At 36.4% G+C, this 136449-nt stretch overlaps 23 protein-coding genes across 66 annotated transcripts in view; 13 read left to right on the forward strand and 10 right to left on the reverse strand.

The window, feature by feature from the left end:
- LOC129574801 (uncharacterized) overlaps positions 1-482 on the forward strand; it is a 3203-nt gene extending 2721 nt beyond the window's left edge. The window contains exon 5 of the mRNA XM_055457275.1: positions 1-482. This exon is cut by the window's left edge and continues 290 nt beyond it. Within this exon, the coding sequence (XP_055313250.1) occupies positions 1-117 (117 nt within the window). The 3' untranslated portion in view covers positions 118-482.
- Positions 483-1049: 567 nt separating this feature from the next.
- Positions 1050-9553, forward strand: LOC129574800 (uncharacterized). 7 transcript variants are annotated; one of them, XM_055457267.1, is made up of 11 exons: positions 1050-1210; positions 1725-1872; positions 1999-2668; positions 2875-3847; positions 3936-4030; positions 4209-4471; positions 4629-5006; positions 5218-5439; positions 5674-5942; positions 6065-6204; positions 6334-9553. In XM_055457267.1, exons 3-11 carry the CDS (start codon positions 2328-2330, stop codon positions 7874-7876), a joined length of 4224 nt encoding a protein of 1407 aa, XP_055313242.1. In that variant the 5' UTR covers positions 1050-1210; positions 1725-1872; positions 1999-2327; the 3' UTR covers positions 7877-9553. The 7 variants fall into 7 exon arrangements, with proteins under 7 accessions (XP_055313242.1, XP_055313244.1, XP_055313246.1 ...); XM_055457269.1 differs by having other exon boundaries at positions 6337-9553; XM_055457271.1 differs by having other exon boundaries at positions 5218-5406.
- Positions 9554-17710: 8157 nt separating this feature from the next.
- Positions 17711-36676, forward strand: LOC129574806 (hemicentin-1-like). 3 transcript variants are annotated; one of them, XM_055457281.1, is made up of 11 exons: positions 17711-19140; positions 19544-19882; positions 24339-24416; positions 25933-26396; positions 27861-27977; positions 28705-28749; positions 29131-29179; positions 30103-30230; positions 32292-32349; positions 32542-32652; positions 33112-36676. In XM_055457281.1, the coding sequence occupies exons 3-11, from the start codon at positions 24371-24373 to the stop codon at positions 33246-33248; spliced, it is 1155 nt and encodes a 384-aa protein (XP_055313256.1). In that variant the 5' UTR covers positions 17711-19140; positions 19544-19882; positions 24339-24370; the 3' UTR covers positions 33249-36676. The 3 variants fall into 3 exon arrangements, with proteins under 3 accessions (XP_055313256.1, XP_055313257.1, XP_055313258.1); XM_055457282.1 differs by lacking the exon at positions 33112-36676 and adding an exon at positions 32766-33072 and having other exon boundaries at positions 17742-19140; XM_055457283.1 differs by lacking the exon at positions 24339-24416 and having other exon boundaries at positions 17742-19140.
- A 6592-nt stretch (positions 36677-43268) lies between these two features.
- LOC129574804 (transcription factor mef2A-like) lies at positions 43269-51493 on the reverse strand. The gene is made up of 6 exons (XM_055457278.1): positions 50783-51493; positions 47104-48188; positions 46402-46493; positions 44523-45095; positions 44328-44426; positions 43269-44203 (listed from the first exon to the last, which is right to left on the reverse strand). Exons 2-6 carry the CDS (start codon positions 47984-47986, stop codon positions 43907-43909), a joined length of 1944 nt encoding a protein of 647 aa, XP_055313253.1. The 5' UTR covers positions 47987-48188; positions 50783-51493; the 3' UTR covers positions 43269-43906.
- Positions 51494-52020: 527 nt separating this feature from the next.
- Positions 52021-54184, forward strand: LOC129574805 (E3 ubiquitin-protein ligase parkin). The gene is made up of 5 exons (XM_055457279.1): positions 52021-52452; positions 52603-52804; positions 52888-53579; positions 53647-53754; positions 53843-54184. The coding sequence occupies exons 1-5, from the start codon at positions 52198-52200 to the stop codon at positions 54044-54046; spliced, it is 1461 nt and encodes a 486-aa protein (XP_055313254.1). The 5' UTR covers positions 52021-52197; the 3' UTR covers positions 54047-54184.
- LOC129574807 (uncharacterized) lies at positions 54096-55640 on the reverse strand. The gene is made up of 2 exons (XM_055457284.1): positions 55524-55640; positions 54096-54658 (listed from the first exon to the last, which is right to left on the reverse strand). Exons 1-2 carry the CDS (start codon positions 55528-55530, stop codon positions 54225-54227), a joined length of 441 nt encoding a protein of 146 aa, XP_055313259.1. The 5' UTR covers positions 55531-55640; the 3' UTR covers positions 54096-54224.
- Positions 55641-55754: 114 nt separating this feature from the next.
- Positions 55755-59332, reverse strand: LOC129574803 (splicing factor 3B subunit 2). Its single transcript, XM_055457277.1, has 6 exons — positions 59137-59332; positions 57629-58983; positions 57192-57374; positions 56785-56956; positions 56435-56682; positions 55755-56275 (listed from the first exon to the last, which is right to left on the reverse strand). The coding sequence occupies exons 1-6, from the start codon at positions 59155-59157 to the stop codon at positions 55888-55890; spliced, it is 2367 nt and encodes a 788-aa protein (XP_055313252.1). The 5' UTR covers positions 59158-59332; the 3' UTR covers positions 55755-55887.
- Positions 59333-59831: 499 nt separating this feature from the next.
- Positions 59832-65516, reverse strand: LOC129574623 (uncharacterized). 4 transcript variants are annotated; one of them, XM_055456868.1, is made up of 12 exons: positions 65311-65516; positions 64167-64284; positions 63445-63527; positions 63052-63375; positions 62578-62922; positions 62244-62356; positions 61903-62170; positions 61547-61787; positions 61214-61420; positions 60875-60943; positions 60500-60672; positions 59832-60365 (listed from the first exon to the last, which is right to left on the reverse strand). In XM_055456868.1, exons 2-12 carry the CDS (start codon positions 64192-64194, stop codon positions 60144-60146), a joined length of 2073 nt encoding a protein of 690 aa, XP_055312843.1. In that variant the 5' UTR covers positions 64195-64284; positions 65311-65516; the 3' UTR covers positions 59832-60143. The 4 variants fall into 4 exon arrangements, with proteins under 4 accessions (XP_055312843.1, XP_055312844.1, XP_055312845.1 ...); XM_055456869.1 differs by having other exon boundaries at positions 65283-65515; XM_055456870.1 differs by having other exon boundaries at positions 65067-65515.
- Positions 65517-66776: 1260 nt separating this feature from the next.
- LOC129574556 (lachesin-like) lies at positions 66777-70174 on the forward strand. 4 transcript variants are annotated; one of them, XM_055456693.1, is made up of 6 exons: positions 66777-66997; positions 67303-67467; positions 67712-68474; positions 68682-68821; positions 68944-69031; positions 69190-70174. In XM_055456693.1, the coding sequence occupies exons 2-5, from the start codon at positions 67413-67415 to the stop codon at positions 68988-68990; spliced, it is 1005 nt and encodes a 334-aa protein (XP_055312668.1). In that variant the 5' UTR covers positions 66777-66997; positions 67303-67412; the 3' UTR covers positions 68991-69031; positions 69190-70174. The 4 variants fall into 4 exon arrangements, with proteins under 4 accessions (XP_055312668.1, XP_055312667.1, XP_055312666.1 ...); XM_055456692.1 differs by having other exon boundaries at positions 66804-67230; XM_055456691.1 differs by having other exon boundaries at positions 66804-67145.
- Positions 70175-70476: 302 nt separating this feature from the next.
- Positions 70477-73770, forward strand: LOC129574557 (inorganic pyrophosphatase). Its single transcript, XM_055456695.1, has 6 exons — positions 70477-70697; positions 71230-71348; positions 72360-72755; positions 72909-73060; positions 73214-73323; positions 73470-73770. The coding sequence occupies exons 1-6, from the start codon at positions 70502-70504 to the stop codon at positions 73496-73498; spliced, it is 1002 nt and encodes a 333-aa protein (XP_055312670.1). The 5' UTR covers positions 70477-70501; the 3' UTR covers positions 73499-73770.
- A 6925-nt stretch (positions 73771-80695) lies between these two features.
- LOC129574532 (proteoglycan Cow) lies at positions 80696-85813 on the forward strand. The gene is made up of 9 exons (XM_055456615.1): positions 80696-81238; positions 81384-81435; positions 81524-81626; positions 81754-81879; positions 82040-82191; positions 82856-82972; positions 83094-83357; positions 83465-83602; positions 83750-85813. The coding sequence occupies exons 1-9, from the start codon at positions 81140-81142 to the stop codon at positions 83854-83856; spliced, it is 1158 nt and encodes a 385-aa protein (XP_055312590.1). The 5' UTR covers positions 80696-81139; the 3' UTR covers positions 83857-85813.
- An 8701-nt stretch (positions 85814-94514) lies between these two features.
- LOC129574936 (dentin sialophosphoprotein) lies at positions 94515-103368 on the reverse strand. 12 transcript variants are annotated; one of them, XM_055457622.1, is made up of 14 exons: positions 103227-103361; positions 102884-102908; positions 100746-100870; positions 99070-99261; positions 98467-98517; positions 97920-98053; positions 97714-97808; positions 97348-97582; positions 96917-97239; positions 96570-96713; positions 96186-96328; positions 95357-96009; positions 95129-95207; positions 94515-94970 (listed from the first exon to the last, which is right to left on the reverse strand). In XM_055457622.1, the coding sequence occupies exons 3-14, from the start codon at positions 100860-100862 to the stop codon at positions 94968-94970; spliced, it is 2169 nt and encodes a 722-aa protein (XP_055313597.1). In that variant the 5' UTR covers positions 100863-100870; positions 102884-102908; positions 103227-103361; the 3' UTR covers positions 94515-94967. The 12 variants fall into 12 exon arrangements, with proteins under 12 accessions (XP_055313597.1, XP_055313594.1, XP_055313596.1 ...); XM_055457619.1 differs by having other exon boundaries at positions 94515-95207; positions 98437-98517; XM_055457621.1 differs by lacking the exon at positions 103227-103361 and having other exon boundaries at positions 98437-98517.
- A 174-nt stretch (positions 103369-103542) lies between these two features.
- LOC129574938 (beta-1,4-galactosyltransferase 7) lies at positions 103543-106454 on the forward strand. The gene is made up of 5 exons (XM_055457623.1): positions 103543-103731; positions 103800-105274; positions 105401-105893; positions 105974-106045; positions 106162-106454. Exons 2-5 carry the CDS (start codon positions 105175-105177, stop codon positions 106406-106408), a joined length of 912 nt encoding a protein of 303 aa, XP_055313598.1. The 5' UTR covers positions 103543-103731; positions 103800-105174; the 3' UTR covers positions 106409-106454.
- Positions 106455-106719: 265 nt separating this feature from the next.
- Positions 106720-108986, reverse strand: LOC129574939 (nicotinamide/nicotinic acid mononucleotide adenylyltransferase 3). The gene is made up of 5 exons (XM_055457624.1): positions 108495-108986; positions 108307-108370; positions 107853-108079; positions 107212-107388; positions 106720-107070 (listed from the first exon to the last, which is right to left on the reverse strand). Exons 1-5 carry the CDS (start codon positions 108576-108578, stop codon positions 106774-106776), a joined length of 849 nt encoding a protein of 282 aa, XP_055313599.1. The 5' UTR covers positions 108579-108986; the 3' UTR covers positions 106720-106773.
- A 178-nt stretch (positions 108987-109164) lies between these two features.
- On the reverse strand, positions 109165-113712 carry LOC129574829 (nicotinamide/nicotinic acid mononucleotide adenylyltransferase 3-like). 2 transcript variants are annotated; one of them, XM_055457339.1, is made up of 6 exons: positions 113380-113712; positions 112828-113054; positions 112031-112207; positions 111635-111891; positions 110903-111227; positions 109165-109704 (listed from the first exon to the last, which is right to left on the reverse strand). In XM_055457339.1, exons 1-6 carry the CDS (start codon positions 113456-113458, stop codon positions 109660-109662), a joined length of 1110 nt encoding a protein of 369 aa, XP_055313314.1. In that variant the 5' UTR covers positions 113459-113712; the 3' UTR covers positions 109165-109659. The 2 variants fall into 2 exon arrangements, with proteins under 2 accessions (XP_055313314.1, XP_055313313.1); XM_055457338.1 differs by having other exon boundaries at positions 109165-111227; positions 113380-113670.
- A 229-nt stretch (positions 113713-113941) lies between these two features.
- LOC129574828 (proton-coupled amino acid transporter 3) lies at positions 113942-117214 on the forward strand. Its single transcript, XM_055457337.1, has 8 exons — positions 113942-114448; positions 114573-114693; positions 114803-114915; positions 115019-115151; positions 115247-115359; positions 115717-115857; positions 115961-116167; positions 116285-117214. The coding sequence occupies exons 1-8, from the start codon at positions 114268-114270 to the stop codon at positions 116824-116826; spliced, it is 1551 nt and encodes a 516-aa protein (XP_055313312.1). The 5' UTR covers positions 113942-114267; the 3' UTR covers positions 116827-117214.
- A 462-nt stretch (positions 117215-117676) lies between these two features.
- Positions 117677-120933, forward strand: LOC129574832 (retinol dehydrogenase 14). 5 transcript variants are annotated; one of them, XM_055457343.1, is made up of 3 exons: positions 117677-117818; positions 119482-119766; positions 120056-120933. In XM_055457343.1, exons 2-3 carry the CDS (start codon positions 119499-119501, stop codon positions 120784-120786), a joined length of 999 nt encoding a protein of 332 aa, XP_055313318.1. In that variant the 5' UTR covers positions 117677-117818; positions 119482-119498; the 3' UTR covers positions 120787-120933. The 5 variants fall into 5 exon arrangements, with proteins under 5 accessions (XP_055313318.1, XP_055313316.1, XP_055313320.1 ...); XM_055457341.1 differs by lacking the exon at positions 117677-117818 and adding an exon at positions 117874-118101 and having other exon boundaries at positions 119479-119766; XM_055457345.1 differs by lacking the exon at positions 117677-117818 and adding an exon at positions 117874-118101.
- Positions 120922-124041, reverse strand: LOC129574831 (isocitrate dehydrogenase [NAD] subunit beta, mitochondrial). The gene is made up of 10 exons (XM_055457340.1): positions 123902-124041; positions 123692-123802; positions 123434-123472; positions 123244-123336; positions 123053-123169; positions 122674-122808; positions 122323-122559; positions 122119-122202; positions 121827-121952; positions 120922-121684 (listed from the first exon to the last, which is right to left on the reverse strand). The coding sequence occupies exons 2-10, from the start codon at positions 123731-123733 to the stop codon at positions 121454-121456; spliced, it is 1104 nt and encodes a 367-aa protein (XP_055313315.1). The 5' UTR covers positions 123734-123802; positions 123902-124041; the 3' UTR covers positions 120922-121453.
- A 649-nt stretch (positions 124042-124690) lies between these two features.
- Positions 124691-126088, forward strand: LOC129574834 (fumarylacetoacetate hydrolase domain-containing protein 2). The gene is made up of 3 exons (XM_055457349.1): positions 124691-125167; positions 125268-125599; positions 125772-126088. Exons 1-3 carry the CDS (start codon positions 124691-124693, stop codon positions 125932-125934), a joined length of 972 nt encoding a protein of 323 aa, XP_055313324.1. The 3' UTR covers positions 125935-126088.
- On the reverse strand, positions 125965-126920 carry LOC129574835 (39S ribosomal protein L35, mitochondrial). The gene is made up of 2 exons (XM_055457350.1): positions 126779-126920; positions 125965-126694 (listed from the first exon to the last, which is right to left on the reverse strand). Exons 1-2 carry the CDS (start codon positions 126798-126800, stop codon positions 126114-126116), a joined length of 603 nt encoding a protein of 200 aa, XP_055313325.1. The 5' UTR covers positions 126801-126920; the 3' UTR covers positions 125965-126113.
- A 30-nt stretch (positions 126921-126950) lies between these two features.
- LOC129574827 (MICOS complex subunit Mic60) lies at positions 126951-131554 on the forward strand. 2 transcript variants are annotated; one of them, XM_055457335.1, is made up of 9 exons: positions 126968-127172; positions 127573-127712; positions 127897-128114; positions 128185-128392; positions 128495-129423; positions 129698-129718; positions 130218-130376; positions 130767-131055; positions 131191-131554. In XM_055457335.1, exons 1-9 carry the CDS (start codon positions 127125-127127, stop codon positions 131366-131368), a joined length of 2190 nt encoding a protein of 729 aa, XP_055313310.1. In that variant the 5' UTR covers positions 126968-127124; the 3' UTR covers positions 131369-131554. The 2 variants fall into 2 exon arrangements, with proteins under 2 accessions (XP_055313311.1, XP_055313310.1); XM_055457336.1 differs by lacking the exon at positions 129698-129718 and having other exon boundaries at positions 126951-127172.
- A 52-nt stretch (positions 131555-131606) lies between these two features.
- On the forward strand, positions 131607-133858 carry LOC129574833 (cilia- and flagella-associated protein 36). 2 transcript variants are annotated; one of them, XM_055457347.1, is made up of 5 exons: positions 131607-132197; positions 132296-132495; positions 132627-132871; positions 132939-133074; positions 133204-133858. In XM_055457347.1, the coding sequence occupies exons 1-5, from the start codon at positions 132092-132094 to the stop codon at positions 133465-133467; spliced, it is 951 nt and encodes a 316-aa protein (XP_055313322.1). In that variant the 5' UTR covers positions 131607-132091; the 3' UTR covers positions 133468-133858. The 2 variants fall into 2 exon arrangements, with proteins under 2 accessions (XP_055313322.1, XP_055313323.1); XM_055457348.1 differs by having other exon boundaries at positions 131625-132197; positions 132390-132495.
- A 1741-nt stretch (positions 133859-135599) lies between these two features.
- Positions 135600-136449, reverse strand: part of LOC129574823 (serine/threonine-protein phosphatase 4 regulatory subunit 3) — a 9539-nt gene continuing 8689 nt past the window's right edge. For all 12 annotated transcript variants that reach the window (XM_055457325.1, XM_055457330.1, XM_055457327.1 and 9 more), the window contains exons 9-10: positions 136348-136449; positions 135600-136056 (exon numbers count right to left, since the gene is read on the reverse strand). The exon at positions 136348-136449 is cut by the window's right edge and continues 39 nt beyond it. In XM_055457325.1, coding sequence (XP_055313300.1) covers positions 135973-136056; positions 136348-136449 — 186 coding nt within the window. In that variant the 3' untranslated portion in view covers positions 135600-135972. The remainder of the gene's footprint in view (positions 136057-136347) is intronic.

Genomic DNA, 136449 nt, shown 5'->3' on the forward strand with positions numbered 1-136449 from the left:
GTTCGAGTACACAGCGATGAAGTGCCTGAAATCAAATTAAACCTCAATGAACATTCAAAGAAAAGCATTTGTACCGAATTGGTTGATCAGAAATATTACAAACAATTGAAGCGTTGAACCTCAATCAGAAGCATTTCTTTTTCGTTCGCATTTTGATTCTGGAAATATGTGCGGTTGCGACGAAGACAACAAAAAGACAACAAACTCGAAAAAAAATTTTTAAATGATTTTTATATCCAGAGTAGAAATTGATGTGCGCCTTCAGCCAAACCTAAAGTGAATAAAAAAAATTAATCAGCTATGACAATTCATATACCATTTAATTTCAAATGAAATGAAAAAAAAATATTGGAAATTCATTGGCATGAAAAAGTGCATTAAATGAGTCGACGAATGTTCGGGTGATAATTGAAATGGTTTGTTTTGACCTGCAAAACGGGCAATATTATGAAAACAATAAAAATCGAGTTCAATATATTGCATGGAATGTCATTTTTATACAACTGTCAAACGTTTATGTGTGTGTTGTGCATCCGTTTCGTTGAATTTTGTTGTGCGCTCGATAGGGGCAAACAAGACAGTTACTTAGCGGTACTTTAGCAATGCTAACTGAAACAAAAAAAAAAGGTTAAGTTCTCAAGTTTATTATCGAGTACATTTCAATGTATTATATAAACTCGAAACGATTCAATTGTTCGGAATCAAATGGCTCTGAAAACAATTGATTTTATTCGAAAAGTGTACATATGGAAATCAACCACTCGTTTTTGCGTCAATTGTGTGAAAAGATATACAATTGAATTTCCAGCCGATTTGCATTGAATTCTCTGCCCGTGTACTTTGCTCGTGTGTTTGACATTCACATGCCAATACTTAACACTGAGTACAAACTGTCTGTCTACAGTCTGTAGTAATGTTGTTATTTTCATCTGGAATGTCGTACACAAACACACACGCATGCACTCGCAATTGCATATACGTACACACAATCACAACACGAATCTTATGTGAATGAAATTGTTGTATACACAATACCAACACAAAGCATTAATCAAAAAAAAGCAGCAGCGAACGAACGAACGAAGAGAGAAGAGATGTTGAAAACGAATAATGGAAGTCAATGTGAACAAGGGTTTCAAACAATAGTGCTGAACATTGCGAGGAACTGGTTCCGTTTTCGCAAAATATCTATTGAATATTTACAAAAAAGGTGTACAATTTTTGCCATTTATCGTCTTAATAGTTATGGTTTAATGGATGGTGCGGTGGAAATTTGTGTACAAAAATGTGCCTCAAATCAATGACAAACAAGAAATATTTTGAGAAAAATGTTGAACAAAAATACACTGAACTTATATGACAGATGCCATCTTGTTGAATTTTTTTTTCCGTAATATATTTAATTTGTATGTGGTCTGTTTGGTCTTGTTTTTTTTCTTTCTTTCTTTCGTTGTTGTTTTTTTTATTCAGTTTCTCTGTATGAACGTACTTTTATTCACATTTATCGATCGATTTTGAGATCAATGGCAAAAGGCATCACGAAAACTCTCCATAAAATGGCTCATCGTTGCGACGAACCCAAATGCAACGAGAGAAAAAAAAACGAGAATAATAAGATGAAAAAAAAGACACAAAGATAAATTTTTGTTGGGAGCCTCATAAAATATGTAGCGGAAAGACAGTGTAATTTGTTTATTGACACAAATTCTTTTTTTTAATTTTAGATTTCATACGATTTCCCACTGCTGATCATTTGAAGGAAGAGAAGACGAAAAAATAAAATTAATAAAAAGCAATACACACAGGCGAAAGAGAGAAAGAGAGAGAGAGAGAGAGAGAGAGAGAGAGAGAGAGAGAGAGAGAGATAGAGAGGTACATTTATCGATATTACCTTCAAAAAATATCACAGCAATAATTCAATGACTGACTAATTTGTTTTTTCATTCTTTCTCTTTTCCACCTTCACTCTCTATCCTCTTTTATTTCCACTAATTGAAGATACCGAACGAAGAAAACAGAAACAAAATAACAACAAAAATGAAATTGCTTGTAGTGTATTGCATCGAAAGTTGCTTCTAAGGTGTAGACGGTGTCTGTGGCTGCAAAAAATACGAGGAAAAAAACACAGAAGAAGAATCTGTATTGTGCAAGCACTAATCACATACACACAAACACAGTTCTGCTTCTTTTTCTTGTTTATGTGCTGCTGAATTGAAGACGAAGGCGATAGAAACAACGTAGCGCAACAGGAACAAAAAAAGCCGTGACTTTTTTCTTAGTGTTTTTTTTTTCATTTTGGTCAAAGAGAAAAACCAAACTCACACGAAATGGATTCACAAATACAGTGTCCCGTTTGTACACTCTATCTGCATGTTGGAATGAATTTACAAGAGCACCTGAACACCCATCCAAAGGATCAGGTGATTTCGGCCCTAGTAAATATGACACTGTTACAGCAACGTGCCAACGATGAAAATTCCAATAATTTCGAATGTAGTCGATACGAACCGTTGGCAACCAGTGATGATCTCAATGCGTCGTCTACGGACAAAACGCTTCCAAAAGCATTTCAAAATCAACAGCAATCCATTACATATTTTGCACCCATCTCACAGCAAACATCACAATTGATGATTGTGAATGGTACACAGGTGTTTCATGATCAGCGGTAAGTTGCTATTAAATTTGTTGTAAACAAAATCCATGCCACAATTACATCATCGATAAAACTAAGTCATTTGTCTGTCACTAATCTAATGTAGTATAATCTATGTGACTAAGAGGCAATCACTGTATTGGTGCACCATGAAATATCAATTGAGTTGTAATGTGAATTGGTTTTTTTTGTTCGTCTCTTCTCTTCTTCAATTTCAGCCATCGGCGAGCCATTCAGAGTTGTTCGACGCCAATTTCACATCGGACCGGCAGCGGCACCACCGTGCCGCCACTCTCGATTCCTGCACGAACATTTCGACTGATTCCAGCTAAACAAGCAATACCACCACCGCCACCATATCATGCATCCGTTCGGAATGCAATACATCGCAATGAAATTAATCAAATCACCACACAAATTCAGCAAAGCTGTTCAACAAATGTGTTCAATGTGTCGGCATCGTCGAGTAGTAGCACATTAACAACCAATATAAATGCAATCAATGCATCGAGCAGTGCGGTGTATGTGAATCGAAATTCGGTAAAACGTATGGAGAATGATGATACCATCGCTGCTGCTATCACCGCCACAGAGCCCAGCGAATCAGATGCAATGAATACAGACGTGGAAGAGGCTACGGCCAATGATTATCATTTATATCCCGACGAAGCCGAATCCGTTGCAAGAGATAACAATGATGAGAACGATGATCATGATGATGATGATGATGCCATTGAATTGATCAATCACAATGGAACACCAAGTGGGCAAACTGATAAAATTACTGAACAACCGAAACAACGACCAATGCAGCATAAAGACACTAATGAGCCGGCACCAGAACAGGCCAACAAAGAGAGGCGAAATTTCAAAGAGGAAACCATTGAAACGATCGTTGCCGATGTAGAAAATACTGGCGAAAAGAAAACTAGAGGTCTCAAAGTGTTGAGTAACGTTCAGGTCTCACCAAATGCTATACTTAATGTTTCACTGAATTCGACGAATAGCGACACAATTCCATTGAATAATATGATCATTGTCAGTTCAATACCATCCACATCGACAGCAACTACCTCACAGGTAATACCAACACAATTGGTGAGAACAAAATCGTTGCTAAAAAGCTTACAAGAATCACGTTCACTACCATCGGATGCGAAAAATCCAAAATATACCAAAGTTACTGTTGATGTGAGTACTCAATCGGTAACAAACCTATTTTACTTGTGAATATTATGGAAAAGAATCAATTTTTTTTAAATTCTCTTCTCTATTGTAGATTGCCCCAACAAGTTTAGAAAAACAAAAACACACCGACATTGATATTGATCTCCAACTGGTTGATCCACTTGCATTGGACGAACGAAACACCAGGTTAGTTCACTGGATTTACGGCCGTTTCTCCGTTTATTCACCGCGATTCTATTTTATGATTTGAGTTTAATTTTGCTTTTCTTGTTATTTCCACACCTCAAATTCTACTGAATTTTGAATGAGACTAACAATTGACGTCATTCTATTTTGTGCGCCTTTATTTTCATTGAACATTTAGTGACGAGTGTTTTGTAAAACCGTGTTCGAGCAAAGCGACTAGCGTAATCCGTTTAGCATCTCAAAAATCCCCAAAACCGTCATCATCATCGTCATCATCCACATCAATATCATCTGCGCCATCATCATCATCATCACCATCAGTGTCAACAACGGAAAGTATACGACCATCAACAAATCGGCAATCGGTGAAAAAATTGGTTGTGAAACTGAAGAAGCCATTTATTCCAGTTATCGAAGAAGAAGCTAATTTGCATCCGCCTGGTGAGTAGTTTATGGCAATCGTAAAATAAATTATAATCAACAGATATATTTGCATTTGAATGCATTTAAAATGCATCAACATTCTGGTATTTGAAATGATAACGATTTTAATTTTTTTTCTGCTTGTTTGTTTCATTGTTGTTATTCCTTGGCTTAGATGAACATTTCGATAATCGTACGGGGCACAATACGTTCGAAGGCATGAATAAAAATGAAAATGAAGTATTGCTTGAATGTTCTGAAGATGTACCATTTAGTCCATTGCGTCAATCGTACACGCCACTTCCAGTGAATCAATTGAATGGCAACGATGACGATTGTGATGGTGATGATGATTTGATAACGCCCGATTGCATTCCATCGGCCCGAAATTATGATTCGGAAAATGAACTCCATATTATCGATATCAAATTGAATAATCATCAATTGCTTGATGCACACGATGACGATCAACCATCCGATGAAAATGAAAATGTTAATATGTCGATTGGCAAAGAAGATGTAGTTCTTTTCACTATTAACACGACCAACGATGGTGAGTTTGTTTGTTGGACTTTTTTTTTAAAAATGAAATTGGTAAAGATAGAAAAAGAATAGGAAAAATGTAGAAGAAACAGAAGAAATCTCATCGAAAAATCAATATTTGTTGGGTCATCCAAATTGGTGTCATCTTTAATTTTGGGCGAAAAAAATGAAAAACTTCAATGAACATTAAAAAAAAAAAAATTTTTTGTTTCATTATGCAGAAGAGCATATGGATGTAACGGAGGAGACTGATACCACAGCGGTGAAAATGTATTTAGAAAAATCATCGGCCACAACAACCAGTTCCGAATGTACATCGTACGCATCATCATCGTCAGTGTCAAATCTGGAGCCAAGCTCATCGCAAAATGAATTCCATAGCATTGCTGGCACAAGCCGAATGGAATACGGTCTGACTACATTCCTTGATTACAACGAACAACGTAACTTTCCTCTTTCCCTATTCAAAATTCCACACATATACATACATGCATTTCTTGATTTTTCGTTAACTTTTATGTGTGTTCTTCTTTCCGTGTTTTTTGTTTTGTTTTATTTTGTGTGAACGCTTTTAATTTCCTTGTGTATTTTTTTCCCTTCTCTCTCTCTCGCTGTTGTGCTTTTGCACGCATGCATTTTTTCGGTAATTAAACGACGTGTTGTTATTTGGTTTGCAGGTTTGCGTGTACGATTGTCACCCATACCATTTATAGCCGACAACAATACATGGAATCAAACGTTCAGTTCATCGTATGCGTCAGCATGTGAGGAAAATTACAAGCATTCCTCGTGCATGGATATGGATGGTTGTAAAACCAATTCCGTTAATGCACGCGCACCATCAACCGATAGTCTGAATATTCGAACCGATGAAAAGATGCCGGCAAAGGGTGAAATATCCGAACAGGAGAGTAATGGTGACGTCGAAGGTTTATGGAGCCATCAGGTGAGTTAATTGAGTTTTATGCATCGTGTTGCTCTCCATTTTTCCAAATGAGAAAAAAATATGGCATTACAGCGGAATGGTTTGGTTTTTTTTTTCTTCTCTCCCCTTTGCGCGCGATATAGGTATATTCAACGGAGAACGATAACATGCCAAGATACACCAATTCGTATGACACAACCGTAGCACGTGAAAGTTGGAGTTTAAGTAATGAACAAAATCTAACGCATGAAATGGAAAATATGTCAACAATTTTAATGAAATTGTAAGATCAAATATTTGAAGTGCTTTTGATGCAAACGACACACCTCACCTTCCACCTGATTAATGTCGGAATATTTTCTCTCTTTTTTTCGATTTTTTTCTTTCTCTTCTCCAAAAACATTGCCATCAGCAGCAGTTCGTTGGAACAATCGGATCGTAATATGGATATAAAGCCATTTGTTGGCAATAGCATTTGCACGGAAAAGGATATGCTGAAAGCAAAATCATTATCAAAAGCGCGAAAATATCGTTGTCCGATTTGTGCGCAAGTGTTTACATCGTTGAAGGAGAAACGGGCGCATTTGATTCAAATTCATGAGTATCAGCAGGGTGTGTCGGTGACAAAAACGGTCGCAAAAGCAATGAAATTTACAAAAATCAAAAAACCCACCGAAACAATAACCAGTGCCAGTTGTTCGACGCTGGACACAACGACAGAAACATCATCAACATCGCCTGTGATCGAGTGCAAGAAAGAGCGTTCGGATATAATGCGACCGTTCACCAGTCTCAATAACTATCTGTTAAGTTACAATTGGTCGACATTAAAATCACGGCCAACGGATCCCGGTACAAAGGACGAAAATAAAAAGCTATTTGAAATCCTTGACAGTGGCATCAACTATGTGTGCAAGGTGTGTGAAGAGCAATTCAACAGTATTCGAGCATATGATATGCATATGACAACCCATCCAGCTGAATGTTATACATGCGGCCGGACATTTAAGCGTTGGGTTAATTTCAGTATTCATTTAAAACGACATTTGAATATCCGTGAACATCGTTGCATCCATTGTCCGAAACGGTTTGTGTTGCGTCAAAGTATGATTGAACACATGCGAATCCATAGCAATGAGGCACCGTTAAAATGTAGCCTATGCATGAAACGCTTTAAGCGTTTCTCCAATTTGATACAGCATCGAAATCGGCATCATTTGAAATTGCGGCCACAGGCAAAGGATTTCATTTGTTCATGCGGCGAAGTGTTTCATTCACAGGCAAAAATTGCATGGCATCGTGAAACCCATGATGTCAAACCAAAATGTTGTCCGTATTGTCGTGAAAGGTTCATGCATAAAAATAGCCTGGTACGACACATTCGACTGTCGCACACCGAACGTTTCCATTTATTCAAACGGGATTCGGTCGAATGTCCGTACTGTAAAAAGAAATATATAAAATCTAGTCTCAAGATGCATATGGAACAGCATAAAACATCACGAACCACATACGAATGCACGATTTGTAATAAGACACTGACAACGAAATGGAATTTAAAGCAACACAAATGGATCCATGCCAGCCGATCGTCAAAACCATTCAAATGCAGCATGTGCACGAAGGCATTTATACGCGAAAGTGAATACATTTCACACATGAACACGCACAAAGCAATTAAACCGTATACATGCGATCATTGCGGTTGTCAATTTGCACGCAAATACAATTGGTTACGGCACACGCGCGAACATGAAACCCTCAAGAAATTCCGTTGTGATACATGCGGAAAGGATTTCCATCGTGCATACTATTTGAAGGAACACATTCGTATTCACAGCGGTGAACGTCCTTTCGAATGTGTCATTTGCGGCAAAACGTCGACAACAAAAACCAATCACAATAAACATGTGAAAATTCATCATGCTCGGGATCCACTCACCGCTGAAGCATAAACAACAACAACAACAACACACAAACAAACAATTTACACATAATAATCTCAAACCCGAACACAACACATTTAAACTATCGCATAAATCGCATTTTCGACATGGTTTTTTCGCTCACCATTTACAAAATTATATAGACATACGGAAACATCAACAACAACAAAAAAAAAACTCTATTTGTATTGTGTTTGTTTATTTCAACTACGAAACGTTTTTTTTTTTAATTTTCTTCGCCAAAATTTAATATTGAAAAAAAAGATAGATAAACAATAATAACGGTGCAATTTCAACGTTCTGCGTATTTGATGTAAAAACAAAATATAAGACAAACAAACACATTAATTATTATTGAGGTGATTACATCCATGATTTAATGGACATTTTAATGCAACAATACAATTATTATGCAATTGAAATGTAAAAGGAAAATATTCCGATTCTTTTTTCTTCTCAGCTAAATGAATGTTTTTGAATTTTTATGTTAAAATCGATTTAAAATATTTCATATGTTGGTTAATCCTTGATACAATTGGCTGTTGTAGACGGCATAAATACCCGGGCAACGCCAGCAGCAATCACAGAACAAAATCGGCGATTTTTCTCCAAATGTTAAGTTTCTGCGCTAAATTTTTTCAACTCAAAACATTTTTCCACATGATGTTTGCCACATTTTCCAAAAATACACATCATTTTCTGTTCTGAATGTGTGCAAACGATTTTGCCCCCCGTTGTTATTGACATAATATGTTGTAAATTGAGATGCTCAATTGTTCAACCGCAAAATGCATACACGAATGAGAAAAAAAAAATTTGCAAATTAATAGCCTCAAAAGTGGGCTATATTTGCGTTTGTACTGTGTAAATTTGTTGGTTTTCTGAGCCACCACCATCGCCGCCACCCGGCGGTAATTTCAATATTCAATTTTAATTAAAATAATTGATTGAAATGATTATTATTCACGTCATTTGATATGAAAGCGGCGGCAAACTGAAGTTCAATTAGTTTAGGAAACTAAATCTATTTAAACCAAAAATGCGCTATTCATTTTATGATGCTCAGTATGCACACATCGCAGGAAGGAAGAGAAAAGCGGTTATGTACTGAGCGTTCTCATTTTTTTTTTTTTTAGTTGGGGTTCAGCTGGAGCTTTTCCACTTGTTCCACTCAGTTTGGACCTCAAGTAAAGCGTCTGTTTGGCTGATTGTCACAGCCACTAATCGATGTTTCTTTCAAATTCAATTTTTATACCCATTTTTTTTGGCAAGTGTTTTTGTGTTCAATCAAAATTGAACTTTTTTTTTCGAAAAAAAAATTAAACTGATTTACTTTGAACTTAAATTTAAATCGAAACTGTTTCCTACAAATAAAATTCAATATCGATCGGATAAGTAGAGAAAAAAAAAGAACATACCGATGCATCTAAACAACAATTTAAGTACGATTTCTTAGACAAACAAGAAGAAAAACAGAAGAAAAAAAAAATCCAATACATCGCATATTTATTATATTTATATCATAAAATGCTACTATCCTGATCGTTTTATAGACATTTAAGGCTAGACTTTTAATGTGCAATAGGCTATTTTACTTTTAGAATAAATTAAAGAAGGAAGGAAGGAAGAAGACGAAGAAAATCAACTGATAAACCGAACGATGTTAATAAAGACCATTGAGACAAATTAAGGATTTTTAGTTATAGACGGACAAAATAAAACGAGAAATAACAAGAAAAAAAAACACACACACACACTCACGAAGCAAAAATAATTTCGAGCAATAAAAAGTTTAAAATGTTTCAAATTTGATTTGTACTGTTTCACTGTTTGTTCAATTTTTTCTTCTTTAATTTCTTGGACTGTTTCAGGTTCGTTATGTGCATTAGTGCAATTGGGGCAATCTTTTTTCTCCATTGTTTCCGCTTAACAGCGCAATTACCCTTATTAGTAAACATCGCTAAGCGATTGCGACTTATGGTGAAAACACAGCATTTTTCCACTTCAAACCCATTCGCTTTTTTTTTTGTTCGCCTTGCCGTTTTACAAGGGAATGTCCATGAATCACTCGGAACGTACTCAAAAAGGAATCCACCGCGAGCAAGATTTAAAATACTTCTGCGAATAAATTATTACGTGCACTTGATGGGGAGCAAAATACACGCTTGATGGGAAGTGATTTTTTGCCGCTGCCAAGTTTTTCTTTCTAATTAATTTTTCGTGTGCTTCATTGTATGATGAAGGTTTAATGGAAATTTTTATTTTTAAACGCGCGCGCGCGCGTGTGTGTGTGTGTGTGTGTGTGTTTGTGCCACGGAAAAATTGGTAAAATCAACAGGTTCATTAAACAATGTGTGATTTAAATTGTAAAGCACTGCGTTAACATTTCATACACAAACACATACACGCTCATAAAACTAAGTTCATAAAAGCTGAAATGAACTGTAGATTTAATTTAACAAATATAATTTCATTTCATTTGTTGAACAAGTGGCATACCAAACTGGGCGGAATTATTACACAAATACACCCCAGTGACAATATGTTTGGATCAACTATCCAACATATATAATTTTTAATTAAATAGGTTATCATATGCAAACATCGAATCGTTGAATCATTTGAGGAAAAAAGGCTGACATATCATCAAACGCTTCATTTGATAAAGACATAAGCATTTTTTGTTGTGTAATTTCTAAATATGTTCCCGAATATTTGGAATTCCAATTGAATTTCCGTGTGTTTTTCGAATGCACAATTCCTACTGTCCCATTCATTTTGCCAGCAGGGTCAACTACATATATATCACATTTTATCGATAAAATGGATTAATGATTAAAATTTCATTACAAGCGATTTACATTTTTTTTTATCGAATGCTATTTCCACACCATTATCATATTCTCTCTCTCAGAATTAATTCCGCGCCTGCTTTTTGATTACGTGTTTTGTATGAAAGTGAGTGGAATAAATGGCAATTTTCGACGGTGCGTTCACCGGTACAAGTAAGAGAAGTGAATGTTGATAATTTTTTTTTGCTCCCATTGAAATTGTTAGTTAATTTGAACGAAATGGGAAAAATCACGTGCTTTTCTTTTCAAGTGGCCCTTTGCCGAGCGAATATGAGATGAGTGAAGATTTTTCATCTCATGTAGTTTATCGGCATGGTATCAGGCAAGAATGAGTGAGCGAATGCACCCACTTCATTTGACTTCTTCTGGATGCGTTGGAGCAGGCACACGTTTAACACTATGTACCACGACACACACACACGCACATCCACTTGAACTACTTAAACTTTCACTCCTCTTGATCTTACTAATAGGACGCAAAAAGATAGCCTTCTTTTTGCTTAATCTAATTTTTGAGAGAGAGAAAGAAAAAGAGAATTAGATAGGAAGAGGAGCAGCAAGAGAAATTCTTGTCGCATGTTTTTTTCTTCTCCTTTTAATGCAATAAATTATGTTTGATACTAGCTTAACTTTGTAAATTCGACTAAGTTCTGATGAATAATGACGGAAACAAGAGCAATTGCATACACATCCTACGTGCTTCGAACGCAAATGTAAATTAACTTGCGTATAAGACACGCTCTTTCTATCTCTGTGTATGTCTCTCTCTCTCTCTCTCCCCCCCCCCCCCCCCCTTCTGTCTCGATGTTGTTTCTGTTGCTTCTGTTTTTTTTTGCCTCGCGTCCGTTGTTGTTGATCCACTGTAGCAAAAAGCGATTACATGCAATTCATATGGACTAATACTGTTACATCATTTACGACGCACCCCATACAGATATAGTTTTCAATGTTGTTCAGTGATCCGAGTCGGTCGTGCGTACGTATGTTCGAATTGACTTCGTCAATCTAGTGGCATTAAATGCAAAAATACAGCGAAAACAAAAATACGACCAAAAATTGTACCAAAACAGACACACACAACAAAAGTCAACGCAAATGAAAGGCATACGTAACGCGCATAAACCGTGATAACGTTAGAAAATGTTTAGGATTCAGCGTTCGAATTATACACTCGGATATTTACTATGGTTGAAAACCATACGCAACCAGAAAAATGGTTTGACCCAACCGGAATACTAGATTCGAGTCGCTCTGATTCATTTTTGATGTGAATTGATATATGGCAAAATGGTTTTGTTTTCTTTTTCGTCGGAGGGATTTTACTTTCGGACCATACACACTCACCATATTTAAAAAAAAAATGGCTATGCGAGAGCAAAGCATCGATGGCTTTTCGTGTTTCACCAATTCGTTTTTTCCCACGTAAAGTTGGGCATAACACACTCAACACTGTTTGAGTCAACAGCGTTAAATTGTTAACAAGAGTCAAAAATGCCATTTCGTGGAAATTGTATTCAATATCGTTCAAATTTAGCACACACACCCTTCAAATCGAATATCAAATATCAAATGAAGAAGGAAAAAAAATACATCGAACATTAAGAATTGCGTCCAATTTTCTGTCGTATCAGCAGGTCTTCAACATATCTAGCACCTGGTGTTGATATGAAAATCAGTTGAAGGATTTTTTTTCATCGCACTCGCACACGCTTCAAGCATTGGAAAAATCGTTGGTTCAACGTCGTCGTCGTTTTCGTCGTAGTTACGCAACGGCAACAATGATGGAGCACATTTGCCCAATAAATAAAAGAAAAGCTCGATTAATTCATGCCTTCCTTCCGTTAACTTGTCCCGAACGCGCACGCTGAAAGGATTGGGAAAACTTCAAAAAAGTGTGATTTATACACTTTTTCAGATTTGAATTAGTTTCGTTTGTGATTTTTTGTTTAAGCTTTTCTCGTTCTTTTTTTTTGTTCTACTGATTCCTTTTGTTTTCTCCTTCTTCTCAGTTGGTCCTTTGTCTTTCAGTTGTAGCTCTACACGATATTTGCGTCGGGTTCGTCATTTCCACTTACTACATCTCATTTTCAAAGAGAAAAGGAAAAAATGGATACTTTTTCCCTCTCCATATCCATGTGTTGTATTTTAAAATGAATCTCTCTCGCATATGTTGCACAATTCACTTATAAAGTTAATTAAGTTTAGCAATTTGGCCACACTGTTGTGTGTATATGTGTTTGGAACGTGTTCGCGCGCCCGTCCACACCATTTTAGTTACAAATTTATGCTCATTGTCTATCGCATCGCACAAATCTCCGCACAGTGATTTAAATGTTTCGCCAACCGCCTGTCTTTCCCTTCCCGGCTGAAAGAATGCTGAAGTGAATTAAATGCGCTCCCCCCTGCTCGTAATACGGTTTAAGTAATGAAATTATCACAATAATGGTACTCATTTAAAGCCTTGATACTGTTGTTGCTGATATTGTTGCTGTTGCTGCTCATCACTTGCATCGACACCTAACGAACGAACACTCTGCGAATACGTGACACATAGCCAAAAGAGTCAAAGAGTCAAGACCTCCACTGCCTCCAATATGCATGGCAAATGTAAAACCATAAAATAAAAACCAGCGAAAGAGAATGAATAAAAAAAACTTGGCACGAGCAGAGAGGAAAAAATAGTTACAACACACAACGCGTACATCTATTTGAAAATAACAAAAGTTATAGAGATAAAAATGGGATTTGGTATGAAATCGAATTCAGGGCAGGATATGAAAAGCTTTGACTTAAAACTTCTTCGCATTGTGTGGCACTAGGCACATGATTACGATGGCGACGACAACTGCAACGGTAGCGTGGTGGGTGAGTTCGTGTGTGTGTGTGTGTGTGTGTGTGTATTGCGGACGGAACGGGGGAAGGGATGGTCATTACAATAAGTCCATTTTTATTTCTCTTTCTTGGTTGGGTTTTGTTTGCCCGTTCATTTGTTTGTTAGTTCGAGAAACAAATGACAACACAATTTTCGCTACGAACAATTCAAAACATGAACGGCGAGAGAAGACAGAGAGAAAACGAGAGAGAAAGCGTAGCAACTGTAATTAATTTGATTACCTACGTCCAGTGCATCCATCGAGAGAAAGGGATGCCAATGTCTGAATCGGAAATTTTCTCTTTCAAATTTCTCGTCATCTGGTCGGCGTCTCTTTGGCTCGTATTTACAACATTTGGACGAGAAACTGCTACTATCTCTACACCGCCGTGTGTGTGTGTGTGCTCACTTTCTTCTATCTGCCTCTCTATCTATCTCCTTTCTTTCGGTTCTTTTGTTCACTCTCGCTCACTTGTTCGTCGAAAAACTTTCGACGTCTCGCTGAAAACACTAAAAACAATATTCCACACAGGAATGAATGATGCTCCTATTTTTTGTTATTGTTGTTGTCTTTTCTCTCACTCTTTCGCTCTACCGCTCTAGCGTCGATTTTGTTGGATGTTGTCGACAACCGCATGAACAAGAAAATGTTTTGAAATGTTAAACAGTAAAGTTTTAACATTTTGTCAGTTCTCCTGGGTGCCAAACATAATATAATTGCTAAATTCAATTTCAACTTCAGCTCAGTTCGTTCGTTTTGGTTCTATTTTTGCGCCATCATCATCATAACAGGCGAGCAATTGGGGCGGATGTTTCGAATGAAAAATGACAATTTACATTGTTTTGTATATACTTTTGTGTCTATCACTCCTCCTCGTGCCCCAAAATGAACGACGAAAAACGCTCACAACCAAATTACAGTTTTATTTATTCATGCGATCATCAAGCATGATTATTAAAAAACCATCAATGGCTTCTTCTTCAGAAATAAACAAAAAATTGTATCTTCCTGCTATTTCGGTTGAGCGTTGCGTTGGAATGGGAATGGCAATGAGATGAGCCAGGCAGCAGCAGCAGCAGCAGCAGCAGCAACCAACCTGCGGCTTTTCCAACAAACAAGAAGTCCAATGATGAAATCCCAATGTCAAAATGCTAGTTTTGAATTACTTTTTAGTTCGTCTTCAAACGGTTTATTTTTGGTTAGTTGGATGGTTCTTTTGTTGAATTTCAAAGCCGGGGATTTATATTCTCCGTTTCAGCATCAACATTTTAGAGAAAGTTTTCTATTCTCTTTTTTTTTCATGAATGTTCATGGACAACATTTTTGCCAACGAACTTAACTTAAAAGCTTCCACATTTTCGCTTGATACAAATATAAAGTACCGTCCGAAATATGAATGCAACGATGTTGACGATTTTTATGGCTCTTGGTCAGTTGTATAAACTGATGTTTTTTTTACTCAAATGAAAAATTCACGCCTCCATATTTGCCTTGTTACAACCATTGATGACAACACATCTCGAGAGAGAGAGAGAGAGAGAGAGAGAGAGAGAGAGAGAGAGAGAGAGAAAAAGCATCAAACTGAAACGAACACGTTCATCAAATGCAATGCAAACATTGGCAGCAAGCCTGATTGTGTTTGCTTTAGTTTCAATGGTCATCGTTACGCTACTCTTTCACTCTCTGTCTCGCTCTCTCGCTCTCTGAAATGAATTTGGAGACCGATTAATTGTTTTTGCCTCTCCGCGGCGGTCTTCCTTCTAATGACTTTCCTCTTTTTTTTGGGCTACCCTCGGACTTTTTTGTTCGCTTTCTTTCTGTTGGAAATTGAAACAACAACACCATTATGATTACGATTCCGTGAATATTGGGACAGAACAGCAGCATCAGCGCATCAGAATCAAAAGCAGCATCAAGCAAGGAAGACGCATGTGAAATGGGCACGGAGGCAATAATGAAATACCATGAAATACCATTCGCATCGGATATCCAAACAAAAGAAAGCGTACACCATTTTTGTGCGAAACAATCAGAGAAAAAAACCTATAATAATAATATTGCGTATAGAGAGCGAAACAACATCGTGCTCGCACGGCTGCCGTTGATATTTTTCGCAAACATTCTTTTGTTAGAGCAAAATAATAACAATAAATAGACGCGTTGCGGCTTGCAACCACAAATGAAAATTAATTTTTGCTATTATTCCTTCTCTACCTCCCTCTCTCTCTCTCTCTCTCTCGCTGTCTATATCACATAATAAAATTACTGCAATTTTTTTCGTTGTGGCTTTTGGTTTGGTTTCGGGATGAGGATGCTAAAATTACTTGTGGCTTAAGCGTATTCACACTTAATTCATTGCATACTCACACGCACACATTACAAAAGCTTTTATAGCCATAGCGAAAAATGTGTATGATGGTTTTTTATTCTATTAAAAATGTCACGTGAAAAATTCATCAAATTTTTTAGTGGATTGTTCCGGCAACGGAGGAAAAACGAAAATACTTTTCAATGTTTTATCACTTTCAAACAATCTCCGTATCACGTCATCGTCAACAACAGCAATGTGGAGCAAAGATTTTACGGTAAAGTGTTTCGGAAATGTACGTTAATATTCTTACATTATTTGCATCTCATCATAGTTAACAAGCTCTTTCCGTGCATAATGTATAGGAAATTGAAAATGTCGTGCCCAAGAAACGGAATTTTTGCCGCTTCTACTGCTGCTGCCGCTTCTGCTCCTGCTCCTGCTTCTGATGCTTTTCAGGTGCGAAACCATAATTTTTTATAAAAGGAAAGCGGTTGGTTTCGCTCCGATTCTCATTGAGTGTGGGTAATCTTTCGAATTGCTTAAGTGAAAATACGGTGCGCACACCTCTACGTCCATTCGCCCTTGTCACTTGAGTGTGCAAAGCGAACAAAGATCAAACAGAAAAGCGCATTCCGCATGGTGTGTATGTGTTGAAAAGCGTTCAAAAACAGAAATTGTATGTAGGACAGGTTGGCAAGTGTTGCTTGGGTGTTTTTGGGTTACAAAACAAAAATACGGTACGAAAAGAATTTTTGGATTGTGTGTCAGTCAGCAGAAAAATATATGAAGTCTATGGAGCGAATCCAAAATTCAGGCATCATCACTATTAAACTGAATCGACATAACTATATCGCTGTGTTAAATGAAATGAAACGAAACGGAAAAATTGTCATCGGCGCCCAATTCGAATTTGGTGTGCATGTGTGTGTGTGTGTGCGTGTGCTCAATCAATTTCCTCTGTCGATGTTCGCCATGTTCGGTCATGCTTTCAAATGGCCAAATTACCACAAATATCACAATAGAGCCACTAAATATGAATGGGAAAACAGTTTGTATTTTATGATTTTTCCCGAATTTCCGACTACATCAATGTCCGTTGTTATTTGTATGTCGGTTATAAATTCCATCGGTACAGCACACATTACATGGCACATCAAACGAAATGTTGTGTTGTTCTAGGGCTCGGGCTGGTTTTTTGATGCGGCCGTATCATGGAAACGAACACACATACACATACACACACACACACGCGCGCGCGAGAAAGAGAGTGATGAAGCGAAAAACGAGAGAGAATGAGATAGAGAACAACGTGCTGCTGTTCGACAAGTAATCAAATAATCAACGCGTGTATACATATACATATTAACGTATAACAAACTCACGGGATATGCACATGGTATATTCTATTGTGCACACAATAAGTTTTAACGTGCACGCGTACAAGATTTTCCTTTTGCCCCAGTATCACGAGCTTAAATCTCAAAATGAAGAGCAAGTTGAATTGATGCTTTTCATTTCACCCACTTAGTTTGGCTGCTGTCTCTGTCGTTCGTTTGTTCACTGGTTCGTTTGTACGTGCGTTTGCTCTCGCGCGAGTCAGCTCTTTATCATGCCAATTCGGATGGATGTTTACAGGGACGGCGGCAATGACACATGTGTGTGTGAGAGAGAGAGAGAGAGAGAGATAGAAAGAACGCAAGAGAGATTGCCGGAGAGATGTGTGTTGGATGTGGTTCTCGATGTGTTATACGAAAGAATTTTCTGTTACAGCACACGAGCTACTGTGCGCAAACAGTATTCATCGGTCGGTTAGTATGCATTGTTAGGTCTATTGTGTAGCATCACTTTGCTTGCAGCGCTGCTTTGGATGGTGAATTTTCCACATCTCCTCCGTTTTTGGCATCATCTTCTCGCGCCAGCCAGCCAGCTAGCTAGCTAGCTATTCGGTTATGTTCGCTGTGTACACTTGTGTAGTATAATCAATTGTCGGTGGGAAGATTTTCACTTTCAGTCATTTTTTGGCAAGTGAGAGCGAGCGAGAGATGATGAAACAAATTTCATTCGACAACAACGATAAACAACACAAAAACCAACAAAACTAACACACATTGTGTTGCTAGTAGTTCTAGTGTGTGCATCGAGTTGACAAAGCATTATTACATTGAATCTCATATACATACATTTAATGAATATTTTACAGCTCAACTATTTGTGGCATTTTCGAAGTAATTTAAAGAGTTTTTGGATGTGCATGTGCGTGTGCTTTTCTGAGAGTGAATAAAAAAGTGATGTGAGATAAGTACCCGCTCACGCGTGAAACTAGTCAACGCTTAATTTGCCGCTCGATTTGTATTCGGTGTGTGTTTGTTATTTGCGTATGACCTTAGCAGAAAAACGATTTGACACTTTTAATAAGTTTCGCAATAGAACTTTTTTTTTTGTGGCTAATGAACAAGTGACACGTATTCAGTGTAAAGAAAAAAAGCTGGAGAAAACCTGAGAAACTGAAACATAAAACAAAATCAATTTTGTTATTTTTTTAAATTTCTATCACTTTGGTTTGTTTTTAAATCGTCGTGTTACTGTTGCCGCAGCACAGTTCAGCAGTACCAAGCAAAAAACATAACAACAACACATCAATGAAAAAGAAAAGTGTTCAAAATAAATGTACAGAGTGAAAGAGAGTGAGAGAAGACATTTCAAATTTTTCACATGGAACAAAGTGCAAAGTTGACATTTTTCTAAGTTTTATGGTGCTTCAGCTGCTTCATTTTTTATGTTGAGCTTTGCACACACACACACACACACACACACAGAGAGAGAGAGAGAGAGAGAGAGAGAGAGAGAAAAAAAAACCTAAAAAAAATTCCCTCAATACAAAAGCCAACGACGTCAAAGATATACACGCACATCTCGAACGGATATATCCACAAAATATACATACAACACATTGTGCGGGGGGAGTGTAAAACGAGAAGCAGATAGACAATCAAAATTCCTCGAGATAAGAGAAACGGGCAAACGAACGAAAAGATAGAGATTCTGTGTCCCATCTGCTTGGTTGCTTGATATTTTTTATTTGATTTTTTGTCAGGAGTTGCACTTGTGTGTCGTTTTTCGGCCTGTTTCATGCTGCTACGCACACGAGACAACGACGACGTCGACGACGACCATCACCATCACCACCACCACGGCGGAGAATGAGTGAATGAGTGAAAGCGAGCGAGCAAGCAAATGGTAAGATAAAAAATGGTTATTTACTGAAAAATCAAAGCTTTCAGCAAAAATTTATGGGAGCACTCGGTCAATAAAATCATTACATCGGTCGGTCGGTGGATTCCGAAACGTTTCATTTTAATTGAAATGACATTTTGCACGCAAAACTGCTAGCTACAGCTCCCTGCAGTGTATGTGCGTGCCGATGTGTGTACACTGTACAGTGACTATATCGAAAATACCGAGCAGAAAAACAAAATTCGACAAAGATACATGCTTTGCTAACAGTTTTGATTTTATTTCGTTATGTTTTTTTACTCTCTCTCTCTCTCTCTCTCTCTTTCTCTCTCGTTTTTTTTTCTTCTTTCTTCTCTGCTAAATAACACTTTTTTTCTCTGTATACATCAAAATGTAAATGTCCTAGATGTATACATGTGCGAAAAACACCACGACAGTTATTTCATTTTTACATTCAATTGAATCGTCAACAACAAAAATATAAAAGAAGCACACACAAGAAGAGACACGAAATAAATAAAGAGCAAGGAAAAGACAGCATCATTTTCGAAAGTGACTATAGTAATACGAAAAACGTCAGAAAATAAACGACAACGACGACGACGAACGACAGCAGCATCAGTAGCAGCAGCAGCATCATCATCGACGTCGTCAACGACACGAACGACCAACAACAACAGCACACAACGAAATAAAAACAGAAAAATAAAGCAAAATCATCTATTTTATTTTAAATTTGCTTAGGGTAAGTGTAAACTGGACTGACAAATCGAAAGCATATTCATTGTTTAGTGTGCAGCCGCATCACTCAGTTGCAATGGTTGGCAAGCGAATAAATGAGACAAATAAAAGCCGATAAAAAAAACATTCTCTCTCTCGCTTGCCCACCGAATAAATATGTTTTATTTTTCTCTCTCATACACATATGTTATGTTTGCCATAAAATTCGGGCACCCATGATGTTTGGCCGTTCGAATCGTATTAGCGGGAGAACAATGGGGCCATGCGTTTCACACATATACATGCACATAAAAACATTGCACACATGTAGGCAAACACATACATTTTATATGTGTATCAAAACAGCAGATGAGAGAAAAAAGAAAATCCAACAAATGAAAACTGTTTTTGCAACTGATTTATGTGGTTTTATGGATTTTAGTGCATTTAATATCAAACAATTCCCAATGTTCGTTGCATCTGCATACAATGAATGTGTTTATTTTGACACAACTGTAGGAAAAGTTTGCTTTTCACTTTTCTCTCTCTCTCTCTCTCTCTCACTCGCTCGCTCGCTCGCTCCACGTCTCGTTGCGTTCATGTTTTGTACATTTTGAATCTTTTTTGGCTTAGTTCTTTTCTGTTTGTTTGTTTGTGTGTGTGTGTACTGTGTATGGATATTATTGTGCTGTTGCTGCACGTTTTATTTTATTTACACTCCTCCTTTATGAATATGTTTGCTTTGTATTTTGTAGTGGCATGGCAAATGTTAGCATCAATTTTTGCGTGAAAGCTCTTAAAAACAACACCAACAACAACGAAGTACAAAACAAAAAGAAGAAGAAAAAAAAATTGAAAAGGAGACACAAAAAATACCGAGACACGAAGTGTAATGCCTGAATGAAAAGAAGTAAACAGTCAACTACACATCGCTTGATGGTTTCTTTGGTTTTTGTATCGTTTCAGTCTGTTTTTTTTTTCTTCTTCACATGCAAACATACACGCATACAAACAACGACATAATGATGCAAAATAAACATTATTACGCAAGAAGTCTTCAAAGCGTTTTGATGGCATCTATCGCCATACCATTTCAATTCATTTCATTTTTATTCACTCTCATCTCTCACCCTCTTACTTCTCCCTCAACGTACGCGTTTCGCGTTTTTCTCCAGTTTTAGCTTGTAAAGGGTTTTTCTAATTATTCGAAAATTTCAACATATCAATCAGTTAAATCCCCACGCCTCCCACCTCTCGCGTTTCTTGACTCAATTTGGCTCGACTTGGGTTGCCCTGACTTGTCGGTACACGCAATGTTAAAGCAATATGCATGTGATGTCGATGAGAGACGTTATCTGCGATGAGAGCAAAGCGTTTACAGCGAACGAGATAAAGATGCCATGAAATGTTAAAGTTTTATTTATCCGTTTGGTTTTCTATGCTATTGCTGTTGTTTTTTTTTCTTTTCGTCTTCATTTTGGTGATTTTCTTATTTAAAATGCTCTTATGTGGATGTATGTGCTAGTGTGTGTGTGTGTGTACTACTAGTGGAAAAATACTCATACATATGTAATGCCATTGGCTTTTCTTATTCGGTCGTTTTGCTTCCTATCTTGCAGCGCTATTATGTGATGTATGGCGTTGGCGACAACAAAAGAATGTAATATGTGCTGATTCGCCTTTCGTTTTTCGTTCAATTCGGATGTTTTCGTTCTTCATCCCATGCCATTCTTTAGATTCTCTCGCTTGGTCGCTCTAACTCATTCACTCTCGCTCTCTCGCACTCTCTCGCTCTCTCATTTTATTTCGATCGAGCACTGCGATGCTCTTTCCAGCTCGAAAACCGTTTGTTGTACCATACTATGGATGTATGGTGAGTGCGCTGTATTTTTATGTGAAGTCATCATTTTTTTTAGACATGTTTGTAGCCAAAAACCAGAACACCAAACCAAACCGAGAGCCAAGCCAAATGGAACACATCCGAAATGGATTGAAGTAAACCTTGGGAAATGGTGTATCGAACCGATTCGAAATCGAATCGTCGAATCACATCGAACATCGGCATTAGGTAGATAGAAGCAGAAAAAAAGAGAATAAAATAGCTCCGACAATACACAATAATATTTACATTCTCAAATACACACAATGCACATCGATAGACTGGCTCAGCGAATGAGCGAGTGAGCGAGAGCAAGTAAATTTTCAGGCATTTCTAATCATATAGCTGCACTATTAAGTTCACTTAATTTTCTACATATAAATGAACGAATAACGAGGCAATACCTATAAACCAAATCTACGCCAAATATTCATCTATCTAATATTTCCGTTTTCCACTCCCACATGTATATGTACTCTGTGTTTTTTTCTCATTCTATTTGTGCACGATTCTCATCATCGTCGTCGCTGTTGCTGTCGTTATATCGACTATTGTTGGATGCTATCGCTAGTTATGTTTGCTTGGTGCAATATGTGTGTATGTATATGCTCCCGTTGTCATTATCAAATCCTTCACGAAACGACGACTCATGCTGGATTTTCAAATCCATTTCAACATCTAACGATGGAGGGAGAGAGAGAGAGAGAGAGAGTGAGTTGTAGAAAAAAAAAACGAGAATTTAATATCAAATATCCCCTCAACATCCGAGTCACCATAGGACTAATTGAAAGCGGTTTTGTTGACGTTGTTGTGATTGTTATTGCACATACAGAGTACATTCAGTGCGAACGAAAGAGAGGAATACAAACAGATAGAAAGAGTGTTTGTGTTCGCATATATGTATGTGAATGTAAACCATGCGGTGTGTATGGGTTGCGTGTTTTCTGAGCAACATTTTCACTTACTTGAACTTATATGCATCAATATTATGCCATCAACTTTCTATTCATTGCTTTGGTTCGTACAGCTTAAGAGTCAAAATCAAATTTTCTTCGCATTTCACATTTCTCGCCCCCGTTTCATTTTCTCTTTCACTATCACACACTCTCATTCATTCTTTCGTTCTCAAATATTTTTTTTAGCTCCCACTTTAGCGTGATGTGTGTGTGTGTGTGTACTTATAATAGATTTTAATTTCATTTGAAGATGCTTTAGCCTATCTATGAATAAAGCTTGTGAGCCTATTCGTATTCTCTATTCAAAAAAATAAACCATAAGCCAATGATGAATATATCCTTCTTTAATGCCATAAATCTTTTGATGCTGCAACGCACTATACAATTCTTACTAGTGCATATTAGTTGACACACTTTTCAAAGAAGAGAAAAGAAATATATATTTTTTCTAATATTAATTTGTCCACTGCAGTGTACAACTTTTCGCACAAGTTCGTTAGTTGCCATCAAAAGTGGAAAAAGAAGTTGAAAAAAAAGAAGAAAAACGCGCCAAGCCACTTTGATTCCCAGTCTTTCACAACATTTATCCGGCCAACGACTTATGGACTTCTTCTTCCTCATTCTGATTTCGTTTTTTTTTCTCCCTTTAAGAATGCCAAACTTTTTTTCTTCTTTTCTTTGCTCCCGATTCAAGACATCGAAATGTAGACATTAATAGCGACAAATACGCTTGTTTGCAGGCCTCGTTTTGGGGCCATTGCATAAGAATTTTCTCGCTTATTGAGGTGAATATGATACTAAACCAAATTATGAAAATGGCCCAAATACCGATTTTTTTTTTCTTCTCATCTTTAAAGAAGCATACAAAAAAAAGTCGTGTATTTTTCTTTTTCGGTCAAACAATCTAATAAGCTAAATGTGTTTTTCAGGAAAACACCAACAACACATAAAGTATCAGAATATTGTCGAATATGCCATTTTCCCCCCTGACTCACTCACTCTCTCTCTCTCTATCTCTTTCTCGTTGTGACGGAAATATAATCGGCAACGTATCATATCGCAGCATATCGCATTTAATAAGGTTGGATAAGGTTATTCGAAAAGTTAGTGGTCGGGTGTGTTTTCTGCCTGCAGGCTCTCTTGCTTGCTCGCTCTCTCCATAATTTCGGGGTGTTTCATGACCTCGCATCGAAAATTGGCCAACTAACTTCAAACGCCAAGTAACCTAATATTGCTTCACGCCATATAATATACATTTTATGTGTTATGTTGTTTTGTGTGTGTGTGTGTGTGCATGTGTCTGTTATTAAAATTTATTCGAAATGTACATAATTTTCGAAGTGGCATGAATTATCATCTTCAACTGCAATTCAATAGATTAATAGCAGTATATGAACAACAACAGCAACGAAAAAACGACAGTGTTTTTTTTTGTATCGTTATGTTTGCAACAACGTGAATTTCATTTATTCTCTGTCGCGCTCCCTCTTGCGCTCACTCTCGTCCTCTCATTGAGTCGACAGTTATTCGCTATTACATTTATTATCTTATTACAGTGTTTTTTGCTCTCTCTCTCTCTCTCTCTCTCTCTCTCTCTTCTCTCATTTTAATACTCTCCATTTTTGTCTTTCTCTATCTCTCTACAGGAACAAATATGTGTATAACATTTGTATAAATCATGGAACTTTCCGTCGCAGTCACATTTATGATTTCCGTTGCAATTGGTAAGCTGAAAATTCATTTTTTTTTCTCTCGAAAATATTAACAAAACAGCATATGCTCTTTCATATGGAGCAGCGAGAGCCTGTGCACAGTGAACAATATCATATGTTGTATGTCAGATACACCGTATGCCATTAGCGTAAAATTATTCGGGTAAAGGACAAAGGAAAAAAAAGTAAAAGAGAAATCCGGGTTATTATTGAAATGTGGGAACCAATCCCACTGTTTATGCATTGAAATGGAGCATCCATTCGAAAATATAACGAACGAGGAACAGAAAAACTCCCCTGAAACTGAACGGAATGGAACATAATTCGCAAGTCATCGAAGATGGCGTAACGGTTCAGGATGTTGACAGAGGCTGTCATCAATATTCATGGTATGGTTGGGTTGTCATCGTTGTGAAATCTGCACCTCCGGGTGCTTTGGCAAACTCCAAAGGAATGTTGTCAATAAAACATATACATAAAAAGCTCCATGAAAAACTTCTAAGCAAATATTTCAGAGTATCGCTGCTCGCATCTCGCATTCTCTGCGAATGGTTGTACTATGCTTATGATTTAAATATATTCCCGACGGTTTACATGTACTCACTTTATCTCTGAAAATGCAATCACCATTGATACTCCTTTTTTTAAAGCTTCTGGCTGTCTACGATTCGAAACACTGTCATCAGACAAACACACATAACACACGGTTGAAGAATGTGCACACACACACACATACACATACCAGAAGGGCAAAAAAATCACCCAGAATACTGGTGGACTGTTCGTCGATGTGCTTGTTCATGTTTGGTGTTTCATATGCCTGAAATGAATGAAAATCACTGAGTTAAGCCGAATAAATACTCAAAAACTTCGACGAATCGTTTCCATCTTTTCCCAAAACGGAGGCAAAAATTGAGAGATACTTGCTAAAGTCGTTTTAAGCACCACCATCAATCGAATGTTACGCTTTAGCGACGAAATATATTGAGATACACTTTTGTACCACTGTGTGTGCGTTTCCCATGAAGACGGCTCAAATTCGGAATATTGAACGAAGGGCGATAGGGCGGTGGGGAGTGGGGCCACGAAGGATATTATAGATTACTTACGCTAAAGTTGGCACATCCGAAATGATTCGGTGCGAAAGTTCGGCACAAATATGCGATGATTTATCTTTGGTGATTGTTTATTCGCATTGATATTTCTCCCTCCCTCTTCCCGCACTCCCCATATCGTTCACTGGTGTGGGCTCTTCATCGATTGTGATACGGACAGATAGGATGGGAAGAAAAATTCTCAAGTGACATGTTAACCGTTTTCGATATTTTGGGGTAGTTTTTGGCTTTATTATTGCACTTTAAGCGCACATAAATATATCGCCAAAGCTGTTGTTGTTATTTGAAATGGTTGTTTGGCGATGACTTTTTTTATTTCATTCTTCTCTGTTTCTTTATTTCTTCTTCTCTCTCTCTCTCACACACACACACTTTCTCATCATATACGCTCATCGCTTTTCGCGTTGGGGTAGTTGGTGTTGTTTTTGGTCCATCGTTAGCATCAGAATCCGATCCAGTACATCAGCCGATAAGCAGTTTGGCCGATACATCGTACCCAAAGCAAAATCAATACTTTGATTCAACGAATATGGCATATGTATTAGAGTTAAGCAATTCAAAGACCAATCAAAATGACGGTGGCGATGGTGGTGGCGGTGGTGATGGCGATGACGATGACGACGATGAGGACGACAATAGGAATAGTAATGATAGCGATAACATTAGAAGTAACCAAAAATATGTGAACGTTTCGAGTAGAGACCGCAATTTTTATAATAATAACAATAACCAAAATATCGGCGACGATGCCGATAAAATGAATAATGCCCTGAATCGGGGACCATTTTTTGATGTTAGCGCATCAAAGAATGTCACTGCGCTCGTAGGGAAAACAGCAAATCTCAATTGCCGGATCAAAAACTTGGGGAACAAAACAGTAAGTAAACACGTTTATTTGCTCGTTTTTACGATTTTAGCCATTTCCACGCGAAGAGAGAGAGAGAGAGAGCGGCAGAGTTTTAAACGATAGCATCGCTTGCTTGCGCGTCTTTCTCTCTCTCTCTCTCTCTCTCTGCATTTGTCCCTTTTTCTCTATCGCTCACACTGCTCTTAAACTTACTTCTTTGCAAAATTTATTGGCACATCATCATTACATTTACTTCTTATTTTCTTTTTCTCTTCTTCATATCATTCTCGGCTCTCTCTCTCTCTCCCACTCTCTCGCACTCTTTCACACTTTGTGTATCTTTCGTACTTTGTATCTATATCTCTTAAAACATCTCATTCACTTGCTCGAATCGCTTTCATGTGCGTACTTATTTCCCGGGCGCCCGATCCATGTTATTGAATTAAAGAAGTGCTTCTTGAACTATGCTGATTTGCAATGCTTGAAACGCACTACGGCGAATCAACTTTTCTGTTCTGTGCATAAGTTGTGCGATAATCGCGCAATGTTTTTAAAGTCTTTCCACTCTCTGTTTCTCTCTCTTGCTCACTTTTTCACTCTATCTATGTCTCGATGTCGTTTGCTCGCTGCTTTTTGTCTTTTTGTCACATCAGTTGTGCGTCTAATCATGGCGCAACGTATGCGCTAAATGAGAGGAAATAAATATTTTTGAACATGAAAAAGCCTAATCCGGTATTATATATCACATCAAACAGCTCCCCATGGACGATTTTTCCTGAGCAAAAGCATTTTTGGCCACCTTCAAATAAATGACAACAACATCAACAGCACGAGCGACCGTATGAACAGAAAAAATTCATTTCCTTCGGATGGCGTTGCCATCGAGAAGAACCGAAAATTTTTACTCCAGCCCATGGAAACCCTATTTCTTTGGAAAACATAATACGACTCAAAAAAAAACACGAACGAACGAACGAACGAAAAAAACAGTAGCAGAAATCAGAATCTCTTGCCTGTCGCTATTTCACATTCTCGATTTGCTCCCCTGTTGTTCCACGAATTATTTCGCTTTGTATTCTGAATTCACAAGTTTATTACGGTTTTAACATCCTTTTTCGCTTGAGCCATTCACGAAAATCATGGCTTGTTTTGCCGAGTGGTTCCGGGCCATTCGCCTCGTAATTCATTCACTCCACACTTGCAAATATATAATCGATTTGTGCTTGAGCATGCTGAGCTCTTATGCTCTCTCTCTCTCTCTCTCTCTCTCTCTCTTTCTAACCGAGTCCAAGGGACTCGTGGGCCCATAGAGGGAGAAGCAGAGCTAAAGCTGAGCTGAGCTGAACAGAGCAAAAAAGAGCTTTTGAGATATAAAAACCCACACACATACACACAGAGCAGTAACAGCATCAGCATCAGCATCAGCAACAGAAACACTTTTACGCTTTTATTCTATGTCACGTAATGTAACATTTGTCTCTCACCGATTTATAGGTAACTTGGATACGGCACCGAGATCTACATTTACTTACCGTTGATAAAACCACATACACGTCAGACAACCGTTTTGTGTGTGTGAATAATAAACAAATTGGCGATTGGTCCCTGCAGGTTTGTATATGCTCTAAAATGAAAGAAAGCACAACAACAGCGACAGCAGTAAAAAAAAAAACAAAACACCAAAAAAAAGAGAATACAAAATACAAGTGCAACCGTGTGTCAAAATAAATACTAGGGCTGACTTCGATGTAAAATGTTCAGATTTTGATTTCACTCACACCATTTTAGATCGTATACTCTTAAATTCATGCTTGAATGCTGGCGGGCACTGTGTGTACCATGTACCTGCCGCAAGCAAGTGACTTGCGCAACGTTCTAGTTGTGTCAACAAAATGGTGGGAAAATCAAATCAAAATGTGAATTATAAATTTCACGTCGCACAAAATTGCCATTTCTCCCACTCAACTCGGACACATTGCCACTCTCGGAATGGGTATTTCGAACAGACAAGAGTTTTAAAAACTAGCAATAACAACAAAGTAACTGAAATTGTTTACATTATGATGAGAAAATTAAACGAGTTATTTGCAAATTTGCTAAAATTAACCGAAACTATATACACGAGATACTTTATAACAATGCAGATGGAATTGAAATAACAACCGAGACTCTGTGTTCGTATGTTTAAAGATTTTTCCATGAAATTTGATAAGCTCATCGTTCATATTTCATGAAAAATCAAAATGAGTTTATGGCATTTTTTTTTTCTCTGTGTTTGATATTCATTTTTCTTCTGCTGCTTTCTCTCATTCTCGATTTCTGTATTTTATCGTTTCAGATCCGAAATGTGAATAAAAACGACTCAGACATATACGAGTGTCAGGTACGCCTACCTATCATATTGTCAATATATTTGTGCTGTGGCTTTTGAATGATTCTGGTTCAGATGAGCGTAAATGCGTACGTGAATGTGCGTAAATGTGTGTATATGTGTGCATTTTATTTTCATTTCGTGTAACAGCTTTCCGCTAGATAAACATGGAACCCATTGTCCCTCGTTAATATGTGACATAATTTATTGTGTTTCAATCTACTATTCTATGTGATAATTATTCAAATTGATGTTCAAAACACCTCATGCATTAACATTTTCTACTCTTTCGATCTCACTCTGTCTCTTTATGTTTGCCACAAACGCACACACTCACACACACACACTCCCGTTGTGCCATCATCATTTTTGCCATTCGATTTTCCGCATCAGGTTTCGACGACGCCGCCCGTGGGATTTTCAATGATTTTATCAGTCGTTGGTATGTACGATGCATGTATTTTAATCTAAGGCTCCATAGTCAAGCATAATAATATACCGTCAATTGCGTAGTACATTCACTTTATTGGTTCTCGAGTGTAACTTGTCATTGATTGAATTTTCTGTTGTTTTCTGGTTTCCGTGTTTTCTTTTTTGTTGTTGTCGTTTTTTCTTCTGTTTCAGCTTTTGAGTGTTCCCCAATCCATTTTCGTTGATCGAAAAAAGATTTTCCTCCATTTTATATTTTATGCCGTTCAATTTTCTATTTTCAATCCGATCCGAACCGCCCTCTTCAAACTGGCGAACAATTTTGTTTGAACTCTCATAATCGGTTTTTAAATAAGCCCTTTCACTCTTTCTGTCGGTGCGATAGGGCTGTTGACAGAAAACAAGATAATTTAAAACAAAAGTTTGCCGCATAATGGAACTGCGATTTTATTAGTGACTTTGAAACTTTTTTTTCTCACGCGCGCCTCGCTCATAGCGTGATAAAAAAAAATCCATACACCTACACAGTTTTATGCAAAAAAAACACACAACTTGAGGATAGAAAACAGGGAAAAAACTCTTTTGATACACAAAGAAGAGAAAGAGTAAAAGCTTTGTTCTCATTAGAAAAAAAACCGCTCAAAGTATGCTTTTTCCTGTTGTTGTCGTCCTCATCAGATGTGCTTTCGTTGTGTTGGTGTTCTTTCTTCTTCTCGTTTTTCTTTTCACTTTTACGTCAAAACAATTTTTCACTCCTGTGATTCGGATGCTTTCTCCGTTTTCTGTTTTAGTAACTTCTCCTCTCTGACTGTTATGTTTTTCTTTTTATTTTATTTGTATTCTTTTTTCTTTCGTCTGCTTTTATTTTTATTCAACATTGTGTGTATAAATACGGTTTCATATACACAATCTCTCTAATGCGAATCGCAAAAATAGAACCGGTGACGACGATTCTGGGCGGGCAGGATTTGTACATCGACATCCTATCGACCATTAATCTAACTTGTATTGTAAGGCATTTACCTGAACCGCCAAGCGCTATTTTATGGAGCCATAAAAATCAGGTATGTAAAAGCAAGCCGTTTGGAATATATGAATAGCAAAAGAGAGCGATAGAACGAAGCACAGAGAGAAGATATATGAGTGTTAAAGTGTATACGTATGTACGCAAAGTATGTTCGCGTACTTACTTGCTTGCTCGGTCGTCCTCTTCATCCTCTCTCTCTCTCGTCTACTCACATACACATCTGCATTACAAACCACGCGAAAATACACTTATTTCACGTGTTGAAATTGCCAAAAAGCCGAGTTGTTTCAAACTGTAATGAATGGCACAATGAATATGATTCAGGGTTTTCTGCGATTTTCTACGGTTACACATTCACGCAGAGAAGTGTGTTGCTGCTGCCGCTGTCGCTGCTTCAGCTGCTACTTCTTCTTCGATGGTGGTGATGCTATTTCATTGCTCTTCGTATCTAGTGCGGACCGCACGCGCTACCGCTCACGCTCATTTTCATTCACACAAGCGTGTGAGAGGAATCAGTGAGAATGCAAATGGGACCTATATTCAGGCGTTATACATGCACAAAAGGTAGTGTTAACAAAGAAGGCACAACGCAAGCAAGCAAGCAAGCACAAAATAAATATAACAATTTTATTTAAAACGAAACATGGGAGAAATTTGCCCAAATGGGAAACATTAACTTCTGAATACAGCTCTTCGTTTTCTCGCCCGGTTTATTTTCGCATTTTTTTTTGCTGATAATCACCTGTAAATAAAATGTTTTCATGCATTTTTACATACTATTTACATACAGTGCATAAAATATATTCATTATTCTTTCTCTTCTATCTCTCTGTATTTTTTTTCCTTTGGTGATATTTTATTTTTCGTTCATGTGACGAAATTTTTTTCTTCTTTCATTCTGCTGTTGTTTCTGTTGCTCTACATGCAAATTCGTCGTCATGGTTTTCGAAAGAGAACTTCACACACTGTACCACAATAACCGGAATCGTTATAAATTAGTTCTCAATAAAATTGTTCAGTTTCTCGTTGTTACGGCCCACATTGCATTGATGCGGTGGCAACAGTAACAGCATCCACACCGAAACAAAAGTGATTGAGTGTACGTGTATGTGTCTTATTCGATGCGGTGAAACCATAGAAAAACCATTTTCCTATTCGTATCATGTCCCTTTGAAGTTGTTCGGCTTTTGTAGCAACTTTTTTTTTCTGCACAAAAAAGCGGAAATTCCATTATATTATTCCCAGCACACAGATCAAACAATTTCAATATATATTTCAATAGCTGCAAGCAATGCTTTAACACATTCATTTTCAATGGGATAATTGCAGGAATTGCCACGTTAAGCCATATTAGCTCATCGTTGTCGTTATCGTCGTCGTCGATGCCGTTTTTTCATTTTTCTTTTCACTTTTAATATATCCGTTCATAATAATAATGATTGGTTTAAATGTATCTTTTCATCTCAATCTACCAAAAGCGATAACGCGAGAGGGGGAGAGAGAGAGAGAGAAAAAAGAGCGGCACGTGACGTTGGTGGTGGTGTCGCCGGGAAACCAGAGGGGGACGATTGTTATTATGCAAATAATAAATGATGCAGGTGATGAATTATCGCATTGAAAAGGTGATTGCGGTCACCGCAATGTTGTGCCGAGCTCGTTATTAAAATGAAAATTGCGATAAATGAAAATGTGGATTTGTATGTGTGAGAGAAAGAGAGGCGGCGTATCGAAATATTTTCGATTGGCCCACACTTCACTCACCCACCCACTCTCTATCTGCCTCCCCAAGTTGAAAAAGTGTATTTTAATTAACGGGAAAAACGACATGTAATTTAATTGCATCCAGTTCATTGTATTTTTTTTGTCTCATACCGATACGATCCGTTGATTATTGATTACATAGAATGTGTTTGTTTATTTTATCAAATGGAAATAATAGGTGGCATTTGATATTTAATTTGATTGTGAAAGCTTTCTTTTGCTCTCTTTTGCTCACTCTCTTTTTGATGAAAACCAAATGGAGAAAATAACAACAACTTTTCTCTTTGTGGTGAATTCCTTTATCCTTTTATTACATGACACACATACACAAACGCAGGAGATTAATTACGATTCACCAAGAGGCGGTGTATCAGTTATAACCGAGAAAGGTGAAGGTATGTACGATGCATATATTTTAATCTTTTATTTTAATCTAAGGCCCTCATAGTCAAGCATATTAATATACCGTCAATTGCTTAGCACATTCACTTTATTGGATCTCAAGTGTAACTTGCCATTGATTGAATTTTCTGTTATTTTTGGTTTCCGTTCTTTTTTTTGTGTTGTCGTTTTTTTTTGTAATTCAGTTACTACGTCGTATCTCCTCATACAAAAGGCGAGAATATCCGATTCGGGGAAATATACTTGTATGCCGACCCACGCAAATCCAAGCACGGTCAACGTTCACGTTTTAAACGGTATGTAGTATATCAAAAACCATTAATATCCACAACCACACACACAGACATAGAAAAAAAGCTCTCATACGTTGCTCATTTTCATGGCGACGGGATCCCATAAAAAATACAAGAGATGAGACGGTAATTTTTCAAAATCTACCGACAAGAAACAAAATGAACACTAAACACATTATGAGAATTGCTTTCGGGTGGATGATTATGGGGAGGTGGGTACTGTTGGTTTCAGGGAGAATGTCTTGTTTGTGCGTGTGCTACATGAGTTGAAGCTGTGCGAGGTGAATTTTGAGTGTGAAGAAGTTCAAAATGGAAAAAAGAAGAAGCCAAACTCATGCCGCATCACATACACACACACACCCCCAACCAATGTGATTACGTGGCAATATTTTACAGCACAACAACAACAAACTTTCATTTTTTATATATATATATATTCTCTCTCCTGTGTGATGTGTTTAGGTGAGGAACCAGCTGCCATTTCTTTTTCCATCCAACAGGGCGCTAAAACACACTTGCAAAGCACCAACATCTTAATTTTCATTTTGACTTTCATTGTTATCGTGCATTTGAACAGTGATGCAGTCATTTCAGCATAAACATCAAATCCAATCTGCTGCTGCTACACTGCGCTGCTGACAAAATATTATGTGTTTCTTTATGTTCTATTTTGTTTTTTTTTGTCGTTGTTGTTCCTTTGTCTCGGGTATGTTCGTTATAACATACATACATTTTTCGATAGAGAGTCAAATATCTCGCAATTCGGTTATTTTTCTCTTACTCTTTCTCTCTCTCTCTCTCTCTGGTTTTTATAATATTATTTTTGGTGCTTACTCTTTTGCGATTTTATTTTCTTTCGGTCGAAATTCTTTTGTGTTGAAATCATCAAGTCTGTTTCAATCCGGTTTGGATTTTATTTGAATATAATATGCTACATAATTGACTATACAATATATACATATAGACATGTACGGAAATGACGATGAGAGAAAGAAAAGCACATAACAATAATACACACACTCAACAACAACAACAACAAAACACAAACGTTACCCTTTGTAAAGATATTTCTGTTTGTTTGTAGTGAAAATGTTTTCCGTTGTTTTTCTTTGACTTTTTCTTCGTGAATCCAAAACAACAACAAAAAATATGTTGAGAAAACGAAAAACCAAAAAAAAATGATAGAAATACGCTTGGAATGGCATATTCCAAACTGTTATAAATAATACATGTATAAATATATTTTGACTGTGAGGTAGTGTTTTTGTTTCAAATCAAATCTATTATAATGTTGAGAACAGAAACCACAGCGATTTACGCTGGAACTTGAAAATTGAACAAAGAAAAAAAAATTGTGAAACAAAAAAAAATAATCGAGATTTAATGAAACAATTTTCATTAGATTAAACTATTGTTTATGAACACTTGGCAACCATCAACAAAACAAAACCCATTGTACACACAACATTTGCTCCATTTTGTTTCAAACCATTCGAGCTTTCGAGTGATAGAGACTATCCAACGATGCGATCCAAAATGAGCGAGAAAAAAAAGAAAAACAAAATGTAATTTTAGCTCAAGTGTGTACGAAATTTTATTCGAAATACCGTTTGATTGAATAATAATGTGAACTATGTCCAATATGATTTACAATAATCAATTTAAGTATATAAATATCGAAAGATAATTGAAAACCGAACGACAACCCAATGAACACGGAGAATAGATAGAGAGAAAGAGAGAGAATCAGAGAAAATAAGGTATTATATTTAGCTGTTGTGTGTGTGTATCAAATTGAAAGTCTATCTATTGTTATACACATTGAACCTCTCTATTTGTCCGAAACCATGATCCGATACACATCTCAATGCAATACAATATACAACATTATCAAACTAAATGTGAAAGACAAGTGTCAAAAATACCTCGAAACCATTTCTGGACACCAACACACAGTTGCACACTTGTGTGTTCATCGGTGCTATCATATCTCGACTATTAGTCACTTAACTGGTTTCAATCGAAGCGAATTTGTCAACGTTATTGCGAATAATTGTCACAAAAATGGTTTAACATCAAGACGAATTGATTTGCGTGTGTGTTTTTTGTTGTTTGTTTTCAAATGCGAATTCAATTTCAGATTTCGAATGGGAATGTGTTTTGAGGTATTTTTGCGCGGCAAAATTAGTTTCGTTAAAAGGGCACTTACGAGGAAATTAATCGATTCCGTATTGGATATAGATGTTATCGATAGATTGTACGGGTGATATATCCCTATATCCGAATTCATCAAACAACCAACACCACCAATGCTTTTGAATCGAGCGTGTATCACACATTTTATTGTGGCAATCAAAACAGCTACCGGGGGAGGGTGACATGTCTATCAGAGCTATAAATGATGACAAAGAGAATTATTCAGCTCACGCACTCTCTCACACCACTCTCAACTATTTCACTCCATCTCTAAATCCGGCCTAATAATTAATATGTTTTATCACAATTTTGCCTAATGAAAAACTAATGAATATTTATTTATTATTGTGATTTCCTTCGAACACAAAATGAAATTATTATCATCTAGTTTGGCCGTATCCGGTCGTTGTGGTAATTTTGCTTTTGGCATCTTTGCTGACACCCGTGGGAATACATAAAATGGTGTGTGTGTGTGTGTGTGTATGATGTTCTCTTTAGCATCATTGCAGCCATAAGACATTTGTTTCGCTAGATTGAATGTTATTGAATTCTATAGATAAATATACACGAACACACAAAAGGGACAAATGAGAGAGCCGAAGCACACAAAACTGCTACTATGAATATAATATTTGAGGAAAACACAGAGAATATAGAAGACATTTCTTCCGCACTATGGACCAACGCTCATTCCGTTTATGGAAAATATTTGCATACAGTACCAAAAGTCTTCCTAACTATCATCAATCAAACTACACACAAAAACACAACAACAACAACAAATAAACAAACGAGAGAAGAAGAAGAAAAATCAAGTTTTGCTTGGATAATTTCATTAATTTGTTGCAAAATACATCGAACGACCACTTTCCACTTTTCGAACTTATTTCGCCTTTCACCCAGTTTTCGCAGTAACAAACAACAACAATAAGAGAATAAAAGTTTTTTGTTCGGTCTTCCTTTCATCCATAATTTTGCGTTTTGTTCGTTCGTTCCATTTGGCTGAAATCATCGCTTTTCCAATACGATCCAAAATGCGATATATTATACTGGCCCATACGGTAAAAATCGTTAAGACGTTGTTTTGTTATTTAAATTCAAATGGGGATAACAAGTTAACACCAAAAAAGGTCTATAGTGTACGGCATAAACTTAACTAACATAATTTAGGCAATCAAGAGGTCATCGTGAGTCAGTTTCTGAGGTTTTTTTTCGTCATCATAATTTCGTCGTTGAACAATGATACAAACACACCTAGCCAAAATGATAAGGAAGATGAAGAAGAAGAAATAGACAAAACCAACAAGTAAATTTAAATATTTAAAAAAAATACGTAGAAAATAAATGAAATGAAAAACGAAAATGATGCAACAACACAACCAAAAAAAATGATAAATACTTTGACATAATTTTTGGGCTCATTCATTCAAAACAAAACCAAAAAAAAACATTTAGTTTCAATTAATTCTAACTACATTCAAATTCTATGTCTTACAATGTCACGTGTAAGCAAAAAAAGGGAAGCCAATGAAAAGTAAATAAAACGAAATAAAAATGGATATAGATGAACTATTTTATGGGAGGTATTTACAGTTCGTTCGCAAGTGTGTCCAACATTAGCTGTATCTCTCTAGGGATTTGGTCCAAGCATTGTATCTTAACTTGGTTTTTTGTTTCGTTTTTCTTTCGTTTTTATTTTTCTTATCTTTTTTTCTTGCCCACTTTGCGAACCACTTACTTTAAAACATTCGAATAAGAGGACAGGCTAAAAAAAGGAATGAAAATGATAAGTGAAGCATGCAATAAAGTACACAGTTACAGAAAATCTGAATCAAAATGGTGGTTTTCATTGGAGAATTTTCAGCAGCAGCATCAGCAACAATGGCACTGGCATTAGCTTAGCACCCAGCAGGCCGTCTATTGTATGTAAGAGGAAGCTCGTCTCAAGTTTCTGTTGGAAAAGTGAAGAGCAAAAAAGGTCTTCACACCGTTTTTGGTTTTGAAGCCACAGGCACGCACACACACACACACACACACAGAGAGAGAGAGAGAGAGAGAGAGAGAGAGAGAGAGAGAGAAGAGGGTAAGAAACCGGATACTCAACCTTTGCATACAACGTTTCTTTTGTTATCACTTTCTCTCTTCGGTGTGTCAGCATCTCCGGCACATGGCAACAAATAAGGTAATGTACTGATTGCAAAAAAGAAATCATAGTTAAATCATTGACTTAAATATCTCGAATTTATTGTTTTAAATCATTTTTACTCTATTTTTCGGCTCTCTCCATTCATGACACTTTTTTTGCGTCCCACATCATTCATTACATCCCCGAAGGTATTGAATTCAAGCTTCAACAACATACAATTTTTATTAGGTTTCTCAGTTTTTCTTTCATCTTCCGACATAGCAACATTTCCACTTGTAAAAAGGGAAAATCTTGAGATATTTTCATCATTTCGGAGTGTTAAAGTGTTACACGCCTTTCTGTTGTTAACTGGACAATGGAAAAAATGATGTAACATCTTTGCGAAAAATGACGTCGATTTCTGTCGGTAGAAATGAAGAAAAAAAAATGTGGAAGGTTCTTCTTCAATTGTTGAGAATATTCCAAGTGAACAGACACTATAAGAGAGATTTAAATTTCCACTCTCTTTCATTCAACGTTTCAATTGTTAATGAAATCATCATGCTTCAAGCTTTGATTGTGTTCTTAAAAGCTCAATAAGTCTCTATTCTAAGAGTCTAAAATGAAATTCGTTTCTATTCGACAAATGAAAATTTTAATTGATTTTCCGCCAATTCGTTAGTACAATTGTGCGCTGCTATAACGAGAACGGGATAACATTGGTAAGTTGTGTATTTTCCCGAGAAACACGAATATTTGATTGATAATTTATATTCAGTGCACAATTTGACCCGATTTAGCTAGAAAACACATATTTTCAAACGCAGCATTACTACACAATTGCATCTGGTGCTGCGTTGCATTTTTCATTACTCATCGCTTCTGCGTTTTTCCGATTAATATCGCATGAGCTTTGTGCTACTCAATTATGAGTGAAAGCGCAATCGCATATTTAAATTACTCAAACATCTGTGGCAATTATATTCAATAATTGTAGATGGATTTCGTTGCATTAACATTTGGGTCAGAAACATGTTTATAATATAAGAGCGTAGGTAAATAAATTGAATGCTATTTCACATATATGTAAATTTTGATGCCGTACTGTGATCAAGTTCAAGTGTGCTAAAAGTTCGATTCAAATTGTCTCTTGCCAATTCAATTTGCCAATAGTATTTCGGGAATTCCAACCAAGAGTTGAAGTTTCTTTTTCATCTGAATGGAAATCATAGCTCCCATAGGGCATAAAAAGCCAGAGGGAATAGAACGTAAGTAATTTTAGAAGGAATAAATCTCATCGCTAAAGAACATCTAAACTGAGTCCACTGCGAACAACGTCTCTTTTACGCTAACAGCAATTTGTACACGAACGAGTCAGTGTGACAGTTGGCGTGAGCGAGACAAAGTTTGACAGCAAACAATTTGGCTATGTCGGTTTAAATGTTCTTTCCAATTTTATGTCAAAAAGCAAAAATTTATTTTTTAAGATGGTGTTCACATTAAATCCTATTTACTCTTCGATAATTGATGAACTACCGTTTATAATTGGTTCAGGCCCAATTCAAGTAGAAGTAGAGCTAATTTTAGAGTCGCAAAGATTCGAGCTAATTCTTAAAGTTTATACTAAGGCTGCTTACTAAGTTTGTTTCAAACGGAGGAAATTCGGTGAAAATTTGGTTAAAATTCAGCCATAAATTTATACTAAGCAGCCCAAGTTGGTTTCAAACATGGGAAATTCGACGAAAATTTAACTAGATACATTGAAACCTCTTCGACACTTTCTTCATATATAAACGGTGAAATTAGTTTTGAAACTGAATTTTGCGGTTTATTGGCTTGATTTTCAAATTATATACCTCTTGTAGAATATAGCGAACAAATGTTTCGTTGAGCATCATGGTTGGCTTAGAACCTGTATACTACCCCTTCACATAGAGATTAAGCTTGTGTCATACCATCGATGGAATAAGTTGTTTGTTTTGTTCTATCTCAATATTGATAGCATTGCAAAGTAAAAGAAACACATCCAGGAAGAAACACATACTTGATTGATTCAATTATTTCTATTTATTGTTTTAAATCATTTTATTACAATGTTGTTTTATTGACGACATCATTTTGTTTTTAAATTTATCCTACAATATAATTTTAACTCCCAAAAGATCGAAAGTATTGAAACCAAGCTTTTTTTTTCTTCCCATCACCATCATATAATTCTTCATATTAAACTTTTTTTTTCTCTCGCTATTTTACCTCTGTAAAGTGGTGAAAATTCCCTTTGATTTGGTGTGCTTAATGTATATTTCTGTTGATTGTGTGAGTATTATTCTATTTTTTGGTTGTTTCATATTGTTTCTTTATTTTGTTTGTTAGCATTTGTGTATCCTTCTTCTTTTAATTGTCCAAGATTTGATTATTATCGTTTAGTTATTGAGTTTATTTACAAATGACGAACGTTAAAAATGTTACTTCATTCAGACACTATGACATGATAAAACCGAAAATATAACACATTCATTCGGAATGGTTGGCTTAGAATGGTTGGGTTGCTGTCGAAGATTGATGAGAAACGGAAAAAACACAACTATAAGATAAACGCAACGATGCGCACACTTTTTCGCATTTAGTTCTAATATATCCGGTTGTGTTACCGATATACACATTTAATCATTGAGGATGATAGTACGGCGAAAAAAAAAGTGGGCGACATATATCTATAGAGAAAGAGGAAGAGAAATGTAGATAGAAAGAAAGAGAGAGAGAGAGAGAGAGAGCACAGACAAATAGAAAGTTAGACAGCGAATGCTCAAAATATTTTGCGACAAAAGTGACATGATACACCATCTACACCAAGAGTTAGTATGATGAGCATTAAAGTTGTTTATACTTGACGGAAACAATGTGTCATTGCGTTGAAAATTATGAGAAAATGTCGGTGTGATAAATGACGGTGGATGTGCTTTTGATTTATTTGAAATTATATTGAATGTGAAGACGACTCAGATTCCATGAGACAAACTATATATACACGAAGAAAATATGATGAACCAAAGTCATACAGATGTATGAAATGTACATGAGCTGAAGCTGGATATTGTATGACATTCTGCAAGAGAATTATGGTGACATGTCTTCGTCATATTTTCTCTCTCTCTCTCTCTCTCTCTCCGACTCTCGTTCTCGGTGAACACATTTAATGGAGATAAAAGTGCCAAAGCATTTGTTGAGCTGCCTGCCTACAGTTAAAGCTAGACGCCTTCACGGTTCTGCAAGCATGCAATTCGAAACCGTTCCGATACATGGGATATCGCACATCATTCGAACGAATGAGGAAGAGAAGTAGAGAAAGGGAGGCAGGGATAGAGAGAAAAAAATCTCTCATTGGAGAGTGTCGGACCACCTTAAAATTCAGCGAAAGTATGGCATGGTAGATGGACTACATGCTATGCACACTGTGCGAATATCAGAAGTATCTCGGCTTGATGCCCAACTTGTAGGAGTGAAGCCATCTCTCTACAAACAAACAATAAAAACAACAACAAAAAAAACTACTTTTATCACTGCAAATCTTAATTTTCCCCCTTTCACATTTCACTGCACTGCGTTGTGTTTGATCGTTCACTAATTAAATTCCTACGTCGAGATGGGAAATTCAATATAGCAATATGCGATTGGACAATATAAACAAATTTGAAGGATGAACACAACAATGAAGAAAAAAATAAATAATACAAACAACAAAGTGTTGGCCATTTTTCTCTACAGTAAAAATTTGTTTCCCTCTGGATTAAAATACACGTTGGCTTAAAGCGGGTGCGTTTTGTTTCCGTTCACGTTACGTGTCTGTGTATGTGTTGTGTGTACGTGTTATTAAAATAAAACAACAACGAAAAAAAAAATCGTTCTCATCTGTTCTACGTTATCTATTTAGTTGCTGCTGCTTTTGCTTGCTGTTCTTTTTCTAGTTTTTTTTTTTTGAAACCATGTAGTGAGAGTGTATTTTACTAAATTTTGTGTCGGAATAAAAATGGATTTTCATTTTCTTCTCTATGGCTTTAACATTTATATGATCTACACTATTTTTTGTTTGTTTGATAGTGGTGCTTCTTGTTGTGTGGAGTCACACGCGAACACACACACACGCACACACATTTTGTGTGACAGTTTGATTTGTGTTATGTTATTTATTTATTATGTTTTCATGCAATTCAAAACACTCAAAAACTGAAGAAATATGTAAAAGACATTGTTGTTGTTGCTCCGCTTGCACAGCTTTTATGACAGAAAACCATATGATTTGAGCTAAAGCTGCGTATTAATTTTACCAGAATGCTTTTGCTGTGTTTGTGTGTTTCTTTTTATTCAGTTAAAAATTAAGGCACATCATTTTTTTTAAAAAAAACTCAACACTTTTTCTCTTTGATCTGCTTCTAAAGATGCGTTCTTCTCTTTTTTTAGAGGGGCAGAGATTGGAATGGTTTTCCACTAATGGGAGTGTGTGTGTGTGTGTGTGTGTGTGTGTGTGTGTTTGTATAAGAGAGAAAAGAGACTGATGAATGATTCTGGCGCCAAGTTTAATATTGACGTTGAATTGTTGGGTTTTCTTCTTCTACTTGAAGAATGGAAATGAAAATGATTTGATTATTTATTAAAATATAAAAATGCCTTCTTGTTCTGCTTCTTTATCTTCCACAAATGTGCCTATTTTCTTGATGTCTGAGGGTAAAACGAAATGTTGTTTTCTTATGGTTTGTTCTTCTCTTCTTTTTTTTCTCGGGTTTTTAGTGTATGATTGAATTCAAGAAACAAAGGCACAATAAATTCAACAAATATAATTTTCATTTGTTTTCTTCCGCTTCGTCTTTTTCATAAACTTCTTAATCATTTTTTTTTTTCTGCTTCCATAATTTTTCATCTATATTTCATATATTTTACTAACTAAACAAATTTGTTCTGTGCCAATCATCTGACTACATTTAGATATTTGATCGATTTCAGTTGGTTTTCTTTTTTTTTTTTTCTTTTTTGGCATCCGTAAAGTTTTGTTTTTTTTTGTTCTAAATTTAAAATTTGTTCAAGAACATTCATCTGAATTCTATTGGATTATACACACAATGGTGACTTAATGGAAGGATAAAAAGTATTCCGTACATTGCAAATGGGTAAAAATTATTTCATTCAAAATGTCAAAATGGGTCGTAGAAATTTTGATACATTACAATTGGAATGGTGGCAAAAAGGTTGATAGATTTGATCGAACATGTTCACATGCGCGTTTGAATAGCCCGGTGGCACATGGCCGTTTGAATGACCTGGTGTCGTATCACATTGACAGTGACACTTTCATCACATTCCAATCGTTCTGAACGTTTCAAGCACAACATTACATTTGATTCAGATAGTAATGAACCAAGAGTGACTCTTGGTCCAAGACAACAACGACCCTTTTTTCTCAATTCAATTGAAAAATTCCGAAAGAATTTCAATTGATTTTCGAGTCGAACATTTAGACTATTTGATCGAAGAAAAAAATGACAAGAAACAGAAAAAACAAGGAGAATTTCTACATTTTCTATCGGTTGCCATCAAATAAGAATGAATGATGGAGAAGATGATTTTTTTCTTTGTCAACCGCCATCATTGTGTTAAATTTCAGTTTAGTTCTTTTTCTCAGTTCCTGTTGAGCTTCGCATTCAATATTGATTCAGTTCACCTTGACTCATTTCAAATGTTCAACGGAATAATAATTAGGTCAACGGCATATATTTGTGGTACAAATGTATAAAAATGACAGTGCGCACAAAGTTGTTAACAATGCATGGAATTGGTTGGAAAATTGGGAGAATGTGGGAAAAAAATGTTTCAAGTGGAAACGGGAATGAGCTATTTTCGAAAACTTTTAAGCCTCAACACGATCAATCGTTTTGTTATATATATAAAAAAAAATATGGGGTTGCCTATAAAACGTTCTTTTGTCTTCATTTTATTACAACACCCATCATGAATCTCCTTGAAAATGTTCAACTTTTCTTGTCTTTTTTTCTTCTGGTTATTTGGTAAAATGAGAAAAAAGGAACACTTTCTATTATAATGTAGTGAGTATGACAAATATTGATAACACTTGAAATTTCATCTCCATAAAAACACAGTGGAACGAGAGCAAATGAATGAATGATTTGTACTTTTGATTTCATAAATTTACGAACATTTATGTTAAAACGTTTCATTTTTTTTTTGTTCTTTTCTTTTCTATTCTTGTGAAATGTTCGATATAACGGAAAGTGTGTGAGTATACAACTTTTTGGTTGTTTTTCGCTTGGTTTTTTATTGTTGTTTTTTTTTTCATCCATTTCTAATATAACAAATATCCTAAACGATAATTTAACAGCAATTAATAATAGTAAAAATTGTTAATATCAATCGCAAATAAAGAAGTCTATGATCTGCTGTGTATTTGTGTATGTGAGCAGTATGGATATTTAATTTTTTTGATGTTTGTTTTATTCTTGTTATAGTTTTTGGTCGATAAAAAGGAGATCAATCAACAGGCTGACACATCATGTGCGAAAGTTCCGTTCGGAAGATTGACTAATATAATAAGTTAATTTTATATATATTTTTATAATAAAATCAATTTAATGTATTTGTTTTGTCCATAATTTGTTTCAACGAAAAACTGGGAAGTAGATTTTTTGTTTGTTATTTTTTTTCTTTGTTTGTTTTTCATCGTAAAAAAGATTAAATATATATATAATATCTGGTTGTGGTTGTTATGTTTTTTTTTGGTTTGCTTAGAGCATTTTTGTCATGTAAAATTCTAGAATTTGCTAATCCATTCGTTTTGATCGGAATGTTGATTTTCTTTGTTTTGGTTGTTTTTTTTTTTTGTTTAAATTGTTTTCATTTGGTTTGTTATTGTTGGTTTTGACACATTTCCTAAAATTCGGATGCGCGTAAATCGCTAAAATAGCTGGCATTTGATGCGGTCGGTGAATCGGTTGAGCCGAGGCTTTCTGCATAGCTTAATGGTGTATTATTAGCTTGCATGCTAAAATGTGGTCCCTCCAGTGAATCGCCCATTTCCCATGGTTGCGGGCTCAATGTATCGGCTTCCGATTCAAATAAACCGATCTCAATCGGGCTACCGGAAACATTAAAGAATATCTCCGAAAAGCGTCCAATCTCCGTTGAACCGAATGCTGCTGAAAAGGCGGGTAACGGTATCGTATCCGTCTGATTAGCGAACGTGTCCAAATAAATAAAATAAAACACGTTAAGAGATAGAACGAGGGGGAGAAAGATGGGAATGTATGAGAATTGTTGTTCTATTTGTGTTTGTAATCTAAATGCAATTTACCTTGAGCTCTCTGATTTCACTGAAATCCATGTTTGATTTCTTTTCCTTTCGTTTCCGTCGTTTTTCCACCGAATGCTCCTTCGTCCCCATATTGTTTGCCTGTTTCGAATCGAATAACAGACATAAAATACACAATTTCATACAAATCGGAAATGGTGTGTAATTGGTAATTTTCATGGCATACAATTTATTTACCTTTTTACTCTTGACAACTTTTTTGTTTGTATTGTGTTTGGCCGGTGATTTGATTGTGGTATTTATTGATGACGGTGGTTCATGCTTTTTTATCCCATTTCCATCAAACGGAATGCTTGGTTCACTATTTGAACCAGCATCACCATTCGATTGGGTTTCGATTCGTATTGTATCGACGGCTGCCGTTGGCGATGCTGCTGTTGCCGACGACGACGATGACGGTGACAATGTTGTTGATGCTGCTGCTGCTGCTGTTGTTGTTGTTGCCGTGGTTATTTGTGGCGTGGATGTGGTTGTTGTTTGTTGCCATTCCGACTCATTTGTCGCTTGTTGATTGCTGCCTTCTTTACAATTACTTTTCTGGCTATTGTTTGTGGCGCCGTTCACATTATTGTTGTTGTCCGTGTCACCATTATTCATCATGCAATCATTATTTGTGTACTGAGATGAGGATGTAATCGAATCAGGTGTCTCCGAATAGTCCGTATAATAATCGAAATTCTCGAATGGCTCATGATGGAGTGGATGCTGCTGTGGCTGTTGCTGCTGTTCAATCCGTTCGCTCTCATTCATCTAATCAAATCGATATACAACGATAAGTTTCAATCATATTTTATAGCATGCAATTTGGCCAAAAACAAAGCATAAAAAACGAGAAAAAAAAACACGCAATCATCAATCAGAGATACGATGCGCACTGATTGCTTTTCATTATTCAGCATTCGATTCGTCTTCGACTGCTGTTGTTGCTGCGGTTGCTGTTGCCGCCACTGGGCTGTTGTTGTTTTTGTCGTCGTCGAGCTTCTTTTTATCCACTAAACTTGAAGCATGTATGCATAGCAACGGCGACGAACGGCATTTCGGGTGTACAAAACATGTGCGCGCTCGGCAACCGTATACAAAATAGTAAATATATCAACAAGTGGTTTCGAACGAAAAAGCCTTGTCTCTATGCGCTAATACATAATAATTCGATTTTTATTTATGTATTGAATTGTTTCGCAGGGCGAAATGTATCCATGCAAACATATCGGACATTTGATATTGAGTGGCTTTTTTTCCCTCTCGTTCTTTGTTTCAAAGCGAACGAGCAAATTGCTCGTGCGCATTCCAATGCCTACAAACGCGTACAGCAAAGTGAACGACAAACAAGACTTCGACAAAAAATAATAATAATAAAATTTTATTTCCGTACATTTTATTATTATTATTTTTTGTTGACCATACGAACGAAGCCACCAACGTCACAAACAATGTGATAAAAATTGCGTCATGGACATTGCGAGTCAAAGCAATTTTGCATACGTATGCCGCCCACTTTAGTTTTTCCATCGTCGTGGTCGTTGCTGTTGTTGTTGTGTACGTTTATGGAAAATTGCTCAAATTGTTTTACTTCCAGAGAAAAATTGTCTTTACTTTGATCGTCAACGTCGTCGTCGTCGTCGTCGTCGTCGTCGTGACAGAACGAACAAACAATGCGACAGCAATTTTTATTGAAAATATATTTGAAAGTGTGTTGAATACAAAGTAGAAATAGTTGGTTGGCGTTTGTCGTGGCCTCATTTTTTTATACGCATGATCAAAATATATAGATTGATGCGACGCAAACAGCCAACGTTAACGTCATTTATCAAATCAAGAATGCATCCCAAACGAGTCAAACGCAATAGACGATTTTTGAAATATGAAATGAGAACATCAGCAGCGGCAACAGCTGCAGTTTTTTTTTCAAACAGCTCTAATGCAATGCAATGATTTTCATTTACAACATATATACATCAGCGATCGGAGTCATTTGCCAATCACCATAAGTGGAAAATTCAATTTTGAATGACTCACAAAAATCGATTTGTCAAATTGAATTGGCCGTCACACTCACCTGTGTTTCGAGGCGTCGATTCATTGCGACCAGTTTAGATAAGCTGCGATCACGATGCATTTTGGATGATTTGTCCTCTTTCACCAGTTGACCTATTTAAAGCGAATATATTACAAAACATATACAGTTTTAACAAATAATTTTCCGTTTGCGTTGTAACATTTGGTGTTATTATGAGATGAATGAGTTGGGTTGGGGATGGTATAGAAGAGGGTTGTCATGTGGTTCTATACTAAATGTTGCACAATCGATAATGCTGTGGAACAAATGTGTCGGATGCACGAGAGAGAGGAAGGAGGAAGAGAGAGAGAGAGAGAGAGAGAGAGAGAGAGAGAGAGAGGAAGAAAGGGAAAGAGAAACATAGAAATTGCAAGCTCAATGCTACGCCCTGTGGCTTTGTGGCATGCTCCATATCGTTCTAAAAATGGTAAATCGATATGTTACGCGCGCGATGATGTATGTATTTGTAATGTGTATACATTAAAAATGCTCGCGCAGCCACTTGTTGAATTTCAAGCGCGACACAAATTGTGTGTGTGAATGTGTTTTGTTTTTGCAATAACGAAACAAAGATGTTTGTGGCGCACACAACTCACACACACACACACACGCTCAGAAAAAAAAATTCAAATGAAAAATGAAAGAAAAAATTCGATGGAGAAAAAGAGAGAGAGAGAGAGAGAGAGAGAGAGTCATTGTTACCATTGGGTGCACCTGCTGCGTATTGATTTCCATTGGCGTTGATATGGTGCGGGTATTCATTGTAATTGGGATTATTGTTGTTGTTCATCGCATGATGATATTGGTAATAGTGATGATTCGATTCATTGATTGTTTCGCTGCTTCTATTATGGGGTGGTGGTGGTGGATGATTTCCATACGGCCATGCCGCTGGATGTTGATGGTGATGATGTTGTTGTCCAAATGGTCGTGCCTTTGGGTGTGAATCGTACATACGATGATTTGAATGCGGTGGAATTCGCATGTGTGGATGATGTGTGGCCGAATCGTGTATGAATGATGACGGCGGCGGCGGCGGCGGCGTCGGTTGTGGTGGCTGATGACTATTTCTTGGATCTGTTGGCGTTGAAATGTTACTATTACTGGCTAAAGGGTCTATACAACGAGACGATATGCCTGCCGCACTACTACCACCACCATTCAATGATGACATGTAATCGGTACGACCATTGTCACCATTTGGGAAGCATTGTTGTGTATCGCACATTTGGTAGCCTCCGAATCGTGATCGATAAGCTGGTGTTGTGGGTACAGCCGTCGATTCATATGGCGATTCAAAATTACCCGAATATGTGGATTGAAAACAATTTTGCACCATATTCCCTTTATACGAATCATAATGCATACCACTCGCGGGTACATTTCGATTGCCATACTGGGGATGAGACGACGGATGATGAGGCGGCATCCCATTCCAACTGATATGCTGATTGTGTCCATAAACATTATTATAATTATTATTGTAGCCTACTTTCATCATGCCCGCTTTGTAACGGTATTCATGGTTATGCTGTTGCGAATGATGATACACCATGCCATTGTAGCCGCCGTTACAGTATTCCATTATATTTTACGATACGACGATGTATGTGGTGGTGCTGATGGTGCTGATGGTATGTGTATGATTAGTTATGACTATATTCCGTGTTTTTCACACTTTTTATGGATGATAACACCTGGCTATGTTGATCCTTTGACGGACTATGACTTTGTTTCAAGTTCGCTGTGGTCACATTTAATTGATCCATGAGCCCAGGGTTTAGCTTCTGGAAAAAAAGACAACAAACACATATTTTTTTGTTTTTGTTAACGACATTTTGTTTGTTTTTTCTTTCGCTTCGCTTTGCTTCAAGCATATTCGGATCGATCAATATTTAGTATGCATTGTGTTCATTCCCGACCGATTTTCGCGACAACAAACAGAAAGAAAAACGAAGTAACAATGTCAAAGTGAAAAGTGAGTGGATAAATTAGTTGCAATATATCCGTTTTCCCCTTTTCTTTGCTTAGCTTCTCTTCAAATGGATTTCATTTGTCTTTCATCCATTGCCTTGCAAGCGTTATTATCATTTGACGTCAAGCTTTCGTAATTATTTTTCAAGAAGCTCCGATGAAGGAGTACACATCATGTTTTATGAATACATAGTGCTCTTCTTTTTCTTTCTTTCATTCACTGCAGCAAACATATACATGTATATGTAATGCTTAGCCGTTATTGAAGTTTCGCAAATCGGTAAATTGGCTCTTGTACTTTTTTTACCCTCTTTATTTTGAGGTCACAACACGACGCAAAGAGTATGTATGCTAACGAATTCCGTATCCCGATTTGGAATGAAAGCTTTTTTCCATTGATTTTTGGGAGGAATTTCAATGTTTCGGTTGCTAAAGCTTTTTTCTTTCGTTCATGTAGTTATAGGTTACAGGTTTTTTTTTTCTACATAATCAATCTCGTCCCCATCGCTTACTTACGCTTTAATTATGGAAAATGGCAATTACACACGAGAGACAGAACGAGAGAGAGAGAGAGAAAGAGAGAGAGAGTTTTTTGTTCGTTCATACTGAACTGGGCAGATTACAAAAATGCACGAAATATATTTATTTTGCATGAGACCTGAATTAATATCGATTCATAACGGCGGATAAAAAACACATACGCAAAGTCCAATGCGTAGTATATAGCACTCATTGAATGATAAAATATCTTTTCTTCAATCAAAACCATCTTGTTTACGGTTTTGTTGGGTCGCCTCGCCTTGAACCATCGCACAGCGATTTATATTGTATATTGTTGTCGGTGATTTGGTGATGGTGATGGTGAACATGTACTTTATGTACGCGACATTGTATGCGTGTATGTGCCTAGTTGGTGCTGTTACTCGGATACGGAGCAGCAGCAGCAGCAGCAGTAAGCGAGAGAGAGTGAGTGAGTATTTGAATGGTTAGCGTGCGGCTACACGTTTTGACAACTGGCGAGCTGTTTGAAGCTTAATGTTATATATAGAGGGATGAATGCATACCAACGCATGGAAAAAGACACACGCAAAACGAACGAGAATGGGAGCATGAGGGGGAGGTAGTGAAGCAAAAGAGCCGCCCGAACCGAATGGAGAAAAGCAGCAAGGAAAACACACAACAACGGGAACGGATGGATAGATGGATGGCTACATACATACGAACGAACGTGAAAACTGTTCAGTATGCTTATGTTGACTTGTTCTCCGAAAACTTTTGAAGACGTAGCTTTATCCTTTATTTATTGATCGTTTTTCGCGCTGTCGACGTACATTTCACACTAAATATTGTACGCATACATAGATATATGGATTTTTTTTTCTTTCTGTTCGTTTGTTTCGTAAAATATACTTGTTTTCTCTTGCTCGCCACTGTGTATACCGTAAGCATACACACACTGATTTAGCGCATCTTGCGTTTTTTTTATACATATCACTTTTTAGACTAAATTTAGTGTTTGTGTGTGTACTTTTCCATGCAGCATTTTTCCTTTTCTCATATTCCGATTTTAAATCTGGAATTTCGTTCAAAATAAGTTGCCTTATCATTGAAAGGAAAAAAAATTGGTATGCATGTATGCATATTGATGCATGTGTAGCTAGCCAAAGTCCTCAAATGCTCTCGTTCACTTTTCCATTGAAGTTTTCACCATTGAATTATGTTAAGTGCTTCGTTTTCATTTTGCCTCAATTCAAAATCATGGATTGCATAGCGCGGGCCCAAGAGGGAGAGGGTGGTCCGTCAAAGTGCATATTACAGGAAAATCAATTTTCAAACGAAGCGAAAACAACAACAAAATATAGAGAGAAACAACCACGTACACATATTTTAGACATTGGCTTAAATTACATGACGGTTTGGGTCACTTCGAACTAAATGCAACAACAGATCGAATATGTACACACATATGTGACCACACACATATATACAAACTGAACGAACGAATGAACGAACGACAGAATAAGAAATTGTTTTGTTAAGAGACGTTTACCATACTGAATGCGTCAATAGTTCATGAAACCGAAACCGTAAAACTGCAAAATGTTCTTTCCACGTTTTTAGTTGCGCTTATTTTCTATTTCTTTCTCTCTTTGTTTTTCGTTTATTTTCTCGATTGCCTTAACTTGTTTGATGACTACATAAACATTGGGTTAAAAAGTGACCAATCGAAAGAAAAAGAAAAGTTCTCGTTTCGTTTTTTTTTTCAAATTTCTCAATCACAAGATGTCAAATCCCAACCAAATAAGGAAGTTGGACAATTGTCCGAAGATTGCACGAATTGTAAACACAATTGAATCGATTCCAATGCGATTAATGTCGATTATCAATGAAAATATGGAACACTAACCGGTTCATAGATGAATTTGGAAGTTCACTGATTACACTGTTTATTTCACCTCAAATACGACTATGTTTATTTGCCACTCTCTTTTCCTACAAATTTCACCACCACAAACTGTAATCCGCTTTATTGAAAACGCACTGAACTGATTGTTTTTCGTTTTGTCTTTTATCCAATGAATTTATTTTGAATTTGGTTTTTTTTGTGTCTTTCCTTGGATATTTATTCGACCTTTAAACATAAAAAATACTCAACGCAATAATGTATCTAAATATGTTGCCCACCAAATGTAGACTGATATTCTGGCGCGAGATATTTTCCCGTTTCTTTTCGCCGTTTTCTTATAGATTTTCCTGCCACACACGAGTTTCTCTATGGTGGTGCTGGTGTGTATGTGTGTGTGTGGATTCGATTACTGGAGTGTTTCATACACACACTTTTTACCTTTCACTTCTCTCTTCTTCTCTCGCTCAGTTCCTCATTTTCTCTCGCTTTGAATGTTGTGCGAAAAACGTTGACAACTTACATGATAAAAGCTCAATGTTCCAGTTTTGTACGGCGCAGCTGTCGTACATATACATACCATCATATTGAAGAGACCATGCAAAGCTAGGCGAACACGTACGAACGGAACGGAACAGAATGAAACGACGACCGAGCAACACACACATCACATAGACGAGTGTATATAACAGAGTGTTTTGTTGGATAAAGGGCGAAATGTTTGTGTTGTTGTTGTTGTTGTTGTTGTTGGATCCGCGTTGGAATGCGAGCAAGATCGTTCAGACGTCCTGAACCACTACAACAACATCAATAACAACAAAAGAGAATGAACCAAAAGAAGAAAACGACGACGTTAATGATGAAAAAAAGAATGAACCACCTAAACAAGGCTGGTGGTGTTGTGTGTGTATGTGTGTGATGGGTGAGGCCAACAAGGACATTTCGCAACCTAAATTTCAATCATTACGAAATTCATTCCATTTGTTTTATCCCAATATGCCGCGGCATATCAGTCTGAATATTTTAACGAATCGCATTTTGAACTATTGACAAAGCAAACGAAAACAATGCAAATCAATCGAATCAACGTACGGTGTGATTCCGACGATGAATCGTGTTGATTGCGACACCGAGCGCGTTTATATAATTCAATTTTGACAGCATACACACAAAGACAGAATAGAGCAAACGAACAATATACAATAGCAGCAACAACAACAACAAATGGAAACGTCATGTATTCAGTGTCGAACTGTCAAGTCAGCTGTACCGTGTGTGTATGCACACACATAGTCATAATAGTACGCAATAATTTCTGTTTATTTTCTCACTAAGCACTTATTTCTTTTCCCTAATCGTCTCTCGCCAAATGAAATCGAAGCAGCGAATAATAAACGTACAATGAGCCGGTCGGGAACATGAGTTTCATAATCAATTTTTTGAAGAATTTTCTACACAACATGCTACAATTATTGTCATTTGGTAAGAAAACCATCAAGAACACACTGAGCATTTATGTGAAATTCAATCGTGACACATTGTCGGTTGATCTTGATCCACATTGGGTTATACGAGAAGTGAAAGAATTTGTTGCACCACAGCTCGGTTTGCAGCCGAACGAGGTGAAAATCATATTTGCTGGCAAAGAACTCAGCGATACAACGAAATTAGAGGTAAATGTTGTATGGTTTACTAGAATTTGGTTTGATTCTCTTGCCATTTAAATGCGTTTTTCTGTTATTAAATTGTGATTTATTTTTTTTCTCGCTGAGATGTGAAATTACTTTGATGTGCTTATTAAACATTTGCAATTCATCAATTAGGAATGTGATTTGGGTCAACAAAGTATTTTACATGCTGTCAAAGCGCGGTCTCAGCCAATTTCGAAGCGTTCGCTGAATGTGCCAACGAATTCGTCCATCGAAGAGGAGCCAAACGAAGAACATGACGCAACAAAACCATTGTCGCAAACGCTAACCGATCTGCAATTCTCCGATGTGACACACGACAATAGAACTGATAAAGGTGAATTTTGTGACACGTTCTATCGTGCTAATCTAGGCATGTTTTTTTTCATTTGCTTTAAATGACTCCTTTTTCTTTTTCAGAAAAACGGAATGAAGGCGAGGAAATGAAGGCACGATTCTTCCTCTACTGTTCGCATTGTAACGATTTATGCCCGGGTAAATTGCGTGTTCGTTGTTCTTTATGCAAAGGTGGTGCGTTTACTGTGTACAAAGATCCAGAAGGTTGGGACGATGTTTTGTTGCCAAATCGAATACCAGGTCTGTGTGAAACCAACGAAATTTCATGTACACGAGACAATGGCGAGCTACCATTTGCGGAATTTTATTTTAAATGCGCCAAACATACGTCAATGGGTGAAAAAGACTTTGGCGCACCACTCAGTTTGATTAAACGTAATGTCAAACAAATACCGTGCCTATCATGCACCGATGTGTGCGATCCAATTCTAGTTTTCCCGTGTCATGCGGGCCATGTTACCTGTTTGGATTGCTTTCGACAGTACTGTTTAACAAGACTAATGGAACGACAATTCATTTCACACGATGACATTGGCTATACACTACCGTGTCCAGCTGGCTGTGAAAATTCGTTCATCATCGAAATTCATCACTTTAAATTACTGACAAAAGAGCAATACGATCGATATCAACGATTTGCAACGGAAGAATATGTCCTGAAAGCGGGTGGTGTATTGTGTCCGCAACCAGATTGCGGAATGGGCTTCATTGTCGATCCAGATTGCAAAAAAATTACCTGCTCGAATGGCTGTGGTGTGAGTAGAATTAATTGGAATAGACATTTAGGAAAATATGATAAAATAACTGTTTGTCTGGTTTCAGTTTGTGTTTTGCCGAGACTGTCTACAAGGTTATCACATTGGCGATTGCATTCCAGACGATGGAACGAATGCCACATCGAATCATTCACAGTATTCCTTTGATCCCCTGGTAAGATATGCATCAATTTGATTCATAAAATTAAAAATTGAACAATTTTCTTACATTTCGACGATTTGAATGGGTTTTTTCCTCCCAGCGAGCTACTGAAGCAAGATGGGACGATGCATCGAGAGTCACCATTAAAGTCATATCGAAACCGTGTCCAAAATGTCGAACGCCAACGGAACGTGATGGCGGTTGTATGCATATCGTGTGCACAAGATCTGGTTGTTCATTCGAATGGTGTTGGGTATGCCAAGCCGAATGGACCAGAGATTGTATGGCTCAGCATTGGTTCTAATAGCCTATTGCGGACATATTGGTTCGCCTAAGCCAATAACATTTAGGTGTTAGATAGGAAAACATTTTTTATTTGCGAAAAACGAAGCAATATTTTTATGATTGTTTTGATAGAAAATAAATTGAAGATTCACTCCAATTTTTTTTTTTTTTATTAAATAAACCAAAAAATAATTCGTTCATTTTAAAACCAAAACTTCATATTCGGCAAAGCTGAGCTCTTCTCCGTTGAATGGGATGTATAAGCAGCCATGGCTTACTTGCACTTTGCCAGGCGTTTGAGTACCTTCATGCAAGCAACGACCCATATACAAATTTTCTCCGTCAACAGTACGACCAATAACTATGGCACCTTTGGGTATTTCACCGTTGGACGCAAATTCCCATACGAAATCTCCCGATCGTAATACTTCGAATTCGGATTTTGGAATCTCTTCACCATCAAACGACACAAAGGCCACTTGTTTTTCGGGTATCACCTTAGCAGGAAGCAAGTCGTTCTCATGAAATGCACGACCAACGTAAATAGTACAACCGTCAGCATCACGGCCAGCACGAATTGCGTGCTGTTTTGGGAACGTACTGGTTTCATCAACCGATTGCCATCCGTAACCTTATAAGATAAAAATAGATGAGCCATGAAATGGGGAGGTAGAAAAATGGGAATCTTATGATCAAGTCGATATGATTCATGCAAGATAAGCAAAGCAACGTACAACTATGCCTTTTGACTTTTTCAAGGTATTTTAAGAGATTTTTCTATGATTTTTTTTATAGAACAAAAAAAAATGAAATTAATTGGGCAGTAGTATAGTTTCCGATTATAAAACCTTTGTGCTCAAAATGTTTGATCGATCAACAACGAAACTCATAGCACTGCGAGAGGTAGTGCTATCTCATTCACTCAAACGGTGTGATGGATACAAACAAGTCGGTATTACATTTAAAGCGGACAAAACAAAATTTAACAGGGCCAGAAATTGAGTTTCGAGCTATATCAGGTATTATTAAATTTATGAGAAAAAAAATTGAAATAATTTCCAGTCACAAAATGACGCCTTCTCAATAATCAAATTGATTTAAATACAATGAAGCTATTATAATGGATCAATGTAAAAAATGAGATGAATGAGAATTAATTCAAATATATGGAACAATAAACAAAATGGCAAAATGAATGATTTGCTTGACTGAATTCAAGGCTGAGGTATGTCAATGTGTTCATGATCAGCAGATGCTCGAAATGTATTTGTTGTTAGAAATTATAGATCATAATACCATGTTTGTAAGAACATCGTGACAAACTAATTTTGAAAAAAATGTTTTTAATTCTTGAAAAAAATTAGCAAATTTTGTGTTGTTTGAATTATTACAGTTCTATTGAAAAAGTTTTAATGCAATTCAGAAAAAAAAACTAAAATTAAAAACATATCTTAAAATTGAATCGATACTAAATACTAGAAATCAAATGATTTTACCTGGCATTTTTGCTGTGTTGTTTGCGTATCCGATATCAACTAAAACTGAAATGATAAAAATTGCGAATGCAACAAGTTGGTTTTAAGTTGGTTGGATTATTTCAAGTGATTCATCGTCACAATGTACCAATTTACAGCCGGTAGATAAGATAAGAATTTATTTATCATTCCGCTGGCGGCTTTCTCTGATTATAATAAATTTCAACATTTAAAAGGAATTTTACACAATTGTTTTATTTTATCGCAATCCGCATGTAGGTTTTTTTTTATTAGGGTTAAATTCACGAATGTTCTATCGCAACTGAGAAAGATATACAAATAAGAAGTGAATAATTGATCAAACATATGATGTATGTGGTTGAACTTAAAATTTGAACTCTTTGTATTTTTTCGTTTGTTTTGATGTTGTTTCGCTGCCTTGTTGACGCTTTCGTTTGGATTTTTGCTTGGCCACATGCTCGGCAAGCATGTCCGATAGATCCTCCTTCTGCAAATGGCTTTGTTGTTCACGCATTTGCTGTTCGTAACGTTGGGCCATTGCATCATTGTCCAAATCCAATTCGGATGGATCGAGAGCTAGCTCAACCATTCCTTCGCGATCGCCAACACGATGAGCACCGGCAATGTTTTGTGGTGGCTTTGCACCGGTAGCCGTTGACATATCGTAAACATGCGTTGAACCCATCATTGAAGCACCGATACGCTCGCCACGTTTCTCAGGCAACACTTGATAAAGGACTGGAGTTTCATTGCTGAAATTGGAAACGGGGAAATTAATATTTAGTTTTATTTTTCTCGAATGGTTGATAAATTTAAAGACGAAAAGTGGATCAAGTAAAGAGAAAATGAAGAAAAGGAATAAGGGCATAGAGTAAATACGGGAAAAACCTAGCACGAATTCAAAAACTTACTCTTCCATTTCGCTTTCAATCTTCTTTTTACGCAATTCAATTGTGTCGGGCGTTTCCATGCCGGCTGTGACACTAGTGAGACCAGATGGTGTGACCATGCCTTCAGCTGGTGTTACTAGACCGCTCTCATCAAGTGGTGCATCAATATCTTCATTCTCATCTTCTTCTTCCTCTTCCGATGATTCTTCGGATTCGGATTCCAATTCACCCCAAATGTTGTGGTCAATATCACCCTCTTCGACTCCGCTCTGAAAGTATTCACAAATGATTTTATTGGAATTTATTTCATTTTTCCAAATATTTTAGTTGAGTTTTGTTTGCATTGACTTAAAGATTAAGAAAATACTTACATCAGCATCCAACGAACTGGTTCCGAACACATCACCATAAAGTGGTTTTCCTTTCTCATCGACTGGTGGTTTGCCCCAGCCGCCGGCATGATAACCGAACGAGCATCCCTCTGGAATGGGTGCATTCAAGCCAGGTATCTTCAAATTTGGATAACTTGGTGGTGGACCGTATCTAAAAGGAAGGAAATGACGTAAGAATTTTAACATCAAAGGAAAACAAAGAACGAATTTTTCGAAAATTTCGAATTGAAATCAATGAATATTTTGAGCTAAACTTTATAAATAAACGCTTCAATCTCTTTGCATTATTTCTACCGATTTTTTTTACATTTTTTAAGCTGAAAAATACTATGATCAAATTCAGTGTTGAAAATATCTTTATATGATCGACTGAAGTCCATACAAACCTTTGCTGAGCGATGAGCCATGGTGGCGGAATTTTGTGGCAGTTCGGACCAATTGGCATTCCAAGTGCTGTACGCAATTCTTCCGATAAATCGCCTGGTTTCTTCTCTTTCAACCGCGTTTCAAACTCTTTACCCTCATAATACAAATCACCGTGAATGGTCATGCGAGGTTTCGTTTGCCATCTGTAAACAAAAAAAATTAATCTCTCAATTGACCAAAAAGGGGATTTTATGATGACATTCTTGGGTTTGAAAATTGAAAAAAAAATCTATTCACAATGAAGTGGTTTACGAATTTTCAACCACATACAATTCTCTAGAGATTTAGTTCCAAAGTGTACATGAATTCTATAAAAAAAAATGATCGTCAACGATTGCAATCGTTTGCCTTGGAAATTAGTATTGGTTTGAAAAAAAATCCGATTTTCTTCACTTACTTGAAGAATGCATCGTGTAATTTCTGATAATCAATATCGATTTTGCCCATTTTTGGACGTGTGCGTTCGCGCATTTTCGCCTTGAGTGTTTTCGCTTCGTCCTTCTCCTGAAGCGATGCTCTCATTTCCATGATGCCGGTCTTCTTAATGAATGCCGGCAAATCAAATGGTGGCTTCTCAATACCACGCTTACCCTGCAAATACTTTCGCTTAAAGCACCAATGACGTGGCACCTGAACGGTATTACGATGTGCCTTCAATTGGACCAATAATTTTGGATCGCGTGCGGTAACATCGTGCATTTCAACGACATCCGGACGTCCGACCAACTGTTTCAATTCGGCCACACTTAATCGGGTCAGTTTCTTCAATTTACGCTTGGATAATTTCTCTCCGTTTGCATCTTTTTTGTCATCGTCCATATCTTCATCATCGTCGTCCAATAAATGATCTTTGTCCTTCTTTTGTGTGTCTTCAGTGGTTTCGGTAGTTTCTTCTGTTTTGGATGCGGCTGGTTTTTCGTCCAATTTAAACAGTTCAAATACACGATAAAATTGGCGATACATTGGTGCCAAATCGGCAACGGTAATTTTCTCCGGAACATATTCGATGGCCACATCATCAGTCGATTCACTGTTCTTGCTTGATTTCCCTGACGATTTCTCTTCTCCATTGGTAATTTTCTCGTCACCCGTTTGTTGTGGCTTATTCTGACGATTCTTTTTGTTTTGCTTCTTGCGTTGCTTCTTCTTTTTATTTTTATCTAATCGATGTTGACCTTTTGACTTGGCCGACGATGTGGTCGATGGAAGTTCGTCGTCTTCATCGGATTCGGCATCAGCATCCGCATAATCGGTACTAATCACACCGGTCAATGGACGAGATGCCGTTTTATCGGTTTCAATTGGTATTTCACCATCGCCACGACCCAATTCATCGGCCAATTGATCTTTGAATGCAAACACATCTTCCAATGCCTTTGGTAATACCACTTCACTTGGATTTTGCTGGTTGCCTTTTACCTCGTCCGGTTTATCGACTTTTACCGACATCAATGGCGGCGGCGGCAAATTGTGTGCACTTTTATCGGTTTCATCGGTTCCCCAATTCGATTGCTCGCCCGACAGTTGATTGAATGGCGGCGGCTGATTGATTTCGTTGGTATTATGCATGATTGGAATACCAATCGGTGGCGGTGGCACCATGTTGTTTTGTTGCATGATATTTTGATTGATATTCGACATTGGCATACCGGGCGGTAGAGTGTTCATCATTTGTGTTCCGGTCGCTGGTACCGACATCATTTGTCGCTGCATTTCGGCTTCATGCTCAGCCATCGAATGGATTTGATGTTGCTATAAATTGTTAGAATGGGATTCATTATGTTAGGTTTCTGTTTTCACTTGACAATCAGAAGAAACTTCAAAACCAAATGCCCAGTGAATATTTGCTGACGATTGATGTATACGCTAGTACGGACAATGTATTAGTATTTGCATCAAACTTACCTCATGATTTAAATCCTCCATATTTTCGTCAATCACACGGAAATACGATGAACAAGACTATTTGCTGCGGAAAATACAGGGACTTTTTTCTAAACATACAAATGAAATTTGGACACACAATTTAACTCGATGCTTTCTATGCTAGCTCATAAATGTCAAACAAACGTTGGGTCGTTTGCCGAAACACAAACGTACTAGATTTTGAACGTATGCGATGAGCGATGAATGATTACCGTAGTAGAATATTCACGGCAAATTCAAATGTTGATTAAAAGACACATCGTCTATCGAATATAAACGACTCAAAACATCATGTTTTTTTCTTTAAATTTCATTCTCCTTCTCATACACAAATTATTTCATTCCGATATTAATGACAGAAAGGGGGAGTTGAAGAGTAAAATGGAAATTCTCGAATAAATAGGATTTTGTTCGTCATTCTTTTCAGCGAGAATCACTTTTGAATACTAAAAACTCATAAAGCGAATTGAAATGTTACGAAAATTTCTCCTCAAATAGCTTGGAGAGTCATATGTTGAAGGGATATTTATCACCAAATCTTAGAACTTGGAACTTGAACTAAAATTTGGAGCCCAAATTTTGGGTGCCTTAATTGAGATTATAAAGTACAAATTCAATTCGATCCAATCTGAAAATATAAAGTTCATTTCGAATCATAGGAGGATCCACTTGAATTGAGACTAGAATTGTGCATAATTTTATTCATAGTTGAACACATTTATAATGTTAGTGTGGCATTTTGTGTATAAATTGAACAATTCCGCTTACAAACTATCATTAAAAGTAAATTGTATTAAAATTTATTTCCTCTCAGGTTCATAACAGATACTCCTTAATTCACAGCTGATTTTAGACATTTGGTTAATTAATTTTTTCTAAAAAAAAAAGTGTCGTTGTATTTCAACACAGAAGAAAGATGTGCTCTTGACTGACTCTTTTATCGAGTCATAGGAATTAGTACAATAGAAAAGAAAAGGATTTAAAAACTACGTAAGCAGCAACAAAATCAGCGCCATAATACAAGTCCATGGCACTATTCGTATGGATTCGGAATCGCCTCGCAGTCGATACTCTGATTCTGGATAGTATTCGATGACATGCATCGTTTTGTTTATCATCCAATAAAAAGCTTGCATATTGAATTGCGATTTCAATTCTTCGCCGACCAGCGTTCGCACCCGAGCGTTGTAGTCATTTAGCCATCGTTTCTGTGGAAGAAATTTTTTAAAGATTTTTTTTTTTAGAATTTAAATTCAGTTCAATTTTGTCAAAATCTCGAATAAAACAAATAATTGGCATTGTTGGCGTCGTTCAAATGAATTCCAAAATAAAAAAAAAATACCTCTCTTATATTAAGTAAACCACGATCGATCATTTTTGGATCGAATGGTACTAACGAAACATCTCTAAAGCCCAAAAATCGTGCGCCAGATGGATGTCGTTCACCTGTGTCGTATACTTCCAAAACATTCTTCAGACGAATACCATACAATCCTTTCTTATACAGTCCCGGCTCTGCAATTAACCGATTTGATGCATTTTTATTAACATAGAAAAACAAGAAAATAAAAGAAAAATATGAAAAAAAAAAAATCAAATTTGGTCTCACACGTGATCAACACATTTAAAATCAGTATCATGTTTACAAGTTTTATGAGGTGCTTGGTATGAATCACATGTCACAAAATAAAATCATTCTCACTAGAATATTACTCACCATTCGAAAAGAAATATCCTTCTTCGAATGCATACGTGTGTGGCTCAGTGTACGAAATCTTGATCGGCGCTGTGAAAATCGAAGAGAAAAAAATGGTCACTTTACTCAATCATCGCTTAACTTTCGTTTGTAGCACAGAAAATGTATCACTCTGCACCATAAATTATAGACCATTAGAAACATTCAATGGATTGGAATAAATCACATTTCGTGTCATTTCTTCGGAAATAAATTCCATTTCGCTAGATACATTGCACAAAATTACATTTTCTGCTGCTCTTCTGTATTTGAGAAGAATAAAATCGAATTTTAAAAAGCTATTCGAGAAATGTGACTTACACTCGTAAACACCCAGATAAGATCCAACGCCGTGGCCGGTCATTTGAGGGTAATCTGTGAGCGAATCCCAAACGGATGATCTTGCGAGTGCATCAATTTCACCGGGCGTTAGACTCTCGGGAAAGACCAATGTTGATAATCGAATGATGGCACGCAGCACGTTCGTATACATTTGCTTTTGCTCAAAAGTTGGTTCTCCAAAATGGACTATATTAAGCCAAAGTTTTTAAGTTATAGTTCAGATTTTTAGGCTTTCCATTGCATTGTATTTTCATTTTTTTTTTTCGAAAAATGATTTTTTCATCTTAATTTACTATTCTAAAAAGTTCTTACTTGTTCTCGACACAATTGTGGTTCCTTCAGCATATTGACCGCCTGAATCAAAAATGCACGGTTCTTTGTCGGTCACAACGATATCGGTTTCGTTGAACGTTTCGAAGAGCGGAAGTGCTGCGTGTGGACCAAATGCAATGTTCGTTTTTAATGACAGACCAAGATTTGACTTCATTGAATACCGTGAACGATCAATATCATTTGATGCTGATACCTCGGTAATTGTTTCTTCATTGAGAAACTGTTGAATAAAGAATTATTTATTCTCCATTCAAATTACAAATTTCCAAGTTCAAAGTTGATCAAAATGAATTATGGTTAGAAAAAAAACGAGTTAATCAAATACCCGTTCATACCCGTCTCTCGAGCAAACTAAATGCATCACACATGGCTGCACCATCCAAAATGTGTGCACGTTGCATGCCTTTTTGTTCGGTGGGATTTTTCTGGGCTCGCATGAATATCACCGGTGATGGTTTTTCATGAATTGTCGTTCTTTTGATATTGCTATAAATAGCCTCAGACACACCGAGATCGAATACACAGTGACCAGGTACAAGGATTTTACGCCATTGATAAGAATACACATTCAAATCCGACCAAATCTGTTCGTAATCTTTAATTCTGTAAATGAGAGCAATAAATTTTCGGTGGAGAAATGGTGAGGAAATACGAAGTTCAATTGGCTGAAACTAACTTGACACATTCAGTGTTGCATGGATCGGCGTTTAAATGGTATGTTATGCCCAAATTAACTCGGTCTTTGTTAACATACAGGAACGTTTCGTCATAGGAAACAAGAAGGTAGGCCTGAAAATTTGTGATTTGTTTTAGTTGAATGATTATTGAACCTGTTATTCGATTTTTTTTTCTAACAAAATGTTCAAAATAGATTAATGAATATATTTCTTAATGCTCTCTAACCGAATGTTCTTTTATGAATGAAGAAATAGCATTTCTATATGGATCTAGATATTCATTTTAAAGCTATAAAGGGTTATCAAGTTATGAAGGCGACTCGCATGAATTACCTTGAATACTGGCGTATATGGAAAATCATTTCCACGCAAATTAAGTAAATAGGCAATTTCGGTGAGTGATGTGACGATCATCGCATCGCAATGATCCTTTAACAGATGCTTACGTAGCCGTTCGATTTTTGACTGCCATTTCTCGCCGGCATGGATAAGTGGGTGCACTTTGAGAAGTTCTGTGTTTTGCGGTGGTCGATTAATCCACACTAAATCAATTAAATTTCGACTCATTCGAATCAAGCGAATATATTTCAGTTGTAATTCTGACTCCCACTCGATCCACACTTTATGCGGCACTGTTCGCGGATCAGCTCCGACTCGAGCTCCATCATCAAGCTCAGACTATATGGAATTTATAGAGTTGAAATGTTGTAATTCTTTAAATTAATCTATTTCCAACCAAGTGTTCGAAAAATTGAACGCTCGATAGAAAATGGGTTAAAAGCAAAATAATGCGACAACTTTCCATACCAAAATGTAGGATGTAATACTGGGTTCTGAGTTGAGTGAGAAAATCTTCCAATCACAATTCATTTCCGAGTTGGCTTGAGCCAGATATCGCTCATCCGTCCATAGGGCAACCGTATTCATTGTAATGATAACGTGTGCTATTTTGCCTGTAAAACCCGAAATGAACTGTGTTCGCTTGTCATGATCGCTGACATCTTCATTTAAATGTTCATCCCATGTGGTAACGATAAAAGCATCAATCGATGAACCATGCCTTGATGCGCGATTTTTCATTTCCTCACGAATGGCATCCACACGATGACGCTGATCGGAATGTGGCCGAAACTACAACCCATTGATAAAATCAGCAATTTAATGGTTTGGAATTTGTGAAAACATGCCCAAGCTACTCACCGGCAAACCGATTCGACTTTCGCATTTAATTCGTTCGATGCCTTTGAAGTGGCACATAATCGGACACAGCAGCAGTGCCGAAACTGAAATTGTTGATTCATACATTTTTATTTAGACCAAGAATTACAATAATTTATTTTGTTCGGCAGGGTATGTTTTCTTTGACGTCAAAAGTCGTACATTTTGATGGAAAATAGTCAGTCACTTTAAATCATCTAAGCCATTTCGCAAAGGCACACGCACTATGTTTTTCAACAAGATGGATTCTTTTTTTCTCTCTCTCTCTATCTCTCACACTCTTTCTCTTCGTCTTTGCCACACTCTCAACAAGACCGATATTTTCTCAACCAGACGGATTTCGTTTCAATGTAATAAATCGCCAAAATACACACATCAAAAAGCCGTTTGCAATTAATTGCTTGTTGAAGCACCATGTGTGTAGCAGCAACAGCCGCAGCAATAGCAGCCACGCAATGGGCGACGGATATAGAATATTGTTCTAATAGTTGATTGTTTGTTGAATCGCATTTCGAATTGATCTTGAAATACATTTGGTTGTATTTTTAATGCGTGGTACTGGCTGTTCGATTTGACAATGAACGATTTTCTGTATCTGGTTGAAGGTTGTCGAGGCAAACAATGACTTAGAAACACTTAAAAAGACATTTATTTTCCTTATGTACGACAACAATTTCCATAGAATGGCCAACACACGCACAAACCTATTAACAACTGATGAAACCAAAACATTTTGGCCAAAAAATTCCACTTTTGTTCGTCTTCTTCTTTTCCAAATTAACCGAAACCGATTCGTTTTAATGCTCAGCGAAACTGATGAATCTACAAAATTTAAACATATGATCAATCGAAGAGTCACTTCCAATTGGAAATTAATGATGCAAAAAAAAAATTGCCGCTCGTACGAAACACAAAAACACACACACACACATGCACAATAAATCTCGTCACGGTGACTTGCAAGCAGAAAATGTTTAAAAAAAAAAAACACTTCGCGATGCCAATCCGTTACATTAAATTTACATTGGCAATCAAGAGAAATGGGTTAGGATCAAATGAATAATGTGGACTGTGTGTGAATGTATGCGTGCGTTTGTGGTTTGTGTGACACAAACTGCAACACACAATAAGCCCAACTAATCGCGTAGGATTAAATTGCTTGAAATTAATACGTCGCGTTAGAATTAACCTTGAATGCATCGAATTATTAATTCAAATCAGATTAAATGGTTCGTGTATTTGGCGCAAATTCAAATGGTTCTATCGATTGTAACAATGGCGCGAACAAATATTTCTGGAATCAACACTGTTTGCACTTTTCTTTTTTCAAACAAGATCAAATTCACAAAAATTTCTGTTAAAAAAAACACCAAAACGATTCTATTAATTCCTTATCGCTACGCAGACCGTCACACGACTTGCATACGAAATCCGTTACAAAAATATCTTTTTTGTTCTTTGATCTCATTCATTCCCGTGTTTTTTTCTTCTTCGGTTTCGAAATTTATTCAAACCGTGTATTGAAATCGCATAGCACAAAAAACAGTTTCACAACCAATCATCTTTTTTCTTTAATATTTAAAATTATCCACTGTTTTCCGAACATTTTTTCTCTCGCTTCCGAATGTTTTCGTTGGTTCAGCCGCGGATTCGACAGCTGTCTTTTCACTCCGGTTACAAATGTTTCTTCACTAATTTTTCGGTTTTTCTTCTTTTTCTTTCAGATGATTAGCTGAATTGAAATTCGAGCATGTTTTTCCTCGTCTCTTTCTCAAAATTGACACCAAGAACTTTGAGTAATAACATTTAAAGTAGTTTACGTTATGAAATGATAAACGTTTAACTGACACCGTTGATTTTTAATGCGGGTGCACACGCGCGCACGGGGCATTCGGCGCACGGGACAACAAAATGCTAACAACACACTTGAGAGTTGTTTGATGACTGAATCAAATAAAAATATCACTATGTGCCATCGGCAAATCGAAGAGATTCGAATAGACTATGTCATAACAAATACGTTACAGGCTGATGTGTCTTGGCTCGCTCGATGAATATTGCAGAAAATATCAACATACACACAAACACAAAATTATTTATAGATCTCATACACAGATATGTATATGTGCATAACATTCTCGAGCTCCATCGACGAATTTATGCGAAACTTTTCCCATACAACATCGCTCAGTGGAGCAACCGAGCTTGCGATATTTCAAAGGCAGAGAACATTTTTGTTTCGTTGTGTTGTTTGCTGAAAATGAGCTCAATGGAATTATTGCAACCCTTATAATGAATGAAGCAAATCAAGTTGCCAATTTTGCTTTTCAAGAGCACACAGTGACAATATGGATTATTGCCGTTTGATCTCACAAGTGGCAAATAAACTTGTTGAATTTGTGAAATTGTAATCGTTTTCGCTTTTAGATGTAAATATATAAACAGCATGTGACACCTTCACCGCTGAGTTCGGATGAAACGTATTTAAGGGATATAAATAATCGAATGAATGATGACAAGGGCTAAAAAATATTCATCAAGTTTTTTTCCATCAAAATTTAACAATATTAAACCAATTATTCCAACTTTTTTTCTCAATCTCTGGCATTTTAGTTGAACAATCACAATTTTGATATGATAATTAAATTAAAATATAGAAAAAATTAAAACATTTCCAGAGTTCCAAAAAACAAGAATTTCATTCACCTCAAAAAAAAAGGTTCTAGAAACGTGAAATGGTCCGAAAACTCCCTTCATTTCCTTCAATGACATTCAAATATAAAAATCAGTTCTTCAAAACCAGTTTTTAGTCGAATAGCATGCCGACCATGAACATGCATTAAATAGAAAATGTACAACGCATTGTGTGATGTGTGTTTCGTTCTGAGGATGTCAAATAAAAACCTAATGTGTTGTTGTCTGGTACGTTTGATGGACCACGCGAAAGAGGAAAATGTTCAGCATCACAAATCTAAGAGTCACACACACGCACACACACACACACATACACTCATGCATCCGTACACAGTCTCTCTAGTGTCTCTGTTTCTCTCACATAGATCCATTGGTACATACAAACACAGGCGCACACAGCTGCACAGAATGTTGTAACAGAGTCGTTGTTGTGAAAAAATGCATAAATGCACGCATACGATGGTACATACGAGAGCGCACGCTGATGTACGCGTGAAAACGGAATGGAGAATGTGATGAATGTATGCGGCGAAAAAGGGATGAAGCGAAAATAACAAACTCGAGGACGACGCCGAAATGAAATGGAGAAGAGAGAGAGATATGAGTGTTGTTTTTTTTTTGTTGAATGGTATTTCCATAGAGACGGAGATCATCTTGGCGTGTCGGTGAATTTTAAACGCACATTAAACTCGTGCTATAGTATTGGTGATACTAGTCGGCTTAATACGTCTAGGTTTTTTGTTTTCTTGCTCTTCGTCGAGATTATATACGATTTTGGAAGAGATTCGGTCTTGTTCACTATCTTTCTCACTCCCACCCGGTGCCTAGAATATTCCGGCAAGTAAGAATTGGTTTGTTGTTTTTTCTCTGTGTGTTCAGTAGTTTGTTGTTTCATTCTTTATTTGTGCGTTAACACTCGCACACATTCATAGACGTGCGTTTTGTTTACGCGATTGATTCGAGCAGCCGAACAGACAAAGAAAAACAGTGTAAGTGATTTGATGCTCATTATCGACAAAAAGAACAACATCAAAACAACATCTCTCAGACTCAACAACGACATCAATTTTGTGTGTCTTAATCTTGATTCATTTTTCAACGTTCATTTCAATTTTTGTTTTTTGTTTTTTGTTTTTTGCTGGCCAGCATCATCCAGTGTGTACGCATCATTTATACAACGAGCAGCCCGTGTAATTTAAATCTCCGTTTCTCATTGTCGACGTCGAAAAGAGGAAACATTCAGAGCTCCTATCAAAATGCAAATGTTTGGAATGAAACATGCACTCCTGCTGAGCATCTTCTTCGTTTCTTGTAAGTTGAAATTCTCTCTGTGGGTTTGTGTGTGTGTTTTTTTGTTCCTGTAAAATCTAAAAGCATAAAAATGGTGTGTTCTATTTTAGAAAAGAAGAAAAAAATACATCGCAAAATCTACGAAACCTTTTGTGATAACCTTTATTAGTGTAATCAAAGCTATAGTGTTGCTATGGCTATGTGTGTTTTTCCCACACATTATTTTAAATATTTTTCGCATATTTTTTTTCTTTTTATTTATTAGCGCTTTGCAATGATCGACCCAAAATCATAACGAATATCACACCACAGGTGGTGCGAGAGACGGGTGAAAATGCGACTCTAGCATGCTATGTAGATAATCCAGAAGACTATGTTGTTTCATGGGTGAAAGTCAATCGCGATAATCCATCGGATCAAACTGTTTTATCTTTTGGCACCAAATTATCGGTTAAAAATCCACGTTTTTTGGTCACGGCCACATCCGACAGTCTCGTTCTGAACATTAAAGACATTGAATTCACCGATGCGGCCGTCTATCAATGCCAAGTATTTGTATCGGACACCTACAAAGACACGGCTCCCGTTGAACTTTTGATCAAACATCCACCCAAGATTATCAAAGACATCGAAGTCAATCCAACTCCGGCTGTATTGAACAGTACCGTTGAATTGGTATGTACGGCCGAAGGTTATCCAAAGCCAAACATCTCATGGAAACGTGCCGGTGACGCACTCATTCCGGCTGGTGGTAATATCTACAATGGAACGGTGCTGAAAATTAACGATGTATCACATCAAGATCGTGGCATTTACTATTGTATCGCTGATAATGGTATCGGACAACCCGATCAACGTATCGTCAATTTTGAAGTGGAATTTCCACCAAAAATTACCGCACCACGACCACGAGTTGCCCAAGCCCTTGACTACGACATTGAACTTGAATGCAAGATCGAAGGCTTTCCAGCACCGCAAGTTTCATGGTACAAAGATGGCTCACAAATTCTCAACGAAGGCGATTACAGGTATGCTGGCATATGCACCATTTTAGTTGCCCAAAATCCAGTACATTATGAAGCGAAAGTAGTTTGAATAAAAGTCCAACATTTCAAAGTGAAATCGAAATGAAATATTTCGAAGGATTGAATTTATTCTAGTAATCCAATTTAATGCTAAGCTAACCTACCGTCATGTTCGCGACTAACCTAAAATCTCTCCAATTTGCCCCACAGCATCACCAATACGGCCACCATCAACGATGTGACCAACTCGGTTCTGCGTGTCATCACGGTTGAGAGCAGCCAATATGGCGACTACGTTTGCAAGGCATCCAACAAACTTGGTTCGTCCGAAGCAAAAATCAACTTATTCGGTAAGTTTTGGATTTGTTTTCTAAACAACACTTGAATATTTTCTTTTGTAACATTTTCTCTGCTTAATTTCATTAAAATTTTAATTTAATTTCTTTTTTTTTTTCTTTTTTTTTCCCAAAAGATTCGGTAGTCGCTGTTTATCCATGGCAAGCATTCGCCCGAAATTAGAATTAGATTTTATTTTCTTCATTTTCGATTTAATTGACAAGGTATATTTGTGTTGTATACATTTGATATTGATTGATTGAGTGCATTTTTTTTATGGTTTATTCAAGCAAACCTTGTTTAAAGGACCTTTAAAAATAGAACACATGATTTTTTCTTATCGATTATGTTGTAAATTAATGCAATCCATCATAAATTTCAGATCATCCAATACCAAACATCCATTTCTCCGGTTTGCAAATGTGGAATGCATCGCCAAAGTCATTCATTCATATGCGATTTATGATGAATTATATTGCGGTGATGATGCTCATTGCAATTCTACTATAAAATTTCCATTAGTTTGTTTGTTGATTTTCATTTTTTTTTCGGCCGTATTTGAGTTACCAACCGTGCAGCACATTTTCAATAAGCAGATGCGCGAGGAAAAAAAAAATAAGAATGATATTTTTCTAACGAAATGTACAAATCTGCGAGAGAAAATAGAAGAACAGAAGAAAAATCATACACGAAGAACAAGACGGCAAAAGTTTCATTTACAATAAATCGAGTAATTCCAGACAATGTAATGTAATCAGTTTCGTGCACAATAATAACAACAACAACAAACAAACCGAAAAAAAGATGATAAGAAATAAGAAAAGAGAAATCAATAACTCAAATAATTTTTGATCAATATACAATATACAACAAAAGGGGATAAGAAGAAGAATTAATTTTTTTTGTAGTGTATTGGATTCGATATATATATATATATATATACATATATTTCATGACCAAAAACGACTGATCTGCTATTTTAGTTGAATAAGAGGCTAATAGATTTAATGATAATCAATTTGTCGGTTTCTATACTTAAAACACATTCAGACAGATAGACAGACACACTCAAGAACAATATCACCTATCAAATGATAATTTACTGCTCAAATATAATTGAATTGAAGAGATCGTACGAAAAAAAAAACGAATAACAACATTGCCGATTTGGACAGTGAACGATTGACAGTGAACAGCAATGGAGTACATATTCAAAACATAAAGAGCCCAAACTATAATAACAAAAATACTTAATGATAACAACACAGAGATAAGATTAATCATAAGCTTTGGTTTATCCATGTAAGATCTATGACACACAATTTTTTTTTTGTCTACCGAAAGAACAATAAATGAAAAATCACACATACACACGTTTTATTTGATTTTTTTTTGCTCCAAACATACAAGCCCATTCACGACATTATCAATCAAGTGTGTGGCAAAAATTGATTTAACGGACGTTTTGAATTCGAAAACAAAACATGAGCGCATTTAGTACAATAGAAGCAACGAGAAATACTTAAGAAACAGTGAAAAAAGTGACAGGCATAAACTGAGCAACAACAACAACAACAAAAACGAAACTAGCAATTGTTAAGCTGTTGTTGTGTGTATGGTTTTGTGTGTATGTACATATATATCGTTGACAAATCGCTTTGGCCAACTGAAAATAGTTGAACCATCATACGGTGATGGCGCTGCGTTGCATGACACACGTGTTATATAGACAAACGTCTGTGAATTTCTTCAAAAAGTATCCAGCCGGCGTTCGAACATTATCCTTGCACAGTTGCAATTTGGCCGCAATACGATCAAACACGATGGCATCCCAATACATTCCGGTTGAAAAAGGAACACCAAACTCAACAGATTATCGCGTTTATTTCAGTGAGTATTGACATCAATTGGGTGCACAAAATTTGTTCTTTTTTCCTCTTCGTTCTTTCTCACACATAACACACACACACACACGCAGAAATAAAAAGAAGAGGACTCACATTTATTTATCATCAAATTCCAATCACAATACCGTATCGTATTGTCAACAACATTGCATTGGAATTATTATTACATAAGAACGTTTCGCATATGTGCAAAAAAAACCAACTTATCAGACAGTGTGTATTTATTTCCTATTTCGCAATGACCTTACACGTATGTACAACCGACGTAGTAGAAATGAACACAACAGAGAAAAAAAAAGACAAAATCGAATACAATTCCTATACTATATGGCATGGCACATATTTTCTTTTATTGTGATGACAATCCATTATACATGCACGGTGTGTGTATGGTTTTTTTCTGTTCGCTTTTGTTTCATGGTCTATGACTGGAAAATGGTTCTTTACCTTTGTTCGAGTGCATAATAAAAAATAAACAACGATTCTATTTTCGGTACTTTTTTTCTCTATTGCAGCCAATCAAAATGGAAACGCGATTTCACCATTGCACGATATACCGTTGCATGCCAACGATTCGCAAAATGTCTATAACATGGTAGTTGAAGTGCCACGATGGACCAACGCAAAGATGGAGGTAAATGCATATTTTCTCTTTGCTTCTCAACTCTTATGCGACTAAAAGTGCGAAACCGACACAAATTACAACCAAAATGAACAGTTTACCCTTGAAATGAAATTATTATTGATTTTGCTGTGTTTGCGTGTGGCATTTGATTGAGTGTTTGGGCAATTGTTTTCTTATTTGTCCATAACGATGCAATATGAAGTAATTGCATGCGTCTAATGTTTATCCGCGAAACAGTTAAGCAAGCACAAAAGACTTTGTTCAGTAAATAATCAATGGACATTTTCGACGAAACGGGTGAATTACCAATTAAGGGCCGTTTTTGTATTTCTTTTCTCAATTAATTTGCCATTATGTGAAAGGACAAAACGAACGGTATAACAAAATGACGAATTGTTATCTACATCGAATCTAGAAATTTCTACAGAAACGTTATCTTGACGTTCGTCAACAAATTTTCAAGAGTATTACTCATTGAACAATGATGCCGCATAAAAACCCGAAAATTGAGACCATAAAAAAAATTATGAAAAAAAAATATGAAAATTATTATCAGTCTGGAAAATTCTTCAGCAACGATAATTTGACGTTAGTATGATTAATGTGTTATTAATAATAACGACACAAAAAGAAAAAAACACAAAAATTAAGACCAAGATATGCAATTTGAGAACCGACCGGTTTCCTTTTTCAAGCCACATGATTTTTCGAGGTTTCATTTATCGCTGTCGTAATAAATGCATCGGTTGTTTGTATTATTTGCTAATGTTTAACCATGCATTGTGAATAACAGATCAACCGCAGAAAATAAGCTTAGTTGAAAGGAGCAATCGCTCATAATTATTGACCTTTGCCTGACTAGACCAGCGACACATACTATTCAATTTCTATTTTCTTATTTGTATGCATTGTGCCGCTTTGACATTGACGCAATTTTGTTCAAATGACTTTATGCCGTAATTAAAATATATAATAACAATTGTTATTAATTGCAATTGCATCGTTTATGTTTGCTTGCAGATCTCCCTCGCGGAAACATTGAATCCAATCAAACAAGACGTTAAAAAAGGAAAACTGCGCTATGTTGCCAACTGTTTCCCACATCATGGTTACATCTGGAATTATGGTGCATTCCCGCAAACTTGGGAAAATCCCGAGCATACAGACCCATCGACCGGATGCAAAGGTGATAATGATCCTATTGATGTACTCGAAATTGGATCACGCGTCGCGAAACGCGGTGAAGTGGTACAAGTGAAAATTCTCGGTGTTGTCGCTTTGATTGACGAAGGTGAAACCGACTGGAAAGTCATAACCATCGATATTAACGATCCAAAAGCAAGCCTACTCAATGATATTGGCGACGTTGAAAAAACGTTCCCTGGCCTCTTGAGAGCCACTATTGAATGGTTCAAGGTATGAGTTTTCATTTTGTTTCAGAATAGATTCAACATAGATTGATCGTTTTTAAGAAACTTTTTACCGAAAAGTTTTTTTTTTCGCTTTTTACAAATGCTATTGTTTTGAAAAATGCTTCATTAACACGTTGATTTTGAATTGTTGGAACAGATTTACAAAATCCCGGATGGAAAGCCAGAAAATGAATTTGCCTTCAATGGTGAAGCGAAAAATGCCACATTCGCCACGGAAATCGTCAACGAAACACATCGCTTCTGGCAAGCATTGATCACAAAGGAGGCTACAAGTGACAAAATCTCTTGGTAGGTGCAAGTCCACTTTAATCAATTGTTCGTATTTGTGAAGATTTAAAGAAAAAACGGCATGGAAAATTGTGCATTCGGATAGTTTCTAGAGTGGCTATCTGCTGTTCGCCCTCTGAATTTTTAACCAGTTATTTTTCTTCTATTTTCTAGCGCCAACACTGTTGTAGCTGATTCGCCATTTGTCATTCCTCAGGCTCAAGCTGATCAAGCACTTGCATCGGCAAATGATGGTGGTGTTGCTGAACCAATCCCCGATACAAGTATATGCTTTTTTCATAAAAAAAATCTTTATTCCAAACTGTGATCGATTTGTTTTCTAGTGGAATAAACTGTTGTTACACACCAAAATATTAATGACATATTTTTTCCATTTTCCTCTTCTCCATTCTCGCTCTATTTCATTTAGTCGATACCTGGCACTACATCACACTCTAGATATATCAACAACCATACACACATTCAACAACCAGATGCGCTTGGACGTCAAACGGAGAGCCACACAAACACAATCTAAATTGAATCTGATTGTAAAATTGATTCTCTCTTTCTTTCTTTTTTTTTTCGTTGAACAAATTAATAAAATGTATTAAACGTTTTGTCGTAATTTTTAAATAAATTATTATCAATGGGGTTTTTTGCTGTTTTGCTTAGCGACATCTGTAGCGGTATGAAAACCATTTTTTAAATAAATCAAATGTGCATGCACCACACAATTGAGTTGTTTTTATTTTTTCTGTCTGTATTAAAATATTACCTACTGCAGCTGTTGTTGTTTGCCTATGGTAATGGGTAAATGTTTTTGCTTTCAGTTTGATTTTGTCAGTTTTTAATTACTTTTCTGGGCCCTGGATTTCAGCAATCACGCTCGTGTGAAAATTTCAATTTTTTTCAAAATTCTTTTTTTAAACTTAATACTTGTATTAAATTGGCCAAAATTTGATGTAATATAATTTTGGATCTAATTTTTTTAGTATTACGTTTTTCTCTTTATTGAATAATCAAGTAATTTGCAGATATTAATGAAGAAAATTCAATGAATTCTCACTTTAGAAGATTTTTTATCGATTGACAATTTGAATTCCACCTTATTTTTAGAGTCAATTAACTAATACAACCCGAAATATTGAGATTTGGCAGCAAAAAATAAGTCCGTACCGTTTATAACCACCCTGGGTAATCGTACTGAGAAAATATGTTTTGATGAATTAGAATTTAAATGAATGGTATTCGACCAGGAAGGCTACCAAAATAAATCAATTATATATAGTGTATCTAGGCGATCCTCACTAGATTTGTTCACATTTGGTAGCACCGCAAATCAATCCATCGCATCGGTTTGAATGTGTCATTCAGAAGTATAAATGAGTTAACCTTTTATTGCAGACATTCCGTTTGGCTGCATATTGAGCTGAGCTATTTTCAAATAGCTGGCTGTTTGGTACATTTTGATTTTGTGACGAGCGTGCCATGCAAATTCATGTGGAATGTTGAATTTATGACAAAAAAATTCGTGAAAAGGATTGAAAAAGGTGTCACAAATTCAATATTCCACATGAATTTGAATGGCACGCACGTCACAAAATCAAAATGTACCAAACAGCTAGCTATTTGAAAATAGCTCAGCTCAATATGCAGCCAAACGGAATGTCTGTTTTATTGTCTATGTTCGAAAGTAATGTAAGCTTTCTATGTGAGCATGTGCCTGGGAATCTGTTCACGAATCGATAGAAATTCTTAGTTATTTTCAGTGTAAAAATTCAAAGTCATTTTGAGCTAGTGGTTAGGCATTCTAATCGGGTCGTGTGTCATTGCTTGTGTAAAGCGTAAATTCAATAACATGACAATTCAGACGGCGAAATTCATGCACAATTATTATTTTATTATAATAACTATAATTCAAAACTGCTCTTAAATGTGAAAAATATTGTGCATGAATTTAGAAAAGTGTCCACTTCCAATATACCTACCTATATTAGACTGATCCAAAAAAAAGTTGTCCCTCATCCGGAATGTCCGGCCAGTTTCGAAAAATATACCTCGAAAAAATAGGTTTGGTGCAAAGATAGCATATGGGTACCATATAAAATCAGGATGCAAGCCCCATATCAAATTTTTCATGACAGAGATTTCGGAAGCCATTTTAGATCGCAACATTTCGACCGATTCCATTATTCCAACCAAATTTAGGCAAAAAGTGATGATAGGGTTTTGTTTGGCTTGTCAATATCTATAATTTTTACCAAGACATCAGCCCTTGAAAAAGCATTCTGGGCCAGTTACAGTGTAAAATGTCCGAAAAAATGGCAAATTTTCGGCATTTTTCGCTCTACTGGCCACTTAGGTGGTGGACTTTTGTTCAGTTTTGGACTTGTGTCGTGTAGCCAAAACTTGCACAAAAATTTTGGCACTTGTCAGATTGCGATTTGGATGGAATTTGGCGACAATTGATTCACACATATAAGACAAATTTCAGGCCAAAATGAGCAAATCACAAACATGAGCTTCGGTTTGACAGGTAAAAGCAAATGATTTCTGACTTTCTGCCTTTAAACATCTAGTATGGTCCTTTACGAACATTTTGGGTACTTACATGACCAAATCGAGTGATGTTTTCACATATTTCTGGCCTCATATTCGAGTTCAAATCCCAAAAAATCGACTTTTGACCAAAAAATCCTTAAATATAGGCTTTTTAGGGATAGTCTTGGGGCAATGCTATTTTTTCTCGAAAATATGGGGAGTCTACCCAGACAAAAACTCTCAAAATTGACTTTTTAAGGTACCTCCCCAACAAAATATATGTTTTTCATGGATTTTACTATGAAAATATCAATTTTTGTTCGTACGTATAGAATACTTTGACTTATGCATAAAATAAGCGTAAGCGTGAAAATGGTATAAACACAGCGTGCACAGAGAATACCCGCTGTATATTTGTAGCGTAGTTTTTTTATTGGGTAAAATTATGTTAGAAAATAATAAGAGAATATATTTTGTTTGTTACTTGGAAGTGAGAAAAAATGGAATTATTAGGGAACTATCCTTATATCTTACTTCAATTCAAAACAACGATACGTTTTAAAAACACATACATTCTTCAAGAGAGCTCGGATTACGATTGCAAGTGGCCCAATGTTGAGAGTTATTGGATTTTGCCTATGACTGATCAGATGCATCAAGTCCTTCTGCACGTCAGTTGATTTATAGGTCCAATTGCTATCGTAGAGAATTTTGTCCAATCCATTATCCTAAATATCAACAAAATACCAGGCCAGGAAAGGCAAATATTTATAAGTTGTAAATTGATAGATTATTCGATATTCATGTGATCAGGATAAAATATGTTACCTCAATATCTTGGCCAGTCTGACATATAAAGTAGAATTGAACCCATGACATGAATGCTATGCCATAGCTCGATATGAAACCCATCTGGAAGGTAGAAAAATTGTTGGAAATATTCGAATTTCGTCTGTTCAAATTTGAAATTAAAGGTACGAAAAGGGGTAGTTGACAGAAAATGGCCATCGCAATCGAGTAAGTAAACAGAGCTGGTGTCACGAAGGTTCGCCAGTACAGGAAATCCCCAAGGCACGCCACAAAGCTGTAAAAATAGACAGTGTTTGGAATTCAAACATTCTTCTCAACTCATTTTCATTGCTCATTCAAACTGAAAGGGAATCAATCAAATTACTTACTCTTCATAATCGAGCAATTGTTTCTTTAAATCCTTGAAGGTGAAGCGAAGTTATCGCTCGGATACCTCATCTCTTTCATGCGATTCGAACAGTTCCTTGAGTCGGTTCTTGATCAGAATCGGCGATACTTTTACCACATCTCTAAAAATTACCATTGCCATCGAGGGTGTATAATTAAAATAAGTATAATTATATATGTATGTGTCGCTGAGCATAAAAATAGGAATACAGATCTGATCCAGAAAGAACGAAACATGAAAAAGTTTATTCTAGAATAAACTATTTCTCGAACAGATCTGTATCCCCATTTTTATGCCCAGCGACACAATATATACATCTTTGCATGAGATATTTGCCTCGTATCTCGTACCAGAAACTAATCCCATTTTTATTCTCAACGACACATGTGAGAACGTAATAATTATTTTTCTTATCGCTATCATTGTTGTAATTGCCAGGTGCATTTGATGCATACGCTCATAGTGACAATTGATGTAGGTAATGAAATATTTTTAATTGTCTTCATGACATCAGTCATCGACTGTCCATGAAAAGTTTATCATCAAATTATACGAAATTGTGCATATGTCATATCACCCGTTGGATTACCAAACTATTTTCGTTCATAAGCTACCAAGTGGGGCCATTATGCACCCTAATTTCGTTTTTGGATAAAAATTATAATTTTTTTTTCATTTGCAGCGATTTGGGATCTTCTTGCTGTATTACATCACAAAAGTCCTTAGTAATTATGTTGGTAGAAAAATTACTTGAATTGAGTTGGATATATAAAAAAAATTGACTCTTGTGCTACGGTCATAGGTCATATTGATTCCGCTAGGTAGTCCAACGGTTAATCGTGTGCATATATTCTAACTTAGCACTGAGTAATCAATCGATTATTTTGGGACATAGTCAACTGACTAAAAGTGATTATTCGGTACAAAAACAAAGATCATAGTTTAATAATAAGTTGACTGCAGTCAATAATGTCTCAAATTAAACAATTGGCCAAAATTTCATCGTAGTTGACAATTTTCCAAACAGAACATCAGCTCAGCTAACTAATGTCATTTATTAGATTTTAGTTACAGCCATTTGTTTTCCACACACGTAGCCATTTCGTTTCGAACGAAGTTGTTCTTTAAATCACAAGATCACACTGCCAAAATGGTATGGTTTTTTTTCTCTCATCAAATGTAACGTGAGTTGACAATTGTAGACTTCGTAGTAAATAAATGAATAAAAATTGATTATAGTTGCCGTAAGCACATCAGAATGTTCTTCGTAGACAAATTGCATACCAACACAAATCAGTGTGCTTATTTATTTATCTAATTTACTAATTTCTGTAACATATTCTGTTGGTGGGAGAAAGTTATGAGTCAAAATTTGTTTCTTTAAACACCACTCTTTTCATAAAAGTGTAGGGAATACAATTTTCTTACTAAGGCTAGGTTGTTTTTTTGTGGATAAAATTTTCAGCAATGTTGTTCATTTTAACAAGACCTTTTCCGAAGAAATCTTTTAGAAAAATGTCCAGCCATTTACACGGTACGATTTCCAAATGGTTTGCCAAAGAATAATTTGAGCAGTTTGTCATAAATCTTTCCTATTATGAAGTAAATCAAAATGAATGGTTTGAGATTTGAAACTCGACCTCAATAAAAAAAAACTTCTTTCATTGAACACTCAAGGGACTGGATTATATTGGATGTGATGGAATTATATATACCGTTATAAAGCCAACTGTTGTTTTTAATAAATGCATAGCAGCAGATGTATTTGATTGTATTCCGATACAAAGTCAATCCGAAGTCAACAAATCATGATCCAGTGCCGGTATTCTAAGTCATTCCGCAAAAATCGTTCGGAATTATTTTTTTCGTACATAAGACCATATTGGAGTGAAAGAGACAGATTCCACTATTTTTCAGCGTTCCACCGGAATTATTTCGATAACTCAAGGAAGAGTGGATTGTGTGAGAAATAATTCCGGTGGGACGTTGAAAAATAGTGGAATCTCTCTCTTTCACTCCAATATGGTCTTATGTTCGAAAAAAATAATTCCGAACGATTTTTGCGGATTGTGTTCCAGAATACCGGCACAGCTTGGTTGAGCGTGAAAAAAGGCGAGCATATTTTCGGCAGGTTTTCTAATGATAAACATGAATTTCTTTTTTCCATCAAATAGTTTGCAGTATGCAGTTCAATTCGAACTGAAAACATGTTTCGCTTGTCGCATTATACAGAATTCATGACCAAGAATTGGAACATTAACTGAAAAATTGATTTCCATTACAAATGTATTTAATTCATTAACATCGCGAAAAAAAAAGAAAGCCACTTTTAAACCTTTGACGACCAAGATTGAACGGATGGGAATTCTGCAATTCTGATTGCAGATTCGTGCTCAGCGACCCCAAAAACCATAATAAATTTTTTTATCAAAAAATTAATATTTTTAACTAGAAATATGAAAAAAATGATGGGACATATATGTCCCATCGGTCGGTAACGGTAACTACCTTTGTATGGAAAAAAATAGGTCTCCCATAAGAACAACGTGTAAAAAAAATTCGTTTTTAAATTTTTTAGAATCGTTTGGAAACGAAAATGTTGGAATGATTTAAACATTACAAAGTTGTCATTAAATACTAAAATAAAAGTTCATTCCTTTAAAATAACTCAATATAAAAGGTTCTTTACTTTAATACCTCTAACAAAAAATGGTTTGAATTATGCTTTGTTGTGCCCATTTAACCACGAATTTAATGATATTTTTGTAAATTTTTGTGTTTGAAAATTCGCGAAAAATGGTCAAAATACAGGGAAATACGGGGTATTTATTTACCTTTACCGAACAATGGGACACATATGTCCCATCGCGCCAAACGCAATAAAAAGTGAAAAAAAACGTTTTTAATAAATAAAGTCGATGATTTTCGGAATGTAATGGACATTTCGCACAATATTCGGAATTTTCAGCTTTAAAAGTTCCACCGTTAAAATTATTATTAAATTATTTGGCGAAACTTGAAAAAAAAGTCAGGTTTTTTTTACTATGGTTCTATCCAAGTGCTTTTACAACAAATATCCAATACTTTGGTACTTTCTGATAGGTACATTAATTCTCTTTCAAAAGAAATCAATTTTACTCAAAATGGTTGAAAAATGTAGAAATTACAGATGAAAAATAAAATGGGACATATGTGTCCCATTGGTCGTCAAAGGGTTAATACGGAATTTTAAAAAAAGAAATTTCGCGTTGTTTCATTAACAATTTGAACTAAAAGCTCTTCGCTTTCATTGGAACCATTAAAGCTCTTTGAATATCAAATAAAGTAAAAGCAAGCGTTTTTTCATGTTGTTGAAACGAGAGTGAATGAAAAGGTTTCTATAAAAGCTTAATGCTGATACAGACAGAAGAAAAAACGAAATACGCTGATATCCTTGCAAATGGAATTGCATTGAATAATTTGGGTTCAGTGGCGTATTCAGTGAAAATGGATGAGCGACGGTGGGGAAACATGGATATTTTACGTAATTTATTATTGGAATTTGCATTTTTTTTCGTTGCTTTCATTCAGATGCATTTCATATTACACAATGCAAAATGAGCTAATAACAATAATGCACATCCACAACACAGGAGCCCATCGGCGGGCACGACACCTCATCGGAAGTAATGCGCATATATATTTTGTCTACCAAAGGAATTGCTCTCCAATACATTCACATACATATACATATACACAGACACGCACATCACGTATCATCCATTCGCTTTTACGAACAACATGCATATACATGTATACGTGTGTCTATGACACTTCAAAACTTGTGTACACGTACAATTTCCATATTGTACAAACACAAATACGACACACGCACACTCACCACACACACATACACATTCACAAATATACACGACGAGTCGTCGAATCGTACTCTGTGTGTATATTCTAACGAAGTGGTAAAAGCGTTTGTGAAAGGAAAAATTGATTTTGCACTCGCTCACAATTAAATTTCTAAATTCAATTTGAACGTGCATTCTTTTATCAAATTAAATCGATTTTATTTTGGCATTCGGCAACGACTCGATAGCAAAAGGCTTTCATCGATTCTCGTTTCGCAGACAATTCAGCAGTTTTGTGTGTGAAAAGAGGGAATTTGTGTTGTTTCTGGTGAACGAAAGAAACAAACAACATACGAAGGAATTTTTTTTTCTTTCGGTGGGGTGCATTTACGTGTACTGAGGGTGTAGTAGAGTAAAAAGAACAACGAACCGAATTTTTTTTTTCATTTTTACTTCCCGTTTTGCGGAGAGAAAGAAAAAAAACATAGCAGGAAACAAACGCGAAAAGAAAAATTCACGATGAATTTCATTTGGGCAATATTGGCATTGTCAATTTTTACAAACGATTGTTTAGCAAAGAAGAAAAAGCTCGATTTGGACTTTGAATTTGTTGATAAGGTATGGCAATTTTTTTTTCTTCATCAACATAATCTCTCCCACACTCCCTCTCTCTCTCTCACACACTAGCTTTCATTCAGTGTCGAGTGTGTCTGTTTTGATTCAATGGTTTTGAATCTCTTTTTATTAATTTCCATTTGTATAGGTGGAGAAAGATGTGCAACGCAAAAGAAAACAATGGATATATGACCCAAAAAGTAAAAATTTCTTTCTTCCTCTTTTTCTTCATTGAAATGTTTTGGCTTTTTTTTTGATTGTCATACATTTGTTTTGTTTGTTTTGCAGGCGACCTATGTCAACCCCTCAATTGTAAAAAGCGTGAATTGTGTTTACTTGAAGACGCTTTTACCGCACTTTGCGTATCAAAGGCTATGCTTCACAAAAATCGGTTCGTATTGCAACAAAATTCGTATTATTTTACGAATAAAACTCAAATTGGCATTACACACACGATAATACAATGAAAGCTAAAAAAAAAAAAAAATGTATTTTATTCCATTTGAATCTGTGTACAGCGATGAAATCATATCCGTATCAACTCAGAAAGTAGCCAAAGTTGGAAGCGATGGTAATGACAACATTGGCAGCCCCAAATTTTCGGACGAAATTTATCTAACCGATGACTACTATGGCAACTCAAAGTAAGTGATTATGTGTTTTTACTTGTGATACTAGTAGAAGGAAGTGAATACAAAAATTTTGTCAGTTCACAGAGAAAATGTGGTGAAATTTCTTGATTAAATCGATTCTTTACTCTACTCGATTGAATTATTGAATTGTAATTGTTTTTCTTTTTCGTAGGAAGTGCAAGCCGTGTCCAAGTGGTAAACAAACGTCATTCGTGTGCGGTTCGGATAACCGCACATATTCATCGGGTTGCCGCTTAGATTATCACAATTGCGTTCATAATTCACCGATAAAAGTCAACTGCAAAGGATTTTGCCCATGCAAAGGTATCCCAACTTTCCTACCTGTTCATTTCAATATTGACTTGGTTGTTTTTGCAAGAGACAAATTCTTTCGTAAAACAAATGAAACCCATAGTTTCTCCTATATAGACGAGAAGAATGCTTTTCTGCGAAGTGAAAAAGTTTTGCGGAAGAAAGGCTGATTTTTATGGAATTCTGTTTTTTTGCTGCAAAAATTTTTTTTCGCCGTCAATGAGTAGTTAATGAAGAAGTATTTATTGTGGGTATGTGTGTAAAATGCCAAAGGCGACACCTAGGGGCTTCTATGTCGGTTTGGCATTCGAATTTTTATTCACAAATTCGCCGCTGCCATATGATTTCTATGTAAACATTCGCACTCGCATCCGTATAGCAGTCGTATTTCGCTGTTCTCGAACATTCTCACGAATGAGAGTGTAAATGTTTACATAGAAATCGTACGGTAGCGTTGCGAATGTGTGCACAAACACGAATGAACGAATGAATTATGTAGTCACAAGTTCGCTGTCATAGCCGCATTCGTCGCATTTGCAAACATTTGCATTTTTGTTCTAAAATGCGAATGCATTCGCAGCATCCGCAAGAGATAAATCCATTTTGGGCGACACTTAACTCATTTTAGAATTCATTCAATGTTCGCAAACTTATTTCGGAAAATTGATTGAAAAAGTTGTAGGTGAATGTGCACCGCAAGAGCTCACCACCATCGGAAATCGTTTGTTGGATTGGTTCTCGGTTATTATGACCGACACAAAGAAACAAAAGCGTCGCATTGCCAAGTCTGAAGGTAATTATTTCCACTGAATTTAATTCAATTCTTCTTCTGGTATATAGGGTGGCAGAGAGCCCAGGCAACAATGGAATAAACCGCAAAATTACACACTAATTTAATTAAAAAAATCATTTAGCTCATTTTCCGGCTGCTTGCAAAATCGAGGCAAAATGGATGTTTGGCCATTTGGACATCAATAACGATGGTTCATTGTCGACATCGGAATTGTTCGACTTGGAACATGATCAAAATGAGCGATGCATCAAGCCGTTCATTGACACATGTGATGTGGACAACGATGGCGCGTTGTCAACACGCGAATGGTGCCGTTGCTTTGAAAAGACGGATCGCCCATGTGCAGCTGTACGAAGACGAATCAAGTATGATTTACTGGCCAAAGGTATGTGTATAATAAATGTGTTGGTGCGACCAATGTGGGTGCTGGAAGGGTGCGGGACGGGCATCTGTAATTGAATTAAGCTCATCATAATATAATATTATTTTTAGATGCATATGTGCCCGATTGCGATATGCAAGGGTTTTATCGACCAACACAATGCCACAGCAAGATTGGTATCTGCTGGTGCGTCGATAAGCATGGCGTTGAATTTGCCAATACACGCAAACGAGGGAGACCGACTTGTGGTAAGACTTAACAATTAGCTAATCATTTTGACCATTCATGTCCAATTTTTCATTAAATGCAACAATGCTAACGAACATTCTATTTTCCATTTGTGTTTCTTTTTTACCCATCGTGCTCGCGTGTCGTTCGTGTTGCTCGGCACACAGATGAAGTCACCAAGAACGTAGTGTCCCAACCGTCCGACGATGAAGATGACGATGATCTAGACTACGATGATGCTGAGGCGAGCGCAAATGGTCCACTAAACTACTAAAAACAAAGCCCATTACCAGCTTTCAACATTATATATCTCGCACAGTGTGTGCGCGCGCGCGTTCACTCTTTCATCCCAATGCGACAAAATCTCCCCTCCCCCTAGAAGAAGAGCAGAAATAAAAAAAAATCGCCTAAGAAAAACCAAATTGAAACGCAAACCACATAGACTGCATTAAAATCCAATCAATTTGTTTATTTAGCGCATTTTTTTGTTGGTCTTTCATCTATATCCGTCTTATATAGAGATTTAAAGCATTTTTCTTCTTTTTGGAATATTTTCTACAATTTTTCAATCACTTTCGAAGAAAAAAAACAATGTAACACATCCGTCAGGTTTATAACCGCACTAGATTTGTTTTTTTTTTTGCTGTCGTGTAGTTGGTTTATTTTGTTGTGGTGATGGTGGTGATGGTGATTTTGCATCACACCTAAATCCAAACCATTTACAACCTAAAACTTTGTCTGTTTAATTTCGTATGAGAGATTTAACGGTTTAAGGTTTCGTTTTCGTTCCGGTCTTATTTTTTGTTTGTTTCGTAGCAGTTTTGCGATTATAACGATTAATTTCAATTGAATGTAGAGTGTGATCGGAACCGAGAAATTCATGATTTTATCTTTTTCATTTTTTTTCTCTAAATGTTTGTGTGTACTTTTCGTAAATAAAAATTGAAGTAATTCAGTTGAATGGGAAATAAATTAACTAATATTCTACCAATAAACCAAATTATATCCCCTTTTTTCAGCAGAAAAGAAACAAAAAAATTCAATAAATTTAAATCACACGTAAAATTAAGAACTAAGCGATAAGATCATGGTAGACCTAACTTATGAATTAGTTGAACTAAATCAGAAAACTTCGAGAGAAAACAAAAACGAATATTAATTCACAAATTCTAGATCTTAAATTATTCTATAGATATATATAATCTAGTCGATTAGAAGACGAAGTCGGTCGGTTGGTCGGGTCGCGATCAGGTTGAAAAAAAAACAGAGAAAGAGAGAGAAAAAGTTTCTTGATGCTAAATTACCGTTTGGTCACATCGAAATCACTTTTTGCGAAATCAGAATGGTTTTTTCACACGAACAAAAAAAATATCATTGACCAATTAGCGGCCAATCGACTGACCTAAGCTGTAACACAAAAGGCCAATGAATATATATATATATTAAATTAAAATATGGAATCAAAATCATTTTCTTGGCTATAGCGCATTTATTGCTTGTTTTTTTTTTTAATTCTGGAATGAATCATTTTTTTTTAAATTTAATTCAATTTGGTCTCAAGAGGTTAATTTTGGTTTTTAAATTCCGCAAAAGTGGTGTAATCAAATAGAGTTAAAAGTAATAACTGGCGAAAAGCACAGCTGAAAAAGCTCCCCGTCCCCAGTTCATTTAGTTAATTGGCTTAACGGGGCTCTTTTCTCTTAATGGGAATTTGAAGCCACCGCCCGTTTTTTTTCCTCCTGATTTTTTTTTCGTTTTATTTTATTTTTTTTTTTTTTTTTGGTTGAAGAGAATACAATTTGCAATAGATAAGTAAATAGATATAACGGAAAAAAGATGCGAAAAATGTTTTAACTACTGGAAAAATTGTCTCACTAAAATCCAAATGGTTTCTTCGTTCATTTCGTTTTCTCTTACATTGGTCTCAATTGGTATTCAATTTTCTACGTGTGTGAGTGTATAGTTTGAGTATATTAAATATTCGAACAGCATTTGTCATATCAATTTTTGGTTTGTTTTTCTATTTTCGGTTGTTACAATTGTTTTGTGTTCGTATTTTTATTCTTTGTTGTACTACAATGGAGTATGAAATGAAAAATTATGAAATTTGTTTTTAATTGTAAATTTTTTCACTCATTTTCTCGTGTTGTTTTTTATATATTTTTTTTTGTTAATTGTAAAAGTTCAAAGTAAACAATAAATGGAAGACAACGTTTGAAAGATCTTTAAAATGTTGGTTGTTTTTTTCCCCTTCTTCACTGACTGTGTGTTAATATGTGTGTCTTTTTTAAGCTTTTAATATCAACTTTGAAGAGTTGCTGTTGAGGGTTGCATGCGACCAAAGTGCAGAAAAGAACATTAAAAAAAACGAAACTTTTGGAAGTATTATAAATTTGGTGTATTGTGTTGTAAATATTAATCCCCTGGTGTGACAACAACGATGTAATGGAACACAGTAACAGCAAATACACACCGTCGGGCATGCGACGACGAGATGGATGAAAAACGCTGCGGTCATGACAAAAGAGAGTGTGTTAAATTTGAAGTGCTAGTCATTTTGTGGAGATGCTTTTCATCTGCTTACAAGTGCTGCTATTTTTTTCGGGGAGGTGGAGGCGGCTGTTGAATAAATGATGAAACCAGGCGAGTAGTTGATTAATTCCATCATCGCGCCAAACCAACTAGCTAACCAAGACAAACAAACATCTTTTGTTGTCAAAAACAACACACACATATACATTAAAAATGCAATACTCAGCATACGGCTCTCACATTTTGTTGGCCTTCAAACTTTCTTCCACTAGTCACTCATTGTTGTCTTTTCGTGTGTTACCGGGAATTTCGCATATATTTTATACTATAATAACATCTGTGTGTGTGCTGCTTAAGCATTTTGGCTAATGGTTCTCATATTTAAGGCGAACTTTGAATAGTTTATGTACGTGGTTCAACGCAATGAACTCACTTACTCGGTTAACCATAAAACTGACCATACCTATTATTCTTAATTAGTTGAAAAGTAATTTCTCATTCCTGAATTTTTCTCGCTCTGAATACAACAATAACTGGCTGAATTGAGTTTGTGTGTTCGTTTTCCCTTCTTATTTGTTTTGGTATTTTTTTTTTGGCTTGTGTTGTTCAAAAGTTACCTATATGTCTATATTTTATTTATATCCTTTATGTAATATTATATTTCATAAACAAATAAATTATACACAACACAATTTGAATTGCCACATAAGCAAATGTTTTCGAATCGGTTCGGATAAATCGGTCGGTCGATCGGTCGATGTGGAGCTCCCAACAACAACAACACAACAAAAAGCATAATTTCAAAATGATTTTATCAAAATAATTTAAAATTATGATCAATTTAATAACTCGATTTTCCCATTTAATGGACCAACCATGCAACAAGATACATGCGTTCGTATGCAAACAAAGAGCGCCGACGAGATACAGAATGAGATATATTTGTCTCTTGAGCGGGGCGGTGTGGCATGGCACGCGCGCTCCTGTATGTGTGCGTATCTGATGGCCGCATCGTGTTATCATAACATTACACTAAATATATTGCAAAATTGGATGGCAAATGGCATAATACACCAAAATTCCAGTACATCGTTGACAGAATATCGTGATAAATAGATAAAATAACTACCATCCTCTCTTATCCATTACCACCCCCCCCCCGCCCATTCTCGCCTCGCACCTCAAACACCATTTCTTATTTATTATTCATTTTCGAATAAATTAGTTGCGGGAACACGATTACAAACCAAAAATAAATACAACAACACCAGCAACAGCGGTAGCGAAATCAACAACAATGATGACAAGTTGTCATTGACAACGTTGAACAGCAGGAAAAAAAATAGAACTGGCCGAAAATAAAGTACACAAAAAGCACCGAAGCGAGCTCAGTGCATTCAGTATTCAAATATGCAAGTATATTCTCAATGAGTGTCCCATTGCACACAGTGGGCCATCAATTATTCAATGTCGAAAGGAATACAAGCGAACCAACCAACGAACGAACACACGAAAAAAAACTATTCTGATTATAATTTCATGGCATTCTCTTCAGTGAATTTAAATAGATCTGCTTTTGTTGTCATTGTTGCCGCTGCCGCTGCTGCTGCTGCTGCTGCTGCTCATGTTGTTATTATTATTATTGTTTTTGTTTGGAAATGAATTATGGACATAATCCTTAAAATTCTGCTTCTACTGCTGCTGCTGACAAACTACTTATACGTTAAATTCATGTTGTTGTTGTTGTGGTTGTTGCTTTTTTGTTTAAATTACCAAATAATTTGCCTAAAATACTATGTTTGTAAATTCTTTTCAATTGCTTTTTGTTATTCCAAAAACCGAATGGAAGAGAGTGGACCAAAACCAAAACAGAACCAAATAAAAATGAGCGAGTATGTAAGGTATTTATTAAGCCGAAAATATTTGAAAATTCGGTGTATGTTTTTGAAATTTGTAAAACATCATAGTTATTCAATTTTCTCTCTGTTGTTCATTTATTATTTTTATTATTTTCTGTTTAGCAATGAATTATACGTTCGCTACAATATTTTTTTGTTTTGTTTTAATTTATCATCTTTGTTCAATATTCGCTACGATTTGTGTTGTCCTATGTATGTTGTATCGCAAAAGTTAACTTGTATTTTGTTATTCTCTTTCTATATATAATAGATATCACTTAGTGAGTGCGAACGAATTTGTATGTAATGTGAGTGTAAGTGTGTGTTAGTGTGGTTGTGTTACAAGAAGACCATACGCGATATTGCTTTGGAATTCCGAACATGTGCAACGGTAGATGGCTTCAAAAATTGCATATATTTAAATCTTGGAAGAAAACGACGAAAAAAAAAATTTGCATGCGACAAGTCTTTACTACTCAATTGCTCTTTCATTTTTCTTATTTCTCTATCATTTTTTTTTCGGGCAGCGAAAATAGTTCCTTAAACGACAATATAATGGTTTCTCTATAGACCTCTAAGAATGTTTTTCACGTAATGTGTGGCTCCACTTTTGCAATTTAGCGTTTTTCATTCGCCGTCCGTTTCTTCGTTCACTCACTCGCTCACCACTTTCTTTTCGTTCTCTCTTTCTCTCTATCTCTCGCTTGCATTCGGTTGGCTTTTACTCCTTTCGTAGCCATATTGTGTGCGATATACAAAAGAAGGTGCGGGCCTTTGTTATTGCATTTACCAGAGTCACGTACATCGAATGTAAAATGGAGGTTAATTTAAAAACTACTGTGTGTTTGTGTCTGTGTGCAATATTGTGTGTTGGGTATTAGGCGAAGATATGAGAGAAATTTCGATGTGGTATTATGTGTGTATGTGGAAACTAATGAACATATGAAAGACAAAAAAAAAAAAACGGAACGAAATGGTTCGACCGAACCACCAAAAATAGACGAAAAAAATAATATAATATAACCGAAGAAGAGTATGTTACGCGATAGCCGAAAAATCGTTCACTATCATAATCATATGCTATGTATGCACATTGCATATTTTGGTATGGTACATATGCATCGTGCATAGAATAACATTTTTATTTCTACTATCTTTATGCATATGATGATAATAATGATTTTTGTCATTTTTTCGTTCTTGATTCAATTTTTTTTTGTTTCGCAACTTTCTGGTAAATGCTATCTGTGTGTGTATATGTATTCTGTTCTGTTCGTTTTTTCTTCTTGTTAATTTTTGTGTGAGAATATTGATTTGATATTTGTGTGATTTTTTTGTGTGTTATGGTTTTGGTTTGAAAAGTCACAATTTTTACTGTTATATCATATTTGTTTTTTCTGGTTGAACTTCTTGTGTGTGTTTTTTTTTCGCTCTTCATTCGGTGCTATTATCGCTCGTGTCTCACTGTTTATTGTCGGCGAAACATTACAGTTGAAGCATAGACTGTTGCAACCAGAGTAACAGGAACGAGTGTTGTAGTTTTACTTATGGTTATGGTAAATGCGTCATTGCAGGCATCCTTGTTGCAGCAATACGTACGAGTATTCCACACTTCTGTAACAGAAATAATCCCGAAACCAAAAATGGCCCCAAAACACATTTGGAAGAGAGAGAAAGAGAGAGAGAGAGAGAGAGAGAAAACAAAACACACAGAGAGAAAAAAAACATACACAGAGTGAATTGAGCAACCATGAGAACATTCAAAATAGAAAATTTAACAAAAAAAATCCCAACGAAAACACAAAAACAAACAGGGCAAAATCAGCGAAAAACAAAACACACACAAACAGAGAGAGAAAGAGAGGGAGATATATAGTAAATGGAATTTTTGCTGTGCAATGCGTTTTGTTTGCCCGCTCATTGCCGCTCTTGGTCCTGTATATTCGCGCTCGTTCGCTCGATTATCTCTAGCGGATATGGGCTTTTGGATTATGGATTGAGAGGGACTATGGGCTAGATCACATTCAGCAATTGCTCTAACTGCCGACAGACAAACTCTCTCTCACACACACAAACACACTCTGCAAATGAGTGAGTGAATTGATGGGCATAGTGAAAAGTGATGTGAGAACACGAATAAAAAAAAAACACAAATGATTGCAGGTAGATTACCCTCTCTCTGTTTCTTTCGTTCGCTGTCTGTCTCTCTTGCTCCATTGCTTTCGCTCGTTTTATCTATTTCGCCATTCAAGTACGGCGGGGTTTATGAATGAAAACAAAACAAAAAATTATCGCAGAATTAAAGTATAATACGTATAACTGCGGCATGGAGCATCAAATCGAATAACGAAAACGTATGAACAAACACTCAAAAATAATTCCAAACACGCGCTGCATCTGAATCAATGTCGATGTTGATCTGCCCATCAAATTGAAGATTATGGGAAAAAGATAAAAATTGACTGAGAATTCGGTAGCAATCTCTTCGACTTCGTTGCTTGGCGCTGCTACTCTTGAGGGTATTACTGTTGTTGCGGCTGCTGTTGATGCTCCTCCTGCTGATGCTTTTGCTGTCGTTGCCGATGCTGCTGCTGCTGCTGCTGCTGCTGCTACTGCATCTTCTTTTTCTTCTTCGAGGAGAATATCTCATTTACCGCTCTTGAGAAATAAATTTTTCGTGTGCATTGTGCATATGCTATTTATCTGCTCCAGGCATTGATTCGCATGCGAATTTTATGTATATATATATTAATGTATAGATCGAAATAAGAAGAGGCAGAAGCAGCATCAGCAGCAGCAGAAGCAGCTCAGTCAATCTGAGCATATCCATGTGCAAAATCAGCGCTCGCTCGATTCGTTTTTGGCCTAAATGTATTTGGTATTTGCGTCGAGCAGCCGTCGTCGTCGTCGTCAAATATGCATACTTTGTACGCTTTTCTTCTTCTTATTCGTTATATATGTCTTACAAAAGACTGGCTGTTCGCTGTTCTTGTGTTCGGAGAGCAAGAGAGCAAGAGAGAGAGAGAGAGAGAGAGAGAGTCGACAGCTTTCGCTAAAGCACACAATATGCACCAAACACTACTCACCCATCATGTTTCTCTTGCTCAAGCAGAAATTTTGTGCAGACCACTTTTGATAAATGTTTAAAACAGCCATAACATTTGGTGGTGGAGTGAATGATTTGCATTTAATATCGAATGAAGAAAAGATGTGGAAATGCGCGATAGAATTGAATGCCAAGGGAATGTTGATTGGGGGAGGTGGTGTGTGTGTGTGTGTGTGTGTGTGCGAATGTTGATGGGTGTTATGCCATCTGACGCGCGATGGGGATGGGGGACGGTATGAGAGATTTTAAAGCGAACGAGGTGAAGGAGGCGTTCGATTCATAGATAGAATTATTGATGATCATTTCTTGAAGTTAAGTGTTCTTACCCTTCTCTTGGCACATTGCGACACAGTCTCGCACCACGCTCAACTCGCTCTCGTATTTCTGTAACATTTGAGAGAGGAAAGAAGAAGAAGAAGCAGAAGAAAAAGACGAAAAGAAAGAGAGAAAACAACAACAACCACATGAGAACATTTACAATTGTAAAAGCATCAATCGCTCAGTGTTCAAGACGAGATGAGATGAGAGTATAAGAGTTGGAGTGCAAGAGACGAGTGGAACATCAATGAATTAATAATTGAAACGAACATGTTCCACTTGGTATTTCGCTCTCTTCCACACTCTTACTATCACTCTCTTACTCTCTCTCTCTCTCAATGGCAAATTGTAGTTTGGCAAACAAATCGATTCACCCAAGGGAAATGGTAATTACAAGCGATTTTCATATGTTTGCGTCGTGTGTGTGTGTGTGTGTGTGTGTGTGTGTGTGTGTGTGTGTGTGTGCAAACACGTACAATTGTCTAGACTAGACAATTTCCGTTTTGCATTTCCGACACACACACACACACACACTACACACAATTTCACTACTGCTCTACCAAACTACAACAAATAACAACAACAAACACCACCAGAAAATAAATAAGCAAAAAGAAAAGAATGAAACAAAATCAAAATAAACGGAAGGGAAAAAAATGAAACAACAATTGAAACCATAAAGCAAACGAAACCGAAAAAGAAACGGCAGATTCATGCTGTGAAACGAGCGCACGTTTCCGCTAAACTAACCGAAAAAGAAAGATGAACAAAAATAAGCGCGCTATCAACAAACAAAGCAAGCAAAGTTTTCCAAACACTTACAATGCAATAAGCATCCGATGATCGTGGGCAATCCTTTAAATAAAACGGTGCCGTTTGTTCCGTATAATTCAAACACGGTGTAATCGAACCGACACCATCATTATACTGTCCGCATTGATAGCACTTCAATGCTTCGGCAACAATCAACGATTTTGTGACTAAAATTATGAACAATAATTTGCTAAGGCTCATCGTTGCAACCATTGCTTCTGTGTATCTTGGCACTCGCAACTCTACTGATACTGGGTACGCGCGCGGTGTATAACTGTTTAATATTTGCTCACTTCGACGAAAGCAATTTCTCTCTCTCTCTCTATATATATATATATTTGCGAAGATATTTTCCCAGCACTCGATTCGATGCGCTCTATCGCCTCTTTATCTCTCGACCTCACTTGTTCGACTCGCTCGCTTGCTCGCTTTCGATATATTTTATTTTTTTTCTAGAAAATTGTGTGTACTCAGCACCAGGCGAAACCAATTTAAACCTGAAGTCGACCAACCAAATAAATATTTGTACAAGTTGTTCAACAACTATCGGAATTATTGATGATATGTGGATAGAACTTTGATAGTTTGATTTCTACTTGCACTTGGTATGTGTATACAATTTTCCACAAAAAGTTTTTCCGGCCACTTTCATTCACGCGTATTAGGGCAATATTCAATGTATAGTATTATTTTTATTTCTTAAAATAGGAGCAAAAAATAACAAACTTGGCGTTGAATGAATTTTTTATGAATTTGGTTTCCAAGCGTTTGCTCCACTGAATTCAAATTACTGTTTTTTTTTTCTTCTCTTTTTTCATTAAACGGTTCTTAAATTTTAAATTTCTTTCAAATTGAATATTATTTTTTTAATGAAAGTTTATTTCTATTTTTCACACGCGTCTGTTGTGTGCATATTCGAAGTTCGTTTTTAGAAATGTGTTTAATCTCCTCTTTGTGAATTGACTCGGTAATTAATTTTCGATTGGATATTTTTTCTATTTGAATATGGTTATTTTTCTTCTTCTTTTGCTGCTCCGTTTCTCGATCTCAACGTTTTCTTCTTGAATATGTATATATATATATCTGTGTTACGTGGTGTCTTGTATGGTCTGACGTAAAATTGGATTTGCGTGTTGTTTTTTTTTTAGCGAAACGAATAAAAAGCGACGACAAAGAACGGGAAATATTCAAGCACTCAATTGGCAAATATCGCAATTTTCCGTTGTTACGGTACCAGTGTTCGACGTACACTAAAAGCGCGAGCCGAGACTGTGATGTGCACTAGAGAGTAGAATAGAGGATGAACGCGGAGAATGGTCCATCAACAACTGTTCCAACTGATATGCAATGTTTACGTAGCTTATTCAAAACAACAAAACAAATAAATATCTCTCACCCAAAAGCTTTCTATTGCACGTTCACTCGCCTCGTTCCTTTCGCACGTTCGTTGGTTCATTCGTTCGTTCGTTCGCACGCTGGCTGGCTTTTCTCTCTATCTCTCAACTCGTAACACTGAGAACTTTGGAATGCACACACCACCAGGATGCTTTTCCTTATAAAATTGTTGCGCTTACAAACAAAGCTTTTTTTGTAAAATGTGTCAAGTTGAAAATAATGTGCCTCATGTGCACACACACACCGAACGCAAGTTATGAACGCGGAAGATAGAGAACGAGAGTGGGAGCCAAAGAGAGAGTGAGAAACGTGAACGAAGCAAGCTCACACCGTATGTTACATGCATACAGAACGATGTGCATCAAACACAGAACTTCGGCTCTCTCACTTATATGTGCATGAGGCGCACAAGATGCCTGCTGCTGCTACTTGCATGCATGCTTGCTTGCTTGATTTTTGCTTCGTTTGGCTTTGCGTGTACACATTGAAAAATTTATCGCTTCGGTTGTGAAAGGTCAAAGTATTTATTACGAGTTTCAAGAGCACTTTTGCTTCTTGGCCTCTCACTCCCTGTGTTTTACTCTCCACCCCTCTCTCTCTCTCTCTCTCTCTATGTTGTTATATCACCAAGGGACAGAAAAAAATTGAAGCAAAAAAAAAGAATTTTTTTTTGCTCCCAAGTACCCGAGTACTTACCATATAATTTTTTCTTGTTATTTTCATTTGCCTGTCGTTTTGGTCAAATGTCATTTCCCGATAAGATAATCACTCGTTCGGACCCAACCGACCAACCGTTAAACAACGTTAAAACATTCGCTCGCTCACGTCATTTCTGTCTTGCTACATAGATAGATCGGTGAAAACACGGTCTTTGAGTTATCAGTTTTTATTTCAGTTTTATTGTTTTAACAGCTACGTTTTTTTTTATTGCATCATAAGAAAACATGTACACGAATAGATTGCTGTCGAATGGATACAAAACAAATAGTCTAATAAAGTTAAAATAAATTATCCTTTTTACTAGGTTGTTACAGTGCCAGTTGAATCTCTCAACATCAACAAAAAAAATTGTTTTTTCTTCTTATCCTTTGCTCCCGATTTTTTTTCTGCCACTCGAAGATTTGTATTCAAATCGGTGAGACGTTTTTTCTGTGAAATTCGTTTGTGTGCCAAGTTTTCTGTTTTTTTTTTGTTTGCTTGTTATATATCCGTATAATGTATAAGTTTTTTTTTGCTGCTTCTTTCTTCTCTGTTCAACACTCTTTGATATAGACAACAACGAAAATTGAAGTATACACTGCACATGACATCCAAAGTGATAGATTACTGTGGAAAAACAATTAGAGAGAGAGAGGGGAAAAAAGAAGAAGAAAAGGAATAGAATGGACATTAGAAAAAAAAGAATGAATCGTTGTAAACGAGGAGAAGAAGAGTGAATGGATGATGATGGCGGATGGACTTGAGGAGAAGAAATATTAATTTACCACAAATCTGTTGACCTGTATCTTCTCACGACTGGGCGAAGACGGTGCATTTCGCAATGATTCAAACTTGGCTCGAATGCTGGATCGAAGAAGAGACAACAATACAATATATTAGAAAATTGGTTACGAAAGCATATACGTCTTGTTCTTCTTTTCGTTTTTTGCTCTTCCTGTTTGCACATATAAATATATTTTCATCGAATGGGTGTGTGTGTGTGTGTTACATACCATCTGGTGTCGATCTGCGATTGATCTTCGCCATCATACAGTTGGTCTTGTTCACGTTTGATTTCTTTTTGTTCCCATTTCTCAAATTTGGCACGTAATTGTTTGGCACGGGCTGCTGCCTGTGCTTGCTGCAATGCTTCGTCCATGGGACGTTGATTGTTGTCATCATCGCTGTCCGATTCATTGTCTTCGTCGCCGCTTTCCCCCTCCGAATCGCTGTATTCACTGCCCGATCGACTATTTCGGCTATCAATCATACGGCGGCCATCGTCTGGCGGGGGTGTAAAGCATTTCAATGGTTTCATACCGCCTTGATTGTTCCGATTACCGCGCACATCTTCTTCCATTTGCCGAAACACCGACAACATCTTTGTGGTGGTCGAACTTCTTTGTGCCGCATTATGTGATACATCAACGTACATATTATTAACGTTCGCGGGTGTTTCAGCCGCAGCAGCATCATCATCGTCGTTGTCATCATTGTTGTTTTGTGGTACAACACCGTCTCTTGGTGGTGTCATTCGAAATGGTCGCTTTTCTTTACTTTCCGGTTTGTATGTTTCGAAAAATTTGAATTTATTCGAAATGTCGGCCGTTTTAATTTTTACCTCGTCAATTTTTTCATCATATTTCACAACGTCAGCGCCATTTGTCTGCAGCAACAACAAGAAAATTAGCCCAAAACGTATCGAGAATGAATGAGAAATAGTGAGGAAGAGAGAGAGAGAGTGATCAAATGAACGATTGGCTAAATTATTTCTCGAGGGAGAGACAGAGTGGGAGGTGGCTTTAATTTATTATACACGGTGCAAAGAGTCAGTTGACTTACATTTTCTTTTTGTTCGGGCGGCCAAACTGGATTTATTCGCTTGGCGGAGGATGTTGGTCCCGGTGATGACGGTGTGTGTTGCGGTGATGCGGACGCCTTTGCATCAATTTCCATGAAAATCGAACGGGATTGCTTGCCAAGACCTAACAAATTAATGACATGGGTAAAAGAAAAATTGCAACAATATTCGGCAATTTTACATTTTCCAGCCGTTGATTTATTTCACTGTATGCTCCTTTTTTTCTTTCTTTGTGTTTTGCCACTCACTTGGTTCACTTGGCCAAATGGTATGCGGTTACATTTTTTTCGTTCGGTTTGATTCGGTTCACGCGCGCTGTGTGCGCATACCGTCGTGTGTGTGTGTATAAAATGGAAATAACTTACCATGCTCAAATACAGCGCTATCATCAATCTGATTCAAATGGCTTTGTTCGTCTTTAAACACCTCTCCATTTTCGAATTTGCTTTTGATCGAACGTGCTTTATCGCCAATGTCAACATCTGGTTTTTTATTGCTGGCACGTACACCTATTTACAACGGGGAATTTAGAGAGATTGAGATTGAGATTGAAAAATGACTGCACGCGACATTTGTATCATAAATACACAGATAGAGAGAGAGAGAGAGATAGAGAGAGAGAGAGCGCCCCAAACACATAGGAAGCAAGAGAGCAAGTAAATGTTGCTCGCATGCACCATAAATATTTTCTAGTCAAATAACCAATACGTACATTGTTCACTGTCGGCTACCGCTTGCTGGTACATTTCTTTTATTTTCGCTTGTTTTCCCATAAATAATCGCGATCGAATACTTTGTATCTCTTGTTTGCGTTCTTCGCGTCGTTCTTCTCTCGATTGCGAATGACCCGATTCGAATTTGCTCTTGATATCGTCCATATTGACGGTGCATATTGGTCGTTCGATTTGTGCTTCTCTGGCACGAATCAGATCGATATCTTCACCATCTTCATTGTGTGCTTCATCATCATCGGATTTATCGTCAGCGGCTAAATTAGCTTCAGCATCACCCACATCCATTCCTTTGGCTTTGAATCTGCAATAACAAAATGTCATTTTATTCTCCGTTTCTTATTTTCACTCTCTCTCTTCATTCAAATTTCAAAACAAATTGAAGCCGGATATGATGCCGGTGACAAATTACTTGGCCAATTTTGATAGAACCGTATTGCCACGTTTCAGCACACGCTCTTCACGATCCAACATATGATGTGGCTCATCCTTTTTGGCATGCTCAAAAATATTATACCGCTCTTTTACATTCAATTGATGCAGCTCACTCAATCCCAAATCATTTTTATCCGATGAACGAACCACATCCGGTGGAAGTTCGACCGGTTGACTTTCACGAATAATCAGTTCGGGTTTTCGCGGTTCTTCTAAAAAGAAACAACAACAACAACAAAACAATTTATTTGTACCTCTTCAATTCAATGTCAGATTGAATTCATTTCTATCCACTATATAATACATGCATGTCAAGCACTTTCTTTTTGTTTGTTTCTTTTACCTGGTTCAGAATCTTCGACAGCTTTTGGACTGAATAGCGATTTGAAATGGAGCTTACAGTACAAAACACCTTCATGGCTTTCAAATGTGTCGACACTGTGAAAAGCGTTCAAAAAATGGAATACATTTATTGGAGCTTTTTTTTTCTCATTTGGCCCATTAGCGCTTGAATACGAAAAGACACACCGAAAAAAGCTAAGCACTTACCTTAGAGGTTTGCTGCATTGACTGCATTTGAAACATTTATTCTTGTGCCAGACACTTTTCTCCGCTTTTATCTCCTCCATTTTGTATACGATTTTTCCACATGATCGGCATGTTTTGTCCCCTTCCGTCGATCCCTGTATCAAAACGTTTCAATCGAATTTAAATGGCCATTAAATCATCTATTTTATCATCGAAAAGCACTCGTACGAAAAAGCAAAGCAGCGCAAGCAAACAAATAAAAAGTTAACAACGTTAACGCTCTTACTAAAAGAAAATGAAAGCAATGACAAAAATGGTGAAAATGTGGTTAGACAAAATAAATTCGATTGTTTTTTTTTTCTTCGTTCCCTTTTTAATGCGAGAGATGAATTGTGACCAAATGAAAAGAAAAATGAAATGAACAAGAACAACAACAATAACAGAAAAAAGTCACTTCTTGGTTATTTTAGCATGAGTCGAGATAATGTAATGGCAGTTAGCGCGGCGCATCATATAAATGATGAATGAAAACATTTACATTCAATTTGACACCTTCATCAGTGCGTACATTTTTCATGTTTTGCTTTTGCAATGCATCAAATTTACTAAAGCTTGATCTCTAAAAAAAAAAGACATCGGAACAGAAAAAGAGAAGAACTGATCAAATAAAAATAATCATTTAGACAGAGAAGAGTAAATACTAAAATTGTGTACAAAACGAACGAAAATCTACATGTGTGTGTATACTTCTACTCGGTCAATGAATGTTTTCTTTGCTGATGAGTGTGAGAGTTTGTTTATTTATTGCATACTCTCGTTTCTGTGAAATGTTGAACAAAGAATGTACTCTCTTGTTGGGTTTCTCTCTTTTTGTTCACATTTCCTTTTCTCTCTCGTTTTCTCATCTTCTGTTTTCGGCGAAAATGAAGAAGAAAAAAAAAACACATGACGAACGGCATCGCTTCACTTCGCAAAGAAACACTTGTCACTTGTCACTCAAAGAGAACATAAATTGACCCCATAACTTGAATTCATTTGTCTAAAACATCTTTAAAATTGGCCTCTCCTCCCCGGAAAAATTCTTCCATTAAAGGACTGGGTAAGGTTTTCGAAAGAAAAAAAAGGGAGAAAAGGAAGGTGGGGTTGTAACTTGGGTTCAATTGTCACTTACAACAGAAATATTTTCCTTTTCATCATTGGTGGACTTTTTGGATTTTTTACTTTTCTTCTTTTTTTCGGTGCCATTTTTCGTGCTATCACTGTGATCACCTGACGATGATTTCTTTTTGTGTCCTGATTTTTCTATGGATGTTTTTTCGGTTGTTACAATGATTTGCTCATCGCCATTTTGAGAATCGCTTTGCTGCAATTGAAAATAAAGCATATGAAAAAACCAAACAAAACTGGTTAAAATAAATAAAGCTGGTTAATTTTCCATGTTTTTTCTTCTTCATCGATTCAATTAATCGAATTACGAATCGAAATTCAATTCGTTGTGCACATTTCAAATGATTCAATTTAATTAGAGCATATCACATGTGCATGTGTACGGCGGATACGTTATTGTGTTAAGTTAACACTGTTAACATGCTATAAAACTAATAAAAACCAGATTGCGCTTCGTGGCGACACACTTACATCGGATTCTAAACTGTTTAGTTGGGTTAGACTGTGTTCCGATTGTTCGCTGATTGCTTCATTCGATGCGAATGCGGTGGATGTATTATTCAAGCTATTATCGCACGATGCACCGCCACCGCCACAATCTTTTTCATCACTAAATTCGGTCTCTTTCACTTCCGTGCAAATATTGATTTGAGTTTTATTATCATCGTCCATTGTATGTGTATAAATGGTGGTGGTTAGTATGGGAATTGGGTTAGAGGTTACAGCGGCTGCGGTGGCGGCGGCGCCAGAGGTATCATTAACATCTAAATCTAAATCGATTGTAGTCTTATCTAAATCATCGGGTGAATCATCTTCTTCGATTGTTTGATGAAAATATGTATAGATTGCGGCTGGTTCTTTACTGGTCGATTCAGACTGATCATCAGTTGGAACATGTTCAATTTTATCTGAGGTAGCAATAGCAACTGTATCGGTTTCTGCATCATTGTCATCTTGACTGGTTTTCGTTGATGATTGCTTGAATGCTTCACCAAAATCTTGGCTGGGTTCATCGTCCGTTGGTGTTGCGGTTGTTGATTTGATCGTTTGCGAAAATATCGCTTGAATGAATGTATCGTCGGATTCGTAGATCTTTTTCATTTTACTCGATTCACCGCTGCTAGTGCTACCACTGCCACCATCCACGCCGGTCACTTCCAATTTGACCGAATCATTGGCCGCCATTTTTTCACCAGCGGCTTTTTGTTTGACAGCAACGGTGGTGTCATCCTGTCCCTCTTCGTTGACCGCATTCGTTACGATCACATTCAACAGTGGTAATGTGAGTGACAATTTTTTCTTCTCACCATATCGGATATTTTCACCGTCGCTCACAATGACATCTGACTCCACGGATGGTATTGTTTGCCCATTCATTTCGAAGACGCAGGTTAAAATAATCAATACAAGCCTTTCGCGGAAATTCTTTCAAAAACGGCAATCAATATACGCAAACCAAATTATCGATAGCAAAATTGGAAAATGCTCTTTTTGTGTGCGGGTTAGACTTCTTAACACTATTTTTGCGTTAGTGAAACAGGGGAGAAAAAGCGGTTTTTGATGAATGAGAAAAATGGATGGAATTCTTATAAGTTTTATTAAATTAATGGCATTCAAATGGCAATCATCGGTTCAGTGGCGATAGGGAATAGAAAGTTCGAAAGAGAGAAAATGACTCACCACTTCCTGAAGTTTCTTTTTTGAAACGGTTATTGTTTTGGACGAGGTGACAGTCGATGATGTGCTTGAAACTTTTGTTGTTTTACCAGTTGTCGATCCAGACACGGACAATGACATGTTTATTGCTGCTCCAAATAGAAATGGCCAACGATAGACAGAGACAGGAGAAAGAGAGAAAATTGTTTGAAATAACAAAAGTTGAATAATTGAACAATTGATTGTGTGCAAATACAAATGTTATTTCTATTTGATTCCCATCTAAGTGACATACAGTCAATGTCGTTAAAATCGTCGATGTATACATTTTTGAACGAATCAATTTCAGGATAATCAGGAATATCCATGACTAAAAGTGTTCAGGTGAAAAATTGTTCGTTCAACCGCCCCCCAAAAAAAAAACAACACATCACCAAACACTCTCGAGTTACACACTATCGTTTGAATTTTTTTTTCTATGTTAATCAGGTTCGAATTTACAACACTGCCGTGTTTATTTCAGCGATAGATAGAGAGAGAGACTGAAAAATTTGCCGTAAATTTTTCGACTGATTGCGTTAAGCTTAAGTAATTTTACACGCTGAATCGGCTATTTATAGCGCATAGCGCGCATATTGGTTTCAGTGTTTCTTTTTCTCTCTCTCTCTCTCTCTCTCTCTCTCTCTCTCTCTCTCTCTCTCTCTCTCTCTCTCTCTCTCTCTCTCTCTTGCACTTCTTTAGACGAAAAATTCTTCTACGTTTGAAGCTATTTTAAGTTTTTATTGTACACACAGAGAGATCCGTACTAAGAAGCAGCATAATAACATAAACTGCAATCGATTGAAAATTGCCGGTCATTTTTATGCATGTACATGAGTGTGCGTGTGTGTCTATGAGGCTCTAATTGCTTTAACGGCGAGAGAAATGCAATTGAAATTGATTCAATTGATGAATAACTCCTTTTTTCCTTCTCTATCTATCCCTTTCATTCCGTCCGTTTGTGCTTTTGTATGCGATTAATACACACAGAACGGAATGCAACAGTTTCGCGTCAACTATCGACAACACGACGAATGAATTTTCGCTTGTGAACAAAAATTTCGACATGATTAAGCTGGCTGCAACAACAGCACTTACACTCACCGCAAATGCTCTAAATTTATGTAAACAAAAACAATTATTCACACTTCTTCAATTTGTCTGAAATGAAGTAAAGAGAGGGAGAGTGAGAGATATGAAAAAAAGAGGCAGTTACGTGGTTTTTCATCAGACCTATATTTAAATAGAATCTCACGTCAACATCACTCCATTTGCGTTACCCATATATAAATAACAATAACAACAACAAAAAGCTAACGGTGGAAAGCCGAATGAGTGTATCATCATCATCATCATCAAACATATCTTTTTTTTGGCTATAATATAATCACAAAAGAGAATTCGCAATTTGAATACCACATATTATGTCCGTGTTTATATACTATAAAATAAAAACACATTGATACATAGATGTGAAGAAAATGAGTATTAAAAAAAATAAAACAGATAAACGCAACACACAACGTCGTCATCGTCGTCGTCGATGCGGCCGCACGGACGATGAATTTAGACATTTTATTCGGTGCGTTGTCATATATTGTGTAGAAGAAGAGAAGAGAAAAAAGAATATGTATGCCGGATAATCCTAGCAATTGAGGTGTAGGTAGGTTTGGTATTTATTTGGGTCAGATATTTCTACACATCTCACACTTTTTCTCGCTCTATCTCTCTCTCTCTCTCTCTCGCATCGGCACTAACTCGGTGAAAATCATTGCGCGACGTATGTATATTGTAATGAGTACTTCCCTGCCCATTTACATTTACTGTGCGTCAATATATTCAACTTTCGCGTAGAAATCATCATCACACATCAAAGCAACGCCATTTCACCACATAATCCATATTTAGACAGACATTATGGTGGTATTTAAATTAAAATAATTGCACGCATTTTTCGCAAGCGATTGATTTTCTGAACGGACGGCGGGGGAGCTAGAGAGGAAGAGAGAGAATGAGTAAACCGCTCCAGAGCACCAAAGAGAGGGAGAGATAGAACGAAATGGGGATAGTCTGTAAATGTTGTCTGTGTAAAATAAATGAAACGTGGAATGTCTCATACAAACCTTTACCCAATTGATATGTGAAATCCTAAAATCAAAACCGATTTGTCTGATGTAGTCTGTTAATCGAAAATGAGACCAGACAATGACACCACCAAATCAAAAATCGAATAATCCGTGTGTAATTGACACTGTATGTATGTGTGTTGGGTCGTCGCCGATTAATTTATCGATACGATACGAATCAGTTAATCGCGTACTATTTATTCTCGTCTTTTTTTCTGCTTTTCGCTCTTCCGATTTGTTTGTTTTGTACGCACGTACTCGCGAAATTTCAAATAGATATAACAATAAAACCCTTTGCTTCAAATTCAATTCTATTTCGGAAATCACTTAAATCACTCACTATCTTTTGGTTGTATATCTCGCTACTCTTTTTTTTTCCCTCCTATATGTTGAATGTCGATATAACAAAACACATTCAGCAACGAAAACGTAAACCGTTTTTTAACGTGTTCGATTCGGCAGTCACAAATCGTTAGTGCACGAAATATTTGGGAGCTCCTCACAGTGTGTATCCAAAAAGGAAGAGATATGTATAGAGAAAGAGAGGAGCGACAGAGAATACAACAACGTAGTAGGGAAAAAAAAGAAGTTAGCAAGCAACAACAAAAATGAAAGAGGAACAACATAAAACACTTGTATGTATAGTATTTTATGATACGTTGTGGCTGTGTCCACTAGGTAGTCGAATAGGTATAGAAGAGAGCTAATGTATTATATAGCAAGAGACAGAGAGGCTATGTAGGAACAACAACATATATATATATATAGACGAAGAAGAAATTGTGCGCATTCGCACAACGCAATCGGGATAAAATTGAGAGATAGAACGATGTAGCGAACGATATGTAAGTCATGACATATAGCATCGAATTCACGAAAAATTTATTTTTGTGCATTCCATTCGGAACAACAGCACACTGAGAGCAGCAGCAGCAACGACGGTGAAGGCGAAGGCAACAACGGCGGCAACGAACAAAGAAGAGGCAAAAGGGAAAAAAAAGGAACAACCAGATTTGCTCCCAGTTTCGAGAGAGTGTAATGGCAAAAGCAGCACAGCCACCGACAACAAAGACGACGACGACGACGACGATAACGACACAATGGGGGGGATTGGGGGGTAAAATCACATCAAAAAGTGGAAAACAATAGCTAAGAAAAGCGAAAAATCACTGTGTTATATTACGTTGTGGTGAACTTTCCGGATATTCGAGAAGGAAGAAAGAGAGAGCACGAGTTGGGAAAAGTGGGAAGATGTAAAAAAAATGTCTACTGCTTACGCCGCTGCCGTTGCTGCGCTCTTTCAATCGCATTCGTTGTTGAATCAATCGATTCAAGCCGACGAAAACAAAGCAGCAACAGAGTATAGCTCTCGAATAAAATAGAGACATTATATATGCGTCGACATAGCAAAGAAAAAAAAGAGAACTTTTCATAATTGAAGGGAACACAATGGTTCCAAATCAATCAAACTTTTTTAATTGGATATTCCCATCGGTTATTTCTTTCGCGCAATGTTGTATGACATACATTTTCCGTTGCAACAATAACGAATGGCAGGATACAAATTGAATCATTGAAAGATTGTGTTCCTTATTGATTTTCCCATTGAATGGCTCAAATGGTTGATGCTTTGTTATGCGAACTATCTCCATTAGCATTCCTTTTGCTGCTTCGACAAAAGTCGGTTGCCCCCAAAATGATAAACGACCCACTGGACTCTGTGTGAAATGATATAAAAATAATGCGGATATTTTTGGCCACACATACACATACATATATACAAACACAAGAAATGACATCAATCGCAAAATTCCACTGTGGCAGTTTATATGCGCGCATCAAAACGAAAAATGAATAACGATGATGGACTAAATTTCAAAAACTCGCCCCAAAAATATCCGATGGCATGCGAAAATAAAACACATACACACATACACACAAACATCGAGCTGCACAGTGTTCAAATCAGCGCTATATTTACATTCTTCCACACGGTTGAATGCTTCTACGCATAGCCGATAATTTTAAACTGTCATCGTGTGATGGCGCACATGTTGTGTTTTGTACGACTCCATATGTTGTGTACATCTTCTTTTTCTTACTTGTCAAAAATTCAGTGAATGTGAATTTATAACATTTGTTTCTGTTTCTCGTTGGTGTTTTATTTTTCCCCTGCTCACAGTTTTTCGGTGGCTTATCGTTTTTTTAACGTTTTTCGATGAAGAAACATGATGAATTATTATATTCATTGTGGATTTTTTTAGTTAAATTAAGTGCAAACAAATAAGATGAGAATCAATAATGCTCACATGAAATTCTGTAGTGCATGCATTTTAATTTCGTTTGCAACGACATGCCTGATAAGCATTTTCATTACATCAACACCGGGTATGTGCCCAAATACATTTGATGGTTTTGTAATATTCCGGTGAATTTTCAGTGCAGTAGATTTCAAGTGAGCAATAATTTTAATAATAAAATTTACACGTTTTTCTCGTCAATAATTTGCCCTAGAGAACTGTGACTGCAACCGCAACACACAACAAATCAAATCGGACACGGTGGATGCATCGATTGAGCTGAAACCGAAACTTGCAATTTTAGTGCCATTTCGCGATCGATTCGATGAGCTATTACAATTTGCGCCGCATATGATGAAATTTTTAGACCGACAAGCCATTCCACATCATATATTCATTCTGAATCAGGTCGATCGTTATCGCTTCAACCGGGCGTCATTGATAAATGTGGGATTTTTATACACCAAACAAGATTATGATTATATTGCCATGCACGATGTGGATTTATTACCATTGAATGATCAATTGCACTATGATTATCCAAGTGATGGGCCATTTCATGTGGCTGCACCCAATTTACATCCAAAATATCACTACAAAACATTTGTCGGCGGCATATTGCTGGTAAAACGCGAACATTTTGAACTAATGAACGGCATGTCGAACCGATACTGGGGATGGGGCTTAGAAGATGATGAATTTTATGTGTAGGTTTTTTTTTCTTTCGATTTTTAGCAATTTCTTCGGCATTGTTTTTATATTAATTTTTCTGCTCTTCGATTTGCAGGCGTATTAAGGATGCACATCTGCCGGTGAAACGACCCATTAACATTACAACCGGAATTAATGACACATTTGCGTAAGAAATTTGGATGCTATTAAAATGTTAATTTTAATTGAGTTTTTCGAGAGTTTTACTCAGAATAGCCAGTTCAAACTTAAAACAACTTTTGTTGTTGTTTCCATGCATTACAGACATGTGCACGATCGAGTACATCGCAAACGAGACACCGCCAAATGTTTCAATCAACGTGAAGTCACTAGGAAACGTGATCGTGAGACTGGTTTATCTACGCTTAAGCATCGAATTAGCCGTATAAATAATTTACGCATTGACGATATTGTAAATGTGACGATAGTTAATATTGAATTGATTTGCAATCACCAAGAAACACCATGGTGTGACTGCAGTCGAGATGAAATGGGGAAGAAAATTTTGTAAATTTTTTTTGTGATAAATGAATAAAAGTCAAGAATAGTTCAAACGATTCGAACGTTAATTGTAATGTGCCTTGTTTTGTTGAGCAGCCGTCGTTTTTGGTGTTCCAGGTAGAAAATCGATTTTTAAAGCAAAATTATTTCGTTACAGAGCAAAAACATGAACTAATCCTGCCAAAAAACAAAAATCAAATTGATGATTTCTATTAGAATTTTTTTTAATGAGCATTTAAAAAAACACTTTTCTGCAAAAAAAAATATCTCTTCTCTATATCTATAGGGAAGGAATAAAGATAAAACGCACGTTTATTAAATGAAAACGTTATTAATAAATCTTCAATATCAGCATCACATATTACAATTTGATCGTTAGGATGATATAGTTGTATCATTTGTAGTTGAATCCGAGCCATTTTCGACACCATACAATTTGTGATGTCGAATATATTCGACCACATTATCGTCCAGCATATACTTGACAGAGAGGCCACGGCGCAAATAACGACGTGCCAACGTTGAGCTCACTTCATTTGGCACCCAATTTGTTATGATATCTATACGATGCTTGTATTTGGTCAAGAAATCCGATTGGAAGATAAACTTTTCGGGAAAACTTTCACTCCTACTTATTACCACAATACCATGCTCAACAAGGATAGCTTCAACCTGGAATACATTTTTTTAAATAATAATTTTTTCATCATTCTGGTAACCTTTTTTAATTCAATGAAGAGATAAGACTTATGGACACAGTCCCTATTTCCATACAATTGGGTTGATTTAAAAAAAAATATTTTTGTTACGTACATCTTCGTCTGACCATAGGTTTGGTGTTGCGAATGATTCCAGCAAATCGGCACCACATAGAAGTTTGACTTCTACCTTGTCTCCTTTGTACTCGTAAATATTTGGTGGTAACCAACTGGGTGTGGTTCCACTGAATCCGTTCGTTGTATCATCGCTCAGCATTGAATTGAGGTAATTCTAGAGTTATTGAAGAAAATTTTCATGTGTTATTCTTACCCGTGTGGATGTCGATTAATTTGGGACATTTTGATTGACGAAAAGTGATTGTCTCGAACGAAATAAGCAACTGCAGTTGACTTTAATCACAAATCACCCTTAGTCAAAATTGTCCAAATTGGTCGACTGACTGAAAGAATAACTAAACATGATTGTCTCCATACAAAACGCATGATTTCAATCAACTTAGCCAGTTTTAGTTGTGTATCACTACATACAGTTACATACAACTGAGTGACTATTAGTCATTTTATTTGCACACGGGTATTTATCCTTAATGGAACATAATTTTCTTCTTATCGTCAAGTGACTTGATGAATTGATTCCATGATTGTATTTGAACTCAGCAATTGAATACCAATCAGAGTGAACATTCATTTGTACTCATTTATCAAACGATTTTTTTCCAACAGCCGTTGTTGTACCTGATGATATTGCAATGAGATGCGTGTGCGCGTCCAGTCGCTTTGTTCATTGCACTCCCAATCGGATAACCGTATCCAGTCGGATGTTTGAAGTGATATGTTAACCATTGCACATCTGTGTTTACCGAGTGCCAATTCGGGCTTTCCATATGAATCATGTACCGGTGATATAATGCCGCCAATGACCTCATACTCGGCTCGTTCACGAAAATCATCACGTGCGATTTCTATTGCATAAACAAATCATTAATGTGATAAGCTGTGATATCAGTGATCAACTACTAGAAGAAGGTTCGCATTAAACTCATATTTTGCTTAAGTGGTTTTTGGGTTTTTCCAACTCTCTCTCTCTCTCCCTCTCATGCACACTTTCGTGTATTTATCGATTGAACAAATCGTACTTTTATCGTAGAAAATAAATATCTGTAGTTGAAAAAAAAAACCTAATACAAACCAAATAATCTCAAATGCAATGGAGTGATCGGGTTGAATGCACCACCTGCCATGAGCACAATTTTCTTCGAGAAAAAAAAACTTTAAATAACTTTTCCGCAATTAAAATTGAAATTTTCCATTGAAAAACATAAATTGAAAAAAAATGCTTGTGTGAAATGCGTACACTCAAAATAACTAGATACTCACTCTATTCAAACTTCCATCGGACCGATAATTACTAGAACAGCAGCAACAGCCCAACAAGCAAAATAACAAGAGAGGAAACCGCATTGTTCTACTTTCAATGAAGCCACAAAAGTAAAATTCAAGCTGAATGTTGGAATGTACTGTTCTCAATCTCTACTGAAGTGATCATTTTGTATCTCCTGAGTCAGTAATTTTGATTAGAACCTTGATGTCTTTTTTCGATAGATTTGCTTTGTTTAAAAAAAAAACACACACACACACAATTTTTCAAGATTCTGCAAAAAATATAGGAAAGACCACTTAGACGATTGTCGTTGACGTAAGCTTTTTAAATGACGAAACAATTCATCAAATTTGAGAGTTGACGCTTAACATTCATTTTGTAGAATGTGTGGCAATTTAAAGAGGTTTAAACTAATCAAAAATGGGTATCTGATGGATTCATTCTTTTTTTGATGGTGTGAACGCAAAACAGCAAATACATAAAAAATAGACATGTTTTTATGGAGATGCTACACTTTTAGAAAAAAACCTAATCTAAGTTGCTCTTTTGCGCCCACTTTAATTTGATATAGAAATTCCATCAATTGATCAGAATGTTTCGGTAAAATCAGCCGACGATCAAAGAGAAATAGAAAAAAACCGAGAGCCCAAAAAAATAATCAAATACTTTTATTTGTCCGTTCAAAATGTTCCTTTATTTTGGTTTGGAATTTTTAAAATTGCATCATTACTTATGATGCATCTAATTAACATGTTTAATTTTTTTTTATTCAGTCGATGAATTAAAGGAATAAATTCTTATATAATTGATTTGTTCTGAGTCAAGATATATAGATATATATTTAAATAGAGTTTTGGTTTACCTTTGTTTAGGAATACAAATAGCAAGTCGTACATAAATTTAGCGGTATCAATTAACGAGAATAACAAAAAACCAATTTACAGAATAGTAACGAAGAAAAAAATGGGCCGAAAAAACATCGATAATAAAATCAAATTGAAAGAAAAAAAAAACACGACTCTCTAATGCGCCAAATGTTCAATAGCAATAACATCACATATTCATCAGATCGCTTGGATCTACAGATGAATTTGAGAAATGGTCACGTTTGTTTTTCTTCATTGGAGAAGATGGAATTAAACAAATTGTCCATTGGCTCAATCATGTATCGCATGCAGAAGACTTTTTACGTCTTTTTGAATCAACCTGAAAATAAACAAAAAAAAATTGAAGAAAAAAAAAATGCAAACAACATTCCATTAATGTAGAAATGAATTAAAATTGAAATGAAAAAAATCGAAATGGGAGAAAGTGAAAAAGAAAATCAAATGGAAAGGGTATCAAAGTCTACCAACGAAATGTACTTGTGAAATACATGCAAATTATATATATGTTCAACACGACTAACATTTCTAAAATCGTCTATCAAACCTAAATAAAAAAAAAGAACGAGACAACTGAGCAAACCAAACAGCGAATTCAATTGTGTCTATTTGGCGATTAATAGTTTTTACTACATAAATTCTGGGTTTTGTCTATGTTTGTTTTTTTTTGTTTTCTCATTGCGCTCGAAATCCTAAAAACAAACGATTCGAATTTGTTTGTTCTGCGTCTGTCGAGTATATAAATTGTAAAATATGCAAAGTCCAAATGCATAACCATTTTTACCGATTTCAAGTCCATAATGTATGAACTCAAAAATGAAAATAACGACATCTAAATTATCTGATCAACTTTGTTGGCATTGTCATTTGTTTGTTTCTTTCTACTTGTTCTGTGTATTGTATGATGTTTGACTTGCATAGAGCGATGCTTATGCATTTGAGCAAGAAGATTTTGAGTATGCGTGGTAAATTTGGTTTCGTGTTTCCGAGTAAATGTAAAAATGTTCTCTTGTTTGTGTTTGTTATATTTTTCCTAGTGAAACTAATTCAACATGAATATTTATAGATTTCTAAATATGGTTACAAATTTAATAGTCACTCATAACTTGAGCGAATGATACAAATGTTGCTGCATGTTTTTTTTTTTCGTTGGCATTTTGGATTGAGGTGATTGGTACATTTTGATTGGTATATTTTGAGGGGAAGAATTAAACAACGTATTCTTTGTCACTGATCACGCGAATTCCATGCGACGTGAAAACAAACTGAATGAGATCGTTTTGGCTACGTTTTGTAGTGCTTGGCAAACACTCGGCGCTAAGTGTATCAATGGATTTGCTGCCAGTAACACGATCACCACTGCCGCCACCACCGCCGCTTTCGACACTGCCGTGATGATCGTTGTCACTGACACCGTTGGTAAGCTTATCTAGCTGATTATCGGATATATATTCGATTTTCTTTTCCAGCGATTTATTATCGGGTGATAGAGTGATTGTGCTTATTTTACAGACACCCACCTCATCCTCGTGATCAATTGTACGTGTTCCGTTCATGTCAGTGCGAATTTGGATGGCCTGACCGGGACGACTGAGCCGGCATTTCGGTTGATTGGCCGACAATCGTCGCGATCGATCATCATCGGTCGCCGTTGTTGCTGTCGCATCATCGCTTGTAGCTGTCGATTTTAAAGAAGACTTTTTTGGCGTATGATCCGTTTCGTCCATCGTTTCGTAATTGTAATTGGCTTGGTCCGTTTTCTTAATATAGTTGTCATTTATATAATTTGGTGATAATGATTGAACCGCCGTTGTTTCACTCTCGCCTGGAGTTATGATATACTTACTGAAACAAGAAAAGAAAATTTCATCACATCAGTCATACAGTTTATTTTTGACAGTTTTCTTTCTTACTACTCACACAACAATTTGCGTTTTTCGCAACAATAGTATATCAGAATTGGACCGAAACTTCAGTACAACAAGTGTTTATTTTTCGGCCGAATTCTGGTAATCTGATCGGAATAGAAATATTCCACGAATTTTTGTGTGTACGTGTTATTATCATGTGGATGAAAAGCATACTCAAACAAAATAAACGGACAATACACTATGTTTTATTATTATCTTATCATCTAATTCTACTCATAAATAAAAATTGAACTAATAATAAATAAATAGAAAATATCAAACCCAAACAAAAGATATACGTGTGACACAAATAAAAGCCAATTTGGAAAATAATTTACTCACGCCGAATCAACACCGAACAACTTTTTATGTCGAATATATTCGACCACATTATCGTCTAGCATATACTTGACAGAGAGGCCACGACGCAAATACCGACGTGCCAGCGTTGAGCTCACTTCATTTGGCACCCAATTCGTTATGATATCTATACGATGCTTGTATTTGGTCAACAAATCCGATTGGAAGATAAACTTTTCAGGGCAGGTTTCACTTCGAGTGATCACCACAATACCATGTTCACCGAGCATAGCTTCAATCTGGAATACATTTTATAGAATATCAATCAAAGATAAAAAATAACAACTATGATCATTTCCAATCGAATGCAATTTTTCATTCTTATTTCTTGAGGAGAAACATGAAGTTTTTGTCTAGTTAAAGGTACTTCATACGAACATCATCATCTTTCCAAAGTTTTGGTGTTGCGAATGATTCCAGCAAATCGGCACCACATAGAAGTTTTACTTGCACTCTGTCTCCTTTGTACTTGTAAATATTTGGTGGTAGCCAGCTCGGTATGGTTCCACTGACTCCGTTCGTTGTACTATCGTTCAGCACTGAATTGATGTAATTCTGGGAGATTGATCACAGGGAATGGTAATTTTGCAATTATATTTCTGTTTAACAATCATCAAGTATAATTTAATGGCAATTATTTTACCCTACTATTGAATTAAAGTTTGGTGTATATATAATTACAATGTTTACAGTTGTAAATATGAAAAATTGATTAAAATCAGTGATTGCGATATCGCTCTCAGTATCTCATAGGATAACTGAACCAGATAATTCAGCTGGCTGAGATGACGCAGCGACGCATCACCTGAGTCTGTGCGATACACATACACACAATGCGCCCAGCGGTATCCTTATACACTCAGTCCCATTTAGTGACGCGCGGCATCAAATTGTGTGTGTGTGTGTGTGTGTGTGTGTATCACAAAGACTCGGGCGATAGATTTGGGTGATGCGTCGCTGCGTCATCTCAGCCAGCTGAATTATCTCGTTCAGTTATCCTATGAGATGCTGAGAGCGATATCGCAAACACTGATTAAAATCAATTATAAACGGTGTTGAAATTGATTCTTAAAAAATCTATGTGAAAAATCGATATAGAGGTTATCCATAAATGGAAAAAAAATCTCATTTTTGACTCAAAATTAAAAAAAAAAAATCCCATGTTGTCAATGTACCTGATGATATTGCAATGAGATACGTGTGCGCGTCCAGTCGCTTTGTTCGTTGCATTCCCAGTCGGACAATCGTATCCAGTCGGATGTTTGAAGTGATATTTTAACCATTGCACATCGATCTTTTCCGAGTGCCAATTCGGGCTTTCCATATGAATCATGTACCGGTGATATAATGCCGCCAATGACCTCATACTCGGCTCGTTCACGAAAATGATCACGTGCGATTTCTATGACATAAACAAAATCACAAATCATTCACTTATATAATAACGTACTAATCGGTAATCAATCCCTATAGTTGGGGTGACTAAGTATGTTCGCATCAAAGTCTACAGTATGTACTTGAGTTGTGACTTTTGCATTTATTTACAGAGTCATTGTTATTTTTTTTTCATCTCAACGATTGTTCTTCTCACCTTTCGAGAGTTTATTGATTAAACAACCGTATGAGTCGTCGATATGTCATACACATCAACTCAACGATAACCACTCCATGTATGTCTAGCGTAGAAAAAAAATATCTGCAGTGGCAGAAGAAGAAAAAATACATACCGAACATTCGTAAGTGCATCGGTGTAGGAGGGTTGAATGAACCACATGCCAAAAATATAATTTTCTTTGACGACACCATGTTTGCTGCTTGAAATTGTTTAGCACCAGCCTTCAGAAATTTATTTTTTGTTATGACTCAAAGATTTGTGTACAGTTAAATTTAAAAACATGATGCACCTTTTTGGCAAACACACTGGCTGCGCACTTCGCCTCTTTCGACACACTGTGAGTCGAGAAATGTCAACAATCCACTGATTTGGTGTTGAGGCATTTCATTTATTTTATGCGTTCGACTTTTGAAGTTTGCTATTTGTTATTGTGTAGAAGTGGCGCAACGCCATCTATCGTCTGAATGCATAGAATTGGACCGAAAAAGTCCGTACTTATGGATATGAATGTTTGAAATTTCGAAATCACATCAAAACAATTGGTTGCACATTTTGTGTGCCACTGAAATGAAAATCATGGTTTCACTTGTGAATGAATTGGTTCTATTTCGCTCTTCTCTGTTTCGGAATCACGTGCATAGTAAATGGTCGACCAATGGTTTATAACTGTGCCAACTAGTTATTTGATACGCAACATTACTATGTCTTCCACACGACTAGTACAATACTTTTATGAGATTGTTAAACCCGATTATGCGTATATGGTTCACTTCTAATTTCAAACTCGGTTATGTCTTATTTTAAACACTTTTTTTTCTCTTCGGCGATGTTTCGTTTTAATTTCGATAACCACTTCTGTACAGCCTTCGATTGCAGTTGCATCTAACCATGCATTCTGAGAAGATTGACCGTGATTAATTGAGATTCAGTTTGAAATTGGCTACACATTATTTGCCAAAATATTGTTTAGCCACGAAAAAGAAAACGTAACACAGTGAATATGGACCAAATAATTCCAGCACAAAAAGTTGCATCGTCATCATGGAAGGATCGAATAAAAGGATGCATTCGAAGAGTATGCCGTGCTCAAGGGTTGAATGTCTTTTATGCCACTTTGTGTGTGATTGATTTGTTTGGTGTATTTCCGATTGTTGCATTACCCGGCGCTCTCATTTCGTGTGGTAAATAGTTGAACTGTTCGGTTACGTAATTCAAAACCGAATCCATTTCATAAAAACAAAAAAGACTCGAATTTGATATATTGTGATATACAGAATTCTAATCAATTTGTATTGAAAATTCCAGGTTATTATGGCATTCCACTGCTAATATTTGTGTTGACCATTCAAGTGTATACGGCAATTGTTTTGGGCCGATGTTGGATCATTGCGGAAAAACTCGATCCAAGCATTACTGATAAAAAACGGTGAGCGATTTATTGCAGAAAAGAACAAAAAAAAAAAATGAAATGTTATTAATTTCTAATTAAATCAATTAAAACGTGTGATTTATTTTTTCCACCCTTGCGTATACAGATGCCCGTATGCTGCAGTTGGTGAACTTAGCTATGGCCGTAGAATGCGCACTTTTGTCAATATACTGCTCAATGTAACGGTATTTGGTGCAGGAATTCCAAATATTTTAGTTGGTATGTTGTATTGCTGGTTTCCCTATCAACACATTCGTCACCATAAGAATGTCCATCACAGTGTTCAGTTATGTCCTCTCTTTTTTTCCATTTTCTCCCACAGCGTCGCAGAATTTGCAATTGATTGGTCAACGTATTAGCAATGACGAATTTCAATTTTCATTTTGCTATTGGTTGGTTCTGTTGGGTATTGTTTTGTGCCCGGTGATGTGGCTTGGAAGCCCAAAAAATATGAAGTATTTTTATCATACACATTTCCTCCTCCTTTGAAACATTTCGGCGACTTTTTGTTGCAAAACCTAATTTGCTAGTGTTTTGTGTATTTGTATAGGACAATTGCTAGCGTATCGGTGGTGACAGTGCTCACCACTTCGATTCTCATTTGGATCGGCATTTTAGAGGATGACAGCATATCCAGTGAATCTTTCGAGGGCATTCGACTTGGTAGACTAAAGGCATTTTTTTGGGCAAAATTATGATGAAAATATGCCATATTTTCAATTGAACCGTTGCAACAAACAAATTCCCATAGAATATTTTAGTTTCAAAGTGCAACATGGAATTTTTTTTATATCGAGTTTACAACAACAACTCCATATGAAAAAACCTTTATGTTGTACTATAAAACTAAAATATTCTGAGGGAATTTGTTTGTCGCAATGGTTCAATTACTTTCTTATTTATTTCGTTATGAATGATTTTGAAGTGATTTACGGAAAAACGGCAGTGAAAAGCCGATGAGTCACCTTGATATTCAATCAAAGTCAATTTTTCATTTTGCGTAAACATTTTTTGTTGTAGATCAGCCCGATTACATAACAATGCTAAAAGTGTATGGAATGATTGCGTTCCAATTCGATATTCATCCAATGTTGATGACCATTGAAGTGGATATGCAAAACAAGCGTGGAATCGGAAATGCGGTATGCTATGGATTAGCAGGTATATTGTACACCTTATTCGTTTAGTTCATATTTCACCCATCCACACACACACACACACAAAACACTCGATAGAGAACTTTCCATTTCGAATCGATTTGTAGCAACGTGCACATTGTCTGTGATTACAACGATATTAGCCGCACATCAGTATGGCATATCAACAGCGGCAAACATACTGGAAATGTTACCGAATACCAATTTACTGTATGTGGTTACATTGCTTGTAACGGTGCAACTGTGTTTGTCCCATGCCGTAGGTAGTTCGGCACTCTTTCAAAACATTGAAGAATTTCTGCACATACCAAGAGGTAATTAATATTTTGTAATCTTTCATTTTGCACGTTTTTCTCATCTTCGTTCGTTTTTCACTCAAAGAAAAACTAATTTACTGTGAATTTTTTTTTTTTTTTCAAATTATGTGAAAGATTTCAACATATGGCGATGCATTCTTCGATCGATTATAATCATTTTGGCTGTAACGATTGCGGAATTGCTTCCTCAATTTGATTTGGTAATGGGAATAATTGGTGGAACATTGACGGGTCCAATGATTTTCATACTACCACCGCTTTTTTATAATAAATTAATTCGAATGGAACGGGATTATGATGAGCAAAATGAGCGAGAAACCTTCAATCGCCAATTGACGATCGCCACTTCAGATGATGATATTTTCAACAGTGATCGTGAACAAGAGCTACGACGAAACAACCATCACTACAACACCACCACCACCACCGTCGATAGCTATGGTACGTTTGCCAAACAGCCCAACCGATTTATACCACGTCAAGAGTGTTTGCTATGCTTCTGTAATGACTCATCAATTTGTATAGCGGTGATTGTGTTTGGATTAATTGTAACAATCACATCGACATACTTTAATGTGGTGACCATATCAAATAATTTCGATGATTTTAGGTCACCATGCATTCAAAACATTAGTGCATCATTCGGTGAACTTTGAGTCGTTTTTTTGTTGTTGTTATTTTTTTGTTTCATCATTTGAGTTGTTTTTGTTTTGAGTATTTTCGTTTTCGCTGCCAATAAATAAGGACAATGAACTGGAATTAAGAAAAAAAAAGTGCCAAAATTAGCAAAAATTTATGCTTGTTAGGTATTTAAAATTGTCACGCCCCATCCATTTTTTTTATATCGTACCAGGTATTTTTTCTTCTCTGTATTCATTTCAATTTTGAGTAGCAAGGAAAGAAACAGAATGTCATTTTCTAGGAAAAAAAAGATTATAAATCAATGGCTTAAAAATATCATGAGTTTTATTTCTGGTTACACGGTGTCCGACATTGAATTCAAAACAAAAGGTCGATCAACAGGTAATAAGCGCAACAACAACAACAACAACGGCCACGACGACGACGTCGACAAAGAAGACGACGTGTAATGGATTCGGTAACCAAAAACCATCTCTTTTCTTTTGCTGCTGATTCGCAACCGCTTTGCACACAAACAAAAGAGAAAGAAGAGAGAAGAAAACGAGCCAAATCGGTGCACAATACACCATTGCCTTCCGATTCATTGATGTACGTATGACGTGGTTGTAACATTGTTACATGAAGCGCAAGCAACTAGTTGATTGCAAACCAGTGCTTTGTGTAGATCACAAAAAAATATATATAAGAAAAAGAGGGGAAAAAATCACTATACGAAGTACTCTTCTTTCCACTACAAAAGAAATATATCTCGCCGAGTGAGTGAGACATTGTGTCGTATAACAGCAACAACAAAATTTGAATACAAATTATATTATCGTTTAGTCGAGCATTCGAAAGTCTAAGTAGCGAATATATATTCCAAAAGTATTGCTCTCTGATGTGTGATCAATGTATATGTTCCCCACCACTCATCGGAAGATATTTTAATGTGTTGTGATTTACGTTTACCCCGAAAAGCATACCAGCAAAGAAAAATAAAAAAGGCACACAAAATGCTGCCACCAAGGTAACGTACACACGAAAAACAAAAAAACAAAATTCGTATAGATTTTTTATTGTTAATAATTTCATTCTCTTCGATGAGATTCACCTGTAAAGAGTTGTTTTTTGTTAGCTCACTCTCTCTCGTCCACTTTGATCCGCGTGTTCGAAAGCGTGTAAGCGCACGATCTGTTTCTAACCAGTCGTCGTCATAGATAGATAGATCAGAGAGCATTCCAAACCGCATCCGTGAATAAATTTTTTTTATTCATTTTGTTCCTTCGTTCATTTTTACATTCAAACAAAGAGTAAGTGTTGATTTTTTTCTTTCTGATCTGGAGTTTGACCGCACTCGAGTGATCAGTCGTGTAAAAATGTTTTAACATTAAACACACATATAGGTGCAATAGCAAGCGAAATTATAGACTTGGTGACAATTCCGAAGAGAAAGAAACGAAAAAAATACAAAAGAACAATAGCATTTTTGTGTTTTAAAGGTAGCGTGTCATTATTCTATGAGAGAAAGAGATGATTGTTGGTAATTAATCGGCTGGACAAAAAAAAACGGTTATCAATTTAGTGATGATTTGCAAGAAATAGTTTTTTTTTAGAAAGTGAGATAAGTGTACACAAATCATAAATATGTGTCACGTTGCATTGCATCAAAATTTCATTGGAAAATTTCATTGTTCAAGTGTCGTGCATTTTGAATGAATCAACGGAAAAACGCATTGTATCACTTAACGCGAGTTTTCGTGTGAGCTTGTGCGCACTCATTACGATCAGCAGCCAGTTTTATCCATTTTCAGATACATTGTCAAGTATCGGATAGATTTGCAATTGACGAGAAAACGATGTGAAAAACCAGTATGCACGTACTAGTCATTAGTAGGTTACTATCGTGGCTAGATCGACGCTCATTGCTAGCGATCTGTGTGCTTTCACTCTTTCGCTTTAATTGCGGTAATCGTGGTAATCGAGGCGTTTCCGTTGCGTGAAGACATCAACGACGTTACCTTTATTAAACACGATCATTACGCAACACTATCGCTCAAAATCTCTCTTTCAATTGCAGAAAAACGAAACGAGAGAAGAAAAGAATATATAAAATGTCACAACCAAGTGACTATTAAACTTTCTGAATTGCGAGTGTGTTTTGTATAGCAGAACTGGTTTTCCGATTCCAAAAATGAGGAATTTCTTATTCGGCTCAAGTTTCTCCACTGTTGAATGAACTTGAGCCATTAGATTTGTCAAAGCTGAAAGGCTATCATACCTGATATTATTTAAACAGCGACTCTCATAAACGCAATCAATTTTTTGTTTCTTCTTTCGTATGCAGACAACGAGACACGTCGAGAGAAAGACAGAAAAACAAAAACCGGATCAAATGATTTTTTCGACATCGTTTTACCTTCATTTACGATTCAGTTATGATGTGTCGTGTGTTGCCGGCTTCAAAGTCATTAAAGCGTTTTTCTATTCTTCGGATTTCTTAATATCTTAAGATTGAGATTATAACCGCGATGTCCAAGGCTACTTTTGTTGGTTATTGTTGTTGTTTTTGAATTTTATTTTTAGAACTGAAAGAAAAAAAACACACTCAGCATTGATCGAATGATGAGAGAGAGATAAAAAAAATACAAATAATCATAGAAAAAAACTCTATTCCCATTTCGTTTCAGCAGCTGTTTTTAACTGAGCAATGGTCGCGATCGATTTAACCTGTCCACTTCTACAATTTTTAATTGCATTAGTTGTAACATCGGTGATTTTTGTATTTTCCGCACTGCGATTGTACTGCTTTATTACACTTGGCATTTGTAAATCAAAAGCGAAAATGGATGGTAAAACCGTTTTAATTACCGGCGCCAACGGTGGTATTGGCCGTGAAACCGCCAAAGATCTTGCGAAACGTGGTGCACGCATTATTTTGGCATGCCGCAATTTGAACGCTGCCAACGAAGTTAAAGGTTTGTGTTTTGCACATCGTTTATTTGTCTAAAATGTTAGCCGTTAATTGATCAAATGATTTGTGATTCGAATCAAATGGTTCATGTATAATTAGAAAAAACGAGCAGCAACGAAGCAGAGTTTTGTATTTGCCCATTCACAAATAGTTAAAAAAAAATTACGGGTTTTCAATTTTATCGCTTCATTTTATCATTCATTATAGCTTTGTTCTATTTTTAGCAGTAGTCATATATGTTTGTATAATTTTATAACGTTGTTTTTATTCCAATCTTCTTTTTTTTTCTTCAGACGAAATCGAAAAAGAGACTGGCAACAAGAATATTGTGTGCAAAAAATTGGATTTGAGCTCACAGAAATCGATTCGTGCATTTGCCGCTGATGTTAATAAAACCGAACGGAAATTAGATGTGCTCATCCATAATGCTGGTATGGCGTTGGCCTTCCGTGGTGCAAAGAGTGAGGATGGCATTGAATTGACCATGGCCACAAATCATTATGGTCCATTTTTGTTGACACATTTGCTGGTTGATTTATTGAAAAAATCCGCACCCAGCCGTATCGTAATTGTTGCATCGGAATTGTATCGCTTGGCATCGGTGAATTTGAACAATTTGAATCCGATCAACACAAAGCCAGCCGCTTACTTGTACTATGTGTCAAAGTATGCAAACATCTATTTTGCCCGTGAATTGGCAAAACGTATGGAAGGTACAAATGTGACCGTTAACTCATTGCATCCGGGCATGATTGATACGGGCATCTGGCGCAGTGTTCCATTCCCATTGAACTATCCAATGAGATTGATCACCAAAGGTTTCTTCAAGACACCAGTACAAGGTGCTCAGACCAGCATCTATTGTGCCGTTGCCGAAGAATTGAACGGTGTGTCGGGCAAATATTTCATGGACTGCAAGGAGCACACATTGAGCGCTGCCGCCAGTGACATGGAAAAAGCAAAGAAATTGTGGGAAGAATCGGCGAAAATTGTTAAACTCACCGATCAAGATCCAAAAATCTAAACGCACACAATTGATTCCACATCATTTTTTTTTTAATGATATTTTCTTTAATAATTTTTCTTATATTTTACTTTTTCTCACAATGATGAATCCAACTTCAGCTTTGTAAACTAGCGATTAAAATAAAAAAAAATGTTTTTCTTTTAATGAAACAATTAAGTTTATTTTTTTCTGTTTTGTTTTTAAATATCATATTGTCTAGATCATTTAAATAAATTGCATAAATATGAATTCATTTACAAACTTTCAAAACTTGAACTGAAACTTGCCGAAAAAAGACGAAGATTCAAGTTAACATTTCAATTTGCCTAGTTTTTTGTTTTGTTATTCTGGTTGGTTTCGGCAAAAATGAAAAGTAATTAGTCTAAAAGGGACTTTCAATTTCGAGTGGATTATGAAGGATTGCGGATGGAAAATGGGAGAATTTTGTATATGGGAGATAGAGAGGAACTAAGGTTTTTTTTTCTCAACTACTCAAACTATGTGGGTTGTCTTCACTAGCAGAGTATGTCAGAAGGCGCAATTTTGGTTTGGGAGAGAGTATGTCCAAGGAGAAATCTGTTCTGGTGGGAAACGTATTGGGGGAAGGAACAGAGAGTATGCGAACGGTAATTTTGTTGGTTTTCTTCATTCACTTGTTTGACATCACAAAGGATACTTCGGTAACTTATTTAAGATTTGCAATAACAGCCAAAGTGAACTCGTTGGTTGTATTTTGGCCACCAAGATCTTTGGTTCGTACTTTGCCCGCTTTCAATACACGATTAATTGCATTCGTTATCATATCGCTGTAGTTGTGCAAATTGACGTGACGCAACAATTTTGCGCTGCACAAAAGCATGGCAGTTGGATTGGCAACATTTTTTCCTACAGCTTCGGAGAATGTGTGACGCGCACCCTATGACAATGAATTGGAAATTATTGAGTTGTATTGTGTTAATTGTGGAAAACGATCCCTCTGGACAAATTGGATTTTCGAGGCTTAATCGTTTTTTTTTTGGATCAATGTTTTTTTCTTCTTGCATTGAATGTGTGCTTACCGGTTCAAAGACGCAAGTTTCAGCCGAATAGGAAGCACCAGCTACAACACCGGCACCACCCACCAAACCGCAAGCAATATTATCAACGATGCTACCATACAAATTTGGCGTTACCATCACGTCAAACTGTTGAATGGAAAAGAATATTTATTCAATAAAAATGGATGTGAGTAAGTCAACGACAGCGCAATGTAATTCAAATGCAATGGACCGCATACAAAGTAACTCAGAATAGATATTTGAAAAAAAAAACGAAGTAGAAAAAAATCTGTAGAAATCGTTGCATTTTTACCTGATGCGGGTTTGATACAAGCTGCATAGTTGTGTTATCAACGATCATTTTCTCGAATTGGATACGTGGATACAGTTTCGAGATCTATAATTCAACAAATGTGGAACGAATCAATTATGAATTGCTTAGGAAAAAATTGATTTAAGAAAATGAAAGAAAAAAAAAATTGTTCGATAAACACTGTTTGTGCTTTCGTTCATTTACCTCTTCACAGCTTCGCAAGAACAAACCATCTCCAAGTTTCATGATGTTGGCTTTGTGGACGCAGGTCACCTTCTTGCGGTTATTTTTGGTGGCATAATCGAATGCGAATTTCGCAATGCGCATCGATTTTTTAGCGGTAATAATTTTTAAGCACTCGACAACCCCATCAACCGATTCATGTTCCAATGCTGAGTATTCGCCTTCAGTTTGTTCACGAATAATAACACAATCAATATTCTACAATCAGAAATAAAACAAATCACGACTTATTAACAACACTCGCTTGCACACAGCGAATACGAAATTGAAGGTCAGGTCATATTGCATTCGTGCATAATATGTGAAATTTACATTGTGACGGGTTTTGACACCAGGCAAACTGCGTACATGGACAACATTGGCAAACAAATCCAATTCGTTTCGTAATTTCATGTTCAATGTCTGCAGCTCACCAGTTCGACTGTAATCTGGTGTCGCTAAAATACCCTGTAAATGAGAACAAAAAAAATAAACAAAATTTATATTGACAATAATTATTTCCAGGCGAACACTTCTTTTCACACATTGCAATTCTCTCACAGATTTAGAATTGCAAAATCAGAATAATCAGCATGAAAAAATCTCATTCTTATCAAAACAAAACCATTTTGTTTTGATTAGAATGAAATAAAATTCCATTTCATATTGAATGGATAAAAAAAAAACTCGATCGGTTTGATTCATTGCTTACCTTTAGACAAATCTTATTTTTCTGAATGGATGCGGTGACATCCTCGAGTTTTGAGCTCAGCACTGGATTGATTTCGGAAAAGAAGAACGTTTCAAAGTCCACCGGGACGTTTGCAGCCTTAAAAATATGTTTGCAAATAAATGGCACAGTTCAAAAAATTTCAATTAAGATTCGACTGTAAAAAAGCTTACTTTAAACACTTCCTGTACGGAGTAAACAAGTTCAGGGCCGACACCATCACCGGGAATCAAGGTGCATCTAATGCGTTTCTCTGGTTTGGCAGCCTAAAGTTTCACGCAAAAAAGAAAAGAAGATTAAATTCGATTGCATTAAGAAATGTCATTCCAGAATGGAAGAAAATAATTTGGTCCAAGGACTTGCCTGTTGAACACATGCAGTTGTGTGAACTCCCCGGGATGCCTAAAATCTCACATTGACCATGAAATTAAGAGAAAAATTGTTTAACCATTCAGTATTTTCATAGAAAAAAGTAAATAAATATCCAAATCGAACAAAATACGTCATTGCATAACCTCAATTTATCTTATTCAGAGAAGTGTTTATATAATCCCGAAAAAAAAGTTTGCGTAAAATTGAGTCGAGCGAAAAAGTTCTAGTGCAAAAAAAAATAGAAGTCACCTGGCTTAGAGTACGACAAACAGATCGTGCAATCAAAGACATTTTTGGTTCACGTTTTTATTGCGATTTTCAATGTTGTCTCAACGGTTTTTAATGCAGCAAACTGTCCCCCTGCCCGAGATAAATAAACAATAAAACCAGATTTAAAATTTTCAACTCTGTAAAACTGTATATTTTTGGGCAAAATATGGTGCCTTCTGTCAGATGTACCTCGTGAGCAAAATCTATAGCAATAGTTCGTATTCATATGTTTGACCCGCGTTCACAGTGGATATATCACGTACAAATCGAAATGTCATATGATGCAGCATGCTTTTACTACACTTTTGCTTAAAATACCAGCTATTCTTGTACGTTAAGCCCATGGACGATTATATATCTGGTTGATTCTAACTGCAAACGAATGAATTTAAATGAAACACTTCTATTATAAATTATCGGCGTCAAAATTCGGCGACAGTCTGCATTTGTTTGCCATTTGGTTTAGCGCTTAACAGCAAATTTGAGCCAGTATCTTGAAACGATTGTAAACATCTGGAAAATTAATTGGTGAAATCATTCTTATCGTTGTTCTCTGTTGACATATCATTCTGAGACAGTAAAGTGCGATTGTCATTTGGAACAGTTCTATTTTAATTTGACTGCGCCATCAAATCATTCTTATTTTGCTAGGTGAGCTTCTTTATCACTTGAAAAAAATTTATGTTTCGAGTTAATTATGATTAGCCAAACAAAAATTTCCAACTAAAATCGCAATCGAAAACAAAAACTCTTTCCATCTCTTTGAGGTCAAAAGGCCTCGTTGAAATTAATTTTGTTATCTTTTCTTTGTATCATTAAATTACACCAAACATTCACATCGACAAAAAAATAGCATTTCAATTTCAAATTCGCAAGGTGATAAGACTTAGAAGATATAGCTCTTTTATATAAGTCGTTTCAAGTCAATCACGACACACACACACACGCGCGAAAAATAAGAATAAAAAGAAAGCGAACATGTCACTTAGGGTTTTAACAAATTTTGCTGGCAAAAACAAACTATTCACACACAATTTTAGGACATTCGTCAATTCAACCGCACCCACGACACGATTCTATTCCTCCAACCGAGCCATGCGATTCATACGTTTCCAAAAAGCCGCTGACGACCGTGTACGCGTCGGTACGTTGTCGGAAGATGGAAAAAGTTTCCAAGCGCTGGACCAATCGCTGCCAAACGATATGATCGAATTGATCAAATCGAATCCCAGCGTCGAAAGTCTGAAATCGAACAATTGGCAACCGTTAACCGATGATATCAAACTGTTGGCACCGATACAAAATCCTGAGAAAATCATTTGCATCGGATTAAATTACCTGGGCCATTGTCAAGAGCAAAACAAAGAAGCACCAAAGGAGCCAATGTTTTTCAGCAAATATGCCAGCACCATTACCGGTCCAACGGGTGATGTGATCTTACACGCAATCACAAATGTTTGTACAAAAAAAAAAAAATTTCCATGCGAAATCCTCAAAATGTCAAACCGAAAAAATTCTTACGTGATCATCTTATCTCTTACCATTTAATTGTCAGCAATTGGACTGGGAAGTTGAATTGGCTGTGATTATCGGAAAGGAGGCACGCAAAGTGAGCAAAGCAAATGCATTTGATTATGTATTTGGGTATAGTGTGGCTCAGGATATATCGGCACGTGATTGGCAAAAGCAACGCAATGGCGGACAATTTTTAATCGGTAAATCAATGGACACATTCTGCCCATTGGGACCGGCTATCGTGCATAAGAGCCTTGTGGCCGATCCGCACAATTTGAAAATTACATGCGATATTAATGGCGTACAAAAACAGTCGGGCAGCACAAATGAGCTCATTTTCCGTATTGACGATATCATCCATTTGTTGTCACAGTAAGTTTATGCTAGAATTTATTCTGAAGTCGATTTGAACCATTTGTCAAACGTTTTCGATGAGTTTTTTTTTCGCTTGACCTATCTTCAAATATATTCCAAATCCACTTGATGCAAGCAAAACCATCAACTTTGTTGTGTTTTTCAAAATGTCTCCCATTGTTCATTTCAGATCGATCACCCTGAAGCCAGGCGATGTCATTCTAACGGGCACACCATCCGGTGTTGGAATGCACCGAAAACCGGCCGAATTTCTGGCACCCGGTGATTTGATTGAAAGTGAAATTGAATCGATCGGAAAGATTCGTAATAAAGTCATTGCAGACACTTTGTAAATTGACGCAATTTGGATTCGGATTTAATGGATTTTATTAACATTTGTTTTGTTTGGATGTTTTAGTCATTGTTATTGAAATCAAAAAAAAAATGCGGTTTTTTTCATTTAAACAAATAAACTATATTTTCTTACACAAAAAGAGAAAAACCATGTTTGCACCGAGTTTTTTTTTCTTTCTCAGTAGTAATTTCCTTTCGCCATATCCCATACGGATCGGCGTTTCGTGAGTGGTTTTTCTGGATACGGTTGTGGTTTTTGGCTGGCATAAAAGTATGTTCGTTCGTGATACGGTGCATACAGATCGTCGATGTAGTATTTGGGCCGTTTCCAGAAGTTCGTCACCATTTTGTCGAGCAACAAGGCCTGTGTCTTATTGACAAGAACGTGTTGGCGCAACCGATGCTTTCGATTGGCACGTTTCTTATACATTTTCTTGTGACGACCGCATCGTGTTCGAATCCAACCGCCCCAATCGAGCCGTTTGAATCGTCTAATAGCCGCTTTAACTGTCTTCCGTTTGCCACTTTTCAGCGACCGTTTGGTGACCGTTCGAATGGGTACCGACTCCAATGACGGTGTGATGATGGTACTTGGAGTTGTTTCTAAATATTTCAATGCATTAGGCACACAGAATGGTTTTGCTGGTATCGAACTAAGCACTGTAAATCCTCGACCTGGAACATTTCGCACGATATTCGATTGCAATGCACTCGCTGGAACTAGTGCCTGGCTAAGCAACGCATTCGATCTCCCGAGAACTAGAAAACAATTCAAATGTGAAAAAACACACGTTAATGACTCGATTTGATCGTTGAATCAACCATTTTCTATTTATGTATTACCAGTTCGAGCAAATCGAAACATTTTGTCGCGTTTTGGTTAAAACAAAATAAAATATTTTGACATCTGATTTATTGGTTAGAATGAAATTGGGAAAAAAAAAATAAAAGTCTATTACTTCATTCACAAATACCGTAATACTTAACACTCACATGTTCAACTTTCATCTGTCAAATCTATTTACTCAATGTCATCAAACATCACAAATATTGTGCAGTTGTCATCAGGTGCGATAAATCGATTCGTTTACTAAAAGTTGCAGTTTGATTTTTTTGATTAAAAAAAAAGATCGAATTTGAATTAGAGTGAACGGAAGAAAGCAGCCATCGAACCGAACAACGATCGACTATGATACGGCTTACATTGAAGAATAATGCGATGTGGAATAGGAGCACAGTAAGTTTTTTTTTCCCCGTCGAAATGAAAGTCCAGTGTGTGTATATGTATACGGCTATAATGCCGTATAACCTCAGAAATATATTTTGCAATTTGATTGAATACCAACAAAATTCAAAAAACGAACCCAGATTAATGATGTGAAAATGCATTTTATCATCACATTGAATGAATGCAATGGGAAGATTTTTCATTCGTTCAAAATATTCCGTGTCTTATCATTTGAGCAATGAATGTCTTTGGTTTGAACTATGATAATACACTCCCCATACATCAAGTCAATTACATAATATCAAAATATTTGCTAATTTTTTTTACATTTATAAATAGCAACTTCCTTTTATGGATGAATTTTCGTCTAATTCACCCAATTTTTTTTCTCTCCTTCGGTTTTGTTCAGGTTGGCCGATTGGTGTCGCGCGTAAACCAACATAGAGCCATTCACTCAAATCCACACCAATTGCAAGAGGCTGGCGTCGGAAAATATTTGATCATTCTAGCTCCATTCGCCGCCGGAGCTGGTGTTGTCGCATACGCCAAGTGAGTTGAATACACGGACCCTTTTAGTGGTTTTTCATGATTTTCCAAAAAGTGTTGCATGATTTCCTAAAAGTTTGGTGTCAAAACAAGCCTGAATCCAGTCACTACTGTTTTAGTTTCGTTTTGTAATCTCTTCCTCTCTCTCTCCCTCTCTCTCCCTCTCTCTCTCTTTTGTCCAATCTAGATCCGATGAGAAATTCCGTAAAACTCTCGTCACAACCGTTCCATTCTCTGATCCATTGCTGAAGATTTTGTTGCAAGAAGAAGGCAATGCGGTTAGCGAAGCATCTAAATCAATCCAAGGTGCAACGCAAAAAGTGATTGGTGTTAAGGATTCCATAGTCGGGTATTTCGGTGATGATAAATCGGCCAAACCGGCCGATAAGCCAGCACCCGTCAAAAGTAAATTTGTCAAACTCGTCTCTTTGGAAGATTTTTGATTTAATTAATCGATATTTCTTTTGGAAAATAGGCAGCTCATCATCTGCAGTAGCATCACCACCTTTGCCATCGATTACAGCGCCAAAACCGACGGCAAGCTCACCATCCGAATCGCCGGCAACGAAAAAGGCAGCACCACCAGCCAAATCAAAAGTGGTCGAGGAAAAACCACAAGCCGTTCCAAAACCAAGCGAACCCATCAAATTGCCACCAGTTTTGTCGCAACCGTTGCCACAAACGTAGGAGCTTTGAATTTTTTTTTCTATTTCCCTATTATTTCTGTCGCTAGAGTCTAGAGAAATATTTCTGTTGCTGATTTCCGTTTACTACGTTTATTTTAGATTCACTGATTTGGAAAAAGACATCGAAGTCGCTGCTCAGATTGCTGTCAAAGAGTATCAGAATGCGATTAAGTTGTTGAAAGAATATGCTGAGGATGTGAAAACGGTTGTGGACCGTGTCATTGAACAGTCTGACCATAGTCTGTGGTCGGTGCTGAAGAATAAAACGTCGGCCCGTGATACAGCCGTCGAGGCCGCTGAACGAACCGCACAAGCCGCTCAACAACATATTGACAAATTGGAGAAGCACATTAAAGCGGTCAGTAAAAATGTGGCGCCCGAAATCATTGAAAAGACACAGCGCAATATCACCGTGATTGCCGATCAATTGAGCAAATCGAAAGATTCGTTGTACGAAGCAAAGGATTCGGCGAAATTATCCGAAAAATACTGGAAAAAAGTCGAAGAAGCACGCAACTATTTCATCGATCAAGTGCAAGCATTGTTCCCTGGCGTTGATTTGAGCTCGAAAAATTTGCACTTGAGCAAAGAAGATTTGGATTTATTCATTGTGCACGCATATTCGCATGTGCTGGCCTATCAAAAGGAGCTGCAGAAATTGAATGCCGAAGGTGAAACTCGATTGCGACGCGCTTTGGATGCATTGAAGGGCGAAGATCAAACTGAAGCCGTCAATCGACAAATTGAATATCTGTTGGAAAAGGAAAAGCAAGCCTTGAACATTGAAAATCAGAAGAAAATCTTGCGCATTCAAGCCGAAAATGAGGCAAAACTGCGAAAACAATTGAAAGTACAGTCAGAAGCGCATAGCGATCATTTGCAAGATGCATTGATCGAAAAAGAAAAGGAACTCCGTCGCGTATTTAATAATGAACTTAGCGAAAAATTAAGCGTCGAACAATCGGCATACAAAATTCAACTTGCCACCATGTTGGGCAAACTCAAAGGAATGGATTCAGCACTGAAAGGTAAGCATTTTTCTTTGAATAAATTTCTTTTCTTTATGTTTCAATGGTTTGAAATGATTCAAAAGCAGTTTGGAATCAATACAGATACAACAAAGTACAGTTTACAATTTACAATTTTGAAAAATAACAAATTTTTGCTCAAAATCCAAATTTTTGAGGTTTTCGAATTTAAAATTAAATGTGACTAATATGAGATTAATACACATTCATCACTTTTTATCAATCAATCCCATCACTAATTGTCTCATATAACATTTAATAATTTTTGCTAAAGAAATCGAGGAAGAATTACAAGGTTTGTAATTTTAAATGTTTTCACATATTGTTTTTTGCATGTACTCCAACGATTTGTTGTTTATTTTTTTAAGTAATTATTTCAAAGGCGTTCAATTGTGTGCGATGGTGCGCCTTTGAAATAGTACCTCAAAATTCAATCTTCATTTGACCGTAGATTATTTGAAGTGTATTTTTGTTTGATTTTGTGTAGAAATTCAAAAATTCGATACAGAAATGAATTTTCAGGAGACTTCTACTAGAAGTATTCCAAGTAAATTTGAAATTATTCCTCTATCCACATTTTTAGTTTCTTCTATAAATTTTATCAATGGTAGTTTTCTGGTAGCATCATTCGAAATACTCATCAACTAATTTGTATTTAGATATTGTCTTCTTCTGTGAAACATTTATTCATATTTATTATTTAACATTTTATATACATTACTCACAAACTATTCGGTATCTTTGGGCAAAAAGTCATGACTGAAAAAAAAAAACGACTTGAATTCAATTCGCAGCTCGTGCCGACGCTGATCGTCAAATTCATCAATCGCAAGCTTTATGGAGTGCTTGTTCAGCTTTGTGGTCATCGATGCGAACTGTTGACTCAACTAAACCTTGGCAGGACCAACTAAGACCTTTGGATGCTGAAGTCGAAGCAGTTCGCCGAGCATCGGGTGAGTCATTTTTGTAAACATTCAAATAATGTTTGGATTTTTTTTTTAAATTCATGTGGTAATTTCGAAAATACATGGGCTAACAAAAATTTTGAAGATTTACAAGAAATTGGAGTGATTACGCAATGAAATTTGCTTCTATTCTCATTTTGAATAGAAAAAAACCAAAGTCAATATAATTATTTGATTATTTTTCATTATTAATTACATGGTCTAAATAATTTGATCCATCGGGAATCAGCCCATTTTGTGACAATCGTTTGATTTTTCGACCATTTTCAGATCGATCCGAAATGTCGATTTTTTTCTGTGAAAATAAAAATAACCATTATTATTACGAAAATCATATCAACTAAATGGATTTTACCTCCCCTTATCTTGAATACACAGAAAAAGACGAGTTGGTGAGTGTGATTTTGGATGCGCTTCCAGATAAGGCCAAAACACGCGGTGTTTATCCAGAGAATGCGATTCGTGAACGTTTCCTGAAAGTTGAACGATTGGCCCGTCAATTGGCCCTTGTGCCGGCTGAAAATGCCACAATTGTCAAATACATCTTGTCATATTTACAAGCGATGTTGATAATTCAACCGAAAGAATTGATTTCACAGGCTGAACTTAACAATGAGCCCGTTGACTATGCCAAGCTAAGCACATTTGAAATTTTAGATAGAACAAGGTTTGTGAACATTGTTTTTGCTACAAACATTTGCATTGAAATTTGTTCTTTTATTCCGTGCTGCATTGCATTGAAAACGAAAACAAAACATTATTTTGTATGGTACTTGATTTTAATGTCTGTGTTTTGCTCTAGGTACTGTGTTGATCGTGGGAATTTCACACAAGCTCTACGTTACGCCAATTTATTGCAAGGTGCATCACGGAATATTGCCACCGATTGGATCAATGAGACGCGATTACTCTTGGAAACTCAGCAGGCAATCAACGTGCTGTTGGCACATGCTGCAACCAGTGGACTTGCTTTTCTGTAATTGTAAAAAAAAAAACTAACTAAACCGATAAAAATCTGTTGAATTATGTTTTACCAGGAAATTCATTGTGTAAAGTGTACGACTTAGACGTCGATATTGTTAATGGAAAAATAATAATTGAAAAAAAAAACAACCAACAAAACAAGAAATCGTATTAAAAACATCTATTGAATACTAACCTAACAACCATGAATGTTTCAATGAAAAAACACGTGAAGTGAATGTTTAATTCGGATTGTCCATTAAGAAGTCTTGAACACCAAATGTTCAATTGTTGAACACACGAATTTCTGTTTGATTTGATCAAATATGCGGAGTGAGACACCGTTAGTGCCTTCAATGGCAAGCTATCAATTAATGTAATGGGAGCGTGGGCCTATATTTGTGCGGTTGTCTTTCGTTCGTTTGTTTATTTGTACTTGAAAACATACGTCGCGACGTCGTCTAAACCGCACGAAACGGATTCGACATGTTTATGTGGCGGTTGCTTGGTTACCATAATTAATAGAAAAACCGAAACACACGAAACGACCCAAAAAAAAAATCAATGTTTTTTCCGCCGTTCGGTTGTACATTATCACTATCAGTTCCATCATATTCTTTGCAATTGCTTGAGGTGCATCGCAACTTTCTTTTTTCGGTTCTCGAGCAACAACAACAACAAAAAAACACAAAGAAAGAACAACAAGAAAACCGGACAACAGGAAATATTTCAAATTAACCATGACCGAGGAAAGTAATGCATGGGTGTTTGACTCATTGATCGGTTTTTTGCACGGTCCCGTATGGAATGCACCGTTGCAAACGTTCATCGAAGAGAAGTCATTGAGTAAGTTTACGTTGTGAATACCATAATGCACCTGTATATTGATCATCCTTATTATTTATTGCCCATAATTTAAAAAAAACCACCAATTCTGTGTACAGTTTTCGATCCGAACGAAAGTAGCGACGAAAACAATGAAGAATATAAGAAAATTTACGATGAATACAAGCATTTGGTTGATTTTATGCTGGGCAGTTTTATGGAGGAAATGCAAATAACACCGGAACAATTCGAGGTGGCATGCTTGGCTGGCAAACATACCGCATCTGGGCTATCATTTCACCAGGGACTCTTTCAACAGGTGAATTCAGTGATTTTATTTAATTGTTTTGATAATTTTTATCAGGCATTTCAATCACATAATGACCAATAAACAATCAATGACAACGATGAGTAATAAATGTTGATGAGTCTATTGTTTGTCGATTGAAGATTTGGGCAGCAAATGATATTCGGATATTTGTTCGCATGATGACCCAACGAAATGTCGAGTTGCAATTACAAGCGCTGGATGTGATTGAACGAAGACATCTAAATTCAACGGCTTCATCGTCGATGGATGATGGTGATGCTGAAATTGCGGCTGGAACAAGCAGCGCCAATGTTAGCATTGATAAACCAATACCCGAACAGGAACAGGAAGAAGATTTGGATGATGTCATTCAAGAGGATGTCAAGTAATTGAACGGCAAATTTTTTTTTGTTTCGTACTCTTGTGATGAGTTGTTGTCATGTTTTTGGTAGGAAATCGGTGAAACAGGAATTTGACGAGAAAAACAATTCAATCGATGACGCAAAACCAGCAGATAAAACAGCTGAAACGGATGAACAGGTGGCTAATCGAATGCAACGATTGAATCTCTATTTTGAAAACGAGAATGTAAGACGCTAGAAGCAATAGATTGAATATAAACGTCATGTTTTCAAAATGGCCGAAATGACCATGAAAATATGCCGGAAAATTGATATTTTCCCACTAAAAACTATTGACTATCTTCCATATTTCCAGAAAGTTGATGCTGATGAGGTGAAATCGAGACAGGAATACCTCCGAGCGCAGCGTGACAAAATTGTGGCTCTGAAGCGACGTGTTCGAACCGAGCAATTGAACGCGAACGCTGAACGAAATGGACGTCCTAGTTCGGCGCAGGCCGCCCAACGACTTCTATTGAGCGATGCAAAATTGGGCGATGTACCCATGGTAGCCTCGTTACAACTACGCAAAACATTGGCCAAGCGCCTTAGAAACGAAGTAGTCGATTCCAAAGAATAAATTCACATGGCTTCACTCACAAGTACTCAGCTCACCGCCCCACTGTTGCCTTTTCTACACACGTTTAGAGACAAAACAAAAACTAACAAAAATGAGAGCACATTGCATCTGGTGATGGGAAATAAGCAAACCAATTTTTCTAAATTAAATTTTCCACTTTATTTTTCTCTTTGTTGAAATTTTTCTTGCTTGTTTCATAGAGTTTCTGTTGTTTTGTTTTTAAATACAAATGTGTGTTTGTGTGTGTTTTTTTTGCAATTTTTTGTTTTCATATATCAACGGCGGACAGAGAAAAAAAAACGGTTGTTCTTGTTGTTTGTATAAACAAAACAAAAACTGTTTTATGATTTCATTTTCTTTAAATAAAGGGATATATTCTAATCCATATAAATGATTCTTTTATATTCTTTTACATTGTGAGGAGAAAAGTCAGTTATTTATTCGTCCCCTGAAACCAGGAGTTCTATCCTAAAAAAAAAAAATCTTTCAGATCACTGGGAAGTTTTTATTTTCACTGAATTTATCCAGCGAATTGTTCGATTTTGTCAGTTCTGCCTCTCAAATTTTTCCCATTAATTTTGATTTGAATTTCAATTTGCAATTGGCAAATAACTATTTATGATCGGTATACGTGATTTCTGTTGTTGTTTCTCGCAATGGAAAAATGATATAATCGTTCAAATTGAAATGCCAAATGAAGATTAGTGGAAAAATGGAAAATCAACTTGTTTGTGTGACAGGCATAGCAGTAATAAAACTATTGCCATGATTTATCTGCACCTTTCGGTTTCCCAAAACAGCCTACCGTTACACGTCTCTTTTTCTATCTTGTTTTGTCCAGATGCGAAAAAAATGCGTTTTTGCTCTAATGGTGTTGCCGAAAAAAATAGATAAAAATAAAAACAATCAACAAAGAACAAGATGGAGAAAAAAAACGGCCGAAACTTATACATCGATGTGCCGTCAACGCAATCGGATGACTTCATTTGCTTATTCCGTTCACAATGTTTTTTTTGTTGCTTGTTTGGTAAGTGTTTTTTTTTGTCTTGCTCCACACACAGTTCTGATTTCGTCGACGGTTTTTCTATTTACACGCGTCGAGGGCACGCGATCATCACAATAAATTTCACGATAGAAATTGTGTGTGTGTGTGTGTGTGATGTTTGCGAAATATCCAAAAACAAAAATGTCCTCTGCTTAAATTAAATAAATTTAATACAAAGTGAAATATGAATCGTTTTTCTGTTTTTCTTCTTCTGTGGCTGCCTGCTTTTGGTTTATTTATTAACTACAATTTTTATCATCTTGTATAAGGTATGCATGATTTTTGTTTTTCTTTCACTTCTCCTGTTTCATCCTAATCGTCTTGCATTCATTTACATTAAAAACATTAGGAAAACGATCAAATCACTTTCCCAAGTCTCTTGATCTCATTCCCACTCACGTTTGCGATGTGTGTGTTCATCTTTCGGTGTGTATTTTCTTTTTCGTCTGTTTTTTTGTTTAATGCTTTATTTTTCATCCATATTTTGTTTTTAGAATTATCCGTTTTCTTTGTTTGTGTTAATGAGAATGTAGTGATTGGTTTGTATTTTTGCGTGTGTTCATTGGAAAAAACAAAAAAGACCCTTCGTAACACAGAGGGCTTTCTTTTGGTTTGAATTTCAAATAACTCCTTTCTTATATTGATTTATTTCAGTATAATTTCTATTAATATTTATTCATACAATTATGCGTGTGTTGCGCACATTTTTTTTCTCACTTATTCTCTTTTTTATTTTCATTTAAATAGACAATGTTTGGCAAATGTTTGAAGATTTCTTTTTCTTTGTTAAAATTTTGTTTATTGCATTTAAAAGTCGTGATGTGCCTCAGTTGAGATCGAATAAATGCAAAATAAGCGTAATCCACGGAGCCATATACGTTTTTGGTAATGATGCATATCGGCGCAGCTGTTACTGTGTCATTTTGCATTTATTCGTCTTATATCGGGTGGTTTTTTTTCCACACACGCACCGATAAATAGCAGGCACATGACAAATTTTCTTTAATTTCATCACAATTTGCTTTGTGAATAGATTTTTTTATTCTTCTGAGGAGGAGGGAGATTGGAAAAAAAAATTCTAAAAACATTTGCTAAACGACACTCTTGGCCATTTTTTTTCATCTATATTTACGTTATCGATATTTCAATCATTATGATAATATTGTTTATTAGTGTCCAATTTATTCTGACGATACGTACAAAAAATATTTTGTCTGCTAAAACAACATTAGCACATTAAAAAAAGTTTTGTGTTGTTTTCTTTTTTTTTTGTTTATTATTTTATCAAAGAAAAAAATGATTGATTCTTTTCTTCTTCTTTTCTGTTCATTTTTGTTTATCCCTCGCGTGTGTCTGTTCGGTTTGTTTTGTTGAAATAACACTTTAATTGCCTCCTAAAGTTGTTGATAACTGATCGCCGGAAGATGAATTGTTATCGTCCCAAACGCTGATGAAACGGGCTATTCAATGCGAGCCTTTTTTGATAAATGTGAATTATCCTCATCCTCTTCTTCGTCTGAATCACCCTCATAATCCACCAAACACTGCAAATATCAAATTCATTTTTATTAGACAATTTTTCTTTTGTTGGTTACAACTATTTTCTTTCTGCTCGATTTAGGCTTAAGTTATGAGAAAATTGATTTCTTTTTCGAAAATTATTCGATCCCAGAGAGAAAAATTGAACAAGGTTTTTTTTAAATGCCAAAATTTGAATTTAAAATTGATTTTTTTTTTCAATTGTCCTTCCCTAAACCACAACTAATCCTACTCGTCTACTGTGTTCCATAACAGTGTCCACTTAAAATTGACCAATCCAAAAACCAAAGGCTTACCTTTTTTAGCGACACAGACGATGCGGGCAGTTTTGTAGACTCATCTGAACTTTCTGTACTTGTATGATTTTCTATCGCTGATGAATCCGACTCACTCCGATG

The sequence above is a fragment of the Sitodiplosis mosellana genome, unplaced genomic scaffold (assembly GCF_009176505.1).
Source record: "Sitodiplosis mosellana isolate CC-2019 unplaced genomic scaffold, AAFC_SMos_1.0 Smas_scaffold_6165, whole genome shotgun sequence".
NCBI classification, from domain to species: domain Eukaryota; kingdom Metazoa; phylum Arthropoda; class Insecta; order Diptera; family Cecidomyiidae; genus Sitodiplosis; species Sitodiplosis mosellana.

Excerpts from the sequence above, each read along its gene's own strand:
- LOC129574800 (XM_055457267.1), top strand. The coding sequence starts at position 2,328 with ATGGATTCACAAATACAGTGTCCCGTTTGTACACTCTATCTGCATGTT. Across the intron at positions 2,669-2,874 it reads CAGGTGTTTCATGATCAGCG|CCATCGGCGAGCCATTCAGA; the intron begins GTAAGTTGCTAT and ends CTTCAATTTCAG. Across the intron at positions 6,205-6,333 it reads TCAACAATTTTAATGAAATT|CAGCAGTTCGTTGGAACAAT; the intron begins GTAAGATCAAAT and ends CATTGCCATCAG.
- LOC129574806 (XM_055457281.1), top strand. The coding sequence starts at position 24,371 with ATGGAACTTTCCGTCGCAGTCACATTTATGATTTCCGTTGCAATTG. Across the intron at positions 32,350-32,541 it reads TATAACCGAGAAAGGTGAAG|TTACTACGTCGTATCTCCTC; the intron begins GTATGTACGATG and ends TTTGTAATTCAG. Across the intron at positions 32,653-33,111 it reads CAACGTTCACGTTTTAAACG|GTGAGGAACCAGCTGCCATT; the intron begins GTATGTAGTATA and ends TGATGTGTTTAG.
- LOC129574804 (XM_055457278.1), bottom strand. The coding sequence starts at position 47,986 with ATGGAATACTGTAACGGCGGCTACAATGGCATGGTGTATCATCATTCG. Across the intron at positions 45,096-46,401 it reads ATCGACGCCTCGAAACACAG|ATGAATGAGAGCGAACGGAT; the intron begins GTGAGTGTGACG and ends CGATTTGATTAG. Across the intron at positions 44,204-44,327 it reads GTGAAATCAGAGAGCTCAAG|ACGGATACGATACCGTTACC; the intron begins GTAAATTGCATT and ends TTCGCTAATCAG.
- LOC129574805 (XM_055457279.1), top strand. The coding sequence starts at position 52,198 with ATGAGTTTCATAATCAATTTTTTGAAGAATTTTCTACACAACATGCTA. Across the intron at positions 53,580-53,646 it reads CCTGCTCGAATGGCTGTGGT|TTTGTGTTTTGCCGAGACTG; the intron begins GTGAGTAGAATT and ends GTCTGGTTTCAG. Across the intron at positions 53,755-53,842 it reads AGTATTCCTTTGATCCCCTG|CGAGCTACTGAAGCAAGATG; the intron begins GTAAGATATGCA and ends TTTTCCTCCCAG.
- LOC129574803 (XM_055457277.1), bottom strand. The coding sequence starts at position 59,157 with ATGGAGGATTTAAATCATGAG. Across the intron at positions 58,984-59,136 it reads TGGAGGATTTAAATCATGAG|CAACATCAAATCCATTCGAT; the intron begins GTAAGTTTGATG and ends AACAATTTATAG. Across the intron at positions 56,276-56,434 it reads ATTGAAAGCGAAATGGAAGA|CAATGAAACTCCAGTCCTTT; the intron begins GTAAGTTTTTGA and ends TTCCAATTTCAG.
- LOC129574623 (XM_055456868.1), bottom strand. The coding sequence starts at position 64,194 with ATGTTTTGGTTTCATCAGTTGTTAATAG. Across the intron at positions 62,171-62,243 it reads TGCAACACTGAATGTGTCAA|AATTAAAGATTACGAACAGA; the intron begins GTTAGTTTCAGC and ends TCTCATTTACAG. Across the intron at positions 61,788-61,902 it reads TTAGTTTGCTCGAGAGACGG|TTTCTCAATGAAGAAACAAT; the intron begins GTATGAACGGGT and ends TTTATTCAACAG.
- LOC129574556 (XM_055456693.1), top strand. The coding sequence starts at position 67,413 with ATGCAAATGTTTGGAATGAAACATGCACTCCTGCTGAGCATCTTCTTC. Across the intron at positions 67,468-67,711 it reads GAGCATCTTCTTCGTTTCTT|CGCTTTGCAATGATCGACCC; the intron begins GTAAGTTGAAAT and ends TTTATTTATTAG. Across the intron at positions 68,822-68,943 it reads AGCAAAAATCAACTTATTCG|ATTCGGTAGTCGCTGTTTAT; the intron begins GTAAGTTTTGGA and ends TTTTCCCAAAAG.
- LOC129574557 (XM_055456695.1), top strand. The coding sequence starts at position 70,502 with ATGGCGCTGCGTTGCATGACACACGTGTTATATAGACAAACGTCTGTG. Across the intron at positions 72,756-72,908 it reads CCACTATTGAATGGTTCAAG|ATTTACAAAATCCCGGATGG; the intron begins GTATGAGTTTTC and ends TTGTTGGAACAG. Across the intron at positions 73,061-73,213 it reads ACAAGTGACAAAATCTCTTG|CGCCAACACTGTTGTAGCTG; the intron begins GTAGGTGCAAGT and ends TCTATTTTCTAG.
- LOC129574532 (XM_055456615.1), top strand. The coding sequence starts at position 81,140 with ATGAATTTCATTTGGGCAATATTGGCATTGTCAATTTTTACAAACGAT. Across the intron at positions 81,239-81,383 it reads ACTTTGAATTTGTTGATAAG|GTGGAGAAAGATGTGCAACG; the intron begins GTATGGCAATTT and ends CCATTTGTATAG. Across the intron at positions 82,973-83,093 it reads TCGCATTGCCAAGTCTGAAG|CTCATTTTCCGGCTGCTTGC; the intron begins GTAATTATTTCC and ends AAAATCATTTAG.
- LOC129574936 (XM_055457611.1), bottom strand. The coding sequence starts at position 100,442 with ATGAATGGGCAAACAATACCATCCGTGGAGTCAGATGTCATTGTGAGC. Across the intron at positions 97,809-97,919 it reads CAATGCAGCAAACCTCTAAG|TGTCGACACATTTGAAAGCC; the intron begins GTAAGTGCTTAG and ends CGCTTTTCACAG. Across the intron at positions 95,208-95,356 it reads TCGCAGATCGACACCAGATG|CATTCGAGCCAAGTTTGAAT; the intron begins GTATGTAACACA and ends TCTTCGATCCAG.
- LOC129574938 (XM_055457623.1), top strand. The coding sequence starts at position 105,175 with ATGAGAATCAATAATGCTCACATGAAATTCTGTAGTGCATGCATTTTA. Across the intron at positions 105,275-105,400 it reads TTTCATTACATCAACACCGG|AGAACTGTGACTGCAACCGC; the intron begins GTATGTGCCCAA and ends AATTTGCCCTAG. Across the intron at positions 106,046-106,161 it reads GGAATTAATGACACATTTGC|ACATGTGCACGATCGAGTAC; the intron begins GTAAGAAATTTG and ends CATGCATTACAG.
- LOC129574939 (XM_055457624.1), bottom strand. The coding sequence starts at position 108,578 with ATGCGGTTTCCTCTCTTGTTATTTTGCTTGTTGGGCTGTTGCTGCTGT. Across the intron at positions 107,389-107,852 it reads TCTCATTGCAATATCATCAG|AATTACCTCAATTCAATGCT; the intron begins GTACAACAACGG and ends CAATAACTCTAG. Across the intron at positions 107,071-107,211 it reads ACCTATGGTCAGACGAAGAT|GTTGAAGCTATCCTTGTTGA; the intron begins GTACGTAACAAA and ends AATGTATTCCAG.
- LOC129574829 (XM_055457338.1), bottom strand. The coding sequence starts at position 113,458 with ATGGTGTCGTCAAAGAAAATTATATTTTTGGCATGTGGTTCATTCAAC. Across the intron at positions 111,892-112,030 it reads AACTTTGGAAAGATGATGAT|ATTGAAGCTATGCTCGGTGA; the intron begins GTTCGTATGAAG and ends AATGTATTCCAG. Across the intron at positions 111,228-111,634 it reads TTGTTCGGTGTTGATTCGGC|TAAGTATATCATAACTCCAG; the intron begins GTGAGTAAATTA and ends TTCTTGTTTCAG.
- LOC129574828 (XM_055457337.1), top strand. The coding sequence starts at position 114,268 with ATGGACCAAATAATTCCAGCACAAAAAGTTGCATCGTCATCATGGAAG. Across the intron at positions 114,449-114,572 it reads CGGCGCTCTCATTTCGTGTG|GTTATTATGGCATTCCACTG; the intron begins GTAAATAGTTGA and ends TGAAAATTCCAG. Across the intron at positions 115,152-115,246 it reads GGAAGCCCAAAAAATATGAA|GACAATTGCTAGCGTATCGG; the intron begins GTATTTTTATCA and ends GTATTTGTATAG.
- LOC129574832 (XM_055457343.1), top strand. The coding sequence starts at position 119,499 with ATGGTCGCGATCGATTTAACCTGTCCACTTCTACAATTTTTAATTGCA. Across the intron at positions 119,767-120,055 it reads CGCTGCCAACGAAGTTAAAG|ACGAAATCGAAAAAGAGACT; the intron begins GTTTGTGTTTTG and ends TTTTTTCTTCAG.
- LOC129574831 (XM_055457340.1), bottom strand. The coding sequence starts at position 123,733 with ATGTCTTTGATTGCACGATCTGTTTGTCGTACTCTAAGCCAG. Across the intron at positions 123,170-123,243 it reads CCGTACAGGAAGTGTTTAAA|GCTGCAAACGTCCCGGTGGA; the intron begins GTAAGCTTTTTT and ends CATATTTTTAAG. Across the intron at positions 121,685-121,826 it reads AAACTTGCGTCTTTGAACCG|GGTGCGCGTCACACATTCTC; the intron begins GTAAGCACACAT and ends TCATTGTCATAG.
- LOC129574834 (XM_055457349.1), top strand. The coding sequence starts at position 124,691 with ATGTCACTTAGGGTTTTAACAAATTTTGCTGGCAAAAACAAACTATTC. Across the intron at positions 125,168-125,267 it reads TCTTACACGCAATCACAAAT|CAATTGGACTGGGAAGTTGA; the intron begins GTTTGTACAAAA and ends TTTAATTGTCAG. Across the intron at positions 125,600-125,771 it reads ATCATCCATTTGTTGTCACA|ATCGATCACCCTGAAGCCAG; the intron begins GTAAGTTTATGC and ends TGTTCATTTCAG.
- LOC129574835 (XM_055457350.1), bottom strand. The coding sequence starts at position 126,800 with ATGTTTCGATTTGCTCGAACTG. Across the intron at positions 126,695-126,778 it reads GTTTCGATTTGCTCGAACTG|TTCTCGGGAGATCGAATGCG; the intron begins GTAATACATAAA and ends ATTGTTTTCTAG.
- LOC129574827 (XM_055457335.1), top strand. The coding sequence starts at position 127,125 with ATGATACGGCTTACATTGAAGAATAATGCGATGTGGAATAGGAGCACA. Across the intron at positions 127,713-127,896 it reads GGTGTTGTCGCATACGCCAA|ATCCGATGAGAAATTCCGTA; the intron begins GTGAGTTGAATA and ends TGTCCAATCTAG. Across the intron at positions 128,393-128,494 it reads TCGCAACCGTTGCCACAAAC|ATTCACTGATTTGGAAAAAG; the intron begins GTAGGAGCTTTG and ends CGTTTATTTTAG.
- LOC129574833 (XM_055457347.1), top strand. The coding sequence starts at position 132,092 with ATGACCGAGGAAAGTAATGCATGGGTGTTTGACTCATTGATCGGTTTT. Across the intron at positions 132,496-132,626 it reads ACCAGGGACTCTTTCAACAG|ATTTGGGCAGCAAATGATAT; the intron begins GTGAATTCAGTG and ends TGTCGATTGAAG. Across the intron at positions 133,075-133,203 it reads TCTATTTTGAAAACGAGAAT|AAAGTTGATGCTGATGAGGT; the intron begins GTAAGACGCTAG and ends CCATATTTCCAG.